The following is a 129,750-nucleotide window of genomic DNA, read 5'->3' as shown; positions in this document are numbered from 1 at the left end:
TTGCTCTGGTTGGAATGTTCTCTTTGCTCCTCCCCACTTATTCAAGTCCCCATCTCTTAACCAAAATTTGTGTTAAAATGCCATGATCTTCCCCCCTGCTACTCCCATAAATACAAACAGCACACTTCAATCATTTTCCCCCTCTGAAGAATGACATTAACTGCTCAATTCTTTTTAATACTACTTTATTTTATAATTACATGCAAAGATAGTTTTCAACATTTATCTTTTTTTAAGCTTTTGAGTTTTCACACTTTTCTACCTCCCTTTCCTCCCCCCTCCCCATGACACCAAGTAATGATAAAAGTTATACATGCACAGTCATGTTTTAACATTTCCGTATTAGTCATGTTGTGAAAGAAGAATCAGAACTAAAGGGGGAAAATGAGAAAAATAAAACAAGTTTTAAAATTTGAATATAGAATGCTTTGGTCTGCAATCAGACTCCAGTTTTTTCCTCTGGATGTGTATGGCATTTTCCAACACAAGTTTTTTAGAATTGTTCTTGATCACTGAACTCTGAGAGGATCTAAATCCATCAGGGTTGATCATCACACCATATTGTTGCTACTATGTAAAATGTTCTAATTCTGTTCACTTCACTTAGGATCAGTTCATTTAAATGTTCATTTCTTAAACAGAGCTGAAGTAGTTTTATCTTCCAAACATAGAAAGTGGTTTTTAGTTTGAGTTTTTGAAGCCTATTTTCCACTTAGTACAACCATTAACTCTTTTCCTACCACTTAGAAAGATGTTCATTTAAATCAGAAAGAGAATGTTTTCTCTTGCCACTATGTTTCTGTAGCTAATGATTCAGAAGTAAATTGTGGAGGTGAATGAGAAGCTAAGTCGCCTACAATGCTTAGAATAGACTGGATTTGCAGTCTCTTAAAAAGTCAAATTGGTGATGGTAAAGTTTTACCTGACAAGGTGAAAAAAAATGACTGTACACTTTCCCTTTGACTTATTTTTTTAAATATGTACACTTTTAAAGTTTCAGTTATGATAAAGTAAAGAATAAAATTATTGCAATGAATTGCAATTATATAAGAAAACTTTTTTGAAAATGGTAAAGGTATGATGGATTGAAAAAGGAGTAAAGAAAATTGTAGTGTAGCAAGAGATACAACTTGAAAGATTTTAGACCTTTTAATCAAAATCCAAATGAAGAAAGGGGGGGGGGGAATGTAAAAGAAGATACCAACACAGTATGAACTAGTGATTTTTACCTAAGTTGGAACAAAAGAAAGTCTTCATTTTTGTCAACTCTCAAAAAATCTAATATAGACCAAAAGAAAAGTCTAGGATTTAATAGAATGTTGCAGAAAAGTTTAAGAAAGCTTTAGATCTCGTTTAAATATTAGGAGAATGGAATATTTCCATGCCTGAAAATGTGGACTTTGCTTGGAGAAATGGCTATTTCCTTCTTAGAAAGTTAAAGCTAGTTTTGATTGTTAATTATTGTACACTAGTTTCTAAATGCAACCAGTATAGAATATAAAATTGGTAGAAGAAATGATTTTTCCATGTAAGAATTTGGAAATCCATTTAACTGTGTTAATTTCATTCAATAGTAATAAGTATTGTTTTGCATCTATGTTTTAAATTTATGACATTATTTTAAAATATTAGTATTATGGTAATGATTTCTCCTAATATAATTTTTCATAAGAAATATTGTTATTTTATAATATCTAACTGTTACTCTCTATCTTTCATATTCAAATGGTTATGCTCTGGTTGTTAAAAGTTAACATTATCTTAGGATGTCTCATGGTCTAGGAGATCTTACCAGATTGATTTTTCAGTACTGGTAAGGTCAACTCTATGTAGTGGAAGGAACTACTAGGAAAGACTATATAATTGTATTGTTTTATTTCACCCGGAGACTAGAGATAATTACCTTACTGAGCTACTAAGCAGCTCCCCCAAAACACACAGCCAAAATGGAGGATGATTTGTTAGCTTATAATATATAAATCATTTATATGGTAAATTATCTGACTACTGATTATAAAAATTATGAAATAGTACCTATAATATATATTTAAGTTACATGTTTGTTACATGTATTTAAATTACATTTTTGAGTCAACTTAGAATTGACAGACTCCAGTTTTAAAAAGGTTTTGGTTCTTTTTTTACTTTACTTTACTTAACATACAGTAGTATGTTAATATTTTTTGTTTTGCTTGTTTTATTTTTACTTTAGAGATTAATATATAATAGTGAGAGGGGCAGCTAGGTGGTACAGTGGAAAGAGCACTGGCTCTGGAGTCAGGAGTACCTGAGTTCAAATCCGACCTCAGACACTTAATGATTACCTAGCTGTGTGGCTTTGGGCAAGCCACTTAAACCCATTGCCTAGCAAAAACTAAAAATATATAAATATATATACATACACACACACACACATATATATACATACATATATATATGTATATATATATATATACATACATATATATATATATATATATATATATATATATATATATATATATATATAATAGTGAGAAGGAAGCTGGATAATTTAGTGGATAAAGAACTAGCCAACTGGCCTGTAGTCAGGAAGACCTGAGTTCCAATTTGGCCTCCATCACTCATTAATAAAGGAAATGGCAAAGCACTCCATTATCTTTTACCAAGAAAACCTCTCAATGAATCAGACGTGACTAACAACAAATGATGATAAATCCAAGAATAGTCAGTTTTTTCTATGTATTTACTTTATGTATAAAACTCCAAAATGTGAATATCTTCATAATTTCTTTTAAATTGATTTGTATATCAAGATATATTTTAACTAAAAAGAAAAATAAAATAAGTTGCTTTTGGAAAAACCTTGTATGCACTTAATAAGGACTGAAAGTAAATGGTTTTTAAATTGCTAGTTACTATTATTGAAATATGAAAAACAACTATATCCTCTTCTACATGACAAGCACTGGAACTTACTATGTGAAATGGCACAGAATATTTTGGGAGTAATTTCATTTGCTCTGTTTTAAATTGTTTTATAATTGTTTGATTGTTAAATTGGTACTTCTCTATTCTTTTTTTAATTTTTGCAAGGCAATGGGGTTAAGTGACTTGCCCAAGGTCACATAGCTAAATAAGCATTAAATGTCTAAGGTCAAATTTGAACTCATGTCCTCCTGACTCCAGGGCCAGTGCTCTATTCACTGTGCCACCTAGCTGCCCTTTTTCTATTCTCTGAAAAGTATTTTTCCCAATTTCATGAAAAAACAATTTTTAAGATTCTTTTAAACATTTTAAAATATTGCTATATTGCTCAGCTAAGTCATTCACAGTTAAAGTAACTGTTACTGTGTAGAATGTTCACTTTATTTTTTGTGGGGTTTTTGTCTGTTTTCTTTTATAACATGACTAATATGTAGATATGTTTTGTATGATTCCACATATATAACCTATATAAAATTATAAACTATCTCAGGGAGGGGGGAAGGGGAGAAGAATGGGAGAGAAGTTGGAATTCAAAAAAAATTTTAAAGAATGTTAAAAATTGTTTTTACACATAATTGAAGGAGTGTGAAGACTGAAGGAAAGTGAGCTAGTTGAGAAAGGAAGGAAATGGCCAGGGGTTTTGTATACTACACCCACCATAATTTTGACTGGGGAGAAATTTTGATTATGTGGACTTCAGAAGAAGAAGGCAAAAAGGAGAATCTGAAAGTGAAAAGAGGGAATAGAAAGTTTTCCAACTCTGAAACAAGGTGTGTGCCAGAGAGGCCAGGGACAGTGCTATCAGAAGTTGAGCCAGGTTTTGGTGAAAAGCAATGGCCAAACTAAAAAATGAAAAGAGAATGAGAGCTCCAGGATGAGCAGGAATGGGAATTCCAGAGGGCACAATGGAAGGAAGGACTGGGACATCAGTAGTGTTTCTGAATTGAGGGGGATGGAGATATGAGATAATATGAGAGCTGAAGGAAGGAATGGGTTTTCCCCTAAATGATTTCTGGTTAATTTTTACAGAGATAGAGAAAAACAGACAGAAGTCACAGGGTAGCAGATAGGAAGAGACCCCCATAGTCAAGGAGTATTGTAGAGAATGTTGGGAGAGGGGGGACTTTCTGGGAATTGGGATACTGATAGAAGATATATCCCAGGGATTTGATTGACCTTAGCTTTCTAAACACAGCTTCCTTTCCAACCTGCTAGCCAACAGGGAGTAGGTACAGGATAGAACAGCCCCTGGTACCTGAGTGTTCCTAGCTTCTCTGATAATTTAGAGGTATTAAAAAGTTCCAATCACATGGAGTCTTGGTCTTTTGGATTTGGTGGGTGCCTAAGACTGCAAGTCACCATTCCTTGATGACCTACTGACCAACTGCTTTTCCAGATGAAGAAGGGGACCAGAGAAGCCAAGTGCCACTGTATCCTTGTTACATATTCTTTCTGTGTTAGGGCAAAGTAAACCTCTTGTTAAGTATTCAATGACTTTTGAGGGGCCCATTTTGCACCAATATCAAACCTGAATTAAGAAAGTCCTGGCATTAGAAAAGCTGATCAGTGTGCCTGGGGCTCTGCTCTTGTGCACTTTGCTTTGTTTATGTGAACCTCACTTAAAAAGATTCACCATCTTTGTAGAGGAGACAGAGACTTCCATGTTTACACAGGAGAGGTGATTTTGGACAGACAAGAGTCATGTATCAAACTTTGGCCTGCTTGCTATATGCTGAGTAGATCTGCCTTCTCGGATGCCACGTCTCTCTATTTTGATCTCTTATAGGCTTTGTTCTACTGAGTGTGAAATTAGTAGGCCTTTTCTTTTTCTTTTTTTTTTATGTAGAACAGTATTAACAATACAGTTACAACATGCTTTTTTTCCCAATGTTTTAAATTCCCAATTTTTGCAAACAACCCTGCCATGTGACTCTAATTATAAATCTAAGCACTAAAACAGAAGATGTCCTTTTGAGAGTCTGTCAGTCTCAACTCCCTTTTTGACTTAGATTCATTCTACTGCTATAGTTCCATAATAGCCTTCCTAATTTCAGCCTCCTAATGCTATTCTCCAGGGTAATATGTTCCTGTCTTGAGAACATGTCAGATTTGGGCCTGCAGTGGCTATCTACTATGGGGTTTTAGTCTCAGTTCTACCTTCAGGTGTGTTGGCACTTCTATATTTGAAACACTAAAACCCTTGACCAGAAAGTCTTTTTTGTATAACATGGCAACCAGTCTTTTAAGAAGCTTTTCTTCAAGGAGTGGGCTGCTAGATATTTATCAGGGATTACTTTCTACTAGCATTTCTTCAGGTAAAATTCATGTTCAATATCTCACATTATACCAGAAAAACTTCCTGAGTTGTTATACTTGCTTTTTTGTTAGTAGTTTTAACTATGCAATTTTCTAAACTTTTCACATTCTACATCAAATATTAAAAGACCTCTATGATTTCTAGTCACAAAATGTGACCATACAACTCAACCGCTCATACTTTAAGAAGATTGTGCCTCATGTGACATCATCAATACCTCCAAAATATTAATTCAAACTATAAAAGAATGCACTATAAAAAAGCTCTGTGTGATAAGTATATTATTCATAATCATATAATAATAAAGTAATCAGCATGTATTCCAAATCATGAAAACAATCACCAATAAGTTTTTCATGTACCAATGTATGAAAAATTATAGTGCATTTAAAGCTTATTTATAAAGACATAGCACGTCAGCAAATTTCAGCAGTAGTCACATGGCAAAACAATATTTTCATGCTAGCAACAGAGTATAAGAAACCTTATTTGGACAAGCTTTAGTCATACCCAGTGTAAAAAAAAATTAAAACCTAATAATAAGAATAAATAGGACTTTCCTGGAATATTACCTGGAAAAATAATTCTGGTATATAATTTAGAAATAAAACAAAATTATCTGCACAGAAAAAAAATCTGCTCAATATGGGAAAAGATTAAAAACAACTGTGAGTTGCAGAGTTGAGAAGTAAAATAACCAAAATAAAATGTACAAAAATCTCCAACAGGATTCACCAACTGTCCTCTTGGGGGATGGGAAGGACACAATTAAAACCATACCAATATGTAATCATCACAATAATATAGTCACGGGGTAGGGGGTGGGGGTGTGCTGGACACCAGGAAGACAGATGCAGGGATTAGTCCATTAAAATTCTCCACTAAAATTCCAAGGCTTAAGAAAGTTTTTTTAAAAATTGAGCAGGAGAACTCACCAGAGAAAGAAGTAGAGGAAGGGTTGGAAATAAAGTACTAAAGACCAGTTCTCCATATGTAAAAAACTTTTTGTGCTCCATTTAGCATAGTACCTGGGAAATTGTTGTTGTTCAATAGTGTCTTGTCTCTTCATGACCCTATGGACCAGGTCCTTTTATCATCCATTATCTCTTGAAGTCTATCTAAGCTCATTTTTGTTGTTTCCATGACACTAACAATCCATCTCATCCATATACCTCCCCCCTCTTCCTTTTGCCTTCCATCTTTCCCAACATTATCGGGTCTTTTCCAATGAGTCCTATCTTCTCATTATATGACCAAAGTATTTTAAAATTCAGCTTCAATATTTGATGTTCCAACTGAATAGCCTGAATTGATTTAAATAGACTAATTTGACCTCCTTGCTGTCTAATGGACTCTTTAAAAGTTTTCTCCATATTGAACATATTTATGCTACAGTGCTCAACTCTGCCTATAGTCCGATCCTTATATATTGATACTGAAAAAAAAAATCCCATAGCTTTGACTATATGGACTTTTGTCAGTACAGTGATATCTCTGTTTTTTTAGTAGACTTGTCCAGATTTTCCATAGCTTTCCTTCCAAGAAATAAGTGTCTTTTAATTTCATGGTCGCAGTCATTATTTACAGTGATCTTTGAGTCTAAGAAAAAAAAAATTATGCTGTTTCCATTTCTTCTCCCTCTATTTGCCAGGAAGTGGTCTAAGTAGCTTAGTTTTTTTGATGTTAAGCTTCAAATCAGCTTTAACACCCTCCTCTTTCAGCCTCATCAAGAGGCTTAATTCCCCATCACTTTCCTCCATCAGAGGGGTATCCTCTGCATATCTGAAATTGTTGATATTTCTCCTGGCAATCTTAATTCTAGTTTTTGATTCATCCATCCTGATGAAGTTCTTGGTAAAGAAATTAAGTAAATAGGGTGACAATATACAGCCTTGTCATACTTCTTGAAATATAGTTTCCTTAGCAGACAATAAGATGGTCTGGTATTCCCAGCTTTTTTGAGGACATGCCACATTTTGTTGTGTTCTACAGAGTTAAGGCTTTAGTGACGTCAGTGAAGCAGAAATAGAAGGTTTTGTTTGTTTGTATGTTTTCTGAACTGCCTTGCTTTTTCCACAACACAGCAAATATTATCAATTTGATCTCTAGTTCCTCTGCCTCTTTGAAAACCAGCCTGCTCTTCTGGTAATTGTCAATTCTCTGAAACCTAGCTTGTAGAATCTTAAGGATATTCTTGCTGGAGTGTGAAATAAGTGAAATTGTTCAGTGATTTGATCATTCCTTGGCATTGTCCTTCTTTAAGACTGGGACATAGACTGATCTTTTTTAAGCCAGTGGCCACAGCTATGTTTTCAAATTTGTTGGTATATTGAGTGCAGCACTTTTAACAATTCAGTTGGAATTCCACCACCTCCCTTAGATTTCTTGTTAGCAATATTTCCTAAGGCTCATTTGACTTCAGGATGGTTCTAGAATAATAACCACACCATCTTGGTTATCATTTATCAGTTCTTTAATAGTGCTTTTGTGTATTTTTGCCACCATTTCTTAATCTCTCCTGCTTTTATTAAATCCCTACTCCTTTTGTCTTTCATCATGCCTATTTTTGCATAAAACTTTCCCTTGATATCTCTAATTTTCTTGAAGAACTCTCTTGTCTTTCCCACTCTATTGTTTTCTTCTATTTCTTTGCATTGCTCATTTAAGACCTTATCTTTCATTGCTATTCTCTGGAATTTTGCATTCAATTGGATATATTTTTCCTTTTCTCCTTTCCCTTTCCTTCTTCCTCAGCTATTTGTAATGCCTAGTCAGTCAATTATTTTGTTTTTTCTTTGGAATGTTTTTTGTGGCTACATTATTGTGAATCTCTATCCATATCAGGCACTATTAAATCTATTCATCACTTCCATATTTATAAGGGATGTATTTACATGGTCACATTTACATGGTCTGATGGTTTTTAGGTTATATTTACATGGTCTGATGGTTTTCCCTACTTCAATTTAAATCTGAATTATGTTCATGATCTAAGTCACAGTCAACTTCAGATCTTGTTTTAATTGACTGTATAGAGCCTTTCCACCTTTGACTGCAAAGTAAATAATCAATCTGATTTTTATATTGGCCATCTGATGATATCTATGTGCAGAGGTGCCTTTTAGGTTATTGAAAAAAGTCTTTGTTTTGACTAGCAAGTTATCTTGACAAAATTCTAGTAGTCTCTGTCCTGCTTCATTTTTATATTCTAAGGTCAAACTTGCCTATTATTTCAATTATTTTTTTGAGTTCTTTCTTTAGCTTTCCAAACCCCTACGAAGAATGTGACATTTTACTTTTTCTTTTTGGATGTCATTTCTACAAGATTTTATAGGGCTTTATAGAACTGATCAACTTTGTCCTTTTTGGCATCAATGGTTGGAACATAGATTTGTTTTTACTGTGATGTTGAACAGTTTGCCTTGCATTCAAATAGATAGCACTGGGTCATTTTTGAGATGATACTGTTTTTCTTCCTTTTTTATTGCCTATGAGGGTCACTCCATTTCTTCTAAGGAATTCTTGGTCACAGTAGTATATGTAGTGATCATCTGGCACCCATTCCTGCCCATTTAAAGCTGTCCATATTTCATTTTTCCATCTCCTGTTTGACCACATCCATACCTTAGTTTGTAGATCTTACATTGCAGGTTCTTAATACTAGGCTCTTCATAAATGCATTTTAACTGACCCTTATAATGAAGCAGGAGGATTGAGTTTGGTCCTGTTTGCTTCCATTAGGTCCTGTATCTGCTGTAAAGCTATTTCCAAAAGCAAGCAGAGACTGGGGCAGGGACAGGACAGCAGCCACTGAAGAGACTCATTTGTTCCTCCTCCCCTACTCCATTTTCTTCTTCCAGAAGTTTCCATGAACCCATGGAACCTATCCTGGTTAGATTCAGTCCCTTCTCTGAGTTCCCTACAAAACTTGCAGTGTCATGCATTCTGGGACTGTTTCCTTCCTAATGGGAAAACTTCAAATATGTGGAGTGTGTGTACCCATATAAATGAGTATGGTTTTATTTGTGAACATGCGCATATATATGCATATCTACACACATTTATGTTTCTTTTTACATGTTTACTTATCTATTTTTACATTCTTATATACACCTATTACACCTTATACACACATTTATTTATATGTATTTATTATGTTTTATTTATTTATTATATTATGTGAGTGCACATAGAAAATGCAGCATTACTATATCTGTGCGTATACAGTATGTGGGGGAGAGGGCTCTCCCGTCATCCAGCCGCGATCTCCGTTCTAAGTGAACGCCGAGGAAGTGGGGGGGCAGCCGGGTACCATTAAATATATTTAATCTTTCTGTAGAAAAATACATAAAGTGACACGAGCGAGAGCGCCCTCACTCGTCTGCGCAGGCGCACGCCTCCGCGTTCTCCTGCGTTTGGCCCCGGCCGCGAGCCGTCGCGGACTTCCGTTAGTGGTCGCCATAGTGACCCTCTGAGCCAGGCTTCCTCCTTCCCGGCTCAATGGCTAGTCGCTAAAGATTCTGGATCTCGTTATTTCGAGGCCCGACTGAGGGCACCTCCACTATCACCAGTCAGTCATGTCTTTCCGTGACCTAAGGAGTAAGGCTGCCGCCCCCAGTCCCCGCTCTGGGCCCTTGCTCCTTTTCCCGGGCGGAGGGGGGGATGGGGAGGGAGCCGCGGCCTTGGCTGGAGGCCCCCCCCGCTGAGCCCGGGCTTCGGCTCCGGGCGGCAGAGAGGCCGCGATAGCTGCGGGGGGGGGGGGGGGGGGGGGCGGGAGCGGAAGGGGGGCGGGAGCGAGCGGGGGGGGGGGGGGGCGGGAGCGGAAGGGGGCGGCAGCGAGCGGGGGCGGCGGGGCCCAGCGCACCGCAAAGGCTTGTGGGCGTTACACGGTGGGGGCGGGGAGCGGAAGCGGAAGAGAGTTGGAGGTGCTATTGGGCGCGCCGGGGCCCCGCCGAGGTGCCGGGGGTGTGGGAGGGGGCCGGGGAGGGGCAACACCCATGAGCGCGGACGGTGGGCAGAATGCCCAGGAAGGCCTGGCTCGCACCTGGTCCTGCAAGCCAATTAGAAATTACTCCTGGGGCGGCTAGGTGGTGCAGTGGATAGAGCACCGGACCTGGAGTCAGGAGTACCTGGGTTCAAATCCAGCCTCAGACACTGTGGCCTTGGGCAAGCCGCTTAACCCCATTTGCCTTGCAAAAACCTAAAAAATAAAAAAAATAATACCCCTAAAGGCTGTATTGATTAGGCCTGAAGAGTTGGCAATCCTTGCGAGTGAGAAGAGGGTCCGGCTCTGAAATTGTGAAGCTTTGGAAACATTTTAAGACTAATTCAAAACTTCAAGAGAACCGAGACCTCATTAAGTGGACGTTTTCTCTCTCAGTCCCTAAAATCCCGCTGGTGGCCTACGACCCTCTGGTGATGAATGAAGAAGAAATAAAATATAATAAGCTATGTAAAGTAGTTGGACTCATCCGGTTGTTTTTAAGTTGTCTGCTTATTAATGTACCTTTTACAAAACTTCCTCTTTCACTTCTTCCCCATCCTATCGCCTCCCTAATTCCCATCACCACCAACTCTCCTTTTGTAGAAAGTGCCCTGAAGCTTTCTCTTTATTATTACTTGAACATTGCTATCTTCAAATGAATTCCTTTTTTTTTTTTTTTATAATTTTATTTATTTTTATTTTTAGGTTTTTGCAAGGCAAGTGGGGTTAAGTGGCTTGCCCAAGGCCACACAGCTAGGTAATTATTAAGTGTCTGAGGTCAAATTTGAACCCAGGTCCTCCTGATTCCAGGGCCAGTGCTATATCCACTGCGCTACCTAGCCATCCCTCAAATGAATTTCTTAACAATTGTAAAATACTGGATCACTTCTTGCCAGTTCCAACTCAGAAAGTGTTTTATCATCCTACTAGTCGAATTCCATATATTTCTCCAGAAACCCCTCCCCACCTTTTCTCCCTATTTCCCCTTTGTTTTCCCTTTCCTTCTTCTGTGAAAGGTACGATTTGTCTATGCTCAGTTGCTTTTTTAGCTGTGTGATTTACACAGCCTAGATATGAGGCACTCCTCCTCAGTCCAAGAATCACTTTTAGAGAATGTGATTTCCTAAGTTTAGAATAAGTTCTATTATTTTCTTTTCAATCTATGGCTCAGGTATTTGCCCTTCATCTTGTGGTTCACCAATGGAAATCAGGCTGAGCTATTCCCCCAACATGAGTCTCTTTTTTGGTAGACTGGTGGCTCCCAACTTTTTTTTAATCCTGCTCTCCCTGTCCCCACCTTCAAACACCCACAAGCAGTTTGCTTGGATCAGCCAGAACTTACTTTCCACAAATTTAGCCTTTGAGGACTCAGGAACATCCCCATATCATAAGAGGATTTTAGTGGAGGAGGATGATGGTAATCATAATAAAAGCTGGATGAAGCCTTTTAGATTTTATATGCCATCCAATTACTTTACAGAGGAAGAAACTGCGATTTAAAGAGGAAGTTGCCTTGACTAAAATTACAGAAAGTAGCACAGCTAGGTCTGCAAGTTTAGGATAGGGTTTGCTTCACTGTGGGCACAATAACTCCTGACTGATATGACTTCAGGAACACTAGTAAAGCGTCTTCACTAAATATCCCACACATGGGGACCATAAGGAATCTTTTCCTCAGAATTAAATTTTATTGGGTTAAGCAATAGGCTTTCCCTTCATTAAATTAAAAAAGAATGTTTAATACTCCTTTTTCATTTTTCAAGCATTTTTTGTATTTCCCATCTCGCCTTCCCCACAGAAAATAAAATACAAAACCCTTATAATAAAGTTTGGCAAAACAAATTACCCATATTGTCCATATCAAAAATAAGTGTGTCTCATTCTGCATATATTGGAGAGTGCTTCAAGAGTTGGATAGTCATTTTTAAGCATCCACCCTATGGAGTCTTGGTTGATTGCTGCATTGAATACAGTTCTTAAGTCTCTCAAAATTGTTCATTTAAAAAAAATATTTTTTCTTCCTTTTCTGAGATAGTAAATGTTTTGATATAGGTTATATACATGTACAATCATGCAAAAAACATTTCTATGTTAGTCATGTTGTGATAGAAGACCTAGACAAAAAAAGGTAAAAATTAGTATCCTTTGATCTGCATTGAGATTCTAGTTCTTCCCCTGAATGTGAATAGCATTTTTCATCCCCATTCGTCAATCACTGTATTGCTGGGAATAACTAAGTCATTCACAGCTGATTATCTTAAAATATTACTTTACTGTGTAAAATGGTCTGCTCTGCTTCTGCCCACTTCACTCTGCATCAGTTCATGTAAATCTAGGTTATTCTAAAATAATCCTGTTTGTCATTTATTATAGTACAATAGTATTCCACCATAATTATGTATTACAACTTGTTCAGCCATTCCCCAATTAATGGATTTCCCCTCAATTTCCACAGAATCGTTTATTTTTATGATATTGACCTTACAATATAAATTGTTCTCTTGATTCTCCTCATTTCATGCTGTTTCAGGTCATACAAGTTTTCCCAGGTTGTTCTGAAACTATTTCTTCATTTCTTGTGGCACAGTCTATTACCATATACCATAATTTGTTCAGCCAGTTGATAGACACCCCCTCATTTTCCAGTTCTTTGCCTCCATAAAATAAAATCTGATAAAAACAGTCTTTATGTATAGGGCCTTCTCCTCATTCTTTGATCTTTGGAGTATAGGTTTAGTAATGGTATCACTGGGTCAAAGGATATGAATAGTTTAATAACTTTTTCAAGATAATTACAGATTACTTATTAGAATGACTGCATTCACAACTCCAACAAGAGGACTATTTTTTCTGCTTTCTCACAATCCTTTGTTAACTTTGCCAATCTTATGTGTGGAAAAGAATTGTTTTAGAGTACATTTTTTTAGTTTATTAGTAATTTGGAATACTTTTTTCCCCCTGTATAGTTAGCTTGGATGGCTTCCCTTGAGAATTTAATTTTTATGTCCTTAGACCATTTTCCTATACTCATTTTAAAAATGTAAATGTACCTGGAAAAGATCATCAGTCCACATTGTCTATTCTGCATTCCTTCCTCCAAACTTTCTTAGGGTTAGTGGGCCCAGAAGCTAAAGACTACAAGGTGGGACAGAAGATCAACCTTTCAACAATTTTACTTGAGACCAACTTTGTTTTATAGTTTTAGAAGGGGAAAAGGTAAAGATATGTGGGGAGAGAGTTGTAGAAAGATTACCAGATATTGCCATGCATTTGTGGGACATTGTGATGTGACTAGAGGATTGGTTTTGAATATGTGAAAACATTGATTTGATTCCTGACTTAAGCTTAACTGTGTTAACCAATTTTGGAAATTTATTTGACCCTTCTGAATACCTTATTTTATACATGAGAAAGAAACCCCAAAAGTTTCCTTATCTATAAAAAATGAGTATAACAGTTCCTGCCCTGACTACAAGTGTTTGTAGAAGAAAAAACATTTGGAGTAGAAGATTGTAGGTTGAAATTCCACCTCTGAGACCTCTGTTAGCAATAAGACTATAGATAAATCATATAGCACTTTACCTGAAAGGGTTTTATGCAAAGCACTGTGAATGTAAAGTACTATCTATATCAACTTATTATTGAAATGGTAGGATGTTTTGGAAATTATTCAGTGTTATACAGTATCATTTAAAATGCATTTAATATAAGAATTCTGACATGAAAATGGTAAGCAAAATCATAGTTAAATTAGTAGGCATTTGTAATAGTATGGGAACAAAAGTTATAATTTTTGGTAGTTATCTGTTCCTTCCTCAGGTAATTTTATGTCACACCTAATTCCAAAATGTTTGGATTAATAATAATTTCTGATTGATAACAAAAATTCTAATTAACAATAATAATAATAATAATAATAATAATAATAATAATAAATCTCAATATTGTCCTGAGAGTTCAACTAATCCCCTCTGTTTACTAAAATTGAATTAAAGAGAAAGGACAATCAATTGACCATTGATAATAATAAAAGGGGACAGTGAATATGGCAGTAAATGAAATTCATAATTAATTCTCCAAGCCTTATTTTAATAATATTTTAAACAGTTGTCAGAGTAGTTGTTCTGAGTTTTATCTCCTCTTTCTTTCCAACTTGGAGTCTTAATAAGCACAGCACTGAAATAACCAAAAGATTCAAAGCATTTTAGAATCCTAGATTACATAAACACCTGAATATATAGAACTGATTACATCATATTTTTTGCTGAATAGATTTTACAGAAATGATGAGGGCCCTGGGATATCCGAGACACATCTCTATGGAGAACTTTCGCACACCAAACTTTGGACTTGTATCTGAAGTGCTTCTCTGGCTTGTAAAGAGGTTAGTACTTTGTTAATGGTTGAACTTGATTGCTAGAATTTATTAATGAGTTCTGTGGAAATGGTTGCTTTCACAGATACTGTTGTGGGACATATAGTTTAATGAAAGAGTTTAGTGGGATTATTAGTTAAAAATTAACAGTTTATTATGCAGGATATAAGAGGAGAGTACATTGACCCACAAGAAGATATTTCTTAGTCAGCTGTAGGTGTGTGTATCTATATCCAAAGAATATACTTTACAGAAGTCTTATCTTGAAGCTCTAAGTATTCTATGTACTGTATAGTAATAACTGGATATATCTTTGTGTGAAACATCTGTTAAGATACATAAAGAAGACTGAGAAAGTTAATGCCAACAGATTCTGTCATTGATTTTCTAAATATAATATCAATTCCTAGTTTGGTTTATCTCTAGATTAAGAATTGACTACTAATTGACATTTGAGGAATTTAAAATATAAATTTGAAGTAAAGTGCTTTGCACACTTGAGCTAAACCTTTTATTTCTGAATTTATTTTATTTCTTGGTCTATTCAAATGGGTCATGATGAAGCCTTGGTATTAAATACATTCTGTAACTTTGCTCATTCTACTAGGAATGGGGAGCTATGGGCATTGTCCATTTGTTTGCTTTACAGTTGTGTCAACTTTGCATGTTCCACTCAGTATGCTTTCTACTTGTTTGATCTAGTTTTTCCTGTCACTAGGTATGAGCCTCAGACTGACATTCCTTCTGATGTTGAAACAGAGCAAGATCGAGTTTTCTTCATTAAGGCAATTGCACAATTCATGGTTAGTTCAAAGTTTTCATAGAAAGAATCAAGGAAATTAGGAGTGGAAGACTCCTAACTAAAGCTGATTTCAGTTTCCTTTGTACAATGTTTTAAAATATTTTTTAAAAATTAATATTTTTTGTTTGTATATCACCTGCATCTATCTCCCCTTGTATTTATTCTTTCTAACCTTGAAGAGAATCATGTCATTTATAACAAAGAATTAAAAAGAGGAAGAAGAAAAAATAAATTCAGCAAAACCAATCAAGACCTTAAAAAAGTCTGACATTTGCAGTGTTTTATACCTGTGGACTCCAAGGAGAGCAACTTGTTTTATCTCTTCCTTAGCAACAAGATTGTTTGCTGCATAATTTTGCAGTATTCAGTTTTGTTTTGTCTCTTCTTCGTATTTACATTGTTATATTAAATTTGTTTATTGTTTTCCTGGCCTTGTAAGCCTTGTAAGTCTTTGTATATTTCTCTGTATTCATCATGCTCATTGTTTCTTATGACCCAATATTTCACTATATTTATGTACTACAATTTGTTTGATCATTATTAATAATGTATTGGTAAATGTTCAACAACTGACTCTCTGAAAAAAATACTTTTACATTTAATCTGCACTATTAACATTTTCTCCATCACTTTAAGTCTGATGTACAAAAAATAAATCAAGCTCTGATTCATAGCATTTGTCACATTGTAAATGTTCACTATGAAAACTTAATGATTGACACTCTGAGCCAGCTCAAGCTTCCCCCTTGCTATGCCCCAACATATAGGTTTCTGTTTTGTTTACAATTCTTTGCTACCACAAAAAAGAGCTGCTGTTAATATGTTTGTGTATATAGATCCTTTTTTTTTGTTGTTATTGACCTCCTTGGGGGTATCTAACCTAACACTGAAATATCTAGATCAAAGAGTATAGACCTTTTTAGTCAATTTATTTGCATAATTTCAAATTGCTTTCCAGAATGGTTATACCATTTCACAACTTCACAACTTAGGGTGCCTGTTTTTCCACAATCCTTCCAGCACTGACTTATCTTTTGACATTGTTTAATTTTTATGATGTGAAACCTCAGAGTTGTTTAGATTTACTGTAGTATTTTTTTATTCCTAGTCTATTTTGTTTTACTTCATATGTTTGTTAATATAGTATTATAGTTAGTATAATGTTAATCTGCTCTTGAAAGTTTTCCTTTTAACCTAAACATTTTCCAAGTTGTTCACATAGGATTTTTAGGGACATTGTCTGGAAAGTTCCTGATTTTTTTTTTTTTAAATAGGCCACCAAAGCTCATATAAAACTTAACACTAAGAAACTGTATCAAGCAGATGGTTATGCAGTAAAGGAACTATTAAAAATTACATCAGTTCTTTATAATGCAATGAAGACAAAAAGAATGGAAGGCTCTTCAATAGGAGAGGAAGATATTAGCAAATTCAAGTTTGATCTTGGCTCAAAGGTAAGACATAATATATTCTTGTAGGTATATAATAAGATTATTTCATTCACTCATTCATTCAAGCATCTGCAGTGCTCAGTGGAAAAAGTGTTTGATTTGGAGTCAGAAAACTTAGGTTTGAATTTAATATTAAGGATAATGTCTAGAAAACATTTTATAAGTTTAAAGTATTATATGAATTTCGGCTATCATTCCTTTTGAAATTACCTGCTCTGTTAATACTTACCTAGCTGTGTGGCCTTGGGCAAGCCACTTAACCCCATTTGCCTTGCAAAAACCTAAACAAGAAATTACCTGCTCTGAGCCTCTATTGTCTCATTTATAAAATAAGAATAATGATTGCTTTAGCCATCTTATAAACACTGAAGTTTAAAGGCAGAAGGATGATGGAGCAGATAGTTTGGGAAGATAATGGAGATAAAACTTAGAGATCAATCAAGATGGAGATCAATCTTAGAAATTAATTTCTCTGGAACAAATTTCTAGCAGTGAACACTTTGACATTAGTAGAAAGGATACTTATTTTGAGAAAGGAGACCTGAATATGAGTTTCACATCTGTCACTTAACTGTTACTGTAGAGAGAGATCTTTTCACTACTCAGAGCCTCAGTTACCTTAGGTAGAAAATGTAGATAATAAATGCCCTCTCTGTTTTAATGTTTTTTGCAGGCAAGTGCCTTGTCAGCTAAAATTTTATCTAAATATGAGCTTGGATTCTTAATTGCATTCCTGAGAATTATGTTTACCTGGGATGAACTAACTCCAAGGATATTCTTTTATTTCTCCTCTTCTAGTCACTAGTCTTCTCTTGTCCTACTAATTGCCTTTTCTATCAAGCATAGAAATAGGCCAAGTAACTCCTTGAAAGAAGCTGCTTCTCTAAATCCTACGTCTGAATCCTCCAAACCTAGCCTAGATTCCCTCACCTTTCCAGCAACTTCCAGCTATTGTCTGTGTGAAGTAGAGTGGAAATTTGGGAATAGACATTCAAAGAGCAGAAAAGGACAGACCTTTGTAATTAGCCTTTCTTTGGTTCCACAAAACATTTTCTCTAGAAGAGCCTGGGGGAAGGAGAAGTGATTCAGGTTCAGAACAAGAAAGAGGATCTCTTTTCATATCCCTGATGTTTACTCATTTATTGAAAGGGCTAGACAGATAGGGATACAGCATTCCTATTACTTTTGATCCAGATACCAGGGTATGGACAACTGGGGGACACTAAAGATTTTGCTGACAGAAAGCCCAGGTTACTGTTAACATCCAAATTATATGTATTTTTAATTTTCGGATCGCCCATCTAATGTAGGCTATCACTGAATTTTCTGCTTTTTAAAAAAATTCCAGATTGCAGATTTGAAAGCAGCTAGGCAACTTGCTTCTGAAATTACATCAAAAGGAGCATCTCTCTATGATTTACTTGGCAAAGAAGTAGAGTTACGGGTAAGTAGTGTTCAAAGAAGATAATTTTGTTGCTTAGGTTATTTCTGTAATAGATAAGACATTAAGTTCATGAAGGAAAACCTAAATTGAAAATCATGTCAAAATACTGTAGATCTTTTACTATCAGTTACTATCAGTTGTAAAAGGATTAAAAAAAATGATTCCTGTGCTGTTTTTATGTTCAGTTAAATTCAACAAACTGAAAAAAATCTATTCACTCTTACAAATTTCTCCCCCCAGGCAAGGATAGCTACAAATCTGTTTGGCATAACTTTTTTCTTTTTTCTTATTATGAAGTTGAGAAATATCAACATAATGAAAATTAAATTGGTAGTTCTAATATTGACCTGCTTTTGAAATTCCTTCTGTTCTCTTCTGTGTATTTTCAGAGTTTCAATTATATTTTTCTTTGTTTCCTTCTTTTTTAATTTCTATTACTATTTCCTCCATTCCTCTTGGTAGTGCTCCCCTTTTCTCTAATCCTCCCCCAAATAAATGCCCTCCTTTGTGACAGAATTTAAACTAAATAAAACTATATTGGCCATGTCTGAAAATGTATGAGTGGGAAGTAGGCTTTATTATTAGACTTAAGTTGTGTCTCATTTAAGTTTCTCTGAATTTCTTTTTTGTCCTACTTATAGCACCATACTATTCCATTCCATTCATGCAACTGATTTGTTCAGCCATTCCCCAGGTGATAGACATCATCTTTGTATCCAGTTCTTTGCTACAACAAAAAGTGCTGTTATAAAATATTTTTGTTTCCTCTTTCTTTGATCTCTTTGAGAATATAAGTCCAGTAGTGATATTTCTGGGTCAGGAGAGTATTTAGAGTTTGGTGACTTTGAAGGCATAATTCCAATTGGCTTTCCAGAATAGTTGGACTAATTCACAGTTCCACCCCAGTTGTTATTTTTCTTTTTTTGTTCTATTTGCCAATCTGATGAGTATGAAGTGGAAACTCAAGAGTTTCTTTAATTTGCAATTCTCTTTATTTTTAGTGACTTAGAGGATTTTTTCATATAGTTGTGAATAACTTTTTTCTTTTGAGAATAGCCTGATCATATCCTTTTGTTTTTGTTTGCTTCAATTCCCTTTATAATTTGAATATCATCTCTTTATCAGAAAAATTGGATGCAAAGGTTATTGTTTACCTTTTTAATTCCAACAGCATCAATTTTGTTTATGCAAAACCTTTTCAATATTATGATATCAAAATTGTTTATTTTTTGCTTTGGGGATTTTTCACTATCCCTTGTTTGGTCAAGAGTCTTTTGCCTATTCATAGTTAGGAAAGGAATCTCTTTTCCTGTGTGATCCGTTGGGTGATGACATTGACATCAGGAAAGGAACTAAGGCAGGATTTGGGGTCTAAACTCTGTATCTCTGGTCCTGATGTCATCTTCCTTGTTCTAGTCCTTAATTTTCAATACCTTGCTAACATCTCTTGATGTCCCAGTTGACACTGCTTAGTTAAAACTTAGTTAAAAACAGAACTGATAATCTTTTTGAAGCCCATCTTTCCTCCTCATTTCTCTTTTTCTGTTGCCATCCTCATTGTCCCTTGCCTCTTCCTCACATCCAAGTAGCTGGCTAATTCTTATGATTCAAACTTCAGTTTTCATCCTCTCCTTTTGATATCAGTTGTTCTAATTTAAGTCTATACCCCTCCTCACCTGGATTATCATTAATGATCAGACAAACTCTGGCAAATTTTATTAAGACTTTCTGGTTTTCTACTAATCTTTCCTACAATATTCCCCTTCATAAACTCCACATTTGAGCCAAAAATGGATTACTAGTTGTTCCTCAAATTTTGCACTCCATCTCTTCCTCTGTTCATTCACAGGTATTCCCTTTGCTTAGAATGTATTCTTTCTTCATATCTGGTCTTCAAGGCTCTGCTCAGATGTCCTTTGTTTAGTTCTTGCTATGTAAGCTGTGTACTCACCCCCCTCAAAAGGCCTTGTGTTATACTTACAGAGATACTGTATTTTGTCCAGTAAATTTAAGCTGCTTTCGGGTGGAAGTGTTTCTTTTTTTGTCTTTGTTTTCCCAGTGCCTTGCAATTGTCAAATAATGAAAAGGATTTGTATATTATGTATGTGCCCCTTCAGTGATGCAGATTACAACCTGTCCATGCCTGCCAATGCCTTTTGAATTCTTGTCCATGCCTTCCTTTACATTTGCCAGAAGGAGTCCACCTAATGTGTGGGAGAACTTCTTCACTTTCTTTGGTATTATACAGATACCAGTAGAACACTTATAGGATCTTTTCAGTTATCCCTTGTTTTTATCATGTCATTAGCCCATTTTTTTCTATTTTTAGTTTTAAATTTTCATATTTTATTTTTTCAATGACATATAAAAAACAATTTTTAACATTTTTTGAAAATTTTTTTTATCTTTGTGCTATATAGACCTAGTAGTGACATTACTAGGTTCAAGGATATGCAATTTTGTAGCCCTTTTAGTCCATCTTTTTCATTCATATATTTCTTTGAAAACATCTTTTACTTTAATATTCTTAGAAGTTTTTTAAATCTATATATATTTCATGTTCCTCTCCATTGCCTTCTAAATGATACTCAGTTTTTCATTCTTCAGAGACTGTAGGGTCCCATGGTTTGCATAAATGTAATAACTATTCAAATTTTTATATAAAAAAAGATAGTTCTTCATTTTAGGGAAAAGTTTGAAGTAATTAAAGTATTTCTGCAATTTCCCATTGGAAATCCAACCCACTCTGTCCTCTTGTTTAATTTTGGGCTCAACTAATTGTCCATTTGTAATGTCTGTCAGAGATATATAACTAACAACTCTGTGGGTGTATATCGAACTTCATGTCATAGACTGGGTAGTAAGGGTTCTTTATTCACTTAATTTTTTCCTATGCAAGTGGTTAGGTCAAAGTCTTTTGAGTACCTCTCATCTAGGAGGTTCAGTGTTCTGGGGCTTGATTAAACTAGTATAATGCCATCCACATAAGGAAGCATCTGAAGAACCTCACCATCTTAGAGAATCCTTCTTCAACTTTGAATCCATTTGTATCTCCTCCATTGCCATAGCAAATACTTCTGATGAGCATACTTCTCTTCTCTGGTTTATGCCTTATGTGATATTAGTGATCAGAGGGTCATCAAATAAGATTCTCTCTTACTATCTTTCAAGGAACCTTTAACACTTTTGTTACTTATTTACATGAGAAACATTTTTTTTGGAAGAGAGCCTTTGAGGTAGTGTTTTGCTCTAGTGAATTAAGAATTTTTTTTTTAGGTTTTTTTTTTTTTTTTGCAAAGCAAATGGGATTAAGTGGCTTGCCCAAGGCCACACAGCTAGGTAATTATTAAGTGTCTGAGGCCAGATTTGAACTCAGATACTCCTGACTCCAGGGCCTGTGCTCTATCCACTGCACCACCTAGCTACCCCCAAGAATATTTTTATTATAATTAATAAATAATAAGCACAGCAGAATTTTCAAATTTCCTCCATCTTTCAATCAAATTACCATTGTGTGATCATGAAGATATGGCCTATTTTGAAATGGCCATTTGCAAAAGCTTGCTTATTCTCTTATAAAACCCTTTTCAATGGCATAGTCCAGTGGCATTGTCCATAAAATGTGCTACTCCACACTACCAGGCCATACATTTTACTTAAGTGTGCCATAAATCATATGGAGCCATTACTAGAAGTACATGCTCATGAGTAAATCTCCTGAATTGTCTTTGTGTTCCTTGACTCCTCAAAAAAAATTAGAGAGCTGGTGGTATGTATAGTACATACTTAGTATGCATTTAATAAGTGCTTGTGGAATTGAATAAATGAATGAATGAATAAAACAAGAGGCAGGTATCCAGAAAGGAAATAGTTTTTTTACATACTTTGTATGTAAATATAGATAAACTGGTAACCAATAGGAGATTATTTGGTAAAATTTATTAACTACCCATAGAATAATGTATCACAGTATTACTTAAAGGCAAATATGTGTTTAGCTGGGTGCTACATAGGTAGATAGCATTTGTTCAATGAATTCTAGTCAAGAAAATCAAATATATTGATTCCTGAAGGCTTACTCAAGTTTGAATAAATTTCTCCTTGGCCAGGAGTATATGTCAAGTTTTTATAAATAAGACAATTCATTCATCTAATTATATATATATGTAAATAATATATGAGATATTAATAATAGATAACTAATTCACACATTTTGTAAGTTATTTTATTGTCTCTTCTGAATTCACATATAAATTTTTTGATCATAGGAATTGAGAACAGAAGCAATCGCCAGGCCACTAGAGATAAATGAGACTGAAAAAGTGATGAGGATTGCAGTCAAAGATATTTTGGTAAGGTTGTTTGCTATCAATTAACCTTTATCATACCCAAATACCATGGCAGTTGTCACCTTACTTACACAAAACTTTATACCTCTATCTATACAATAGCCTTGACAGTACATGTTAATGGTAAGAAGCTGAGAACACTACAGACTTCCAAGATTGCTCTTTTGAATTATTAATATTATGTCATAAAATCTTAGATGATTCATAAGTAATAATATAGATATTAGAGCCCAGACTTCCCTTAAGAGAGATGAAGGGAAATAAGCAATTTATATAAATTTACATTTAGTAAGTAATTGTGCAAAACATTGTAGAATGCATTGGGAAAGATAAAAAATAAATAAGATATAGACTCTACCCTCATAAATAGAGCAAAACAAGAATGTGTTCTGTGTTACACAAAATTCTAGGTGTGATAGTTATACTATTGATAATTATTGTTGTTAAGAAATAATGAACTATTAGAAACAAGTTAGAAGGGGCGGCTAGGTGGAGTAGTGGATAAAGCACCGGCCCTGGAGTCAGGAGTACCTGGGTTCAAATCTGGTCTCAGACACTTAATAATTACCTACCTGTGTGGCCTTGGGCAAGCCACTTAACCCCGTTTGCCTTGCAAAACCTAAAAAAAAAAAAGTTAGGAACAGTACCAGTGTCAATACAAATGTGAGGCTGCATTGGCAACAGAGATTTTCTAACTTCTTTCCCCATTCTTTTTTCTCTAGGGAAGCTTTCTTTGTCTTTTCAGATGCTCAGTAAGTTAGATATTTGTGATTTGGGGAGTGAGGGAGTCCCTCTACTGATGAAATCACAGATTTTTTGAAGTATCAATACATGTACTTTGATTTAGGATATGAATACATTCACTCCTAATTTAGCTCTCTTTGTATAGAATTTTAGTTACACATTATTTTAAGCACATCTTTAGGACTGAAGTTAACTTTTTAATGTAGACTTTCATCACTTAACCCCAAAAAGTTCACTATGACCTTCTGATAACACCTCCAACAACTTTGCACAAAGAAGCTTAGTTATTGCTTATTTGTGGTAAGTAATAATTCAGATAAAGAGGAAGGAGTAGAAACATTTACATTGAGCAGCAGCATCAGTAAGTAGCCTTGCCCAGATGAACCAGAAAGTTTGACATAGAGGCAGCTGGGCAGAAGAGAAACAAAGAAAAAACAGAAAGGAGCAAGTCAAAGGATGGAAGTGTGGGAGAGGAGGCATTAAGGCCTGCCATTGACCTCAGGCAGATATCATGGAGCAGCAGACTTATGCTGAAAACCATCTGTTGTATGCACCTAATAAAGGACTGAGGGAGTCTGCCATTCACATCATAAATTCACCACTCATAAGAGAACAAACCTTTCTTCTACATAAACTTCTCTTAGTAACTTAATCTAAACTCCTGTCTATTCTCATACTTTGTCACCTGTGCTTCAGCCATTATCTTTGTCCCTCTTATCTTTCTCTGCCCCTTAGACAGTAGGCACTGAAAGGTAAGTTCTTATCTGAAAACAGGATTTTGTGTCATTTCCTGGCCATTTCCCTTAATTCCATCCTTCCCCTTTATGTGTTGATATTATGATTATATTATTATTACCACATATAATATATTAATATATTTAACTATTAGAATGTAAGCAGATTTTAATTTCCCTTTGTTTATGAAACTGGTGATTATGCATTATCTATGTATCAAAGATATTAATACATGGCAGTATGTGTTAAGTACCAAATGGATGGCAATAGGCTTCTTTATCATTAGGAAGCTGCTGCTTCTGGTATCTTCAGGTTTTTTAGAAAAACTAATTGATTGACTTTATGATTATCAATGTTGGTTTACTTTAACCTCAGTTTTCTTCTTTTAATATTTTATTTTTCCAACTATATGCAGTGATAGTTTTCAATAATCACTTTTGCAAGGTTTTGAGTTTCACATTTTTGTCTCTCCTCCCTGGCAGAAAGTAATCTAATAAATTACATAAATATATAACCCTACTAAACATAAATCCGTATTAGTCATGTTGTGAAAGAAGAATCAAATCAAAATGGGAAACAAAACATTAGAGAGAAAAATACCATAATACATCAGACAACTTGTAAAAATTGAATATAGTAAGCTTTGTTTTGTATTTATTTCTCTTTTTTTAATTTTTATTAAAGATATTATTTGAGTTTTACAGTTTTCCCCCATCTTGCTTCCCTCCCCCCACCCCCACCCCACAGATAGCACTCCGTCAGTCTTTACTTTGTTTCCATGTTGTACCTCGATTCAAATTGGGTGTGATGAGAGAGAAATCATATCCTTAAAGAGAACAGAATTCTCAGAGGTAACCAGATCAAACCATAAGACATCTGGGTTTTTTTTTTCCGAATTAAAGGGAATAGTCCTTGTACTTTGTTCAAACTCCACAGTTCCTTATCTGGATACAGATGGTACTCTCCTTTGCAGACAGCCAAAAATTGTTCCCAATTGTTGCGCTGATGGAATGAGCAAGTCCTTCAAGGTTGAACATCACTCCCATGTTGCTGTTAGGGTGTACAGTGTTTTTCTGGTTCTGCTCATCTCACTCAGCATCAGTTCATGCAAATCCCTCCAGGTTTCCCTGAAATCCCATCCCTCCTGGTTTCTAATAGAACAATAGTGTTCCATGACATACATATACCATAGTTTGCTAAACCATTTCCCAATTGAAGGACATTTACTGGATTTCCAATTCTTTGGTTTGCATTTAAACTACATAGTTCTCTGGATACAGATGGTATTTTCCATCACAAGTCTTTTAGAATTGTCTTTAATTACCATAATTGATCATCACTCAGTGTTGCTGTTAGTGTGTACACTGTTCTGCTGGTTCTGTTCACTTCACTCAGCATCAGTTCATGTAAGTCTTTTCAGGCTATTCTGAAGTTCCATCCCTCATGATTTCTTATAGAACAATAGTGTTCCATCACATGCATATACTACAATTTGTGCAGCCATTCTTCAATTGATGGGCAGCCCCTTAATTTCCAATTCTTTGCCATTACAAAAAAGAGCTGGCTATAAATTTTTTTTTTACGAGGAGGTTTTTTAAATCCACTTTTTTTGTGATCTCTTTGGAATACACACCTAGTAGGTAATCTCAGTTTTCTTAAAATAGTGATCTTATTCTACTTATCTGGAGAGACATTGCAATTAAATGAAAGGATCAACAAATGAGAGTCAGAAGAGTTGACTTTTAGCTATATGAATTTTATGACTAGTCAAATCTCTTCACCTCACTGGGACTCAGTTTCACTATCTCTAAAATGAGATGATCCTTAAGGTTTCTTCTAGCTCAAAAAGATTTTAAGAAGGAAGGCCCTCCAGAAACTAGGATTAGACCAACATCTCACATCCTATACCACGATATGATCAAAATGGGTGTAGGATTTAGATATGAAGGACAATATCATAAGCAAGCTAGGAGAACAAGGACCAGTTTACCTGCCATATCTATGGAAAGGGGAGCAATTTATGACCAAGGAAGAGATAGAGAACACTATTAAAAAAACTGGATAATTTTGATTACATTAAGTTTCTCTCTCTCTCTCTCTCTCTCTCTCTCTCTCTCTCTCTCTCTCTCTCTCTCTCTCTTTTGCAAGGCAATGGGGTTAAGTGGCTTGCCCAAGACCACATAGCTAGGTAATTATTAAGTATCTGAGGCCAGATTTGAACTCAGGTCCTCCTGACTCCAGGGCTGGTGCTTTATCCACTGCGCCACCTAGCCGCTCCCATTAAGCTTTTATGTAAACAAAACCACTGTAACCAAGATCAAAAGAAATATAGTAAATTGGGAAATAATTTTTCAACTATTATTTCTGACAAAGGACTCAATTCTAAAATATATAGAGAACTGAGTCAAATTCATAAAAAAACAAACTATTGGGGCAGCTGGGTGGCACAGTGGATAGAGCACCAACCCTGGAGTCAGGAGGACCTGAATTCAAATCCGGCCTCAGACACTTAATAATTATCTAGGTGTGTATCCTTGGACAAGTCACTTAAGCCCATTGCCTTAAAAAAATAAAAATAAAAAAACCAAGCCATTCTCCAATTGACAAATGGTCAAAGGACATGCAAAGGCAATTTTCAGACAAGGAAATCAAAACTATCTATAGTCATATGAAAAATTACTCTAAATCATTATTGATTAGAGAAATACCCTCTAAAGTATCTCTGAGGTACTACCTCACATCTCTTAGATTGGCCAGTATGACCAAAAAGGATAATGATCAATGTTGGAGGGGATGTGGGAAATCTGGGACACTAATACATTGTTGGTAGAGCTGTGAATTGATCCAGTCTTTCTGCAAAGCAATTTGAAATTATGCCCATGAGGCAATAAAAATGTGCATACCCTTTGATTCAGAAATAACACTACTATGTCTACATCCTGAAGAGATCATGAAAAAGGCTAAAACCCCACATATACAAAAATATTCATAGCAGCTCTGTTTGTAGTGGCAAAGAACTAGAAAACTAGGGGATGCCCAACAATTGGGGATTGGCTGAACAAGTTTTGGTTTATGTATCTGATGAAACATTTATTGTTCTATAAGAAATCAGGAAGGATGGGATTTCAGAAAAGCCTGGAAAGACTTGCATGAATTGATGCTGAGTGAGAACCAGAAGAACATTATACACCTTAACAATAACATGGAATATTGATCAGCCTTGATGGACATGCTCATTCCATCGGTGTAGGTGATCAGGGACAATTTTAGGGGATCCGTGATAGAGAATACCATCTGTATGCAGGGAAGGAACTGTGAAGCTTAAAGGAAGACCAACGATTATTATCGTCAATTTTTAAAAAATTGTCTTATGTATTATATAGTTTTGCTATCTCTAATATTTTCTTTCTTCCTTTTCTTTCTTCCTTTCTTCCTTTTTTCTTTCAACACATTCAATTTTGATCTATGTACATCATGGAAACAAATGTAAAGACTATCAGATTGCCTTCTGTTGGATGGGAGTAAAAATTCAAAACCTTGCAAAAAATGATTGGTAGAAACTACTATTGTCTTTAATTGGAAACAAATAAAATATATAATTAAAATAAAAAAACCTAACAAAATTAAGTGTAACATGATTATTTGAAAAAAAATTTTCAAAAGGCCCTCTTCTGGAAAGAATAGATAACCATATTAGTGGACTTAGTTCAGAATTTGAAGTCGTAGAATCTGGGGGGGTCAGATTTTGGTTTTGCTACTTACTGTCTTTGTGAACTTAGACAAATTTATTAACTTCTCTTAGCCTCAGTACCCTTGGATTACATGGCCTTTGAAGATCTCCATTTCTAGATCCATAAGCCTCTTAAATTGTCTGAAAGTAGGTGATTAAACGAAATAACCTTTTCAAAGTTCTTTTAACCTTATGTATCTGTGATTTTGATAGCTTAGAAATGTCTTTTTTACAAAGCATTTGAAAGATGGTTGATGTTGATACACTGACTTGGCATTCTCAGGCACAAGTTCAAAAAACTAAAGACTTACTCAACAACGTGGCCTCAGATGAAGCAAATTTAGAAGCCAAAATTGAAAAAAGAAAATTAGAGCTTGAAAGAAACCGAAAGCGCCTTCAAACTCTGCAGAGTGTCAGGTAACTACAGAAAAATGCATGTCTTTGAAATGATAAAGCAGCAAAAGACTAAAGGAATAGAATGTAATGGGGAGATACCTACTGTCCAAGAAGTAGTATAAGTTCAAAGTCTACAAACTAGAAGAACTTGAAGCTATCCACTGAAAGCAGACAGTTAAGCTCAGTTGTTTTTTGTTTTTGTTTGTTTATGATGCTTTTCATACTTAATTTTCAAACTCTGGAGTTTGAACTTTTGAAAATTTTTGGAATGCACAGTAAGTAAATCCAGATGGTAATGGTTACACAAGACTTGATTACATCAGACCAGACTTTAGAGCAAATCACATGAAGTAAGTTTTAAATTGATTTCTCCCATTTCAGACTAGTAGTTAATTTCCTCCCTATTTTTCCTATTTGAAAAATTAACCTCTAAAAGGTCATTGTTGATCAGTGCCACATTACATATGAATTGCTAAGTGTGATCTTGTGTTTGTGACCTTTTAAACATTATGGATTCTTAAAAATAGATTCTTTATATATCTGTAATTTTTTTCTTTCATCTGTTTTTTAAAAATTATTTCTGTTTTCTGTCTACTTAAATCCTTCCCTTTTCTATTTACTTTTTTCCATAGTTTCTCCATTCTCTACACAGCTACATTTTTTTCTCCCCCTTCCCTTTTTTGTGCAACTTCTCTCCTTCCTTGCATGTGTAACTTCACTGATAAAGTCTGTTCATTTGAAATTTTATCTAATGTCAAAATGTATCTTTGCAGTAGCAGGGAAAATTAAGTTATAATTGCAGGTAACAATGAAAATTTTTATCCTGGATGAAGGATCATTGTTATATTCCTTCCCCTTTTAGAACAATATTCTCTGAATGTTTATTCTCTTTACTTTAAAAATTATTCTGGAAAAATCATTCTGTATATTTTGTTTTTTAAGGAAACTTTTTTTGGGGGGAAATATGTCTCCTAGTTAGCTTTTTTAGGCTAGGAAGTTATACTACTTCTTTTTATTATTTGACTTTTTTAATTAGTAAAACTCTTCCTTTAGGATCTGTGGTAAGAGTAATAAATAAATAGGAAATTAGATCAAAAGAACAGTTGGAAATATTTTTGTAATGGGGCAGTTTTTCACCAGAATCACTGATTCTGAGAGTAAGAAAGGCCTCTGAGGCCATCCAGCCTAAGAATCTTCTTTCCACATTCCTGACAGGGGTCAGTCAACATTTTCTTTTGTTTTTTAAAAAATATTTTTCAAGTTACAGGTAAAAACTTTTTAATTTTCATTTTTATAATGTATCAATTTCAAATTCTCCCATTTTTCCCTCATTGAAAAGGCAAATAATTTGATTAGGGTTATACGTGTGTAAGTCATGTAAAATATTAGTCATTTTGTGAAAGAAAAGACTAACCAAAACCAAAAGAAAAATAAAGTTAAAAGAACCCAATATACTTAGATCTGCATTCAGATTTCATCACTTCTTTCTCTGGAAGTAGACATCATTTTTTTATCATAGATATTTCAGAATTGTCTTGTATTTTTGTATTGCTGAGAATAAATTCACAGTTGATCATTATATAGTATTGCCATTGCTGTGTACAGTGTTTACCTGGTTCTGCTCACTTCACTTTGCATTAGATCATCTAAATTTTTTCAGGCTTTTTAAAAAATATTTTTTATTAAATGTATTTATTTATTTTTCTTTTTTCTTTGTTTCTGTTTTTGCAAGGCAGTTGGGGTTAAGTGTTGCCCAAAACTAAGTAGGTTTTAAGTGTCTGAAGCCAAATTTGAAGTCATGTACTCCTGACTCTAGGACTGGTGTTCTAACCACTGCACCACTTAGTTGCTCCCTAAATGTAGTTTTTTTTTTTCCAGCTACATGCAATTGTTTCCAACAATCACTTTTTTGGTAAGACTTTTAGTTCTACATCTTCTCTCTCCCTTTGTCCCCCTCTCTACTTTGCAGCAAGTGATCTGTTTTATTAGTTAAATATACTTCCATATTAGTTATGCTGTGGAAAAAAGAATCAGAACAAAAGGGAAAAAAACCCCATAAAACCATAAGGGGGAAAAAACAAAACAAATTTTAAAAATTGAAAATATTTTGCTTTGGTCTGCATTCAGACTACATAGAATTGTCTTTGCTCATTATATGGCTGAGAAAAATTAAGTCTATCACAGTTGTTTATTACCCAGTGTTGCTGGTAATGTATATGGTGTTGTCCTGGTTCTACTCACTCCACTCAATATCAGTTCATATAAGTCTTTCCAGGCTTTTCTGAAGTCTACTCATGATTTCTTACAGCACAATAGTATTCCATCACATTCATATACCACAATTTGTTCTACCATTCCCCAATTGTTGAGCAACCCCTCAATTCCAATTCTTTGCCACTACAAAAAATTCTGCTTTACATATTTTTGGTACATGTGTGTCTTTTTCCCTTTTATATCATCTCTTTGGAATACAGACCTAGTAGTAGTAGTAGTAGTAGCAGTAGCAGTAGTAACAGTAGCAGTCATAGCACTAGCAGTAGTAAGCAGTAGCAGTAGTAGTAGTAGCAGTAGCAGCAGTATCAGTAGTAGTAGTAGCAGTAGTAGTAGTAAGCAGTAGCAGTAGTAGCAGTAGTAGTAGTAGTAGTAGTGGTAAGCAGTAGTAGTAGTAAGCAGTAGTAGTTGTAAGTAGTAGTAAGCAGAGGTTAGTAGTAGGAAGCAGTAGTAGTAGTAAGTAGTAGTAGTAGTAGTAAGCAGTAGCAGTAGTAGTAGTAGCAGTAGCAGCAATAGCAGTAGTAGCAGTAACAGTAGTAGCAGTAGTAGTAGTAAGCAGTAGTAGTAGCAGTAGTAGTAGTAGTAGTAAGCAGTAGTAGTAGTAGTAAGTAGTAGTAAGCAGAGGTTAGTAGTAGTAAGTAGTAGTAGTAGTAGTAGTAGTAGTAGTAGTAGTAGTAGTAGTAAGCTTGTTGTTAGTGCTGGATCAAAGGGTATGCACAATTTTATTGCCCTTATGGGGTAGTTTCAGATTGCTCTCCAGAATGGTTGAATCAGTTCACAACCCCACCAACAGTGCGTTAGTGCATTAGTGTTCCAGTTTTCCCACATCTCCTCCATCATTGATCGTTTTCCTTTTTTGTCATATTGGCCAATCTGATAGATGTGAAGTGGTACCTCAGAGTTGTTTTAATTTGCATTTCTCTAGTCAATAATTATTTAGAATGGGGCAGCTAGGTGGCCCAGTGAATAATAGAACATTGGCCCTAGAGTCAGGAAGACCTGAGTTCAAATATGACCTCAGACACTTAAAAATAACCTAGCTGTGTGGCCTTGGGCAAGTCACTTAACCCCATTGCCTTGCGAAAAAACCTAAAAAAGAAAAATTATTTAGAGCCCTTTTTCATATGAATAGATAACTTTAATTTCTTCATCTGAAGAGTGTCTGTACATATTCTTTGACCATTTATCAGTTGGGAAATGACTTATATTCTTATAAATTTAACTCAGTTCTCTGTGTGTGTGTGTGTGTGTGTGTGTGTGTGTGTGTGTGTGTGTGTGTGTGTGTATTAGAAATGAGTCCTTTATCAGAAATGCTAGCTGTGAAAATTATTTTCCAGCTTTCTGTATTCATTTTAATCTTTGTTATATTTGATCTTATTTGTGAAAAAACCTTTTAATTTAATGTAATCAAAATTACCCATTTTGTATTTTATAATATTTTCTATCTCTTGTTTGGTTATAAACTCCTCCCCTTTCCATGTTTTCCTACTTATCATTTCTTATAGCGCAGTAAAATTCCATTCCATTTCAACCACAGCTTGTTCAGACATCCCCTCAATTTTCAATTCTTTGCTACAACATTTTCTTAAAGGCCTCTGGTGAGCAGGAATCTACTATAGTCCTCCATGGGCAGCCTATTCCCCTTTCTGGATAACTTTTCCTAAGCATTAGGAAGTTTTTTCCTTTTATCAAACAAAAATCTGCCACTTAAACTTCTACCCATGACTCTTACTTCTCTCCTCTGGGGCTAAATTGACTAACTCTAATCATGTTTCTATGTGATAACCTTTCATATAATTATAGTTATTTTGTCCCCAGTAAACTCTTTCTTCTAAAAACTTGAACATCTCCATTTCTTTCATACATTGTTCCACGTAACCTTGAAACTCTTAGCTGTCCTGGTCATTATTCATGGAACACTCTTCATCTTACCATTCTTCTTAAACTCTGGTGCCCAGAACTGAAGAGGAAACTTCCATCTTATTAAACTGGCCCAACAGGGGCAACCAAGTGGTACAACGGATAGAGCACTGACCCCTGGAGTCAAGAGGACCTGAGTTCAAATTCATTCTCCAACATTTGATAATTGCCTAGCTGTGTGACCTTGGACAAGTCACTTAATCCCATTGTTTTAAATAAAATTTAAAAAATTTACTAAATTGACCCAACATCTTAACTGATTAATCTTTTTAAACCCTTATTCTTATCATCTCACTTGTTAACTATCCCTATATCAGCTTTCTATGGTCTACAACTCTTGACAGCCTGCCATTTATCCAAATCATTAATAAAAGTGCTAACTAGCACAAAACTAAGGATAAATTTCAGAAGCTTTTCTTTAGAAAATACCTTTCTAGTTATCATCAAAATGATTACTTTTTGGGTCCACCAATTCAAATAGTTCTGAATTCACCTACTTAGTTGCCCCATTATGTAGTTTATATCTCTTCCATTGTCCAGAAAAATAGCATCTGTTTTGCTAAAGTCAAGGTAAACTACTTTTAGCATTCCCTAGGTCTACAAGTCTAGTTTATGTATTTTGAAAACTAGTAGTATTTTTCTCATTCAGGTTTTTCCACAAGGGGGACAGGAAAGTAATAAACATTTATTACTGTGCCTCCTGAGTTCTAGGAATTGTACTGAGTGATTTTTATAATTATCTCATTTGATCCTCCCAACAACTTTGTGTGATCTAGGTACTATTATTATTTATCCCTGTTTTACAGTTGAAGAAACTAAAGCAAATAGAGTTTAAATGGTCTGTCCAAGATCATACAACTAAGTGTCTGAAGTAGGATTTGAACTTGGCTTCCTGACTCCAGAACCAGATGTCTTTTTACTCACTGCCAGCTGCCTCAAAGAAGGAAAACAAGCAAGAGAATTCTAATCCTTAGTGTACTTATTTTATAGAAATCATAGAATTTCAGGGTTGGAAAGGACCTCCAATAGAACAGCTACTCTATTTAAATAATGAATCTTACCTATAATGTGTGATCATATAGCTGCAATTTGAAGATCTCTAACTCCCCTTACTACCCCCAGTAAGATTTTAGAAACATTCTGTGCTAGCTATACTTTATCAAATTTTCCCTATACTGAGTCAAAATTGTTTCACTGTAAATACTCTCCTTTAAGAAAAATTATCTTAAAAACTGATTCTTTTATATATATATATATATATATATATATATATATATATATATATATATATATATATATATATATATTTATATGAAGGAACTTTCAAATCTTCTGTTCTTTAGGTTAATGATCCAAATTCCTTTAGTTCTGATTTGACATAATTTCAAATTCCTTCAACATCCCAGTTGCCCTCCCAAATATGCTTGTGTTCTTCTTAAACATGGTACCAAGAATTGCACAGAGTTCTACTATGTTCTGAGCAGGACGTTGCACAATGGGTGGGATCAACTGTGAAACAAAATTGTGAATTTTGTGAAACAAAATTGCAACTGGTTTTTGGGTAATTTGAATTACACTGTTGAATATATTGAATTTGCAGACTTTTAAATCCCTAGGTTCTTTGCATAGGTTCTAGGCTCATTCCCTATCATGACATATGAAGTTGATTTCTTTAAGCCCAAGTTCAGGATATTAAATTTATTAGGGCAGCACTGTACAGCAAAAGATCAAAGAACCTGGTCCAAATTTCAGATTGGCTACCTGGACAAAGTGCCAAACCTCTAGGGACCTTAGCTTCTTCCTTTATTAAATGAGTTTTGGAATAGATGACCAGTGAAGTCCCATCCAGTTCTAAATCTATGTTCACTATTAAATTTCATTTTATTAGATTGAGTCTATGAAAGTCCAGTCCATTGAGCTCTTTTGGGTTCTTAGTTTTATCATTGTATGATGGCATTCCCTTTTAGCGATCCCTCTCTGTTATTGGCAATTGAGTTTTTCTTGCCATCTCTTCCATATGTCAAAATGAGCTGCTGTTATTTAGTATGTTGTGTGTGTGTGTATATATATATATATATGTATGTATGTATATATATTTAACATATTTCTTATACTTATTATATTGACTAAAAACTTAAACAGAAGAAAACCAAAGATCTTTCACTTGCATTCTTTTAAACTTCTATAGACCAGCCTTTATGGATGAATATGAGAAGATTGAAGAGGAATTGCAGAAGCAATATGATATTTACCTTGAAAAATTTCGGAATCTGGCCTATCTAGAACAGCAACTTGAGGATCATCATCGAATGGAGCAAGAAAGGTTTGAGGTATATGTTTATAATTTTTGCATTATATTTTATTTTTAGTACATGATTTTACACTTACCCACATACAACATTGTAATTTTCCTCAGTTATTTCATGTGTATATATTTTTTTTCCTAGTTAGGGCAAGGACATATTTTTCTAATTTTTTAGTTTTTCCTCTCTAGCAATAAGATGATGATGGTATTGTAAACTGGGCTTCCAAGTTAGTTTTACCCTGTCCAGTTCTTGCCACTTAGACCAAGCTCTACACTTTGTGTTACTATCGAGAAATGTTGACAGATTTGCTGGATTATTGTATATCTTGCTACTTTACTGAAGCTGTTAATTTAGTTTAGCTTCTTTGCTGATTCTCTGGGGATTTTCTAAGTAAACTATTATATCATCTGCAAATAGGGATAATTATGCCTCTTTTTTTGATGTTTATACCTTTAATTTTTTTCTTATTACTATCATGAGCATTTCTAGAATTATGCCAAATAAAATTTTAGAAAAGAAACATTTCCTAATTTCTTATGCTCATTCTGTCATCCAACTTAATTGAGGTCTGTGATGGTCATCTTTATAGAGTTTTACAAAAATTCATCTTCTCATTTGTCTTTCACAACCATTCAAAGTAAGAACTTGTATTTAATTTTGTAAATAGAAAAAGACTCCTATGGGGATATACTTTATCCTTAACTGAGTTAAGTAATTGAAATCCAGTGAGAAAATTATACAGTCACTGTTTTTTGGGAGATTTGTTTCCTTCATTTAGAATCAACAGAGAAGAAAAAGTATTTCATTTTACTGCTTTTAATCCAATGAAGTATTGGATCCCTCAAATATTAGGAAAAAAGCATTTTCTTTTTCCTTCAACTTGCCTTTTGTTCTACAAAATAAACCTAATTAATCTCTTGCTGAATGATAAGTATTACTTTGTGTCTCTTTATGATCATGTGGTTTAATTTAATCAGTCTGGGGAAATGGATTAGATTAAATCCAAATCCTAGGCCTGAATCTTTCCTCCCTGCCTTGATCAAAGCCTAATGATCACTGCTTGTGGGGAGCTCACTGAAAGACCTAAGACATATGTACTGGGCAGAGAAAACAGAGAGAAAGTTAATGATGAAGTTAGGAGAAATTAAAAATGGAGAGAAAAACTGATTCTGTAAAAATACATTTTTCTTGATTATGACTTGTTCAGTCAACTTTTATCTTTATATTATAGTAATTTATTTTGCTTTAATTATTTAGCAACAAAAAAACCCCACCAAAAACCAAGGGAGACAAAAGAGAAGAAAAGGGGAAAAGCAGTGAATAATAGGGCATCACAAGTTGCCTCCAGTAGTACTAGTGCCTCCAGGCTATATTAATTGTCTCCTCTGCCTTGAATATTATATTTCATATAGATAAATTGTTCCTTAACATTGGTCTCTATTAAACCTTATTTGTGTACCTGTAGTATCTAACATAGAGAACAAGTATAATAAGGATTCAATAAATGGTTGTTGAAGGAATGAATGTCCTAGATTGATGTTTAGTGTTTTGGGGAATAGGTATTCCAAAGTACCCATGAAAAATTCTGTCACCCCTTAGATCTTTGGTTTCTTCCTCCCTCAGGGCATTCTTACTCTCTCCTCTTGACTCTGCTTTAATTCCTAATTCTTCAAAATTTCCCACTTGGTTTGTATAAAACACAGAACATGAAAATCTCTCATTCTCTCTTGATAGTACCTCCTCCCATTTTTCTTCATTGAAGCTATAATTTTATTGATGTGGACATTCTCTTCATGCTTAATACAACAAACTTAGACTGTATCCTATTTTATCCATCTTCTTCCAAAATTCCTTCACAAAAATCTACCCAATCTGCTGGAGCTTTTCATCTAGCTCAGTACTTAACATATGACCAAGCTACCTCCTTTTCTGATAGGTTCCTTAGTGGGTGGTATTCCTTATACCACTTCTTTATTGTAGGTCATCATTGGTAATATGTTGCAATCTACTTGTGCCCACTATGTATCTTTCTGTTTACCTTTGGGTTACATACAACTTGTTTGTTTGTTTTTTTAAGGCAATGGGGTTAAGTGACTTGCCCAAGGCCACACAGCTAGGTAATTATTATGTGTCTGAGATTGGGTTTGAACTCAGGTCCTCCTGACTCCAGGGCTGGTGCTCTATCCTGTCCCACATAACTGCCCCCCACTGCGCCACCTAGCTACTCACAACTTGCTTTTTAATGAGTTAGTAGTATTCCAAGATTCATAATCTCAAAGTAATTCCAGGAATAGTTTGTTAAAAAGATGTGAGAACATTAAAAATAATCATTCAATTTCCCAAATGCAGTCCAGCCTCCTTTCTTCCTCTTTTTCAGTTCTGAGCCCAACTCATTGGTTTTTTAACCCATTGGATTGGGCTTCCATTTGTATAGCCCAGAAACCAGATATTTTTCTTAATTTAATTTTTTATTTTGTACAGTAGATTGATTTTTTTTTTGAGCAATCATGGATCTTGTTGGGGAATCTCTTTAATACTCATGAGTTTGTGGCAATCAGCACACTATCATCTACAAGCAGAAGCATATAGAAGATTTCATCATCCTTAAAGAACATTTTATTGGGGTAGAAAGACAACGCCATCTCTCAAATGAATAAATTCAAGATGATTTCAAGAGGGAAAGAGCAATGATAACCAGAGGGAATCAAGAAAAACTTGTAGAAGGTGTCAACTTATCTGAATCTTGATGAAAACTAAAAATTTTGAGCAGAACTGAAGTGGGAGTACAGGGGCCATAGCCTATGTGAGAACCTAGTGACTGGAAATGAGATGTGTAATTTAGGGAATAATTAAGCCAATCTGATGAGAATAAATAGTATGTCTAGAAAGGGAGATGGTAACCAAAATGTAGAAGATCTTAAGATTTCAGGCTGGGTTTATATTTTATCCTAGAGGTCAGAGAGAACCACTGAAGTTTTTTATTTTGTATTATCATGAAAGTGATGTGTATATTAGGGAAATTAATTTGGCAGCTATGTGGAGAATTTGAGCAATAATCAGAGGTCCAGTGAACAGAGTAACCCCTAGTTAGATTTAGCCAAGAATCTGTTGTTATTATGTAAACAAAAGATCCCTTGTTGGAAGGCCTTTTTGAAGGCACATTTTGCTGTATTGAGTCATCAATTTTTTTTTTGTAATCAACAAAAAAAAGCACACTGAGGCCTTATATGGGCCGGACCTTTCAATCAGGTGTGTTCTAAAGATGTGGTCTTCTGCAAAAAAAAAAAATCATTTACAAAAGTATGTGTTTCCTTCACATATTTTCATCAAAGATATACTTAAAAGGTACACATCTCATTAATATATAAAGATAAGAAAGTAGGTAATTAGTTGAATAGTTCTCAGTGTCCTTGTGTGATCACCCTTTTTTTTCCTGTAGTAATAGTTTTGACTTTTTTCAATTCCTTTGGTATTTTCTTTCCTTTAGAAATGATCCTTTCGGGGTGGCTAGGTGGCGTAGTGGATAAAGCATGGCCCTGGAGTCAGGAGTACCTGGGTTCAAATCCGGTCTCAGACACTTAATAATTACCTAGCTGTGTGGCCTTGGGCAAGCCACTTAACCCCGTTTGCTTTGCAAAAACTAAAAAAAAAAAAAAATGATCCTTTCATGCCTTCAAAACAACAAGATCTTTTGCATGTAGTTTCTCAGTTTGTAATAGATCTTGTTCAACCAAGTTAGGTACCAATTGAAGTTCCTCATGGACTATATCAGGGACTGAGGTGTGAGAGAGTGTATATAATGATTCTTGTGTCACAGACAATGAAAATTTAATTTAATTTTATAAACATTTTTAACTACCTACTAAGTTCAGATACTGAGGATACAAAGACAAAAAAGGAACATAGGGATCTTACATTTTACTAGGGGAAACAACAAGTATCTCCAGATAATTAAATATACAAAGTAATTCTAGGCATCTAGAACATGTTATGTTAGGAGTTTTTGCAGATGATCAGTGATTTACTTAGAGAATCCTAGAGAATCAACTAAAATGACTTGAAACAATAATGAGCAAAATTGCAAGAAATAAAAGAATATCCAGTCAAGATAACTATACAGTATATAAAGAGTTTTGATTTTTTGCCAAGAATACTCATCGGATATACATGAATACAAATTAAAAATACTCTTTATAAAACAAAGATCTGAATATTTGGAGAAGTATTAATTTCTCATAGGTTGTCAGAGCCAATATAATAAAAATGACAACACTACCTAAATTAATTTACTTATTTGGTGTCATATCATACCAAAGGATTACTTTTTAGTCATAGAAAAAATAACATGAAATTCCTTTGGAGGGAAAAATGTGAAGAATATCAAAGAAATAATGAAAAGGGCAGGACTAGTATTACAGGATCTCAAATTATACTGTATAATAGTTGTCATTGAAATTATTTAGTCTTGATAAAAAAAAGCAAGTCAAAGATACAGAGGTCAATCAGTGGAATTGATTAAGTACACAAAATACAGATGCAGTAGTGTTTGATAAACACAAAGGCCTCCAGCTTAAAGACACCATTTTATGTTTTTTTTTTTTTGCAAGGCAAAGGGGATTAAGTGGCTTGCCCAAGGCCACACAGCTAGGTAATTATTAAGTGTCTGAGACCGGATTTGAACCCAGGTACTCCTGACTCCAGGGCCGGTGCCTTATCCACTACGCCACCTAGCCTCCCCGGACACACCATTTAAAAAAAAATACTGTGAAAACTAGAAAAAAAACTTCATATATAATATATATTCTAACACTTCATACCAGGTGCCAAGATAAGCATTAAATGCATACATAAATGCATATATACTGTTATAAAAAGGTCCTATCATAAGCACTGGAGCAAGGATTAGAGTATACATTTCCCAAGGAAGACTCATGACCATATAGGAAATAGAGAAGATTATAGATGATAAAATGGACAATTTTGATTACATAAAAAAAATTTTGCACAAGTGAAACTAATTTGATTAGAAATTAGAAGGAAAACAGTTACGGTGGGGGGGAGGGGAAATCTTTGATGTAAGGTTGGTTTTTTTTAAATTAGAACTAATTTAAGTTCCAAGATAAAGAACTGATTCAAATTTCTTAGAACAAGAGCTATTCACCAATAGTTAAATGGTTAAAAGAAATAAACTAGAAATTGTCAAAGGAAAAAATTCAAGCTGTCAACAACCATTTGAAATAGTTTTCCAGATCACCAATTAAATTTGCAAATTAAAGCAATGTTAGGTTCCACCTTAAACTGATCAGATTGGCAAAACATTTTTTTAAAAGAAGAAAAATAATCATTAAAGCAGTTTAAAAATAAACAGATAAGAATAGAAAGAAAGTCAAAGGGAATTACTGATAAGCAGAAGAGATTTGAAAGTTAAACCTGTTGAATCTATTATAAAATCATAAAATAGAGATCTACATTTTTCTTGTATATTCCTCTTTCTCTGTTCTGCTGTATATTTGCAAATGCTCATTTTACGTGGGGTAAATAATAGGAGTTCCATTTTGGAATGATCAGTTTGAGATGCCCACAGTGCATCCTTGTAGCGGCACATACTGGATATAAAGAATAATATTGGGGCGGTTAGGTGGCATAGTGGATAAGGCACCGGCCCTGGAGTCAGGAGTACCTGGGTTCAAATCCGGTCTCAGACACTTAATGATTACCTAGCTGTGTGGCCTTGGGCAAGCCACTTAACCCCCTTTGCCTTGCAAAAATCTTAAAAAAAAAAAAAAAAAAGAAAAGAATAATATAAATCACTTTTTTCAATCCTTAACTGTTTGGTTCTTGTTTTTTTTTATCTTCAGGAGGCTGAAAATACTTTGCGTCTAATGCAGAATAAACTTAAAGAAGAAGAAAAGCGATTGCTCAAGAGTGGAAGTAAGGTTACCATTCTTTAGGTAGAACTACTTATATTATCAACAAGTCAAATCAGTACCCAATTTTTAGTGCTTACTATGTGACATTGTGCTAAGACCTGAGAATACAAATACAAGTAGAAAGAAAGACAGTCCCTAGCCTCAAGAAGCTTACATTCTAATGGGGAGAGACAACAAAGAAGTTGGCTAATAGAGGGTGGGAAGGATATGAAGGTATCCATTCGTGGGTTATAGTAGAGAAAGTTCAGAGACTCAAAACTACATCTTAGAGAGGAATGATGACCTGATTCTGGGAGGAACCAGTCAATAAAAGGGAGAGAACACAAGAATAGAGGGTGCTTTCACTGTGAGAAGTCCAAGAGTCAACTACCTGATAAGGGACAAAGTAAGAATGCTTCCTCCTCCTCCTTCTCCCACCACTATTAGTTAATGCTAATGCTTATTATAGCAATATGACAAGAAAAAGAAACTTGAGGAAAGTAAGCATAGGCAATGAAAAACAAAATGATCACTTTATGCAGGTAATCATTTAAATCAATTAAAATTAATTGAAATGACTAATAACAGGGGCAACTGGGTGACGCAATGGATAAAGCACCGGCCTTGGAGTCAGGAGTACCTGGGTTCAAATCCGGTCTCAGACACTTAATAATTGCCTAGCTGTGCGGCCTTGGGCAAGCCACTTAACCCCATTTGCCTTGCAAAAACCTAAAAAAAAAATGACTAATAACTTCAATAAAGTTATATGATATAAAATAAATCCATATGAATCATTATCAGCATTACCAGATATTACCAATAAAACCCAGCATTAAGAGATAGAAAGAGGGGCAGCTAGGTGGTACAGTGAATAGAGCACTGACCCTGGAGTCAGGAGGACCTCAGTTCAAATCTGGCCTTAAGACACTTAGTAATTGGCTAGTTGCTTGACCATGGGCAAATCACTTAACCCCATTGCCTTAAATAAATAATTTTTTTTTAGGTTTTTTTTTTTTTTTTTTGCAAGGCAATGGGGTTAAATGGCTTGCCCAAGGCCGCACAGCTAGGCAATTATTAAGTGTCTGAGGCCCTATTTGAACTCAGGTCCTCCTGACTCCAGGGCCGGTGCTCTCCACTGCGCCACCTAGCTGCCCCAAATAAAAAATTTTTTAAAAGAACTAGAAAGAGAAATTCTGTTTAGAATAACTAAAGAATATATAATATAATTGGGCGTTTTACCAAGATATATCCAGGAACTATATGAATCTAATTACAAAGTATTTTTGCCAAAATCAGAGTAGAGCAAACATCATGTGTTTACTTTGTGCAAGGCCCCATGTTAGAATTGCAAATGCACAAATAAAATCTTGGCTATGTCCTCAGGGAACTTATCATTTAGTAAGAGACATATGATACAGTGAATTGATCATCCATTTATGAAACTGTGAAATGGCATGTCCAATTCTTTGGGTTCTCATTGGAAAAGATCATGATGATAGTAGAAAACAGAACTCTAATAACCACAGAAGGTTTAGGGATGAAACAAGAATCAATAGAGAATGGGATGGTGAAGGAAGGCAGGCAGAATTAGGAGGAGGATAGGGAGGGGAGAAGTAGATTTGAACTGGGATTTCTCAGCAGCATGGGTCCAGTAGAGATGAAAGAGGGCTTGGGGCAAAAGTTTGAGATAAGTAATCAACCCTGGCTACTTCATTTCCTCTCCACCCACTGTTGGGCTTATCTTACTCTTGTGAACACAGAATTTAAATTGTGATCACCAGGCCTGCCATTTCTTTGAAAATTCTAGCTCATGAATGTTTTCATTCCTTTAGGAAAATTATTTCAGTTTGAGAATTTTGCTGTCTTCATCACTTTTAATTCTAGACCACCTCAGGGATGGGCAACTGTTAGGAAAAATTCTCTTCATGATTCTTCCCAGCCTAAATTTCTTAGCCCCCCATCTGCTTCCTTGTATGTAGAAAGAGTTACCCAGCTGTGAATATGAATTATTAGGATGCCTTGGATACCCTTTTTGCCTTGACCTAGGAGGAAACAAGATCTTTCTTGTCGCTCTATCCTTCAACACAGAACTTAGATATGTACCTCAAGATGATAGTGGTAATATTAGCCATTATAACTCACTTCATTTGTAGTAGGCTGCAGGAATTCCTCTCTAGGGGGAAAACCTGGCAAATTCTAGATAGTTACTTATATCTTTCATGGTTAAAGGGAGAGAAGTCAGAGACCTTTAAATCAGAAGGAGTCAAGAGATCATCCAGCCCAGATCCTTGCATTTCAACTTTATTTAATACATTCATTTGCATTCTGATACATGAAGTCAGGGAATCCTGAGATGTATTCAGAGCTTCATCTCATGTTCTCATGAGAAATATATTGAATCATTTATGCTAATACTGTCTCACAGTATCACTTATGCAGCTTATAAAATTAAAATTTTTTCTTCTGCCAATCAACTTTGTAATTTGAATAGTGCCAGCAGCTTTGTTAAGGAATTATTTCAGTGCTATGCTGGAGAGTAGCTACTTCTTACTTATAAATTTATTTTGTTTTCAGATTACTCCGGCTCCCCGACCATAATTTTGGGGGCAACTCAGTGCATTCTATTTGAGATTGCCTGTGACTGGTTGATAATACTCCATCAATTAATCATTCAACAAGCATTTTCAAATATCTGTTATGTGCCAGATAAAAGTAAAACAGATCTTGTCCTCAAGAAACTAAGATTTTATTAGGGAAATTAACATGTACACAGAGTGAATAAGAAGTAATTTGAGGAGGGAAAGGCATTATAATACTGGGTGATGAGAAAAAACCTGTTATGAGAAATAGAATTTGAGTTGAACTTTGAAGGAAGTTAGGTATTCTATGAGGTAGAGTTGAGAAGAAGTACATTCCAGGTATGAGGGGAAGAAAAAAAGAGCCTGTGAAAAGATCCAGAAATGGGAAATGCTAGCTTTCTTTTGATGCTTTTGAAGTGATATAAGTAACTTTTATTGCCAGGGGCAACAAATTCTACTTGAGAGTAGACTTTCAGAGAGGCTCAGAATGCTGATGACATCTTGTGGTACTATGTGCCCTATCGTATACATGGGAGTGTTTTTTTGGGGTATCTTTTGCAATGAATTCATGATAAACTTCCAGTGAACTTGTCAAGTGAGACTGAAAATTTGGATTTCCAAAGGTAACCTTTCCACAAGATTTAGCTCTTTTTTTGTTTTGTGTTTTTTCATTAAAGATATTATTTGAGTTTTACAATTTCCCCCCCATCTTACTCTCCCCCCCCCCCCCCCCCCCCATGGAAAGCAACAAGATTTAGCTCTTGCAAAGTGTATGAACTTTAGGGGATGGAGAAGTCCTCAGAGATCTTGAAAGAGCCCAGAAATTTCAAAAAAAAAATCTTGTTTCTTTAGTCCATCCTCAAACAAAGAGCTTTTTGCCTCTATGCCTGAGCATATATATCTGCCTCTATAACAATCCCCCACCTCTGTCCATTCTCCAGTTCTGGCAATTTGACCAAGGCTCAAGTCACCTTTCTCAGGTACCTAAAAATTCTATAATTTATGGTCACAGATAACATTTACATAGCACTCTTAATGGACTTTATTATCTCATATCCTCATTACCCTGTGATGGTGGGTATTAAGTGTATTGAAACTATAGCTAAGGAGTTAGTGAATATGACTCACAACTTTTATTATACTGTGACTTATACATGGTGACAAGGTCAGGCTTTTGAAACCCAGTACCTTCTACAGGCCCCCTATAAGATTGTATCATTTTTAAAATTCATCACAAAAAAATTTCATCAAAATAACCAAGTATCATAAGAGTTTTAGACCTGGAAGAGATATGAGAAGTAATACAATTCATTTACCTCAATGATGATGGCTTTGTAGAAGTGGACAGAGCCCATTAGTACTCAATCTGAACCAGATTGTCTAACTAATTTTTGCAACCGTTCAGTTTTTTATATGACACTGATAACTTATTTCAGCAAAAATACATTTTGGTTTGAACTTCCTTTGACACATGGTTTGATTTGAAATAAATTTTTTTCAACAGATAATAATTATTAGGACCAAAAACTACATAATGATTTTGATCAAAAGTTTTGGGTATCATTTGATTTATGTTGTATAATATAATTGTTATTGGATTTTGTTAACTGAAGTAAAAAAAATTAGAGTTTTAAAAGTTATCTTTACTTAATAGTATTTAATGACCTGGGTTCAAATCTCATATTACTTGTAAAAATTTAGGCAAATCCCTTTGTTTCCCCAATTCTTGTTTTCCTGAGAGGTTGGCCTTGGAGCTCCCTTCCAACTCTAGATCTATGACCCTCTAAACTTTGGTCTCTTGAAAATGGGTGATGAAAGAATATATAGATAGTTCTAGGCATCAATATTTATTAATCACCTACTGTGTGCTGGGCACTGTGCCGAGGACTGGGCATGCATGGACCATGGGTACCTTGCCCAGTCTGGGAAATGTTCCTACTGGCCCTCCCTCTTTCTCTGCTCTCCACATGTTTATGTATATGGATTGAATTTGTTGCTTTGAGGTCTTTGGAGGAAACTGTAGAATTATTTTATTTTTTTGGACCTAGGTCTTCTGATGCTTCTCAGGGCAAAATAGTTCAATCTCAATATCCCTTAGTGTGTCAGGTCCCACAAGAGACATTACTTGATTATTTTCCTGTAATTTGATACGGATGATTATCTTTCTATCACATTGTACAGTAAGTTATTGACTTAACAAAGGCGGCTATCAGTTGCTTCCAACCAAAGTTAACTTTTTGTGCCTCATTGTGGTCTAAAGATAGCCTGAGTTTCCAAAAACTATAATACTGACCACAAATTCTACCAAGTGTATGCTCTAAGTTTGTGCCAAATTAGTAAATCAGTTCATGGACATTTATTTAAAACACTTGCTACCTTCCAGGCCTTTGCTAAGGACAGGCAAAGAATTAAAGAATTTTGTGCTTGTTCTTCAAGCATTAGCCTAGCTAACTTTGGAGAGACTCATCACCACAATTTTGACCACTAGATGAAACTTTTCAGTAAGATCAGTTTGGAAAGATCCATCTAAAAAATCATGAAGGGGGGTTTTGATCACATGGAAGGGATACCTTTGTGGATAAAATTTTTAATCTTCTAAAGTGTTTGGGTTTTTTTCTAATTGATGTTTTATTTTCCAGTTCCATGTTATGAAAGTTTTTCAGTATTCATCCTTTTGCATATTTTTTAACTTAAATAATTTCCTTCCACCCTCCCTTCCCAACCCCGCTCCCCTCAGTGGTGAACAGTCTGGTGTATTATTGTACATACACATTAGTGTTTAACAAGTTTATAGATTAGTCATTTTCTGCATGAGGAATTAGGATTAAGGGACAAGAAAGAAAATCTTGAGACAGGAAAGAAAAACGTAAGAGAAATTTATAGTATTCACTTGGATTCTATAGATTTTTTAAATTTTTGTTTCATTTTTCTTCCTCTGGTTGTGAACAGCATTGTCCATAGCAGGTCTCCTAGGGTTGTCCTCAGCTTCAGTTCCTGGAATTTGTTCCATGCTTGAGCATTCATGGTTTCTTACAGAACAATAGTACTCAATAATATTCATATACCATAACTTGTTCAACCATTCCCCAGTTGATTTTCAATTCTTTGCCACTACAAAAAGAACTGCTATTCCAGAACTTGTGGGGTTTTCCCATTTTTTATGATTTCTTCTGGTTATAAGGCCTAGTATTGGTAAATTGCTGGGTCAAAGGGTATGATCAGTTTTATTGCTCTTTGGACATAGTTTCATTACTCTCCAGAATGGTTGGATCAATTCACAACCCCACCATCAATGCATTAATGTCCCAGTCCTCCCACACCCTCTCCAATTGATTGTTTTTCCTTTTTTTGTCATCTTAGCCAATCTGGTAGGAGTTGTTTTAATTTGCACTTCTCTAATTATCACTGGTTTGCAGCATTTTTCATATAATTACATATAACTTTAATTTTTTCACTTGAAAACTCCCTGTTTATGTCCTTTGACATTTATCATTTGGAGAATGATTTGTAACCTTATAAATTTGATTCAATTCTCTAGATATTTTAGAAATGAGACCTTTTATCAGAACCCCTAACTGTGAAAATTGTTTCCCAGCTTTCTGTTTTCCTTCAAATCTTGGCCACATTGGTTTTATTAATGCAAAACCTTTTTAATTTAATATGGTCAAAATTCATCCATTTTGTGATTTATGTTTGGTCATAAATCTCTCTTTTCCATAGATCTGACAGATGAATATTTCTTGATCTTTTAGTCTGTAGTATCACCCTTTATGTCTAAATCCTGTGCCCATTTTTTTTTTTGGCAAGGCAATGGGGTTAAGTGATTTGCCCAACACAACTAGATAATTAATGAGCGTCTGATTTTAACTCAGGTCCTTCTGACTCCAGGGCCAGTGTTCTATCCACTACACTACCTAAGCACCCCAATCCTTTTTTTAAATTAATTTTTATTAAAGATATTATTTGAGTTTTACAATTTTCCCCCCAATCTTACTTCCTTCCCCCCACCCCTCCATGGAAAGCAGTCTATCAGTCTTTACTTTGTTTCCATGTTGTACCTTGATCCAAATTGGGTATGGTGAGAGAGAAATCATATCCTTAAAGAAGAGACAAGAAGTCTAAGAGGTAACAAGATCAGACAATAAGATATCTATGTTCTTCTAAATTGAAGGGAATAGTCCTTGAACTTTATTCAAACTCCACAGCTCCTTATCTGGATACAGATGGCACTCTCCTTTGCAGACAGCCCAAAATTGCTCCTGATTGTTGTACTGATGGGATGAGCAAGTCCTTCAAGGTTGATCATCACCTCCATGTTGCTGTTAGGGTGTACAGTGTTTTTTCTGGTTCTGCTCATCTCACTCAGCATCAGTTCATGCAAATCCCTCCAGGCTTCCCTGAAATCCCATCCCTCCTGGTTTCTAATAGAACAATAGTGTTCCATGACATACATATACCACAGTTTGCTAAGCCATTCCCCAATTGAAGGACATTTACTGGATTTCCAATTCTTTGCCACCACAAACAGGGCTGCTATAAATATTTTTGTACAAGTAATGTTTTTACCCTTTTTCATCATCTCTTCAGGATATAGACCCAGTAAGTGGTATTGCTGGGTCAAAGGGTATGCACATTTTTGTTGCCCTTTCGGCGTAGTTCCAAATAGCTCTCCAGAAGGGTTGGATGAGTTCACAGCTCCATCAACAGTGTAATAGTGTCCCAGATTTCCCACAACCCTTCCAACAACGATCATTATCCTTTCTGGTCATATTGGCCAATCTGAGAGATAGGAGGTGGTACCTCAGAGAAGCTTTAATTTGCATTTCTCTAATAATTAATGATTAGAGAAATTTTTTCATTTGGCTATGGATTGCTTTTTCATATGGCTATGGATTGCTTTGATCTCCTCATCTGTAAATTGCCTTTGCTATCCTTTGACCATTTGTTAATTGGGGAATTAACCACCCCAATCCTGTACCCATTTTGATCTTATTTTGGTATAAGGTATGAGATATGGGTCTATGCCTAGTTTTTGCCATATTGTTTTTCTAATTTTCCCAACAATTTTTGTCAAATAGTGAGTTCTTATCCCAGAAACTAATGTCTTTGGGTTTTTCAGGCAGTAGATTACTGTGGTCATTTACCTATCTTAATCCACTGGTCTGATACTGGGCAGTCTTGTTGACTCCTGCTTAATAGTATGTTTTAGATCTGGTAGTACTAAACCACCTTCCTTTACAATTTTTTTCATCAGCTCCCTTGTTATTCTTGACCTTTTGTTGCTCTGTATGAATTTTATTATTTTTTCTAGCTTAGTAAAATAGTTGGTATGGCATTGAATAAGTAATTTAATTTGGGTAAAATTATGATTTTTATTATATTAGCTTGACTTTTTTCCAGTTGTTTAGCTCTAACTAGTGCTTCGTAATTGTATTCATACATTTTCTGGGTTTGACTTGGGAGGTAGATTCCCAAGTATTTAATGTTGTCTGGAGTTACTTTAAATGGAGTTTCTCTTTCTAACTCTTCTGCTTAGGCTTTGTTGTTCATATATAGAAATGCTAATGATTTAATGTGGGTTTATTTTATATCCTGCTACCTTCCTGAATTTGTTAATTCTTAAGTAGTTTTTTTAGGTATTTTCTCAAATGCTCTAAGTAAACCATCATATCATCTGCAAAGAGTGAAAATTTTGCTTCCTCATTGCCAAGTCTGATTCCTTCTTTTTCATTTGTTGCTAAAGCTAACATTTCTAATATTATATTGAATAGTAATGGTGATAATGGGCATCCTTGCTTCACCCTGATCTTATTGGAAATGTTCCTAGATTATCCCTATTACATATAATATTTGTTGATGGTTTTAGATAAAAATTGCTTATTATTTTAAGGAAAACTCCATTTATTCCTATGCTTTCTAGTGTTTTTTTTATAGGAATGGATGTTGTTATCTTGTCAAAGGCTTTTTCAGCATTTATTGAGATATTCATATGATATCTGCTGGTTTTGTTACTGATATGTTCCTAATGAACCATCCCTGCCTACCTGATCAGGGTTATATTATCCTAGTAATAACTTGCTGTAATCTCTTTGCTAAAATTTTATTTAACATTTTTACATCAGTGTTCATTAGGGAGATTGGTCTATAATTTTCTTTGTTTTGGTTCTTTTGGTTTAAGTATCAGCATCATTTTGTTGTCAAAAAAAATGCTCCCATTTTTAAAAATAGTTTATGTAGAATTGGAATTAATTGTTTCTTAAATGTTTGGTAGAATTCATTTGTTAATTCATCTGGACCTGGAGTCTTTTTCTCAGTTTCTTTTTCTGAAATGGGGTTATTTAAGTATATTATTTCCTCTTCTTTTAATATGGACAGTTTTATTTTGGTAAATATTCATCCATTTCACTCAGGTTATCAAATTAATTGGCAGATGGTTTGGCAAAATAGCTATGAATTTATCTCTTTAATTTCCTCCTCATTGGTGGTGAGTTTATTTAACCTTTTCATTTTTCATACTAGTAATTTGGTTTTTTCTTTTTTTAAAAAATTTTTATTAAGCACAGGTTTATCTATTTTATTGCTTTTTTCATAAAACCAACTTAGTCTTATTTATTAGATCATTGGTTTTCTTGCTTTCAATTTTATTATCTCTCCCTTGATTTTTAGAATTTCTAATTTGGTATTTAATTGGGAATCTTGATTCTTTTTCTAGCTTTTTTAGTTGCATACCCAATTCATTGATCTCCTCTTTCTCTATTTTATTCATATAAACATTTAAAGATATAAAATTTTCCTTAAAAACTGCTTTGGCTACATCCAAAAATTTTGGTATGATATTTCATTGTTGTAATTTTCCTGGATGAAATGATTGATTATTTCTGTGATTTGTTGTTTGATCCACTCTTTATTCTTTTTTTTCCTTTTTGCTGGCAGTGGGGTTAAGTGATTTGCCCAAGGTCACACAGCTAGGTAGTTATTAATTATTAGGTGTCTGAGGCTGGATTTGAACTCAGGTCCTTCTGACTCCAGGTGCTCTTTCTACTGTACCACCTAGCTGCCCCTAATCCACTCATTCTTTAAAATTAAGTTATATAGTTTCCAATTAATTTTTTATTTCTCTTTACATGGCCCTTTATTACATGTAATTTGTATTGCATTATGATTTGAAAAATATGAACTTTTTATTTTTGTCTTCATTTGGTTGTAAGGTTTTCATGTTCTAATACATGTTCAGTTTTGGTATTGGTGCCATGTACTGCAGAGAAAAAGGTATATTCTTTTATATCTCCCATGTACTGTAGAGAAAAAGGTATATTCTTTTCTATCTCCATTAAGCTTTCTCCAAGTTTTCTAAGATTTTATTCACCTTATTAAATGACTTCCTTGTTTACTTTGTGGTTAGATTTATCTAGTTTTGAAAGAGGGAGGTTTAGGTCCCCCATTATTATAGTTTTGCCAACCATCTCCTTTGTAATTCATTGTTTCTCCTCTAAGAATTTGAATACTGTATCCCTAGATGCATATATGTTTAATAATGATACAACTTCATTGCCTATGGGGCTTTTTAAGAAGATGTAGTTTCTTTCTTTATCCCTTTTAATGAGATCTAATTTTGCTTTTGCTTTGTCTGAGATCAGGATTGCTACTCCCAATTTTTTGCTTTGGCTGAAGCATAATTCATTTTTGCTCCTACCTTTTACCTTTACTCTTGTGTATCCCTGCTTTAAATGTGTTTCTTGTAAACAATGTATTGTAGGATTCTGGTTTTTAATCTATTCTGCTATCTGTTTTTGTTTTATAAGAGCATTCATCCCATTCACATTTATAATTAAGATTGCTAATTCTGTATTACTCTCCATGCTATTTTTCCCCATTTATACTTTTCTCTTATTCCTCTTCACCAATGTTTTACTCCTTTTCCCCTTTAACTTTTTTTTTTAGGTTTTTGCAAGGCAAATGAGGTTAAGTGGCTTGCCCAAGACCACACAGCTAGGTAATCATTAAGTTTCTGAGACGGGATTTGAACCCAGGTACTCCTGACTCCAGGACCAGTGCTTTATCCACTGCGCCACCTAGCCGCCCCTTCCCCTTTAACTTTTAAAAAAAAATTTTAACTTTCAGTTTATTTTCAGTTATATCTCCACCTTTCATTTTATCATCCCTTCTTTTTCTTTCCCTCCCTCTACCCCTACTTCCCTGTAGAGTGTTAGATTTTTAAACCCAATTGGAAATGTATCTCATTTTCTCTTTGGGCCAAATCTATTGAAAGCATTTACTCAGTGTTCACATTCTCCCTTCTTTCCCACTTCTATAATAGGTCTTGGTGTCTTTTCACCTGGTCTTATATATCAATTAATGCCTAACCTCTTTATTTTTGTGTTTTTATTGTTTTAACCCTGTCTTGTATTTACACCCCCTTTATCAAATTATGCTCCTTTTATCTGACCTGATAGAAGTATTATCAATCAAAGTATGGTCAGTCAGGTACATCTTTATGAGCATAGTAGCTTTCTATGGTTAGCATGTTTTAGCTTTTGCTAAAATGTAAATGGGGTTGATTGATTGCTTGATTGATTGATAAGCAGCATTGCCTCATAGTCACTAGGTACCCTCCCCTCTTCTGTCTCATTCACATCAAACTACAATCACTTTATACATTACTCCCTTTTCAAGTATCATCCATGGACATACAATCCTCATGACCCAAAGCATCATGCAAAGCCAAATAATTTCATGAACCATCCCAACCTACTCTCTTCCATACTCCCCTTCCCCCCTTTAGCTCCCCAATCATGATATTTAACTCAGTGGATTAAGATAAGATCACTTCCTTATCTCTTTAGGTCCAAGCCTAATAAGTAGATTTCTACCCTCTGCCCCTATTTTACTACAAACCTCTAAGTATCTAGTAAAGTCAAGTCACTTCTGATTTAATTACTGGGACTCTCTGAAGGTCTCTATTAAGAACTTTACAATCAGTTGTAAAGTATGGAAGACACTAGCTCAATACCACCAGCATAGGATGCCCTCATCAGAGAAAGTGCTGAGCACTGTGAGCTTGACAGAATTAAAGTAAGTTAAAAGAAACATGAGACCTGTAAATTTATTTTTTTTTATTTTTTATTTTTTTAGGTTTTTTTTGCAAGGCAGTGGAGTTAAGTGGCTTGCCCAAGGTCACACAGCTAGGTAATAAGTGTCTGAGGCCAGATTTGAACTCAGGTACTCCTGACTCCAGGGCTGGTGCTCTATCCACTACGCCACCTAGCCACCCTGAGACCTGTAAGTTTAGAGTAAACACCCCAGCTTTTCACCTAGACCATTTGTCTCAAACATAGTATGTCATTTTGATCTTCAGTAAAAGGATAAGAATCAACCATACCCATATCTTCTAAATTTAATCTCTTCAACTATATTCAACTCTTTAACTATCCTAAGAGAAATAGAATTCTCAAAAGTTACAGTGTTGGGGCAGCTAGGTGGCATAGTGGATAAGAGCACCAGCCCTGGAGTCAGGAGGACTTGAGTCCAAATCCGGCCTCAGACACTTAATGATTACCTAGCTGTGTGACCTTAGGCAAGTCACTTAACCCCATTATCTTGCAAAAACCTCCAGAAAAGTATTATCTTCCCTTGTAGGATTGTATACAATTGAATGCTCTTGTCTTAACATTTGTTTTGTTTTTTCCCCCTTTTCCTTTTTTTTTTGCATCTCTTGAGTCTTGTATTTGGATTTGGAATTCTCTGTTCAGTTCTAGTCTTTTTATCAAGAAATTTTGGAAGTCCTCTGTTTCATTGAACATTCATCTTTTCCCCTGACAGAAAATACTGAATTTTGCAGGGTAGTAAATTCTTTGTTGCATTTGAAGATTCTTTGCCCTCCAAAATATGGTATTCCAGATCCTCTGGTCCTTTAGTGTTGAAACTGATAAGTCCTTGTAAATCTGATTATGTTTCCTTTGTATTTAAATTGCTTCTTTTTTTTTTGTTTCTTGCATTATTTTCTCCTTTATTTGAGAATTCTGGAATTTGGCTATGATAGTCCTTGGAGTTTTATCCTGGGGTCACTTTCTGGAGGAATTCTGTATATTCTTTCAATGGTGATTTTTGTCTTCTTAATCTTGCAGATTTGGACAGTTTTCCCTGATAATTTCCTGAAAATTATTTTCCAGTTCTTTTGTTTGTTTGCTTTTTACAAGGCAGTGGTGTTAAGTGACTTGCCCAAGGTCACACAGGTAACTAAGTGTCTGTAGGCAGATTTGAACTCATGTCCTCCTGACTCCAAGGCTGGCTGGCACTCTATTCACTGTGCCACCTAGCTGCTCAACTTTTTTTTGAACTTGATTTTCTGATAGAGCAATAATTTGTAAATTATCTCTCCTGGATCTATATTCCAGTTCGTTTGTTTTTTTACTTTAAATTACTTTATGTTTTCTTCAGTTTTTTACTGAAAATTTTTTTTTTTACTTTTTCAGACTTTTTACTTTGTTTGATGGAGTCTTGATGTCTCATAGATTCATTGGTTTGTATTTGTCCAGTTCTAATTTTTAGGATTTCATTTTCTTCAATTAGCTTTTGTGGTTCCTTTTCAGTTGGTTAATTTTACTTTTTTGCTGAGTTGTATTTCTTTTCTAGATGTTCAATTTGAGTTTTAGATGAGTTGCATTCTTTTTCCAGTTGGTCAATTTTAGTTTTTGAAGAATTACATTCTTTTTTCCAGTTGATTATTTTTTCTTTTAAAGAAATTGATTTCTTTGGTCATTTTTTCATAATTTTCCTGCATGGTTCTCATTTCTTTTTTCATTTTTCTTCTTCCTCTCTTCTTTAGTTTTTAAATTCTTTTTTAACTTCTTCCGTGAGATTTTGGATTTGAGTCCAATTCGTGGACTCCTTTGAGATTTCCCATGTAGGTAATTTTTCACTGCTTTCTTCTTCACTTCTTCATCTTTATCTGCATGGTAACTTTCTATGGTTAGTGATCTTTTAGCCTTTTTGTTCATTTTGGTTGTTTGAGCTCTACTCCTGGGGTATGGGGATGTAGACCCAAGCTTTTTAATGCTGGGGCTGGAGTTTAATCCCTGGCTTATCCTTGGTCAAGATGTTGCCTATGCAGTCCAGGTGTTGACGTTGCAGAGGTTTCTTTTCACCTTTATGTTCAGGCTTTGCCTATATAGTGGTTTGTTCCCAACCTAGTCCTGTTTTGGGGTTGGGACCAAGCTGTTGGGACCAGGACTGCACTATGACTAAAAGCCTCCCACTGGTTTTCCTGCTCTCCAGCCTCCTGGACTTTACTTCCCCTCCCCAGACTTAGACCTTCACTGAAGATCCTACAGTTGAAAACTTGTTTCAGTTTTGTCTTTTTGTAGTGGGATCTGTAGCTTTAATGTCTGTATGGAGACTTCATTTAGCATTGTGTAGGGAAAAGCTCCTGGATCATGCTAGCTTCAAACTGCCATCTTGACTCTGCCCTGGCATTTCCATCTTCTAGAGTACTAACGTCAATCAGCAACCCTAGGAGGTAGAAGTTTGTGGTACTAGGATTGACGTCATCTAAATTGTGGGATGAGTTCTCTAGGCCATTCTCCTAGGTAACCATTTTTGACCATGGAAGGTAGTTATTCTCTCTCTTCATGCAGTAGATATAGAATATTCTTTTCCAGTGCAATCAAAATGATTTGTGTTGACATTGTTGTAATATCAAAGGTTCAGTAATATCAAAGATAAAATTATCCATAAAATGACTTTAAGACATATCTCTGCAATATTCTGCATTAGAAATGACCATTAGTATCAGATGTTGGCTTCAGGAATGACTATCTCCTCCCTGATCAAAACTATGAATGATGGTGCAGCTTTTCTTGCTTAGCCCATTATTTAAGGCTTAATTCATTCTAACACTACCATCCTTATTTTATCTTTCTAATTCTCATCTTGATTGAAGAGTTAAAGTCCTGGTCGCATCATTTGGGAATGAATTTGAGCCAATACCACACTGTTTTTCTTTATGTGTGTGTGTATATATCTATATCTATATCTGTATCTATATCTATATCTATATCTATATATCTATCTATCTATCTATCTATCTATATATCTATATCTATATCTATATCTATATCTATATATATATATATTCAGGACAGCCTGACTCCTCAGTTTTGGGTTCTGTATAACAAATTGATGTTTGTAAAAAAAAATGCTCCTAGCCTGTCTGTGGGCTTACTAGTGTCCTTATTGCTTTGAGAGTCAGAAACAGTATAATGTTGTTGTTGGGCACTGATAGGCAAAAACAGATCAGGACAAAAGCTGAAAAGTACAGATTACTTTTGAATATTGATCTGTCTTATTGGAAGGAATTGATTTATGTCTAGAGGTAAAATAACATTTTGTAACATTGATTTTTTTTTAATTATCTAGGTAATGATGATTCAGATATAGACATCCAAGAAGATGATGAATCTGACAGTGAAATGGAAGAGAGGCGATTATCAAAGCCACGAACAGCCATGGAGGTTTTGATGCAAGGTGCCTTGATTGCTCTGGCCGCTTCCTTTTGCCCCTTAATTAAAAGAAGTGTTCTGAGGTGGTTTGACATTAAATATTAAATATTAAATGGATTTGAATCCATGTTTCATGGCTCTAAATTCAGAACTGTTTTTTACTATTGACCACACCTCTGGGAATATGTTTTAAATTATGTTCTATATATATTTGTGTAATAATGATTCATGTTATGTTGGTCCCCACAGATGATGAGAGGAAATGTGACTTGGTGAATTAGATGCTGGCCTCTGCTTCCAGCTCTTGTATTATACTACAATGCAACTATGTATGATGTTGATTGCCCCTAACTAGTGTTATTTTACAATATATTTTAAGTAAACACATCATAATATTTAAAAAACCTCCCTGAAACATTGTCCTATCAATCCTTTATGACAGAATTTAGTTTTGGGATAGCATTTTAAAGTTGCAAAAATGCTTTATATAAATATATATGTATGTATCTGTGTATACATATGATCACACACTTATTAAGTGCCTGGGGTGGGATTCACCTTCAACTTTTCCTGACTTTGGCATTCTTTCTACTATCCTACCTAGTTAACTCCCAGCCGTCAGTCATTCATTCACTCTTTTCAGAAATGGGGAGAAGGTTAGACATGCTAGAAAGCTCCCTAAAGAGGCAAGCATAAAGCCCATACTTGCAAAAAATATGGGTGGCAATTGATTAAGAAAGGTAACTGATATTGAGGGGGGAAACTTTAGAAGAAAAGGAGAAAGAAATCTAGACTATTAGATTTAGGTGAAATTATTTTTTTTGCACCATCTTCATAAATCCTTGATGCCACTGGCATTCTTTCAGACTACAGGGGACACCCTAAAGATAGTTGTCCATCCACTATGGGACACCAGACATTCTCTTCATCAAGTAGCACATAGGACATGGGAAATTGTGGATCCTAATAGCATTGTTATATGTTAACAACAAATTTTAACATTTTAAAAATATTTGAGTCTATATTCTTCCATCTTTACCTCTACTTCTCCCTCCTTGAAAAGATAAGCAATATGATACAGATTATATATATATATATATATATATATATATATATGCTATCTTGTGAAACAGTTCTATATTAGTCATGTTGCAAAATAAAGGTGTAGATTATGGTGGGTTCTGGCTAGGTCTTAGAATTTATCTCTTGCCTTAACTTGATTAGAGTTCATTTCTAAGCTAGTGGATTTTCATTATTTCCTTATCTTCTTCTCTTTAGGAAGACCTAACAAACGCATCGTGGGCACAATGCAAGGGGGAGAAACTGATGATGATGTAAGTTTAAATTAATCCTATAATATACTGATTTCCTAGATTAATCAAATGATAGGCTTGGCCTCATAGAATAGAGAAAAAAAGAGTAAGAATAGAAAATAGAATAGAAAGACCTAAGAAGCTAAACTAGTATCTAGACTAAAAGAATGAGTTTGATCAGTTTGACTGGAGATTATTCTGAGCCAAGCTGGTTCCCTTACCTCTGGAGGAATTTTCCTCACTGACACATGTTGTATTGTTTACTTATTAATATCTCATCTTTCATTTTTCAAACAAGCTCAATTGCTCTATTTATTTCTCTATTTACTGGTCATTCCATTCTTACAGTCCAAGTTAGCAGTCTCAACTCAATAGGATAATTCTTAACTTAAAATAGCAAGAAATCAATTTAATGCAATTTTATGAGTATTTATTAAGTTTCTACAAAGTGCTTAGTAGATACAAAGACAAAGCAAAAAATAGTCATTGCCCTCAAGGGGCTGGTTTCCTTCCTTTCCTGCATTCATTCATTCATTCATTCCTTCCTTCATTTCAGGGCTGGGGAGGGATCTAGGCTTACTAAACAATGCTACAGAAACTGACATAAAACTCTGAGATCAGAAAATGTGAGTCCCTAATCATGCCAACCAGACTTCTTCCTTGTCCAGTTACATTTCCACATTTGTTCTTCACACATCCTGACATGCAGCCATATTTAACCTACTTGTGCTCCTTCTTGTCCTAGTCCTCCTCGTGCTTGTCCTCCTCCTGCTCCCCATCTCTGTCCACCAGCCTGGGCTCCTGAGCCTCCCCTCCAGGTGTGATCTCCATCCTCCTTGTAGGGCCTTCTTAGGACATGGGACTGTGTTTGCCTGTTCTTTGAATCCCCAACAAGGGTTCCCTTGCTGACACATAGGAAACACTTAATAAATGCTGACTGAATGATATTTTAGTGCACTTTGAGCCTGTAACCATCATTATACCAGAAATACCTTTGGGGCTGGGACTCTTTTTTTTTTTTTTCCTGGTCTTTGTGGTCTTTGTAGTGCCCAGCATTAACTCTGACAGCTTCTACATGGAGGCGCTGTCAGACAATGAGGGTGATGCAGAGAAACAAGATACACAATCTGTGCCTTCATTAGGGGTATGTCCACATTCAGGAGGTGCCCACAAATAACTACACTACAGTGACAGTTCTATTGGAGTCCACAAGTAACCACACTACAGTGACAGGCTATAGTTCAGCAATGGTGCTGAACTCATGTAGAAGTAGGGGTCATTTAACCATGGACCACATCTTAACTTAGAAAATTTCATATTAATATTATTGATGTTCTGTTGTATTTTTATTTTATTCAGTATTTTCCATTTCCATTTTAATCTAATTCAAGTCATAAGTAGTCCACAAACTTCTCTGACATAGGGCACAGAAAACTGACCTTTAGCGGCAGCTAGGTGGCACAGTGATAGAGCACTGGCCCTGAAGTCAGGAGGATCTGAGTTCAAATGTGACCTCAGACACTTAATAATTGCCTAGCTGTGTGACCTTTGTCAAAGTCACTTAACACCATTGCCTTAAATTTAATTTAAAAATTTTTAAAAAGCTGGCCTTCAAGTCAGGAAGGTCTGGGTTCAAGCTCCTCCTCTGACACTGTGAGCCTGGGAAAGTCACTTAACCTTTCAGTTCTCTAAGCAACATTAAGTTGCACTGGCAGAGCTCCCTCCATCAATGAAGTTTGAGGGATCCCTAGATCCATAGGAAGGACATAAACAAAGGAGAAACCTCCACTCTCAAAGAGAAGAACTAGCTCAGCTCTCAAGTCATTCATTGAAAACCTCTCCTCATCCCCATATCAATTGTTTTCTGTTAGAACTGAAAGCACTTCTCAACATTCACCTAGTCCTGGGTGTCCAGTGTGACACAATTTAATCCTCTGCATCTAACATTTATTAAGAAACTGTTGAATACTGTATATACTTTTACTCAAATAAGGTACAGGACATGGTTCTTGTCTTCAAGTAACTTAAAATCTTTTAATGAAAAAGATTAATATTGACACAAAGTCATAGTATCATAGATTTATAGGTAGAAGGACCTTAGAAGTCATGTATTACAATCCCCTTATTTTACAAATGAAGAAATAGAGACCCATGAAATTAAGTGACTTGTCCATGATCACATGGTAATAAATAATGCAGCCTCTTTGTTAAGCACTTGATGAATGGTCCAGACATCATATTAAGTGCTGGGGGCCATCAAGATAGGTAGAAACATGGTTGCTGCCCTCTTCAAAGAGGCATGATTTATGACAAAATATATGAAAGATGATGTTAGAGGGAAGGGTTGGAGGAAAAGGGAGAGAAAAAAAAACAATAGAACTTGAGCTAGGCCCTTAAAGAAGAAAAATCACACTAGCAGAGATGTAGACATAGAAATGTGCATTCTCTGGGAGTAATGGTTTGGCTGATTTGACTGGAGTAGAAGGTGATAAAGGGAAGCTCCTGAGGAGCCTTGAACATTAGGCTAAATTTGGACTTAGAAGTAGCAGTACTGTATTGAAAGATTTGAGCAAAGGGTGGTCAACAAGTGGCCAGAGCCAAAACAGCAGGCTGAAGACAGGAGAGTCAAGACAAAAAGAGTAGTCTTTCTTTTTTTTCTCACATTCTCTCTTTTTTTATTTAAAGATTTTATTTATTTTGAGTTTTACAATTTTTCCCCTAATCTTACTTCCCCCTCCAACAGAAGGCAATTTGCCAGTCTTTATATTGTTTCCATGGTTTACATTGATCCAAATTGAATGTGATGAAAGAGAAATCATATCCTTAAGGAAGAAACATAAAGTATAAGAGATAGCAAGATCAGACAATAAGATATCAGTCAAAAAGAGAAGTCTTGATAATTTCTGAGTGAGAAAGGGGGACCAAAAGCAGATCTTTCATACATAAAAACCACAAGTAGGTTGTACTATGATGAAATCATTTTTAGGTCTTGAGTTTCCATTCCCACGGATCCTGTGGAATTGTCTCAAGTCTTGGGGGTCATGATTACTCTGTGAGTTACAGAACCAGAGTTCTATGATGGGAACAGGAGTTCAACACAGGACCAGGGATTGCAAACATGTGATTGATGGCCCTGGAAAATAGAGAGAGCTAAATCCCTCATTGAATACTAGTGCTGATCCAAGCACTCCCCTTTATTCAAGGGGGAGATCATTTCAGAGCACAAAGGATCATTGTGCCACGCTCAGGGCACAGGGCCTTTTGCTGGGTCTTAGAAACAGAACTTCTTCAAAGTATTTTGACAGAAGGGTAGCTAGGTGGCGCAGTGGATAGAGCACCAGCCCTCAAATCGGGAGGACCTGAGTTCAAATCCAGACTCAGCACTTATTCTCAGCGCTTATTCCTTACTTAGCTTGGGCAAGTCACTTAATCCATTATCTTGTAAAAATTAAACAAAAAAAATTTGACAGTTGACATGTGCAAAGCAGTGCTGAGACCCCAAAATTTATTTGACTGTGGGATTAAATCAGGAAGATCAGTTAGAAATTTGGTGATTATAATAAGTCAAAATGTGAGGAAATAAGTTAAGAATTTGAGCATGAAAAAGAAAGAATGGATGAAGGATATCCTTTAATTTGCCTGATTAATTTGAGGTGGAGTTAGATGAGGAATAGAGGATGGGTCCAGTTTTAGGCCTGGAATATTAGACAATAGCTAACATTTATAATAGCACTTTTGAAGATTGTAAAGCATGTTACATATGTTTTCTCATTTGAAGACTTAAGAAAATGAAGATTTCACTAATAGAAATAGCAAAGTCTGGAAAAAAGCATTGGAGGTGGCTTAGGAGTACTAAAAACCTTTTTTTTTGCTTTTGTGTGCATAGCTCATATTATAAATTCACATAGGCCTGGGCTGCCCAGAATGAGTGTAGTGTATGCTGTTATTCCATTTGTCCTGTTGTCTTCTCCTGTTCATTCAGTATTCTCAAAATAGACCAAATCTATACATTCTTTCTGCTGTCCTCCCATAGACCAAAAAGAGATGGGCTCCTTTCTCCATTTTGGTCCTCATACCTACTTTGCACATTCTTTTTCTCTTCCCTAAATCTAACAGGAATGAAAATGAACATATCCTCAGCTCCATTCAGAATCTTCTTTTTCATTAGTAAAAAAGCATACTCTCATTTTTACTGTACTTCACAGTTTATAACTTTGTCCTTATAATAGCACTGTGAAAAAGAGTGTGGATTTTATGCTGATTTTATTGATGAAGAAACTCAGATCTCAGAGGCAAAATACCTTTCAAGGGATGTTTTTCTGGCTTCCCACAAAGCAAGTTCCAGGGGATAATTGGCCAAAAGCCATGGCATTATATATAACAATAGTAAATCCAATTTGTACTGGGTTGTATAGGTCTGGAAACTGATGCCTGAAGGCAGTATTATTAATTCAGAGAATTTCATCTATGACTTGGTCTGGCTACTTTTTCTCCTGTGCCATGCAGTGTTTTTTTCTTCTGAACTGCTAGAAAAATGTTTATTGGGTTTTAACTTCTAACTAGCTAAAAAAACTAACTACAACTTGTTATAATAGTAATGCCCTCTGTTTTATTGTAGGAAGATTCAGAGGATAGTGAAATTGATATGGAAGATGATGAAGAAGATGATGATGATTTGGAAGATGAAAGCATGGCTCTCTCCCCCACTAAGCCAAATCGTAGAGCCCGTAAACCTGAGCCGCTGGATGAGAGTGACAATGACTTCTAGTTTACTCCTTCTGGCCCCAATGTGAATTAAAAACAACATGGGTAAATCCATGATGAGAAATTTGGGAAAGTAATGTGCATTATTTTAACTATATTAGCTGTTCGTTATTGAAGATATTCAGCTGTAATCTCCTTTGCTTAGGTTTCGTGAAATTTAAATAGGAACCAAAATCACCACCAAGTATTTTTTTTAATATATTTACCCACTATTTTTGGAAAATAAAATTTCTTGATTATCATCATCAAAGGAGATACAAAAAGTCCACAGAACCACAAAGAGATGAGAAATGTGATTAATATCATTGTGTCACAAGTCAGATCTTGGGAACCACCCCAGGAATAACTTCTCCCAATGTATGCTGCTTACCATGGTTTTAAAATATTGGCAACATACTGATTTTAAGAAGATAATTTTCCTTTTAATTTTAAAACTCCCTGTGCTCTCTCTGTACCAAGTTCTTCTGAATGTCCTTAAATAAACATAATTTTCTAGCGTTTCGGTCACAGAGTCATAGAATATTGGAGCTGGAAGGGACTTTTGAATTCATCTAATACAACACTTCATAAAAAAATGAGATTAAGATGAAGAAAAGCTGTGATTTGTGCATGACTTTATAACTCTTGAGTAAAATACCCTAGTTTCTTGAATTCCATCCAATTCAGGGTTCTTCTGTTTTTGCTATGCCATCCTGTCTGCTTAGATTCCATTCTTACAAAACATCCTTATAGGTGCGAAAGACAATTGAAAGCCTTTATATTAGGCTGCAATATGTTTAAGTTTTTCTTCACTTCCTTTTCAGAAAGCTCACTTTTTTCAGAAAAAAAAAGATCATGTTTCCAAGACAACCAGGACCACCTTTTCATCAGCTTTTTCTTTTTTCTGTTAACTGTACTAAATTTGTAAAACTTGTTGACCTAGATTTTTTGTTTGCCTGAGACTCTAAGATTACCCATCAGTAAATCTAAAAACATCAGCAATAGAAATTGCAAACCTGCATGACTTAAAGAATTTTTTTAGAGAACAAACTAGCAGCATGTAGCAGTCATATTCTTTGACCCATTACATTGTTGATAATCCCTGAAAGTTTTATCAGAAGCAAAAAAAAAAAATGTAATGTCAAAAAACTGGAAGTGGTCCAAATGTCTGACCAGAGGTGGGGTATTTAAATAAATTTTGATACATAAATGGAATGGAATATTACAAAACAATTAAAACTAGTCTGAAGAAAAAATCCAAACCTTTAAAATAATGCAAAGTTAAAAAAAAACTACCACAAGCAGAAAAATTTAACTATACATTATAACTACAATCATATAAGAAGAAAATAAGAAAGAATGGACCAACAAAGAATCCTGGAAACTTAATAGGAATGATAAAAATTATGACACTTCCTGTGTCCAAATTAATTGATTTTAGATGTAAATTGTTACTAAACAAGTTTAGTTGGTTGTATTGATGTTCAAATGTTAAGTGTTTATTGTTGTTTTTTTAAGGAATTTGAGGTAGGAGAGATCTTAGAGATTCTCTTGCCCAAACTCATTCCACAGGGCCTAGACTAATGAAACAGAAGGTAGTACTCCTCTTAGCACTCTCTCTCTCTCTCTTCCACCCTGACAAACTGTCTCTTTCTGGCAGGAAAAAGTCTTGATGTAAAATAAATGTAGTAAAAAGCACTTAAATAGTCAATTCAATGATTTTTCTTTTTGGTCACCAAAACTGTATGACTTCTGTTCTGTATCCACTTCCTCCTGTTGCGCACTCTCCTTTATCACTTATTAGTTATGTAACAACAGGTAAATGGCTTGACTTCTTGAGCTTGTTCTTCAACTGTAGATGATAACAGTTTACCATTAGCAAATATATGTCATTTTTCAAGATTTCTGTTTTTATAACTGAGTAATATGGGAAATCTAAAAGTTTTAGAAGCCTCTTTTGACAATTTAGACTCATTGGATCAAAAAATATGGAACTAAAAGATTGATTTATTCCCTTCACATTGGAAATTGGAAAACAGCGTATGAGAGGGAAAGAAAATTGCCCAAGGAAATGGTAGGACTGTGATTGAGAACCTAGAGAGTCTGACTACCTATCTTTCTTTCCACACCTTTTTCCTAAAGACTACCATCATTCAACAGCTTGGAAAAGTTTATAGTTGACATTATTATATGCTATTAATCAGTTTGCTAGACAATTTGGAAGTTATATTTTTTTTTTCTTTCGAGGTAGGATACTTTCAGGGGTGTCCAATCTTTTAGCTCTTCTGGGCTACTTTGTCCAACAAAAAGCTTTCAAGAACTGCATACTGAATTCACCCATTCATGAATATCATGTCACCACTCCCACCAAAACACCTACCACTAAGGTACACAACTACAGGGACTAGGATTAGCTTGAATGGACCTGAAGGACCACTAGATCCTCAGGCTGCTAGTTGGACATACCTGCTCCAAAGAGTTTTTCAAATTTTTTCTATAGCATTAAAGATAGAATATAGCTTATAAACCTTCAGGAGTCTGGTGTGACTTTAAAATGTGGTTATATACACCAAAAACAATTACCCTCCCCCCAAAAAAACCTTCAAAAAACCCCCAACACCCAAATTCTATAGAACTTTTTTTTAAAGGTTTTTGCAAGGCAAATGGGGTTAAGTGGCTTGCCCAAGGCCACACAGCTAGGTAATTATTAAGTGTCTGAGATCAGATTTGAACCCAGGTACTCCTGACCCCAGGGCCGGTACTTTATCCACTGCACCACCTAGCTGCCCCTATAGAACCTTTTTGACTTGTTTTTCAAGGAGCATAAAAAACAAAGTCTACAGTCTGACATACTAAAAACATTTTAAAAAATATATCAAAAATCCTTTGTTAGAACCATAAAACAATAATAATACTAATTACCCAAATAGAATCCTTCCATGGGAGAAACTCTAAGCACTTTTAAATAATAGTCTTCATAACAAACCTGTTAGTCATATAAATATAGTTAGGATGTGGAGCTGATGAGATCAATATTATAAATGTGATTCTTGTAAGATCAATTAGTTTTGCTTGGTTCAAAGCTACAGTACATGCCAGTAGTATAAGTTTCTTGAGGGCTAATTTTTGCCTGGTATATAATTGTATCTTGTATATAATTGATGATAAATAGATGTTTGTTGAATATAATTTACTTCAGTCAGTTAGCAACTATGAGATTTGCCACAAGAGACCAAGGGCAGATCAGTCTAACTCTGTTATGGGGGAAAAAAAACAACTCAAAAACCTAAGTCTTAAGTGATAAGTTGACATTAACATCATTGTAGATGTAGTGTATCATATTAGTTACATTAACTGGAAGCACTGAGATGTAAATGATTTCCTTAGCTTGTGAGGGATAGCAGGGAACTTGCTTTTAAGGACTCAATGGACTGGGACCTAGTATAAACCTGGACTAACTTTTTTTCTTCTCAACCTATTGGTCTGCATTGCTATACTATATATAATTTCTTGTAAAAATTATTCTACCTGGATGATTCACATTTACAAGTGGCATATGGGATAATTTGTTGTGTTTATACTTAGGAAAAGAAAGGATCTTATTTTTAAATGTCTTTTATGCAAACTTAAGAACTTTTAATAACGTTAAGGCACTCTGGTTTATTTTTTTTAGGGCTAGCTAATTATCAAATATTAGTTTCTGTATTTAGGAGTAGTTCCTTGAAACATTTCTCTAGAGGGTAACCCAAGGGTTTCATAGAAGTTTTAAAAGGAAAGGAATCGATAAAAGTGAACAATAAAATATACTCTTGAGTATACCATCATCTCCTTCCAACCATCAAATTGCCAAAGAGGGTAGAAAATGAAAATAATCAATTTATTATTAGACTGTAGGAATAAAGACAGAATGATAACAGTGCCTCTGTGAATTCAACCCTCCTGGGAGAATATAATTATGCAAAAAAAAGTTACTACCCTTTGACCCAGCAGTCCCATTACTGGAATTATTTTCAGTTTTTATTACTGAAAGTCATCAAAAGATCCTGTTGATACCCAGATATCTATAGCATTCTTTATTATATGCCCATCAGTTGGGAAATGATTAAACAAACTGTGGTATATGATCATAATGAAATATTTTTGCATGGTAAGGAATAAAGACTATTCCAGTTGCCTGATGTTACAGTACATTTTCTTCTTTTAAGAAATGGTAAATTATAGAAACAAAATGCTACTTCTGCTGAAAGCTTTATCAGACAGTTTTGCTTAGCCATTTTTTAAGGTTTGGATAGCATTGTTTTTTGGAATTGTAATGGTAAAACAAAATGTCAGTGAGTTAATTTTTTTAAAGAATGCTGTGTAGAGAAGAGATGGCTAGATATTATGGTTCCCAAGACTGGTTTGTCATTTATTTAGTATGATGACTAAACTAAATTAGGATATCTACTTTGAAGACCTAAGTAACATTTTTTACCAACCTCATTGTAAAAGGAATGTGTTCTTTGTTCTTTCAAAGTCATTTCAGAGAAAGAGGTAGGTAGAAAGTGTGAGCAGGCTGGCATATTTTTTTGTACTTAACTATAAAGAATTTTACAGCCATAATGATTTCCTGTTCAAACTAAAAATGAGTATCATGCACAGTCATTCTCATTGATTTGACTGATAAAATCTTTGGTGTCTTAGATGATTTTTTTTTCCCAGCTGCATTTGTGGGAAATTATGTTTTTTGATAGGCTGTTGATATAGAGGTTTCCTAGTGGCCTTTGTGGTCTGCTGAGGCTCAATACATTTTCATTATATCATTATATTTTAACACATCATAAATTCACCATCCTGGTTTCTCTGTTCTGGACATGTTTTAAATGATCCATATACCTTATAAAAATGTGACACCAAGAACTTGATTGAATCCTCCAGATAGTATCTGACCCAGAATACTTCAGGATTACTACCATCTTTTTTTCTTTTCTGTTGCCACATCATACTTGTTTATCCCTGAAGAATAATTTGCTTAGTGGTGGTATGTGGAAAACTTAGAAAAATGACAGAACCATTTTAATTTTTCTATCCTCAGAATTCCACAGCTTAAAATCATTTCAAAATACATCCATTCCCAGTTTTTCCATCCTTTTTGAAGAATTGTGACTTCTTAGAGTCGCATGTTGCTTGGAAGAATCAAGGAATATTTCCTCCACCACTCAGGTCAGGTTGATACTTTAATGATCTTATAAAAAAGTTTTGGGTAAGCCATGGCCAGTCACTTTGTTGTCTCAGTGGTTGAATCCTTAATCAGGAGGTCTATATTCTTAAGCAGGTTATCACTGTTGCTACCCCCCAGTATATGCATGGTCTGAATCACAAGGTATATTACCCATGGAAGAATGTACCCTCTTATGCAGGTTATTGTTATTCATGTTTTGATGTCAGTTCTGGAAGGTGAGACTCTCTTTGAAACTCCTTACAGAAGATCAATAAACTTCTTCCTATTAGAATGACCATGCCATTGACCTTCAGGTTATCATTTGTTATCACTAGTCTCTTAGCATTCAGAGTTCCTGCTTGGTTTCTTCCTTGTTCTTCCCAGAAGCAGTAAGTTCCACCAGAAATTATGGCTCACATTTCAACAGTACAATTTGGGGCATTTGTCTTGATGGTTTCTGAGATCATCCTGGCACCTGATTTTCCAATATGGTTTCCCTGGAGACTGGGAAAAAAAGGGTTCAAAAATTGTATCAGAAAGCCAAGTAATGGAACTTAGCATCAGTCAATAAATAGGCAGCATATTCTACTAGGTTGAAGGAATTAACTAAATAATAGCATACCAACCCTTAAAAAGTATGCAACAGGCCTGATCAAAGGTGGGAGAGAGAAGAGATGATTCCAAGGTTATGACCCTGAATAATTACAAGGATGATGGTGATGAAAACAAAAGTGAGAAGAAAAGGGGTAGAATTTAGGGAATAGTATTTTTGGATAGTGTTGAGTGGCTTTTAGCATCCGTTAGGTTGTCATAAATGCAAGTTTGGAGTGGGAGAATAAGATTTGGGAGTTTGGTTTGAAAAAGAGCAGCAAAGCTATGATAATGTGATACTCAAAGAAAGCATAGACAAGGGTCAAAGCAACGACAATGGAGACCATACATATTGAAGTGATGAGAAGGAGATAAGGAGCCAACAAAAGGAACCGTATAAGAGAACTATACAAGTGCAGTGTCTGGGAAGCCAGAACAGGAAAAGTCTTATCTAGAAAGAAGGGATATAGAATTCATGAATGTTTGTCCTTTATGTCATCACCTATTTATTGAGCCTCAGCAGACCACAAATGTCACTAGGAGACCTCTATATCAAAAGCAGAGGGCCTATCAAAAAACATAATTTTCCACAAATGCAGTTTGTCATGACATGACATTTGAGTAAGGGGGTGCTGTGTTAAGTCACCAGCCTCACTTTCTTCTCCAGAGCCATCTGGAACCAGTGGCCCGATATTAATCAGGACAACTGGAGATGACCCTGGATGCAGGGCAATCAGGATTAAGTGACTTGCCCAAGGTCACACAGCAAGTGCCAAGTGGCTAAGAATTCATGGAGGATGAGGACAAAGAGGCCAATGAATTTGGCACTAAGTAGGTCTGTAATGTCCTTGGTTTTTAGCTAAGGAGAATGGCAGAAGTGGAAAGCCAATCTTAGTTCAAACTTTGAAGTCTAAATCCTTTAATAAAGGTTTTTGCAAATAGCCAGTTGCCCTAGGCTTAACATTGTCCAGAAGAAGCAGTAGTATACAAACCTAGACTTAGAAGTAACTTCATAAGTCACCAAATTCAACCTCCCACAAAGTTCAAGAATTCTTTTACACCAGAGTTTGTTAACCTTTTTTATGTCAGGATTCCTTTGGCAGTCTGGTGAAGCCCACTTCAGCATAATAATTAAATGAAATGCTAAAGTTAAGAGGTTCCAGAAATATAAAATTTTCCCCATCTAAGTTAACAGACCTCCAAAATTTTTCCATTATAGGTTTGTAGGTTAATAACCTCCATTTTTATAGCATCCTTGGACAGGTGATCCAGACGCTGCTGGAAAGACTGAACCAGTGAAATCTTCAGTCTCTACCCCCTGCTTTCTTCCCTGAGCTAAACATCCCTATCATCAAATGATACTTATAGGACATGATTGCCAAACCCTTCATCAGCTTTTTCACCATCTTCTGGTTGCCCTTTGTGTTGTCAATAACCCTCTTAAAATATAGGACCCAGAAATGAATTGAATGCTCTTCAGATATAGTCTTATTAGTATAGTTTATGGTGGAATTATTCTAAATCACTAATTAATGAAAATTAGGACTAAGTAATTTTTCTTTTTTTTTTGCTTTGATTGAGTTTTTTAGGGTTTTTTTTTTTTTTTGCAAGGCAAATGGGGTTAAGTGGCTTGCCCAAGGCCACACAGCTAGGTAATTATTAAGTGTCTGAGACCAGATTTGAACCCAGGTACTCCTGACTCCAAGGCCAGTGCTTTATCCACTACACCACCTAGCCGCCCCTTTCATTGAGTTTTTGTTGATATTTTATCAACTACATCACAGAACTTTCAGTCCACTAAAATCCTGGTTCTTTTTTTTTCACATCCCTTTCTTATTAAGTTGATTTATGCATCCCTAATTATAATATTTTGCATTTATTTAATTTCAGTTTTGTTGGTGGAAATCCTATGTTGTAAAGATCTATTTGATTCTACACCCTGTCATGCAGGGATGCACAGTGGCTGGCACGTAGTAAACTCTCAGTAAAAGTTTGTTGCCTCACCTAATGAGATCTCAGAGACAGCTTGTTTTATTCTTTCAACAGACATGGACAAGCATTCTATTTGGCAGACTTCTCTAAAAGTATGAAGGGCAACAGTGTCCTGTACTAAACTTCTGTTCTTTTTTCAACCACCACTCACTTGATATGCTGGACCCCGTGGTTGCTGGACAGTGCAGTGGCAATGCAGATGGCTCCATCCATTCCTAAGGAGTTCTCTTGAAGACTAGAGAGAAAAAAAATGGGAAAAAAATCCCATGGTGACCTTTGCAAGACAAGAAAACACCGAGGGAACCATATGACTAGAAAAGTAACATGTCATTCAGGGTTTGATTTGTCCACTGAGGTTTTAGATAAAGTTTCTAGGCTATTTCATGGAACAGCAACAGCAGTTACTATGATTTGACACTTTATATTATAACATACTATATGCAAATGGACAGTTGAATCCTGCCTTATAAGCATAAACTGTTAGAGGGAAAAGGGATCTTAAAGATAGTTTAGTGCGATCCTTTCATTCTATGTATAAGAAAACTGAGGACCAAAAAGGTTGAATGATGTTGTATTTTCAGAGCTGACTTCATGATGATCTTGTTTAATGATTTCAGTCATGTCTGACTCCTCATGACCCCTTTTTAGGGTTTTGTTTGTAAACCACTGGAGTGGTTTACCATCTACTTCTCTAGCTCATTTTACAGATGAGAAAAACAGAGGCAATTGAGCTTTTAAGTGACTTGCCAGGGTCTCACAGCCAGTAAATGTCTGAGGCCAGATTTGAACTTGTAAAGACAAGTATTCCTGATTCCAGACCCAGCACTCTATCCACTGTACCACCCAGCTACCCCCCAATATATACATGGTCTGAATTATTCAGAAAGAAACCACTATAGAGAAAATCCACAGTAGTCACTTAAGGTTCCTGCTGACCCACCAGATGCTGAGTCTTGCCTTTTTTCCTCCCAATTATCAACAACTACTTACTTGAGCATCCGGAGACTGGGGTTTATCTTCAAGGCATTAGCCATGGCCTTAGCTCCAGCCGCACCAATGAAGTTCCCTCTTAAGCTGTCAGAGAAAACAGGAGACCAAATGCAGGCCAAGGTGTTATGATTTGGAGGTCAATTTAGACAAGAAAAGACTGTCCTGGGTACCCATTTTCTTTACCAATAATGAAACTAAAACATTAGAATCGGCATCACCTATCCAAAGCTGAGATATTATCTGTAACTTGAAGAATTCAAGTTTGAATTCTTTGAAATCTGACATTGAATGTCCCTACACTTTAAAGTGATTTTTCTTAGTACTTTAATTTTCAGTAGTTGATGATAGATGTATTTTGTGCTTATCGAAATTTCTTCCCTGCACAAACATTTAAAAGGAAATTGTCAACAGAAAAATATATCTTGGTTTGATATGATTACTTTCAAATTATCAGTTCCCAGGAAATCTCTTAAAAGTAACAATGTTCCTTGGTCACTTTTGTGTATCCAAAAGTTGAATTAGTTATTTTCTCTCCAAAATATTTAAGCTATTTGGAAATAGCTGATATTAGTTTTGTCTGGATCTGCGATGTTATTAGTGTAAGGAACACTTGATGTTGGCATAGTTCAGCAACCAGTCTGTAATTTATAGTCTTGACTGTGTTTCTTGAGGTATTTGCTTGAAGTAAGTGATTTGTCCAGGGTCACACAACTAGTAAATGTCAAGAACTGAATATTGTGAAAAGATGATGAAATGTAGGATAACTTGAGGGACTGGTAGTTTAATGAATAGTTGGGATCAAGGAAGGTTTTTTTTTTCAAGGATGGATTATAGGCAACAATACAGTAGATAAGAAAAGGTTCAAGATGAGAGAGGAGAAAGTGACATTCCTAATCTTGATCAGGTCTGATCATGTCACACATATTCCCAACCTCACCCCTAGTAAATATAGCACCTGGGCTTCCCTATCACCTCCATGATCAAATATAAATCCTCTGTTTGAATGACATTGACTTCCTTTGCTCTTGACTCCAAGCTCAGCAAGAGGGCTGGCTTCGTCTATCTTATCTTTCCTTGTCTACCTGCTATCATCAATCCAAAAGCTTTTATGAAGCACCAACTATATGAAATGAAACAGTCCCTGCCCTTGAAGATATTACATTTGATTAGAGGAAAGCCACATGTGTCCCATACTGCCTCCCTTTTGAAAATCACAGAAATAAAATAATGTATTTAGCAAACAATTCTAGGCTAATCCCTGTAGATCTGTGAAGCTATGAATTATTAAGGTTTCAGACATGTTTCTAATACATTAGAATTTAGAAAGAGACAGAAAACTGAGTTACTACTTATAACTCTTCAGGTCTATATGAGATGATTATTTTCCATTTTTGAATACCTAAACTATTGGCTCTATTACCACCAATGCCTTGCCAAACTACAAGAATAAATATCTCTTTATCCTCTGCTTTCTCTGCTCCTCACTATTGCTGAATGATCCTGGAGGCTGGGGCACAATCCAGACTATGCTAACTAGGTCTACTACAAATGTATGTTATCTAACTCAACTGGACTCTGCCACTGCAAAAAATAATTTTACCCCTCCCTAGTAGATGTTCTATCTATTCACAACAGTTACTGAGAAAATGATGGACATTAGTCCCTCTGCTCCCTTGTGTTTTAATATCCTGTTGACATCATTCTCCCTTCTCTTCTGCATTTTCTAATAAAGAGCCTACCTTATCCAGGTAGTGCTCCTCATCCGGTCAACCCTCTACTTGTCCACCTGATCCTCATACAATCAATTAGTCAATAAGAATTAATGAAACACTTATGTAGTAAATGCTTTTGTTTCTGAGTCCTTTGTCAATCAAGTCTGATTCTTCATGACCCCATTTAGGGTGTTTTTGGCAAAAATACTGGAGTAGTTTACTATTCCCTTTTCCAACACATTTTATAGAAGAGAAAACTGAAATAAACAGGGTTAGTGACTTGCCTAGGGTCACACAGGATGTGTCTGAGGTCAGATTTGAAATCAGCTCAAGGTGAGTCCTTCAGGGCTAGCTATTCACTATCATTATGTTACCTAACTGCCCTAAGTGCTAAGTGCTAGGGGTACCAAAACAGGTAAAAGTCCCTGGCTCTCAAAGGAGTTCACAGTCTGATGAGGGCCACAACATACAAATAGTTATGTACAATTAAGCTATAAGCAAGATAAACAAAATAATTAATAGACGATTAACATTAGAACTAAGGGTTAGTGAAAGAGAGTTTCTATAGAAGGTGAGAGTTTATCTGGGACTTGAAGGAAGCCAAGGTAGCCAGGAGGCAGAGATGAAGAGGACCAGTGGCATGTTAGGACAATAAGAGAAAATGTCTAGCATTAGGAAGTATCTTAAGAGAGGAACAGACAGAGAGGCTAATGTCACTGCATTAAAGAATGTAAGCAAGGAAGATGTGAAGTGCAAGAAGATTATAGAACTTGGAGGAGAGGGAGGTGGGCAAAAGTGACGGAGGGTTTGAAACACCAAACAAAAGATTGTATATTTGATCATGATAGTAATGGGGAGCCACTAGAGTTTACTGAGTGAGAGAAGAGATGTGTGACATGGTCAGACCTGAGATTTAGAAAGATCACTTCCTTCTCATCTTGAACTTTAGTTTTTCTAATGACTCATTCCCTGTTGCTTACAATCTATCCTCGAAAAACCATTCATTTGATCCTAACCATGCACCCAACAACCAGCCCTTCAAGTTGGCCTACAACTTATCTCCTTTCTACATTCAAACTCTTAAGGGAAAAAAATCTGTCAACTGTACATTCATTGCATGGATGCAATATCTTCGTCTTCTTACAGCTGAGCTGAATCTGACTAGATACGGTGAGTTAGAAATAAATTCTTTTACCACAACAATCCATGAAGCAAATTAGGTCATACAAAAACAAAAGATATCAATAAACATTTTTTACAAATTGATCAATGAAATGATCAAACACAATTCCAAAGGACTGATGATGAAGCATGCTACCCATTCCCTGACAATAAAGTGATAGTCTCAAGTTGCAACATGAGACATACATTTTTGGATATGGTTAATGACGTGGATTTGATTTTGCTTGACTGAATATAACAAAAATTTCGTTTTTCCTTTTTTTTCAATCATGGACCAGGAGGATTTAGGAGATAGTTGAGAGCTAGCAGTAATATTATAAAAAAAAAAGAAGAAAAAGGAAAAAAAAAGAAAAGAGAGTCATTGACATATTTTAGAAATTCACAGAAGTAAACAGACTAAAGTTCAGAAATAAACACAGGTGAGCAGAATAGCTTTGAAAATAACATTAAATTTATTATGTATTTACAAGGAAAAGCAAACTATAAGAAAAATATTTGTGGTTTTATGAACAATTCTAATTACCTGCTATACTCTGTATATTGGAAATGTTTTATTTATGTTAAGTTCAAAATTTTTTAAAATTGACAAAAAAAATATTCAAGCAAGAACCAGAAGAAAAGAGGAGAAACACTAGAAAAATAAGAGAAGAGGAAAATAGCAGGTGTGTATTGAGCTCTGGCACTCCATCTGGATCTCTTTGATGAGAGTAGGAATAAACATTTATAAATTCTGCCCAGGATTTCAGCGATCGGCTGGTTGCTATTGTACCAAGAAGCCTGGCTCCCTATGCTGCTGTTGCTCCAAGAAACCAATGATCCCCAGGTTTTCTAAGTTGTTCCTATGTTGAGGTATATATGGAAGTGATCAGGTAGAAATATTATCTCCATTACTGTCAATCATTCTGTTTCCCCTGGTGGGAGGGTCTTTTTTGTATCGCTAGATACAAAGGTAAAATGGGGTTGTTGAGCAGCAGAATATGGATACAAACAGGGTGCTAGAGACCTGCAGATAATATAAAGGGCTGAATTTTGGTGCTTATCCTGGGAATTTTACAAAATTATTACTTTTTGAATTTTTGGATTCTTTGAAAAGCAAGATTTCTTTGATGTGTAAAGACAGGATTAAATCATCTAATTTAATAAATAATTTCTAGTAATTCAAAGACTCGTGGCATTTTTTTTGTCTTTTATTTTCTAAATTGTGAAACTCTTACTAATAAAATCCATTATTTCACTACGACCATTAGAGTTTTGTAGGTCAAACAATATTGAAATTCTGTGTTCCTGCATCATTGTATTAAAGCTTAAGGAAGGGGCATTATTAGTAAAGTGACAGAATTCCTTTTGAACACTGAATATTTGAATTGAAACTTTTTTTGTATTATCAATGAAGTGACTATTGAAATTGATATTTTATCAGCATATTTGACTCACCATGGGTATTTGGCTATTAAGGAAGTGATTCTCAGGGATGGAACATGCTTCTCACTCAGGATTGTTAGTTTGGGGATTATCTGTTTTATTGTAATGTGTTCTTGTGATGATTTTGTAAAAAACCTTATGCTATACCATGGATACTTTGTGGAGAGATATTATAAAGATGAAGGGATATAGGGAGGAAGGAATAGTCAGTCAACACACATTAACTAAGAGTTTACTGTGTGCTAAGTACTGTGTTATGTTATAAAAATGAAAGGCAAAACTCAAACCCTTCCTTTAAGGAACCATGCACAATCCTAATTACCTGCTATCCTCTGGATATGGAAATGCTTCTTTTATTTATATCTGTTTTAAAAAAAATTAGGTGAAGTGTCTGATGTGGATACAATCTAGCATCCTTGCTCATAGGGCTGCTTGGAAATGAGCCGTACTCTGGACCAGGAGAGATGAGAACATTTAAAGAGGTTCTGCCAAGGACAGAATAGACTGAGGGTGAACATGCCAGCACCACCCACAGTAGCTCATAGTCCTCACTATCGTCTGCATTTCATGGTGCACTGATGTCATCACTTTCAGCAGTTCAGGATATAACAACAATATTTTAGGACAGAATGCACACTGTAAGCCTGCCAATCCAAATATAAGGGACTCACTGTGGAAAGCCATGGTCCTTTTCACAGGGCATCCTCTCCATCAAACAAGGCACCCTTTGAGTCTTGGCTAGGAAATGCCACTGAAATAATGTAATGCAACAGTGACAAGGAACTGATGTGGAAAAACAGAGTAGCTAATGGAGAGCCTCCAGGGACCTGCTCTTGACCTCACATGCTCTCTGGAAATGCAGCATCCTGAGATGGATGGTTTTGGTGTTGGGGTGCCTGCCAAGTCTGTGAGTCCCATTGGGTAGTACACAGAGTGCCCAGGAAACTTATGTTCAGTATTTCATACCCTTGAGTGTGAGGGCAGAAAATGTCTGGCTGTATTGTGTTTGGAGAGATTCCTTCAAAGGCCAGCAATCAAAGGAACAGTGATTCCCTAGTAGATATAAAGCAGATTTACTAGAGAGATCAGGAGGGTTGGTGTGTGACACACATGGGATCACCTATAACTGACTGAACAGCAAAGAGTCCCTAAAATACTTGAGTTTATCTACCTGGTGAAGTTATTTGAGGCAAGGACAGAGAACCAGAAGACAGGTTGGCCACAAGGAAACTGACCCCAGAGGTCAATGAGGATAAATAAGAAGCTGTTCAGTTCACTCAGATTCCACTGCAGAAGCTCAGAGCAAGTCTGCTAGGACATGGAATCATGCATAAAGCCTTTCTTTCCAACCAGACAAAGGCTTGAGGGGCCAGAGGTCGAGATAACCCACTTTGAAAATATCAGCAGAACACAGCTAAAGAAGATAAATTTAGGGGGCAGTTAGAATACTGGCCCTGGAGTCAGGAGGAACTGAGTTCAAATATGACCTCAGATACTTAATTGCCTAGCTGGGCAAGACACTTAACTGCATTACCTTAAATAAACAAATTTTTTTAAAAAAGAAAATAAATTGTATTCTACAACTGCAGACAAAATGGGTATGTTGTGCAAGAAAAGCATTTGAAATTGTTTTACCAAAGACTGAGGCCAATAGACCAATGTAAGAAGATAGAAAGTCAGTGATGGGGGCAGATCCAGCCCTCCAAAGATGATTAACCTTAACCCAGTATTCATTCTTGAGTACTTTCCACCTTGATCCACAGGACTCCAGAGAACAGTGACAGTGAGGATTGAACCTGCTTGTTGAGCAGCAGATTCCAAGCAATAAATATATTCAATTCATTTTATGAAAGAACATTTGCAAACATATACCTTAACCAGGGACATCAAACTTAGATAGAAACGGGACACTAATCTATAAGGATCCCTGAAGGCCACAAATCAAATTTTAAATGTCACATTATCTTAATTGTGCTTTTATTTATTTTGTTAGTCTTTCCCAATTATGTTTTAATCTGGCTTGGACAACCTTTGGGAAGGTTGTATGTAGCCCAATGGGCTACTTGTTTGACAGTTCTGCCTTAAAAAGCCTTTCCAGGGTCTAGACCTCTGAAGTGAATGAAAGGGCTACCTCTGATCAGACATAACAGGGTAAGCTTGGAATTCCCTAAGAAAATTGTGTACCAAGAAGGTGCACCTTGGAGGCTTGGTATGTTTAAATTGTCAAACATTTCTGGAGTATTAGTGCTATAATTATCTCCATTTTACAGTAAAGGAAACTGAGGCAGAAAGAGGTTAGAGGACTTGCCAAGAATCACATAACTTGGAGTTGGGAGATAAGGAATGGTCAAGAGGCCAGTGTTCTTGGATCCTGAAAGTCATTCCTCTTTTGTTTCCTCTCTGACCATATCACCACTATCCTCTCTTCAAAAACCTTGAGCAGCTCCTGGTGCCTCCAAAATCAGTCTATAAAATTCTCTGGTTCCTTCCCACCTTTACAATCCTTTTAAACTTAACTCTCTCTCTACACTTGTTCCTCCCACACAGTAATCGTCCCATACCCACCATTTTCACTGACTGTTTCCCCATGACTGGAGTGGTCTCTGTTATCTCTGCCTCCTGGCTTCTCCTGGCTCTCTCCAAACTCAAGTCCCATCTCCTCCAAAAAGTCTGTCCCAACCCCCCTTATTTTTCATGCCTTCTCTCCAAGTCTAGCCCTATTTTGGTCTGTATGTCTTGTTAGTATAGATATAATTCTTTGCAGGTTGTTTCCCCCATTAGATTTGAGCACAGGGACTGGTTTTTGGTTGTTTTTCTTTGTATCTGCTGGCACAGCAGTGTCCTAGCATGTAGACATCTTCCCATAATCCTCCAATAGGGATTTTTTATTCGTAGTTTTTTTTAGGATAATATATAATAATTTTTCACAGTAATTGTAGGAAATTATGTTTTGGGTGGACCTCATTTAGAAGGTTCTGTAGCCTTTGGGAGCTTGATTCAATCAGTACAATGTCATCCACAAATAATATCTGGAAGACCTCACCTTATAGAAGGAATCTGTCTTCCATCCCAGAACTATGCCTTTTTCATACACTTTTTACTCCCCTCTGTGGAGTAAATACACTTTGTAATCCACTGACATTTTCTCAATCTACTGACCTGGGTGTTTTCATTGGTTTTCCCTAACTGGTAATTCTCTCCCTCCTCTTCTATGCTTTCTGGCTTCCCATGAGGTTCCAGCTAGCATCCTACCTTCTGCAAGATCCACCTGAATGCCAATAGCCACCCTCTAAGGTTAACTGCAACTTACACCATCTATCTTAGATAGCTGTTTCAATATTTTCTTCCCATTGGGTCCTAGGTTCCTTGAGGGTCAGGACTGTTAGTTAGCAGGTAGCACAGTGCCTGGTTCAGAAGAGGTCCTTAACAACTTGATTTTATCTATAAATTCACATCTAAGCTTCTTGAGTCAATAACTCAGGTACTTTGTATGGCAGTTGCATCCCTAAAGACTAATATACTTACTCCAAAACTTCCAAGGTCCTGTTCACAGCCAAAGCATCACCTAGGGCTTGGGCCCCAAGCACACCAATAGATGCTACCTGTAGACTACAAGAAATTATATAGTTAATATAAGACAAGTAAAACCGTTCTGTCATTTCTGTCCCTAAATCAATATTTATTTTTTCAATTCAATAGTCTAATTACCAATAATATACAATAATGGAGGATGAGAGTGTGCTAAAGTCAACTCATCCTATGTGGAGAGAGCACTTTTTTTATATTTTGCAAATTGACAAATTCTACAAGCCAATACTTGATTTATTTATTTTGTTCATCTATCTAGACCAGGGGTGGGAAACCTTTTTTCTGCCAAGGACCATTTGAATATTTATAACATCATCCACAGGCCACACAAAATTATCAACTTAAAAATTAGCCTGCTATATTTAGTCAAACATATATTTAATTCACCCCTAAAAAGCTCTTAGATTTATTTAATTTTGAGTCCTGCCTCCAGTTGCTGTTACAGGGACAGACCAAATGATGAGACCCTCAGACCAGACATTCCCCACTCTTGATCTAGACTTAAGAACATGATGGAGAAAATATTAATAATGCAGACTAAACTTAAAAAGTGTGTCATCTGTTTTTGGAGAACTGGTTGTTAAATATTTGCCAGCAGACACCTGGTTGCCTCTCCCCCTTAAATTTCTCAGATCACTTTGGATCTCTTCAATCCACTTATTACCTTCTCCCTTGTTCTGAAGTTTTATGTGTACATTGTGTTTCACCCAAAATAGATTCTAAGATCCTTGAGAACTGGGTCTATATAATAGCTATTTTTTGGTAACTTCCTAGTGCCAAGAACAATATAGGGACTGGGTGTATGTTGAATGAAACTGGATAGTAGATCACTTTGCTCAGAGACTTCCCTTACTGCTTCCACATACCTGAATTCCTAAGATTAGAACCAACTAGTCAATTTGCATTTATTAAGTTCCTACTATATGCTAATTCTGGAGATGCAAAAAAAAAAAGGCTAAAGACATCCCTTATTCCCAAAGGAGATCACAGTCTAATGGAGGAAACAACATATAAACAATTAAGTACCAAAAAATAATCTCAGAGGGAAGGCACTAAAATTAAAGTAGAGAACCAGAGATAGTTTCCAAGAAAAGTGTGGGGTGGGGAATAAGATTTCCTTCTCCCTTTTTGATGCCTATTTTCTAAATGACCTGTTTTCACTTCCTTAATTTATGCCAGTTGCAACAACCTAAAAAAAATTTCTTTGGCAAACAAAAAAAATTTGTATAAAAAGAGGGAGAGATGTGGTTGGGTTGACTTCCATGAGCCTTAGACTTACTAGAGAGCTGTGAGGCTTGTGTTTATCTTCAGTGCTTTGGCGAGGGCCATCATTCCTTCATCTCCAATTGCATTTTCCTGCAAACTGTAAGACAGTAAATCCCCCACCATTAGTTCCTGCTTTCCGTGTCTCCACCATTCCCATGCTGTTCTAGCTAATCCAGATTGGGTGTTTCTACTAGAGCAGAGCAATAAATAGTAAGATTAGAAAAACCTCAGTTAACCAGAATCCAATAACTTTAACCCTTAAATGGAACTCAAAGGTTCTCTACTTTTGGTAGAAGTGGCAAATGACAACAAAACAAGGTAATATAAAATTTGACTTTAGTTACTTCAAATGATTTTTTTTGACAGACAAGGGGGTTCAGTGATTTGCCTAAGGTCATACAGCTAAAGTAATTATTAAGTGTCTGAATCTGGATTTGAACTCAGGTCTTCTGACTACAGGGCCAGTGTTCTATCCATTGTATCACTTAGCTGCACCCAAGATATTTTTGGGGGTCCATCTCTTATACTTTTAATTCTATGTTCATAGCAAGAAATAGCTATAACTGATCTTCAAAATAATGACCCTGAGTCCCTTCAGGCTTTTGAGTATTAAATCTATGGTTCGCTATAAAAATGCACTTTTTGTCCATGCTTGGATTTTTGCTTAATAATATTCCTCAGAAAATTAAATTTATACAATTTTGGCTCCAAATCATTCTTTTTTTCTTCTTTTTAAGGTTTTTGCAAGGCAAATGGGGTTCAGTGGCTTTCCCAAGGTCACACAGCTAGGAAATTATTAAGTGTCTGAGGCCAGATTTGAACCCAGGTACTCCTGACTCCAGGGCCAGTGCTCTATCCACTGCACCACCTAGCTACCCCTACTCCAAATCATTCTAATGAATCAGAAACACGTTGTCTATTTTTCCTCGGGTTGGAAAAAAGCAGTTATTTGTGGTTAGTTTCTGGGCATTTAAGTGACCAGTATACAATCTGGTGCTTTTAAAAAGCACACATTTTGCAGTTTCGGGGACTAGAATTTCCTGCCACACTGCTCACAACCATCGGTGTGACCTTCAACCAAGTGTTTTTCCTCTCATGCATTCCTGTCTGCATGCACCTTTCCCAGTTACCTGGTGAGTAGTGTCTCTTACTTACTCTAGGCTGATCAGACTTCGGTTGAATTGTAGTGCTTGACCCAGGGCCTTGGCAGCATTGGCCTGGATGAAGTTCCATTGTAAGCTGCAGAGGGTAAGATAGTAGGAAACATAAGTGATAATGTGGTCTCAAAGCACTGATCCAAAACCAGCAGGTTTGGGGGGAAATCCTCATCAGCGAAGAGGAGCTATTTCTCACAGAAGGCCGATGGACTAGAAATGCAGAATGAGTCTTACCTTTTCAGTCATGGCCAATGTGTTGATGTGTTTTGTATCCCACCACAGAGCTTATATTGGGGAGAGGGAGGAGAAGAAGTCAGTGGGAAATAGAACAAAAAAGAAAGGAAGGAAGAATAAAAAAGACAGAAAAGGAGGAGAAAAGAAAAAAAAAGGAAAGAAAAAAGACAGAAAAAGGAAAAGAATCAATAAAACATTAAAGTGCATGAAGGAAACAAGTTTAGAAGGGACACAAATGGGGCAGTTTTGTCATTACCTTGTTGAATTTAATATAGACTTTAAAAAAATTGTTACTATATAAATAAATAAATAAATGATTTTGTCTATTAGAAATCCAGTTTCAGATAAATTCCTCTTTGTATATTGAAATGTTTTTGTTTGTTAGTGATGATTGTTAATAATAAAAAATATCTTTTAAACAGAAAAAATTAATGTGGCTGGAGTTTATATGACAAATATGGTCTGTCAGCAGTTTTGTGTCTTTGTGTGTGTGTGTGTGTGTGTGTGACTGCCTAACTGAAGGTCTACAGAGACATTGTGCTAATCTGTGTGAAACCTGGACAGTCTACCAGTACCATTTCAGGAAACTGAATTACTTTCATTTGAATTGACTAAGAAAGATTTTAAAGATCATTTGGCAGGAAAGGATACCAGAAACTGAGGTCCTTTCTTGAGCTAAACTGCCAAGCATTCAACATTATTACAGAGAGTGTAAATCTGATGGACTGGCCATTTTGTTCAAATGCCAAATATATACTTGCTAAAAAGATTATTTCCTGGAGAACTCACACAGGGCAAGCACTCACATGGTAGGCAAAAAAGTGATACAAGGACACTTTCAAAGTGTTTCAAGAACTTTGGATTGATTGCTGACATAGGAGACATTCTTTTTTTTTTTTTTAGGCTTTTTGCAAGGCAATGGGGGGGGAGTTAAGTGACTTGTCCAAGGCCACACAGCTAGGTAATTATTAAGTGTCTGAGGCGAATTTGAACTCAGGTCCTCCTGACTCTGAGGCTGGTGCTCTATCCACTGCACCACCTAGCCGCCCCACTGACATAGAAGACATTGACATAAGACTGGCCAGCATGGCATGTCTTCATCAGAGAGGGTACTACCTTCTACATGGGATGCCCAAATTTAGAATATTTGTGCCCAACCTGCGATAGAGCATTCCAAGTTCATATCGGTCTGATCAGTAACAGTCAGGCATACATATCTGTATATTTATGTAAAGTGTGTGTGTATCTTGTTAGGAACCAGCAATTTGTGTTCTTCTGGGATTACCTAGGAGTACCTTCAACCTACAATGGGCTATCAAAGTAAATTTTTCCAAAATCAATATGAATGACAAACTTTTGATGGTTCTGTTTCCATTTTTCCAGGTTTAACCCAATCCCTCTTTGCTTCCATGGCTCATGGAGCTAAAGAGCCTAGTTGAACTCCCATAATTTACAGGAGGGGAAACTGAGGCCCAAGGAAGTTAATTGACTTGCTTAAGGTTACATAAATGGTGTCAGAGGTGGGATGTTTTTGCTTTTGTTTTTTTAGTTTTTGCAAGGCAATGGGGTTAAGTGGCTTGCCCAAGGCCACACAGCTAGGTAATTAAGTGTCTGAGGTCACATTTGAACTCAGGTCCTCCTGACTCCAGGGCCGGTGCTCTATCCACTGCACTACCCAGCCACCCCCAGAAGTAGGATTTGAATTGTATCTTTAGTACCAACTTCAGAATCAGGAGCCAAATATACTCTCTCTTGCTTTGTAAGCCCAGAGCATCATGGAAAGTAAATCAAAGGGAAACATCAGTGGCCATCATTATAGTTCTCATTATGGCTTATCTATGTTCTCTGGAATCAGTGCTCCACCTTGGTGTCTGAATTATCATGGCCCACCCCAGTTCAAAGGCTCAACTGAGGGCTGTCCCCAGAGTCAACCTGCTCTATGATCCCAGTGTCCAGGTTCCCTACTATGGGCTGGAAGTGAGGAGTAAATGAAAGCACTGTCAAAAGAAAGTCCACAAGATTTAGAGTTTTAAGAGTTTAGAGTTAGAAGTCCTCCTAGTCTGAACTTTTACTTTATTTATTTTGGAGACATTCAGGGTTAAGTGACTTGTACAGGGTCACACAACTAGTTAAGCCCCCGAGGCCATTTGAATTCAACTTCTTCCAACCCCAAGGCTGGCGCTCCATCTACTTTGCCAATCTAGTTGCTCACAACTCTCACTGTAAAGATAAGGAAACTGAAGTTCAGCATGGACAAATGACTTGCTACTTCATTTCAGAAGTTTAAGTCATTAGCAACCTTGGGCAACCTTGGGCAACCTTGGACAAGGATTATCAGACTGAAGAGCAGAGAAGAGAAAGGGAACAAATATTTGTTAAATGCCTACCATGTATTAGATTCAGTAATGAATATTTTATAATTATTATCTCATTTGATCCTCACAACTGAGGGAACTAGGGTAGACAGAAGTGAAGTGACTTGCCCAGGGTCCTACATCTAGGAAGTATCTGAAGTAGGATTTGAATTCAGATCTTCCTGATTCCAGTTCCGATGCTCTATCCATTGGGTTACCTCTGTGGTAAGGGGATGCATGAGAGATAAGTTAATGAAAGATACTGAAGGGAGTGGAAGAAAGGAAGGAGGAGGAAGGCAAGCATTTTCTTTAGGAATGCAAGAGTGTGGTAGGAATGTTCACAGGACCTTTGTTTATTTCCCAGTAGAGTATGGTGTGAACCTGACAATTAGTGAATACTTTTTGTGATGAATTTGGGGTTTGTAGGCATAGAGAAGAATTAAATGATGTGGATAGGGGAATACTCACTGCAGGTTTCTGAGTACTCGATTCTCTTTCACTGCAGCCGCAATGGCCTGAGCACCCTCATCATGGAGAAGGTTGGCTGTCAAGCTAAGTAAGAGCAAAAGAACACAAAATGTGAGCCAGACCAGGGCTCACTATCAACTAGAACTTCTTCTAGAAACAAGGACTTTTTCTCCCCTTGGAGCTAACTCCCTGCCTGGCTGGATATTCCATTCTTAGGGAATGAATTCTATATCATCAATTTAAGGAGACCAAAAAGACCTGTGTTAAATCCTGGCTTTAAAATTCACTAGCTGTGTGGCTATAGGTAAGTCACTTGACCTTTCTGAGTTTCTTTCCTCATCTATAAAATGAAGAAATAGTTATACTAACCTACCGATTTCAAAACTGTTGTTAGTATTTTGTTAAATAGCTATTTATTATTCTGACTGAATGGAACTTGCCTATTTGAAAGACTAAAGCTCTTCCAGAGAACTAGATTGATGTCTGATCCCTACTTAAAGTCTCTTGGAAAAATGATGTCAAAACTTCCCATATTGACTCATTTCAGAGTTAGTCTGTTCTTTAAAAAAAAAAGTTCTTTCTTATGGCTAAGCTAAATAAAAATACATTATATAGATAATGTTAATATGCAGCCTGAAGGAATCTGGTTCTGTTTGAGTTTGACATCACCAGTCTGTAGCAATTTCTTTGACTTGAAAAGACGGCTTGAAGAGTTCTCATTTACTTTCACAACAATCTGAGGAGGACAAGGCAAATATTATACCCATCTCATATATGGGGAAAACTAGGACTCAGAAAGAAAGGAGAAGTGATTTTAATCAGTCAATCAACAATATTTATTAGATACCAAACACCAGTGCTTAATGCTAAGGGTAAAATGGGGAAGAACAAATACAAAAATACAATATATATAGTTAATAGCAGAGCTGGATTGGAACCTATGTCTCCTGACTTGAAGCCTCAGGTCTTTTCTCAGATATTGGGAAGTTAAGTCAGAGAATATTGTGAGGTTAAGTCAGATAATATTTTTAATATTCTCTCATAGTCTCTCTTACTGGATAGGCAAGGGAGGTTGAAATTCCCAAGAGGGAGTTTCTTTGGCCTTGTGGTGAACACAAACATAATATAAACCATCTGAGGAAAAAAAACATACCAAGGGAGTTAATGCCCCTGCCTTCAATTCATTATCCTTTCCCTCCTCCCCAGCAACCTGACTTACTCCAAATCCTGGAGGGTATGATTGCTGCGCAGAGCACTGGCGATCTCCTGAGCTCCTTCAGGACTGATGGAGTTTTCTCGGAGACTGAGGAGACAAAGTGGTTCACAGTATTCCAAAGTGAGGAGTGGAGGCCATCTGAGGACACTGAGGCCCAGGAGACTGTTGGTGCCCATAGGACCGACAAACCACAGACTGGGCTCCAAAAAGGGAGGGGAAACTGGCTAAGCCAGGCAGAAGGGGTAAGGGGAGACCACTACTAGACACCCCTTTGTAGAGAGCCTTCCCCAAATCTATATATATAATCATCAACTCTATCTATCAGCATCACCTCCCTCAACTCCCTCACCTTGAGGGAGAAAGAGAGACAGAGAAAGAAAAAAGGAGGTAGAAGAAGAAGAAAGAAGAAGAAGAAGAGGAGGAGGAGGAGGAAGAGGAGGAGGAGGAAGAGAGAAGCATGGAGAGAGAAAGGAACGAGAGGGAGGAAGAAAGAGAGGGAAGGAGCGAGGAAAGAGAAAAATGGAATGATAAAGAGAATAAAGAGGAGGAAGAAGAAGGAGGAGGAGGAGGAAGAGGAAAAAAGAATAAAAGAATGGAGGGTGTGTGTGTGTGTGTGTGTGAGAGAGAGAGAGAGAGAGAGAGAGAGAGAGAGAGAGAGAGAGAGAGAACAAGAATTGGCACCAAAGATTTGCAATTTTGGTAAAGGTAGTAGGGTGAGGATTTGAATCCTGGTCCTCTGATTTAAAATACAATGTCTTTCCATTGAACTACAAACAACCCAGGCCATACTGCCCTACTCTAATCTGGATCAAAGGAAGAGATTTGTAATTTCAACTGATTTACTGTGGTCCATTTCTGTGGATACCAAAAAGAGTTTTTCACTATGGCTTTAGCCAACACTTCACTCTTTGGTGGCCCAGGCTTCTTTCCCATGGGAGTAGGAGAATCCTGAATGATATCTTTGCAATGATAAATCAGTTCCTTTTGACCCTTATAAAGATTTCTCGATAGGAGATGGGAATCGACAGTCAGATTGCAGGAACCAAGACTTACTTAAGGCTGAGGAGAGTCTGGTTTGAGCAGAGAGCATGGGTCAAGGCAGCCACCCCAGCATCACTGATGGAATTGCTCTGAAGGCTAAAGACCAAGAGAGGAGGGAGACAGTTATCCTCTGCATACCTGGCCTAGCTTCCATCAACTCCCACCATGGCTATTAAGTGAAATCTGCTTAACCCACAACCTAAGGAAGCCAGAGTGACAAGTCGAATCAATTCAGTTTATCAAGATGCTTGTCCCATTTGCATCAGTCTGTGCCTCCTTATCCCTGAAACTTTGCCCTAATTCTGGCTTCTAACTCCCCTTGAATGTATCCTCAGAGCTTAGCACAGACTTTAGCATATAGTAGATGATTAATAAATACTTTTTCACATACCTACTATGGGCCCTGTTGTTGGGAGCCAGGGTCTCTAAGCTGTTTGACTCAGTCACAGCAAGAAGACACAAGGCAATCACACTGTGTGATGGAACATTTCCTTTTTCAATATATATAGGGATTTCATGCATACCAATATTTATAGGTTTATTATTGATTGCAATAATTTACTCACCCTAATAGTGTAATGACTATAAAAGAAGGATTTCAGAAAAATTCCTTGAATAAAACAGATTGTAAACTGTCCAAATTTAACAGGATTGCCTCTCCCTGAGGCATACAAAAGGCTTCAACATTATGAAATCTCTGGAAAACCCAACACTGGGAATTCCAAGGAGACATCAGAATATATACAGGGAAAACAGATACAAGATGAGTCAGATAGAATTCCAGGGAAATTAATAGTTTTTCCCCCCTTACCATACAGAGGAATATATGAAAAAGATGGTGAGAAAATAGTTAGTACAGGCGACCAATATGTGAACTCCAGCAGTCTTAGTTTCATGGGAAAGAATAAAAAAGTCACAGAAACTGTGGTTTCTACCAACAAAGCCTGAAAGAAAAATTGGTTATTGTAAGAGTTAACAGATGGGTGGACAAGCACAAAGACTCTCACTATAGATTGTTAAGGAAGTGTATCAAAAAACATTACTTACACAAAAAATATAAAAAACTTTCCATTGAAAGAATTGCTTAATTAATAACTTCAAATGAATGAACAATTATACAATATAGTAATAAATAAGGTAACAGACAGGTTGAGGTCATCATGGTCTGAGTAGGGATAAGAAATCAATTAACTATATGATTATTAATTAATCTTGTAATCACACGATTAAAACTTGTAACCATACGAACTATATGATTGATGCTGAAAATTGTACACTTTTGTAACCAAGGAAATGATCTTAGCTTGCTTGCTTGAAGCATACATCATTCTGAGACTATAAAAGTAAATCTAAGCAGCTGACAGTCAGTCAACCTGCTCCTGCCTTTACCCCCTTGTTGACTCAACTCATTTTGCCGACTCTATCCCTCCTGTCAGGTTCCAAGGACCTCGTGGAGGCTGGACCCCCACACCCTGTGGGTGACACTGAGGGAAATCTGAAGTTTTGATAAGACTAAGTGCCTGCCATCATGAAGTTTCCTCTATACCAGAGCCCCCATACACAGAAAAGGGGGGCAATTAGGGCTTCATGGACGGGAGCCAGGAAGAAACTAATGAAACCAAGGTCATGGACTGAAAATCCTGGGAATTCATAGTCCAGGGCAAATAATACTCTGGGTCCCTCCCAACATATTTATAATAGTGACAGATTAAAATGAACTCCAAGGGCAGTTTTGGATAGAACAAGAGACTGTAAAGGTAACATATAGCTTGAAGCAAGAGTGTGGGAATAGGGAGGGGCAGGGCCACTAGATGTTCCTTAGGCACAGTGGGGAATTTCTCTGTTGGGATTGTGGATGTATATGAGCTTCCATTTCTGCCCGAGAATCATTGGGCCAGTTACGGTCATGGATTTGAGTTTAGTGGAGGTCAGGTAGCTTGGTTTCCTCACACTGTCCCATGTAGTATCATTGTGATATTTTATAAACTCAGGTCTATAGTAATATAGGAAATGTGTTGAAGGTCTAGGCCATGGAGTTCTAGATCCTTCACCACCTGAAGTTGGACTGCCCAGCACCATTGTAGAACTAGGAGGACCCCTTGGTGGTGTCAGGCAAGGCTTGCCCCTAGAAAAGGAACACAATGGAACCATAACATACTGTTCTGGGGGAGAGAAGGACAATGATATTCTGTCCTTGTTCACCACTTTGCTCCATATATGTGAACCTCAAACTTCTCAACCCAAACTTCAGAAGCAAAAGTCTCCATCTACCTTCCTTCAAGACCACATCCCTCACCTGAATCACTCCAGAAGCATCACCCTGTGATCTTCTCTTGACTAGCTGACCCATGCCATTTACATAGCAAAGGGGAGAGATTCTTGACAGGTTAATATCCTATTCATGAATGCAAGGGGAGAAGTGGTACAGAGATTGACAAGAAGGGGCAAAAACTTTGAACATAGGGGCAGATTGAGGGAGTACCCAGTGCTTTGCAGCTATGCTTGGTTAGTTTCCGGTAATAAAATATGTGACTAAAAATCCACCACCCTGACCTTCCTCTCCCTTTCTCCATCTCTGTCTCAATCTTTATTTTTCTATCTCTATCTCTGTCTGTGTGTGTCTCTCTCCATAACCCACTATAACCCATAACCCACACTGAACCTGCCTGAAGAAGGCCTAAAGAGACCATTTGGAGACACACTTGGAGAATATGCTTTGTGTCCCCCAACAGCAGTGCGCATGGTCCCGACTTTGCAATAACCAGACTTACTCCAGGGTGATAAGGACTTGGTTCACCTTCAGTGCCTCAGCCAGAGCTTGGGAACCCTCATTACCGACACTGTTACTAGAGAACCTGAGAACAAGCAGAAAGTTGTAGTGAGTTCAGAATCCCCTCCCCTCCCTCCCCTTCAGACAGGTATGTGCTTCTGATCATATTTCCTTATATATACCTCCCATGGTTTGGAGAGCCCTGTCAGTATAGTTCACAAAGCAAGATGGTCACTATTCCTCTCAAGAGCTCCCAATGGACCACTGTTCAAGTCATTTACAATGAATAAAGGGAAAAATGACAGTTTCTTGTCTTTGATTCCATGGAGATTGAACCTTTGAGTACTTTGTTTATAAAATCTTCCACTAAAGGCCTTCTCCTATACCTCATCAGTTTATGGAGATGACCTTAGGCACTTAAAATCCTTGACAAGTCTTGATAAGTCCTCTCAAGTTGGGAAGACTTCAAGATGGACTAAGTAACACCTAACTAAATTCAGAGGAGTTTCATCATCACTAGAAGGATGCCCAATGGGTAATAGATCTCTTCAGTGAGAACATCTAGGAGAGACCATCTTCTGGTACACGGAAGGGTTTCCATTGCTACTGTTAGAGGGAACTGCCCATTGAAATCATGAATCCCAGGAGTACATGTGATATGGTCAAAATATTGTTTGATAACTTAGGATGGAGGCTCATAGAGAATTACTAAGGGAGTCAGGAGTCTTGTTGGATTTGAGCAGATCCCAAGTCTTTTGACTTTCATTCTGGTTCCCTGGTCATTTAGTCTGTACTTTTCACCAGTGTTCAACCTAAAGACCAAGGAACATTATAGAAAGAGAAGCATTCACCAGAATTCCTTACATGAGTTCCTTCAGACTCCCATTTTTCTTTAGTGCATCTGCAATTGACTTGGCTCCAAGAGGTCCAATGGCATTCTTCTGTAAGCTGTGAAAGAGTCAGAGGTACTCATAAATGCCATCTATCAACTACTCTCTGGACAAAGGCCTGGGCTGGCAGGGAGTGGGGTTAAAGGATAATGGTCAGAGGATGACTGTCTTCTTCCTGCAATCATGCTCCTATGGTTCTCTATAAAATACTTATATGTGAGCCTCAATGTGATATCCCAGTGAGGAGCTGGGAGTAGGAGTAAAGCAGGATTGGGAAGCAAAACCAAGGTGAGAGAGGCAGCTAGGTGACCCTGGAGTAAGGAGGACCTGAGTTCAAATCTGACCTCATACTTGGGCAAGTCATTTAATCCCATTGCCTTGCAAAAAACAAAAATAAAAACTAAAGTGAGAAAAGACAGTCCTTTTGGTAACCAAAGTATGTAGGATGCGGATACAAGTAAATCACTGAAGCTGTTATCCTATCTCGAATCTATGTGCTTATAAAACTTTTTTCAGTAGCCCTAATAACATTTGCTTAGATTCAAAGTATCAATCTGGTCAATGTATTAAACGGTTTTGCTGATTTGTAAAAACTTCTACCTCTTTCTCTTTAAAAAATGTTATTAAATAAATTTATATATATACAATAAAAATAAATTAATATATTGATTATGATTAAAACTATCCCAAATAATATTTATTATATAATAACATTAAGTATATAAAATAATCTATAGATTTGCTTTCTAGAAGGACATGACAGGAGGGGCACAAGGGAAAATTTAGCCAATGTAAAATCAAAATATTTCAATAAAGAATTTTAGGTTTCTTTTTTAAAGAGTCAATATGGATCACATAGAAATCCTTATCAGTCTGAAGTTGCTTTGGAACCCCCCAAAAATCCAAATACACACCATTGTTGGGTTTATCATAGACTTGTCTAGACATCTCCTTTACTTTTAATTCATTCTGCCTCATGGGGGCAGCATAGTGTAAGAGTGTGAATTTGAAGTCCAAATGGCCTATATTCTAATCCTCACAGACATTTTCTTGCTGTGTGACCTTGGCAGGTCATTTAACCTAAAATTTAGTTTCCTCATCTATAAAACAGGGATAACACTTACATCACAGAATTATGACCAGGATCAAATGGAATAATGAATGTAAAGTACCTTGCACACTGTAAAAGGTTTTATAAATATCCATTATTATTGCATACTATTTACTGTTGTCTATATTTTTGTCCTTTTATTGACTCCTTCAGGGGAAGGCCTGTCTTTGTCTCCCTACCCCTTAGCACAGAAGCCTGCCAATAGTAAGCATTTGCAGGGTGTTAGAAGCCAGGGAGATTTCTAGCCCAGAGCCTGTCCTCTTTGAGACCTTCAGTTTCTTTTAAAGTCTGCATTCTTCCACAAAGTTACATTTAGCTCTTTGGAGTATAGAAGAAGCTGTAATAGTTGGGTCAAAAATGATCATTGAACCATTCTCACTCCTTGTATCCTTTTGCTTTTCTGTTCTCACAGTTTGTTTTTTTCTTTGTTCCAGAGAAATGACTCTTGGGAAAAATCAGTTATTCTTATCAAAAGGTCCTGGGGACCACCCAACATGCCCCCCCCCCCTTATTCCTGCTCACAGGACATGTGCAGAGAAGACAAGGAGGGGCAAAAACACATTAGGGGCTCCAGGACACTCACTGCAGAATGGAGAGCAAGTGGTTCACCATCAGGGCATCTGCAATGGACTTGGCACCATCATCCTTGATGGTATTATTCTGGAGACTGCAGAAGGAAAGAGAAGTGTAGAAACAAAGACTTTCAGAGTTGGCAATATGGTGTAAGGGGCAGAGGTTCAGACATTGAGTTGAGTTCAAATCCTTTCTTGTTTTATCACTGGAAAATCCTCCCTCATGAGGTTATTGTGAGGTTGGGGAACAGTATACATATGTATGGGACAGGGATAGGATAAGGGTTGGACTCCAGATTTGAATTCTCAGGTAGGGAGATCTTCAGGTGAGGAAGTTCCCTCTGCTGATACAGATTGTTGCCTTTTCAGTAGCTTACAATCTTAGAGAGTTGCTAGAGCATTAAGACTTCTCTAGGGTGACAAAGCACAGAGTGGCTCTGAGGCAGAATTTGAACCCAAGTCTTTCTGGCTCCAGAGTGATACTCTATCCATGATTCCATTCTGCTCCTCTATACATTAAAGATCTTCTATAAACATTCCTTATGATTCACATTCCTTTGATTTTTCTTTGAGATGGGGTCACCTAGCCAAACTTGGTTTCCCATCCCATGGAACCCAAATGACCTTCTGAACAAGTCAAACAGTAGTTTGACCATTGGAATGACTTTTATCCTGGCCAACCACTATGATAAGTGAAGTTCCTCCTGCCCCCTTTGTGGCTCCTGAAAGGACAAGTTTTCCTAGGTCCTCTCATGATTCAGATCTTTTGACAAAAAGAGACATTAACACCCACCTCAGAGACACCAAAACCCGGTTAATCTTCAAAGAATCTGCCAGGGCCTTAGCTCCTTGTGGTCCAATAGAATTACTTCGCAGACTGGTAAAAGAACAATACAGCAAGAAAGATAACATTAACCCCACCCTTCTATTTGCTGAAGAAAACTCAAGCATTGAAGGATCAGGTGCATTTTGGTTCTTTTAAGGCTAGCTTTATGGTTTTAATTATTGACTCTCAGGGGAGTGATTGGGGTTTCATATCCTGGGGTTACTTTGGGGGATGGAGAAGGTGAAAGTCAGAGAAAGAGAGGGTTCCTAAGAGTGAGATTATTAGGAAAAAACCCAGTGGACACTCTGGACCAGACATGATGATGATGATGATGATGATGATATTGATGTTGATGTTAGTCCCTCATACACATTAGGAGACCATGCATACAGACTAGGAGAAAGGGGCCCAGGGACCTGTCTGGCTTGCAGGGTAGGGGAATAGCCCTAAGTAAAGAGTGTGGACCTGGGCATAGGAGCCCAGAGGTATCTCCTAACTAGAAACCCTGATACTTTAACAACAACAAAAAAGCATCTTATTTCCAGAGGAAGACAACTAACCTTGTACCTGGTGAGGAATCAGAGTGGGGAAGCCTAAAGTCCCCCAACTATTTACTTCTCACTGAGAAAGATGATTCCAGAAACACACTAGGCAGTGTTGAAGAAAGATCTCCTCTGTCGCTGTCCTATATCTGGGGATCCAGTGTGGGACAGATGGGGAGAAGACCTAATAATTTCTACCAGAGGCCCCAGGAAAAAGGGGAGAATGAATGGGCCTTCCCTAACACTCCCTTTGCTTGGTTGGTTTCACCAGGACAGGAGAAAAGAGCCCTAGCTATTCTGAAACCAGTGATCTGCTTTTAATAGAAAAACACAGCCAACTTACTCCAACACGGTCAGACTTCTGTTGACCAGGAGGGATCTGGCCAGAGCTTTGGCCCCTTTGTTATGAATTTGATTCTCAGCCAAGCTGCTCCAGGAAGAAAAGAGGAACTATCATTTCCGGATTTTCAAACTTCTCCACCTCTTTTTGTATCCACCCTCTGCCTACCACCCCAGCCAACCACACCCATAGGCTCAATTTGAGCAAGCCTCTCATCTGTCTCACTCCCTTTATGCTTGCTTTGTTACCATTTAGCGTTTATGTGCTTAAATAATTAACTTAATAATTACCCAATCAAATAATTAGCTTCTTTTAAAAAAATCTAAATATTTAAAATTTTTATCCAATTACATGTAAAAACAATTTTAGCATTCTTTTTTCAAATTTTGAGCTCCTCATCTCCTTCTCTCTGCTCCCTGTTATTAAGGCTAGCAATTTGATGTAGGTTTTATATGTGTTGTTATGCAAAACATAAATAATTAACTTCTTAAGGACAGGTTCTTTGTCTCAACTATATGCCCCAGAGTCCCCTGTACTCCATGCACTCGGTGATGAATTATGATAAATTGTGATAACATGCCTGCTTTTCCCTCCTCCAACTTGTTCAATCCTAGTCATATTATTTATATAATATTTACATATTATATATAATATTATGTGACATATACTATTTTATATCATGTTATATTATATATTACATATATATTATTTATATAACATTATTAACATTTATATATTTATATATTATACCACATGTTACATATATAACATTTATGTAATAGATCTTTATGCATTATACCATATATTATTTATATAACACTACATACCAGACACTTGACAGTTATCATTTCATTTAGCATCACAACAACCTTAAGAGATAGAAGTGCTGTTAATATTCCCATTTACAGGCTCAAACAGCTGATAAGTGAATGAGTCAAATTCGACCTCAGGTTTTCTTGACTCTGGGCAGGTGCCCTATCCATGGCACCTTCCAGCTATCTCCTTAACTGGGCCCAATAAAAAAAGCTATCTCCTTTAGGGAGGCTTCCTTATTGTCCCCAACTGAAAACATTCCCTTCCTCTGATTTTGCAAAGTATTCTGCACTTTCCTTATGGGGGGTGGGAGGGAAGAGGCAGTGGAGGGAGTCCAGATTGGTAATTTTATCAGTATGGGGGAATGCACCTTACAGAAATTCTCTTCCCCTGGGCAGAGGAGAATCTCCACTGTAAAGGACTTAGAGAAGAGTCTGGAGACTCGGAGTGACAAGAGCCTTTGGTCACGCAGCAGGTATAGGCAGGAGATCAAGCCTGCCCTCCATCTGCCAGGCCATGCTGAGTCTCTTGTGGCTATCTATTCTGAAACTGAGGGAGTTCTGAATCCTAATTTTAGATTTGGGTCCCAAGTCAGGAAGACCTGAGTTCATATCTGGCCCAGACACTTAGAAAACTCTGGGCAAGTCACTTCACCTTTGTCCACTTCAGTTTCCTTAACTGTAAAATTGAGGTGATGATAATGATGATGATGATGATGATGATAATAATAATAACAACAACAACAACAACAACAATAATAATAATACCTACCTACCAGTGTTATTGTGAGGGTTAAATGAGATAATATTTGTAAATCACTTAACAGTCAGTGTCTGGCAGAGAGGATGCACTTAATAGATGCTTATTTCCTCCCTTCCTCACATTCTCCTTCCTCCCTCCCTTCCTCCCTCCTTTCTTTCCTTCTGCCCTTTCTTCTTTCCTCCTCCTTTTCCCCTTCTCTCCTTCCTTCCCTTCCTTCTTTTATTCCTTTCTTCTTTCTTCCTTCCTTTCTTTCAGTTTTTTCCTTCTTTCTTTTCTTTCTTCTTCATTCCCTTCCTTCTTTCCTTCTTCTTGCCCTTCTTTCCTTCCTTTCTCCTTCCCTTCTTTTCTTCCTTCTTTCTTTCCTTTCTTCCCTAGTTAGTGTACAATTCATTATGTATACTATTTTTCCCCTGGCTAGATTCAAACCTCCCTGAGATGAGGACCAGCACTGGACTTTGCAGAGGGTGTGCTTAACAATGAACAAAGGAAAGAATGACTGCTCAGCACCTTAGATGGTTGGGGAGCCTATTAAGAAGTATCATATCATTGGGCATGGGATGAGGGAAGCTGGTCCTTGCTGAATCAGGAGAGGTGATGGACAGGGCTAGGGCAGGTCTCCTGTCCTTTGGAGGAATGCCCAAGGTCTGGTTGCTGGGGTTTTTACCTGATCTTCTGAATATGACAATCCTTGCTGCTCAGAACACTGCCCAGCAACTCCATCACATTGTCTTGAAACTGGTTGTTATCCAGCCTGGTCAAGCAGAGCAGAGAGCATGTTTTTTAACAGAAAGAGAGATGGGAAGGGTTCTCTTCTCTCCTCTCCTGTCCTTCAATGACCACGGTCATCTTAAGGACCTGGGGGCACATCCTGACTGGATGGAGCTTCTGGAGGGACTTAGAAATAGTGTAAAGCAGAGTTAGGGGATGGGTCAAAGATAGGAAATCATGGTACTGATTTATAGTGGACCAAGGTCAAAGTCCAAGACTTAGTACTGGATTTCTGACTCCCTAGTTAGGACCCTTTCCCATCTGCCCCACCCCAAGAACCTCAGGGACTTCTCTCTGCACAGTCAACAAGGATGTCCATGACTCTCCTGAGAGCTCATAGCAAGGGCATCTGACTGGTCATCCCTAGGGAGTTTTTCTTGGGACCTCTGGCAACTAGCTATCCTTGCCCCTCTCAGATCCCAGCCCCTGAATCACTTAGCATCTGCGACCACTTGCTCCCTGTCTAGCCTCTTGTCAGAAGCTGTGAATGACATGATGAACATTCTTATGGACATGACCACAGAATAGGTCTTACCATGTACCCCCAAATCTTAGGGGAACTTTTGCAGTTCCTGATGCAGTTATTGAAAAGAGGACAGTCCAAAATGTAAAGACTATGTCAGATTGCCTTCTGTTGGGGGGGGAGGGGATAAGGAAGGGAGGGAGGAAGAAAAAAATTATAAAATAAAAACCTTGCAAAAAAAATGATTGGTAGAAAATTACCATTGCATGTAATTGGAAAGCAAATAAAATATTTTTATAAGAAAAGAAAAAGGAAAGAGAGCAGTCCAGAATCTGGGGGATTGGCTTAGAAATTGCCATATGAGGGGTGTGGACACTTCTGGAGCTCTTGTAACAAGTTCAGATTCTAGGACTGAACAAGACTAAAAGGACTGAAACTATTCCTATCTTCTCCCACATCCCAGACAAAGGACTCTGAATCTGAAATCGATGATCTGATGAACTGTTATTTCTAAAGCTCAGGCCTAATGGCTTACTACTCTGCCCAAGAAGCTTCAGGGGCTCCCTGTCACTTCTAGGAGCAAATGCTCATTCGGTAAAGCCACTGGCACTCTTAACACCAGCCTACTTCAAGGCTAATGACACATTATTTCGTTTCAAGAATGCTAAAATTCTATCCAAGATATTCCATCTCCAGCTTCTGCCCCCCTCCCAAGTCCCCCATACCTAGAATTCTCTCCTTTCTCACCTCTGCCCCTTGGAGCCCAGAGCTCTCTGAGTCTCAATTCAAATACCATATCTTTCAAGAAAGCTTTCCTGACTCTCCCCGTGTTCCACCCTGCCCATTTCACTTTCTATTTCTTTTGAAAGTATTCCGTATTAATATCTATAAACATGCTGTAATGCCTCTATTAGAATGTGACTTTTTTAGGGCAGAAATTTATATCCTCAGGGACATTCTCATGGTCTGGTGTTGTGAGGTGCATGCTACACTGTTAGTTATGCCTAGTGTCTGCTAATTGCCTCTATGAACCTCTATGAGCCCTATGAGCAAGAATCAAACAGGACCCAGAAGGCAAAGAATGGACAGGGCTGTTCTCCTTTTGGTGTGGGAAAGGGTAAAACCATTTGACTTCTTCATTTTTCCTCCACATTGCAGATCTTGAGGTCCCCCATACACCTACTCCCTCCACCACCCCACACCCAGCACCTCTAGGACTATGTCTACTACTTTCCCCTGTGGGCACCTGAGGTTCCTGCAATAGAGAAGCTGGGACAGCAGGCTCTTGAGGATGGCATAGTTGAGGCACCTGCTAAGGTTGGTCTCTTGGGCACAGACCTCAGAGACCTGCAAGAGGTAGGCCAGAGCTGAGCAGTGCATGGGGTCCAGCTGCCCAGCCAGGGTCTCACTCTCCAGGGCCTCCTCCACAGCCCTGGCCAACTCTGTGTGCTGCAGCTCATGCAGACACCGCAGGACATTCACAGTGCGGGAGGAGATAGGGGCATCTGCCCTGAGGTAGCCCTGCAAGTGGGCCACAGCCTGGGCCTGGTAGCTTGTGTGTTCATCCCGCCCCAGGAACCAGCCAGCTAGCAGCGAGTTGACCTGTGGGGAGAGGAGGCCTGAGAGGAAGCGTAAAAACACATCCAACTGCCCGTGGTCTTCCTGGAGTGCCCGCTGCACAGCGTTCCTGAAGTGGGTAAGGAAGCCTAACTTGGGCCAGGACATGCCGCTCTCTGTGAAGAGGTCAAAGATTGCCCTCTTGGCTGCGCTGTAGTAATAAGCAGCACCTGCAAATTCTTGCAAGGTGAGGTGGATGAAGCAATAGGCAGAGGATGCTGGGGTCTCTTCCCGCAGAAGGAAGCGACTGCACAGGCTGCTCTGCAAAAGGGGGAGGTCAACACCAAAAGCTTTCATGTCCTGTTCATAAAACACATACTTCTTCCTGAGGAGGCCATGGAAGGCCAGTCGGCCCAAAGTTCCCATCATCTTCTTGCCACTGTAGACCGCCTGCTCAATCCTTGGGCTTTCTCTCAGTCTGTCCTGTCCTTCCCCACATAGGGCTATCTTGAAGTACCATGCATAGATTTCAGAGAGGGTCCTTGGAGGTGTCAACTCTGAGGTTTGGCATCCCAGTCCATTCCTGATCAGGTAACCCAGCACAGTCCCACATAGCCAGCAGAAGGAAGGGACTGTGCACATCAGATACAGGGCTTTGTTGGCCTGGATCTGACTCAGGATTTTGCCAGGGAGGTCATGACTATCAGGAAACATATGCTTCAAATAACTCTTAATCTCCCCTTCATTGAATCCCCGGATTTCAGTCATCCGGTCCACCAACCCCCCTGGAATCTGGCCGGCAGCTGTTGGGCGGGATGTCACCCAGACCGAAACTTCTGGAAAGAGGTTTCCACGGATAATGTTGGTGATAAGATTGTCCACTGGGATCTCCTTCTTGGGGTCTGTGCAAGCCACTGTGTTGGAAAAATCCAGAGGTACTTTAAATTCATCCAACCCATCTAGAATCAGCAGGACCTGTCCAGAACCTAAGCATGCTGGCCCTGTCTCACCAAAGTGGGGAAAGACTGAACGGATAAATCTCTCTGCAGATAATTTCTCATAAAGGTTGAGTTCCCAGAAATTCAAAGGCAGCACCAAAGAGAAGTCCTTACTAATCTCTCCTCGGACCCACATGGAAACATATTGAGACACCAGCATAGTCTTGCCAATGCCAGCCCCCCCAACAGTCACAGAGATCCGGGGAGGAATAGAGACTTTGGAGAGAGGTAAGAAGAGTCGCTCCAGGGGTACTGTTTTGGACACACGCCTCTGGCCCCGAGTGACCTCAATCTGGGTGAAGTCATGCTCTTTCAGTTGGAGATCTGTCAAGCCCTCCACTAACAGTAAATTGGTCAGTCTTTCTGGGACAGCTTTCTCTGACAGGAGGCCCAAGTCAACCCTGACTTTATATTTGCTTCGGAGAACATCCAAGTGCTTCTGCATCCCAGAATCTACAGAGATAAGACAGGAGATGAGTTTGGGAATTGGTCAGAAAGAGAAGTTCTCAATGAATCCCTTATGTTTCAGATAGATATGACACTAGAAAAACCTAGGATAACCCCAATTCTCTCCCTGTGACTAAGGAGAGAAAGAAATAAAGAGATGAAGGCTAGGAAGGGGTCTCCTCACTAGATCATGGAGAGGAAGAGAAAGATAAGGAACTGGGAGGGATAAGGAAGGGAGATGGAGTGAAAGAAGAAGCAAGAAGAAACAGAGAAAATAACAGGTGCTACATCATTCTTTTTCAGGCATTGCTTACCATAGGCAGTGCTGTGGATGCTGAACTGGGAGGTAGAATTCTCAATGAAGTCCTGTCCAGCCTGGTTGCCCTTCCCAACCAACAGATCAATGAGCACCTTCACCTTCTGGGTGGGGGAAGTAGCCCCCTGAATAAGGCTGAACTCCTCCTCTCTCAGTACTTCCCGCTTCCTCATGGAGCCTAGGATCTCCTCCAGAAAATGTGAGGAGATGAATTGAACCAGCTGCCTATGGTGCCACTGCATCCAGATACCTGTCCATGGTAAGTGGGGGTGTGGGGAATAGAGAGGGGGAGAGAGAGAGGGAAAGGCAGGGGAAAAAAGAGAAGTTACGGGAAGGACCCTATAGGGAAAGATCTGTCTGCCTCTCTTAGGGCAATAGAGGTGAGAGAATCTGCATTATTGGGGTTCAAAGAAACCCCCCCCAAATGCCTGGACACATACCTAGCTGTGTGACCTTGGGCAAGTCGCTTAGCCCCACTGCCTTGTAACAAAACCAAATAAATAAATAAATAATAAATGAATAAGCAAACAAACAAAAGAATGAATAAATAAATAATGCTTGGACACTGTCCAGTGTCCAAATCTCCTAGATGTAAGCTTGGCTTACATGTGGGAAGACTGACTCACATACTGTTTCATGAGAATCACTCCCAAGTACAAACACGCAACTTTGGGATAGCTAACTCTTCCACAAATACTAGGAGTCTTACAAAATCCAAGGGACTTTAATTCCCATGAGATAAATAATTAAAACAGCATCAGAGTTCTGCTGAGACACCAGATTTGAATGACTGAGTAGGCAATGCTAGGGAGCTGCCTCCTTCATGCCTTCCATTGTAGACAAAGTAGAATTAATTGGGGAACCTAATTCCATCCTTTTCCCCAAACAGGCATTGTAGTGTGGTGGAAAAACACTAGATTGGGAATCAAAAAGCCTGAGTTCAAATCTTGACTCAGCTATTTACTCCCTGTGTGACTTTAGACAAATTATTCTACCTCTCTTTGCCTTAGTTTCCTCATCTGTAAAATAAGTGAGTTGAGTTGGATGTTCTTCAAGGCCCTTTCTAGCTCTAATTATTATGATCCTTAACCATGGCAAAGGTAAAAACACTGTTAGGGACTCCACTCACCTTCCATCAAAGAAAATCCAGGTATTTTGCAGAAAAGATAGCTCTAGGCCTGCACCCAAAATAATGATGCCTTCTCCAGTGGGGACCCTCTTCAACAGCATCAGGGTCCCAGGGGTTGGGCTTTAGTAAGTCTTTGTCCATGGTTCTAGGAAAGAACATAAAGTAGTAACCAGAATGTATTGTTGATTGATAAGTCTTCAAATCTGCTTGTCAGAGGAAGGAATCAGGACCAGAACTATAATTTTCAAACTGGAAGGGACCTTAGAAACTACCCAATTGGGGCAGCTAGGTGGCGTAATGGATAGAGCACTGACCCTGGATTCAGGAATACCTGAGTTCAAATGCCGCATCAGACACTTAATAATTACCTAGCTGTGTGGCCTTTGGCAAGTCACTTAACTCCATTTGCCTTGCAAAAAAAAAAAACCTAAAAAAGAAAAAAGAAACTATGGAATCTTACTCCATTTTACTGATAAGGAAACTGAGGCATAAAGAAATTAAGTGACTTTCCCAGAGTCTCATAATCTCACATCTGTGAAAGGATCTGAACTCAAGTCTTTTTTATTCTAAGTTCATTTCTCTCTCCACTGTTCACAATGGGAAGAGAAAAACTGCATAGCAGGAAGTTAATTAGGTGTGGAGAAACTTTTAGCAGAGTATCTAACCCACAGTGCATGCTTCACCAGTTTTTGTTGATTGATTAATTGTGACTCAGAAAAATTGATAGACCCAAGAACTTGAGCCCTAACCTTCTGTTTCTAAATGTACATCTCTTTCCACTATACCTGCTTTCAGAGAGCTTATAATCAATTAGAGAAGATAGGTTACCCATCAGAACCTAAAAATATTGGTGATGGCCCCATGAATACATATACCCAGTGGTGAACATAAGCACATTCTCTGTTTAAAATGCAGAAATAGCTTGGGGGAGCAAGGAGAGAACATGGACAAGTCTATGAGTTCTAAAGGCAGGATGGGACTGAAGGCGGAGAGGTGCGAGGGAGACCAGAGGATTAATTAAGTATGAAATGTTTCAGAATCCATGGGGTTACAAAGAAAGGGGATGAGGTAGTTCCTAAAGGAAGGCAGAAGAGTGGATTCATAAACTTAGACCTGGTCATCTAGTCCAGTTCCTTCATTATGAAGATGAGAAAACTGAGGATTAAAATGGTTAAGACCTTCCCCAAAAGCTAGTAAGCTGTATCACTGAAGTAAGCTATATTACTGAAAGAAGGTTTTGCAACTGCAAATTCAATACTCTTTCCATTGTACCAAGTGGATGATAGTTACCAAAAGAGATGCATTGCTGAACTCCAAACCAGATAAGGACAGTCACTCATATATACTGGGTTAACACCCCAACCACAAGATGCTAACAAAGAGATATAAGTGAATACTGAGTAAAAGAGGAAGTAAATGTGGGTTGGGTGGGACTGTCAGTGTAGTGGGGAATCATCAGAATCAGATAGGATTAGTGAGGAAAGATTTCTGAAAGAGGGTCATAAAATCTGGATTATTTTAGAAATCCTGCTCTTATAGTTCACTCACCAGGGTTGGTAAACTTGACTCATCAAATGCTGTGCCATCCAACACATCACACCAAACTTCATGGTGCATTCTAAATGAATATGTGACCTTAATATTAAAAGACCAAACAATAAAAAATTTAGAAGAAAAACAGGCTATGTACCTCTCACAGCTATGAATAAGAGATGTATTTTTTTAAGCATTTAAAAAATTTTTGAATTCCAAATTCTCTTTTCCCTCTGCCCCTCCCCCAATCATTGAGAAGGCAAGTAATATGATACTCATTATATAGGTAATTTTCTTTAGCATTAATTTTTTATTTGGAGTAAAACATGTATTTTTAGCCAAACAAGAGTTCAATGTAATTACAAAAGATTAAAATAAATAACTGATTATTTGAAACTGAAAAACTTCTGCACAATGCATCTAGAATAAGAAGTTGGTTGAAAGGAAAATCTTTGTATAAAATTTCTCAGATAAGGGCTTGGTATCCAAGATATGTGAACAATTAATGAATATATAGAAGACTGATAGCCATTCCCCAAAAGATAATCAAAGATATGAATAAACAGTTCTCAAAAGAACTACAAAGTATTTTCAACCTCATGGAAAAATGCTCTAAATCGCTAATAAGAGAAATGCAAGCCAAAACAATTTTGAGATTTTGTATACATCCTGAAAATTACAAAAATGACAAAAAATAGAAACAGTTTATGTTGGAGGTAGAGTATGAAGATAGACACACTAATACATTGTTGGTGGAGCTGTAAAATGGTACAACCATTTTGGAAAGCAATTTGAAATTATACAAATAAAATGACTAAAATGTCTATACTCCTTGAACCAGAGACTTCATTATTGGACTTATACCCTAAGGAAGCCTTCAATAAGAAAAAAAGTCCCTGTTTATTTAAATGCTTGCTAAACCAGGGGTGCACCAATTCTGGTAGTGTATACCAATCTGAAGAAATTTTGTGTGGGACTAGTGATGAATCATGTCAATCAACTAGCATTCATTAAGAACCTACTATGTTCGAAGTACTGTGCAAAACCCTGGGAATATAAAATGGCAAAAAAAACGGTCCTGAATTTCAAAGAGCTCTCAATTTAATAGGGCAAAATGGCATGCAAACAACTTGGTACAAGCAAGACAAATATAGGATAAATTGGGGGTAGTCTCAAAAAGCTAAGATTAAGGAGAGCTGTAAAAAACTTCTTACAAAAGGTGAGATTTTTGCAAGTATCTGACAGAAGTCAGGGAAGACAGGAAAGGAAATGAGGAGAATAATCCAGGCATGGAAGACAACCAGTAAAAATGCTCAGAGACAGGTAATGGAGCATTGTTCTCAAGGAAAAGCAAGCAAGACAGTGTCACTGAGTATGTAAAAAGGAGTGAGGTTTAAGAATGTTGAAAAGATAAGAAGATTATGAATGACTTTAAAAGACAAACAGAATTTTATATTTTTCTCTTGGAGGTAAAAAGGAGCCACTAGTGTTTTTTTAAATGTTGTGTGGACTATTATTCTATAAGAAATCATGAGGGAGGGGCTTTCAGAAAAGCCTGGAAAAACTTGCATGAACTGATGCTAAGTGAGATGAGCAGAACCAGAACATTACACACATTAATAACAACATAGGGTGATGATCAACCATTATGGACTTGCTCTTTCTATTAGTGCAACAAATCAGGATTTGTGATGGAGAATACCTCCTGTATCCAGAGAAGAAACTGTGGAGTTTAAATGAAGATCAAAACTTATATCTTCAATTTTTAAAAGTTGTCTTATATAATATATAATTTTGCTATTTAAAATGTTTTCTTTTTTTCTTTTTGGATAAGTAAAAAAAAAGATTGTGGAAGGGGAGGGGTTGTTATGGTTAGAGGGGTTGTTATATTTAGCTCATTACTTTGGGAATAACAATTTGATAACTGGTAGATATCAAAACGTTCGTTGTCAGAAAATTACCAGGTGGTAATTAATTTGGTCACCAAAACTCATGAAGAAATATTTACTAGCTCCCTAATGATAAATCCTCAAAGGATATGAATAGGTAGTTTTCAAAGAAAGAAATCCAATAACTATATGAAAAGATGTGCCAAATCACTAATAATTAGAGAAATGCACCCCAACACACCGACCAATCACAATTCCAAAGAACTCATTACAAAACATATTACTCACTTCTATATAGAGAAGTGATGGACTCAGCACAGATTGAGGAATATATTTTCTGAACATGGATAATGAGGAAATTTGTTTTCCTTGACTGTACATATTGGTAACAGATGCTGTTTTTCTTGCTTTCTCAATGGATTGGGATAGGGTGGGAGAGGGCAGCAGGAGAGAGAATTTGGAACTAAAAATAAAAGAAAATTGAATTTTTTAAAAATAGAATATTCAGATTTGTCAACAAATAAATTGTTTCAGTAGAAGCAGAATGGAATAAGTGGAAAGAATTATAGGACTGGAAGTAGGAGAGACCTGCATTCAAATCAAGCCTCTAAAATTTTCAAGTTGTGTGACTGTGGTCAAGCCACTCAGCCTGAACCTGTTTCCTTATTTATAAAATGAGAGGATAACCATGGCACCAACCTCATAGGCTTGCTATGAGACTTTGAATGGTCTAATGTACTCAGAGTGCATTACAAACTTAAAAGCATTATTGCCACCTATTATTACAATGACTACATTATTACGATGTATGCATTTGGTTGAGGCAGGAATCATGATTGTGTAAGCTAGGAGAAGCTACTGAGCTTGGTGGTGGGAGGAGATACTTGACATTCTGAAGGGGAACTGAGGTAGGGGATGTACTGTTAGGGAAATATACCAAGCAAAAAGTGGTTATTAAAGACCAAAGGGTGGGTGGAAATGGATAAAAGCCATCTACCATTATAACCCTGACACCTAGATGCTGGACAGATCTCTTTGTTTTCCCACCAAGATTTCTTGGCTAAAAAGAGGACTTCAAACAACAAACCCCACCCTGCTTAGAAAGGAGCTAGTTCCCTCATTTTAAGTCCTCGGTCTAGGTTAAAGCAATTATATCTTCGATCCACTGAACTTGTTAGTGGGGGGATACACTGAGTTTGGGGTGGTATGGCAGCATGAGAGAGGGATTTATTGAGCCCTTAAGGAAGAATAAGATGAAAAGACAAAGGACCATGGACATCTCAGCAAGGAGGAGGAAATAGTGAGGGTGTTTGTTTTTGTAGCTTCAGTCATTCAAACCCTGTTCTAATCTCAGCTTCCAAATTCAAAGAAAACTCGTATTTTATTATAACTAGTCTTCCTTTCCTCTAGGTCTGTCCACTGGTACTATTCCCCCAGTCCCTTCACCCCCACTTTTTTTTTTAAACTGAGTGCCAATAGCAAGTGAATGTCTTCTTTTACTTGATTAGATGGGTAGAGGAGGAAATCCTGAAGGTGCAAACGACTGTGGTTTCTCAGAAAGATCAAATGGGTCAGGTTGGCCCCAAGGCTTCCCTAGACAACAAGTTAAAGGAAGAGAATGTATTTTGTCACTCATTGCCTGATAACAAAAAGCACTTAATGAATGCTTATAAAATTGAATTTGAACTGAATGAAATGGAGTGGGAGGTGGGTGGGGGAAGGATCTGAAAACTTTTTTTTTTAGGCTTTAAAAAGATGTCTCACTTATTCCCCAATGTCATAAACCACATATCTAGTCCAATCCTCTCATTTTACAGAGAAGGAAACTGAAACCCAAAGTAGTTAAACAACTTACCCAAAGTCACATAGTCTATTAGTAATGAAATTGGCACTTTAGAGTACTATGAATGGTGGTCCCTTTGGTCCTAGTTTAGCTATGAAGGGAAGGAAGAATAGAGCCCCCAGTCTCCCCAAATTGAATGACTTGTGAAAAGTAAGACTGGTCAAAGAATCCACAAAATGTGATGTAGGGGGGAAAAAAGACCTAATACTCTTGGGTAGGTCCTTATGGGGGTGGTGGGGAATGGTCCAAAGCTATTGAAAGAAATATATTAAGGGTGGCTAGGTGGTGCAGTGGATAAAGCACCAGCCCTGGAGTCAGGAGTACCTGAGTTCAAATCCGGCCTCAGATACTTAATAATTACCTAGCTGTGTGGCCTTGGGCAAGTCACTTTACCTCATTTGCCTTGCAAAAACCTAAAAAAAAATTTTTTAAAAAGGAATATATCAATCAACTCTGAGCAATTCAGTGATCCAAGACAAATCCAAAGCACTCAGGATGAAAAATTCTCTCTACTGAGAGAAATGATGAATTTGTAGTACAAACTGAAACATAACTTTAAAAAAATTCTTTATCTTTATTGTTTTATTATGTTTGTTTTCTTTTGTAACATAGCCAATATGGAAATATGTTTTGCATCGCCATCACATATATAATCTAAATCAAAATTTTTACCTTCTCAAGGAGGGAGAAGAAGAGGAGAGGGAGAAAATTTGGAACTCAAAATTTAAAAAAATTATTGTTAAAAATTTTTCATATGTAATTGGAAAATATTTAATGAAATAAATACAAAATTAGTTAAAAAGAAATGGATCCATGTACACATCAGTCAGTGGTAATTTGTTCTTTAGTTCTAACAAAAATATTTAATATTGATCAGTACAAAAAATAAGCAAGTATAATAACTGCTTTAAAATAATTTGTCTCACTTCCCTAGAAATTATTTTTAAAGGTATGCAGATGCCATTAATTAAGAAACTCCATTAAGAAATGTTGCTGGTTTCATAATAACTTTTGTTTTATTAATTGGTTTTTGTTTTTTTTCTCAAAGGATACCCAAGAATAGAACAACTGTCTTGTACAAAAATTAATTTATTATAAAGATAAGACCTTAAGAGTAAGGATTATATTTCTTCTTTTTTGCCTTTGCATCCCTGGCACAAAGCACAATGGTTTATGAGAAGGAAGCCTGATAAATTTTTGCTTAATGGAATTGAATTGGAGGGGAGAAGGGAAAAATTTTTATCTCATGTTCTGAAAAAACTAAGGATTATTGATCTAGTCCAACCAACTGAAACATAATGTAAGGGTGATAGATTTGGATTCAGAGAACATGGGTTTGAATACTAACTTGGCTACTTCCTGCATGATCTTGACAAGTCTTTCTAGGTTTCACTTTTTTCAGATGCAAAATGAAAGTATTCTTCCTCATTACACTGTAAATTCCTTGAGGGCAGGAATTCTTTTTTGTCCCTTTTTGTATTCCCTGGATTCACCTGGTATATCTTGTGGAATCATTTCAGTTGAATCTGACTTTGTGATCCCATTTGTGGTTTTCTTGGCAATGATACTAGAGTGGTTTGCCATTTTCTTCTCCAGCTCATTTACAGATGAGGAAACTGAGACAAACAGGGTTAAGTGACTGGCCTAGGGTAAATGTTTAAGGTTGAATTTGAACTCAGGTCTTCCTGACTTCAGGGTCAGTACACCTAGCTACCCATGTCTGACATATAGTAGGTCCTTAGTCAATGTTTATTAATTGATTGACTAGATGACATCTAAAGTTCCTACCAGCTTTAGATCTTTAGGTTTAGAGGGATTTTATAATCCCTCACTTTATAGAGAACATAAAGGACTCTTCAATCAAATAGGGTTGAATAATTTGTCTAAGGTCATTGAATCAATTAGAATTAGAGTTTGGACTATAATCCAGACAAGGTTTCCTGGATCCCATTACACTGTCCTTCAAAGTTCTGGATTTGGAATTAAAAGATCTAATTTCAAATCATTTTTGTGCCTCAGTTTCTTTATCTGTAAAATGAGAGGCTTGGGTCTCATCTCTGAGATCTCTTCCTATTCTCTGGCTATGATTTTTCGATCTCCATATTCCCCTGTTATTTCTGTTTATTCTCATACACTCAGTCCCCTTGTTTGTGTTCCTTCCTTTCCTGTGCTCCCCTATAGCAACGGCTGCTTTACCTTTATCTCAGTCCAGCCCAGCCCAGAGACTGACCACACTGCAGACCTGGGGGGGGAGACTGACTCAACAGGAACTGAAAACCCCAGCCAAGCAACACTCAAGGTGTCTATGTTTGCAGGGTTGTCTCCATACCTCCACACCCCCCAGTCTTCAGGCAAGCTCCCCTTAACGACTTATACCAGGAAATTTGGGGTTAACTCCTCCTCTAAGCTTAAAACAAGGTCAGCTACGTGTTGATGGGTACAGATTAGGGGCAGGAGCAGGAAACAAGCCTCATTGTTGGAAAGGATTTCAGGTCCATCCAGTCCATTCTCGACTTGATCAAGAATACCCAACAACATACTTGACAAAGAACCATTTCACCTCTGCTTGAAGTCCTCCAGGAAGGGAGAATATACTATATCCCCATTCAACTTTCTCCACTTCTTTTTGCTCTTTGTTAGTAAGCAGGAAGAAAGGAAACAAGCATTTATTAATGTCTAGTTTGTGCTAGACACAGTGATAAATACAAATATTATCTTACTTTGTCCTCTCAAAAACTGAGTATTTTCTCCATTTTACAGATGAGGAAAACTGAGGCAGACATAAGTTAAATGTCTTGCCCAGGGGTCACACAGAAAGTTAAGTGTCTGAGGCTGAATTTGAACTCAAATTTCTGTAACTCTAGGCCTAGCACTCTATTGTGCCACAAAACTGCTATGAAATGCAATAGAATAAAAATAAATATTTCATGTTATCATTATGAAAAAGATGAAGAGACATAGGGTTAAATAATAAAATGCCATTACAAGAATTCAGAGAGAGTTGAAAGACTGGACTCAAAGATTAGTCATTCAAAATTTTATGTCAATAAAATCTAATTGTCACTCCTCAGGAATCTATGCTTGATTCTGGGTTATAGGATGGCACCATAGGTAAAGTGCTGAATCTGGAAGGAGGGTCACACTAATGGTAAAGCTAGTAAGTAAGGTTGGATTCAAACTCAGGTCTTCCTGACTCCAGGACTGGTATTCTAACCACTGAACCACTTTGCTTGTACCAACAATGACTTTGATAAAGACCTGGGGAGCCTGCTTATCAAAATTGCTAATGACATCAGGTTGAAAAGGTTTATTATTTAAGTGAAGCAGAATCCCAAAAGATCCTTGATAATCTCAAATCCTGGGCCAAATTCAGCACAATTAAATTCAGTAATGGAAAATGCAAAGCCTTATACTTGGGTTCAAAAAACTGTGGCCATAAGTACATGAAGTCAGGAGTCAGAGTAGTTAGATAGTAGTTTGTCTGAGAAGAATCTGGGGTTTAGTCAAAATGCAAGTTTATGAGTCAACAGTATGATAGAGCAGCCAGAAAAATATGATCTTGAATTGAAAATAAAGAGCTCAGCTTCCAGAATTAAGGATGTGGTTATGCTTCTATTTCCTGCCCTCATCTGCCATTGAACAGGGAATTTTGTGTTCAATTCTATGCTCCATAATTTAAGGACATCAATAAACTAGAGAATATTCAAAGGAAGATAGGATGGTGAAAGACCTTGAGAAATACCATATGAGGATAAGGTGAAGGAGCTGGAGAATTTTATTTTTAGTCATAGATATGGTGCCAGCTCTTCATCCTAAAGATTTTTAAGCACCTGTTTGATGTAATAATAATAATAATAATAAATAGCTAACATTTACATAGCACTTATCATGAGTCAGGCACTATGCTAAGCACTTTAAAATTATTATCTCATTTGATCCTTACAACAACTGTGGGAAGTAGGTGCTATTATTTCCATTTTAAAGATGAGAAAACTGAGGTAGACAGAAGTTAAGTGTCTTTCCCTACTAAGTATCTGAGTCTGAATATGAACACAGGTCTTCCAGATGTTAGCACCATGCACTACACTAAATACTTACCTGTATATGATTGTTTGCATATTACTTTCTTCTTAGAAAGTAAACTCTTTGAGAGCAAGGACTATGTTTTTACTTTTCTTTGTATCTCTTCTGCTTAGCAAGGTGACTGACACAGAGTTATGGATTTAATAAATATTTGTTGACTGAAATCATATCTCACCCTCTACCATTTCTACATTTTCACGTGATTAATTAAGGACTGACAAGTAGGTCCAAAAGGTGATTTCTTTGTCATTGATGATAAATATAGATTGTTATAGAAATAGTAACAGATCTGTCCCAGTTTACAATTATTTTTTGACTTCTTGCCAGTTTACTCACCTTAAGGATGATGGAACTCAGTTAAGTCTCATGCCAAGCTTTCTGTTTTTGCTTCCATAACTTTTTATGGTTTTAAAATTCATTTGTAATCTTCTGTCATACTACTTCAAACTGTCTTTATAAATAAAATTGTATTGTAAACTGCTGTTGTCTGCTATGCCTCTGCTTGGAAAGAACAAGTGTTTTCTGGTTAAGGGGCTTTCTGGGCTGTTTTTGAGAATTTAAATGACTTGACCAAGATCACACAGACAGAGTTGGAAGGTAAACCTATGAATCAAAATGAAAATAGAATGCTTTCCCCTGGACCACATGACCTCCTAACTATTATAATCAAGATCCTTTGCCTAGAAGCAGTGTGATTCAATGGAAAAGAACCTTGGATTTGAAATCAGAGGATCAAAGTTTGAATTCCAGTTTTTTCACATACAACCTATGTGACCTTGAACAAGTCACACCCCCTCTAGAATTTATTTTCTTCATCTGTACCTCATCTGAACAGTAGTGGACTAGATGATTTTTCAGACTCCTTCTAGGCTCCTTGATCTATAACCCAGTGAACCTTGTTTTCATTTTCCAGTTTGGATAGCTCAGATTGGAACTTTTGAAATTGTTCATTATCTTTTTAGTCAATTTTATTGGTCTCTGATTTTTTGAAATTTATGAGAAAGTGTTATTTTACTTTATTCTATTTAATTTTATTTGAGGGGTGGCTAGATGGCACTGGCCCTGGAGTCAGGAGTACCTGAGTTCGCATCCAGCTTCAGACAATAATTATCTTACCTAGCTGTGTGGCCTTGGGCAAGCCACTTAACCCCATTTCCTTGCAAAAAAAAAATTTATTTGAGATTGAGTCTACAACGTCCAGGTTCCTTCTCTGAGTGCTTTCTTTATCCTCCTCACTCACCATATTAGCAGTGGACTTAGTGTAGATATCAGATTAGTTAAGTTCAGTCAAAGTCAGAACTCTGTTATTTTAGGAAAAGAGATGCCTTTTTTTTACTTTTAAATCCTGGAATGAAATATGCATGTCATGTTGCTAGAAATTGTCACTTTAGAAATTCTTATTCATAGACTCAGTCATTAAGCCAGTTCTTGAGACTTAAACCATAGGCTGATTTTTTTCTCTACACTTTTTATTAAATCACTGCCATGTTTTGCTAACTGAAATGCAAAAGTTCTCTGCGTGGTCTGATTTTAAATCAGTGGGCATGATTTCCCCTAACATTCTGTCTATTTTCATCATATTTAACCCCAATTAGACTTCACAAGTCCAAGAGTGTTAGTTAATTTAAAATTGCTTCAAATTTTCCTCTGAGGCCCTGTAAGGAACTTAATGGCCATGAAGAGTTATCCTTTGTATGAATAGGTAATTTTCAGAGTTAGAAATTCAATCTATTAACAAATATAGGGGGGAAATGCTCTAAAACACTAACAATTAGAGAAATGTAAATTGATAAAATTCCAAGGTACTATCTCACATTCATCACATTGGTTAAATAGACTAAAAAGGAAAATGACAAATGTTGGAGGGATATGGGGAAATAGCTACGATGTATTGCTGGTGGAGCTGTGTACTAGTCCAACCATTCTGGAAAGCATTTTAGATTGAACAATAATCATCTGTGAATGACTTATCAACTCTGCTCAATCCAAGATCCAAGACAATTCCAAAAAACTCATGATGAAAAATGTTATTCATCTTGAGAGACAGAACAAATGAACTCTGAGAGCAGATAGAAGTATTTTTTTGCTTCATTTTGTGATATGGCTAATACGGAAACAAGTTTTGCAAGATTTCACGTGTATAATTTATAATTTTAGCTTTGGGCAAATCACTTAACCCTGTTTACTTCAGTTTCCTCATCTGTAAAATTAAGTGGAGAAGTAAATGACAAACCACTTTCAACATCTTTGCCAAGAAAATTCCAAAAGGAGTCACAAAGAGTTGGACATGACTAAAAATAACTAAACACTCATCTTGCATCATGAGGTCAGGGGTTAATGCTTGAGAAGGGAATGAACTTGCCCAATACCTTTGAAAGCCATTATTTCAGGAAACTAGATGAAAGAGACTTGAAAGCATTTTACAAATGAATTTGTATTATAAACTGGCTTTGGCTGCTATGCCTCTGAAGTCAGGAGGGAGACCTGGGTTCTGTTCTCTGCTCTGAAATTTACTCCCCCTACAAAATGAGAGGGTTGGACAAGGTAATTTCTAAATATTTTTTCAGCTCTAAGAGATGTTAAGTTTGTAGTCTGCTTCTGTAAAAAAAAATTCCTTTTGAATAATTTTTCTATTGGAAGCCATACAAAAATGAAAATTCCTCTGTTAAACTAAATAAAACAATTTAATTGCCAAAGAACAAATCAGACACCACTGAACCTGCTTAAAATGCCAGCTGGTCAGAGGCTTGTGCTCTTTTGTCAGACATTTTCCTGGTAATTTGAAGTTAGCTATGATACTGGGAATTAGGACAGGAAAGAAGAGAGTCAAAAGAGGAAGCAAGGATGGGCAGGAGGAGATAATATTAACTGGGAATGATGAAGAGAAGGCCCAGTGGGGAGATTCAAATAAATCAACAATTCTGTCCTAACAACTGTTTTAAGTATACAAAAAGATATACCAGAAGTTTAATATTTCATGCATGTAATACTCAAATAAGAACTCAAGTATACTCAAATAAAAGAGGTACAGCTTCCTATTGGTTTCACTGTTCAGGGAACACCAGTGCATTCATGCATCTCAGGGGAATTTTGGGCATAACACAAAGCAGAAACAAATGAGTTTGTCAACCCCTGTTATTTGGCATTTTTTCTCTTTACATCATGTTTGTTTGTTGAAGTAACAAAAAATGAGGGGAATTAAGATGTAGTATTTCATCAAAGGTATGAGTTTTAAGAAATGAATAAATAAATAGTACAAGTATTTCTGTCAATTTTTTTTCCATCTACAGACAGAATGGGCATTACTACCAGGGCTTAGAAAACATAGATGAACATTAAAAAAGAGTAAGGAATGTAAATTTGTGATTTCTACATTGGGTGGCTGCCCAGGTGCTCAGAGAGAACCCTGATTATAAGTGCCATTTTAACAACTGGTTCACTGAACTCAGCATAAAATTGGATATCTGATGTGCCAAACTGGTGTGAACTGGTTGAATCCTACCCCTGGAAGGTACTCATGAAGGATTCATAGTCATAGGGAGCAGTGGATGGAGTGTAAAGCAAAGGAAGGAGAAGAGAAGAGAATGAGTGTCAAAACCAACCATATGGTTGGGACTTTCTGAGCTCTGCCTTGGAAGATCACTGGGCTGTGAAAAACCTCAACTCTTTAGGGGTTTCTTCAGCTCAAGTCCTCATCTTTGAGAGTTTATATACTTTTTCCCCAGGCTAATAGCCCTCACTGGGGGGATGGGGAGAAGGGGGGAGAGAGAGAGAGAGAGAGAGAGAGAGAGAGAGAGAGAGAGAGAGAGAGAGAGAGAGAAAGAGAGAGAGAGAGAGAGATCAATCCCAGGCAAGGGGGAACATTCCCCAAACTGAAATTCATTATTCTGGGTATTCCTCCCAGGTCCTCAGCACCAGACCCAAGTCCCTACAAGGGAAGCTGGCCTTACCTCAGAATGACTCTCCACCTGGAGCCCAGAACTTCCTTCTCTGGTGGAAGGGAGCACTCACATCATTATAATAATAATTCTCAAGTCTATGGTTCTTTATAAAGTACTTTTCTCACAATATCACTGTGAAGTGCATAGGGCAGATATTATATTTGTCACTTTACTACTACTACTACCACCACTACCACTACTGCAGCAGCAGCTGCTGCTGCTACTACTACTACTGCTACTACTACTATTACTACTATTAGCACTACTACTACTACTACTACTACTACTACTACTACTACCAGCCTCAATAGTAACATTTACAGAGTGACATCATGCTTGCAAAAACACTTTTTATACATGATCTCATTTGAGCATTACAATAACCCTGTGACATAGGTACTAGAGAATATTATTCTTCCCAAATAGCAGTCAGGAAAACTGATTTGCTGCAGAATATATGGTTAGTAGATAGCAGAGTCAGAATTTGAACCTCAATATCCTTGTTTCCAGTTCAGTATCCTTTCCATTATTCCATCTATTACTCATGAAATAAGGCCTTAAGCCTAGTAACCTTCAAAGGCATATTTGCCGTAAATCAGAAGATTGTGGACCCCTTTATAGCTTTACCACATCTTCATCATTCTGGTTGGATGCTATGCATTTCAGTGGACCTCACCCTATAAAACCACATTCCAGACCAAGTACAGACAAGCTGACTCATCTAGCAGCACTTATGCTTTTTTTTTTTTTTTTTTTTTAGGATTTTGCAAGGCAAATGGGGTTAAGTGGCTTGCCCAAGGCCACACAGCTAGGTAATTATTAAGTGTCTGAGGCCGGATTTGAACTCAGGTACTTCTGACTCCAGGGCCGGTGCTCTATCCACTGTGCCACCTAGCCACCCCAGGACTTATGCTTTTGAAAGAGTAATTGTGCCAGTCTTGACTTCCTTAGTTCAGTCTCTAAAAATTACATCTGCACTTTTTAAGCTCCATGCCCAAATACTGATCTAGAACTGGGACGTTCCCTGACTAACCCCTCTTCTCCCAGGTCATCTAAACAAAACTCTCACTCAATGCAGAAATCTCCCCTAAATCATTCTCAAAAAGTTATCAAAAAGTAGTCTCTGTTCAAGTTCCACTACCTATCTCACTGCTTATCAAAGTTGGCTATTTCATTTTCAGATGGCTCCAAGTCCATTGCTCTTGATCCTTATTGTCATGCTAAGTACTAGAAAATATTTTTCATGGCAAAACAGCAAAGTATAGGAGAATTGAACATGAAATCAAAAGACCTGAGATTTGGTCCTACCTCCAATATTTATGAACCATATGACCTTGAGCAAGTCATTTGATGCCTCTGAGTCCCAGTTTCCTCATCATATTGGACTAGATTGTTTTGAAGGTCCCTTTCACTAGAATAGCTTGTCTTTATGTGGGATCGAAGCCCAGAAGACAACTTGCTGAAAGATTTCACTCCCATTCCAGTACTTTGAGTATCCTTTTGCAGAAAAGGTGAAGTTACTAATTAGATATAATTCATATATATTAGATATAATTCATAAACTCAAAAAATCAAAAATCCTTGGACCTAACCATGTATCAATCAGTCAACAAATACTTTTTGAGTTAGGCATTGTGCTAAGCACTGAAGATATAAAGAAAGATAAATGCCAGTCATCTCTCAAGGAGCTTACAATCAAATGGGGGAGGAAACAGAGAGTAACTATGTGAGATCAGATGGTCAGTAATAGTCAATTCTTCAACTAAAGGCTAAATCTTCTGACTGGTACTTCAACTCCTGAGTATCATTTAGTTCTCCAGGGATGATGCATTTCACTCTGGATACTGAATCCCTTCCTAGACTAATCCCATGTCTATTAGATGAGAATTTTGCCCAAAGACCTTAGAAATGAAAATATTAGTCCAAGATGTGGCAGAAACTACCCAGAGGGCAGAGACCATTTGCCCAATGACCTATAAGAAGAGACTACATTTGTGTCTTTTTAGAAGAAGGGAATAAGGAACAATGCATAGTGGAAAGGACCTTAGTCTGGATATTGGGAGATCTGAGGGCTAGTATTGATTCTGCCAACAAGTAGCTGGGTGACCTTGGACAAATCACTTCTTAGGACCTATGTTACCTCTCCCTTAAATTAAAATTAGATTAGATTAAATAATTTTCATGGCCTTTTCCAGGACTAACAGAGACTTGAGGGTACTGGAAATTGCCTGCCTGTCTGGTGATAAGTGTTTTGCCTACCCTGCTCTGAAAAAGTTGATCCATCCTGGCCTAAAGAAATTGGAAACCAGCCTCCTGATCCAATAGGGAGCACTGGTTACCTGGCTCCTGGTTGCTGGACAGTATAACCCTCCCAAAGGACTGACAGTGGGGAACCAGAGGACCCATGAATCAGGGAGGAAATGAGAATCTTCTTGATCTATACTTAGCATAAGTCTTCAGGCTCTTTTGGAGTTTTCTGGTCTCAAGGACAGACTTAAGAGAGTGGATATACTTGAGAGTCTCTAGATAAGGTAAAAGTCAGAATGAAGCCAGATATATACTCTGAAGTATGGGTTGTATGAAATAGTGGAGTCAAAAGATTTGGTTTCAGATCCTGGTTTTGTCATTCACTGTTTGACCTTGGGAAGATATCCCCTCTAGGTTTCATTTAACTAATCTCTAAAGTGAGAGTGCTGGTCTGGAAGACCTTTTGGGTCAATATGAACTTGAAATCCATGGTCCTATGCTTCTAGGAGGCTACCAGCACAAATAAGCCACATCCCCTCTGTAGTTATGTCTTTTTGTTCTGTTCACACACACACTAGTGAAACTGAGGGGAGTGGCATGGTGCAGTCTCTACCCACATGCACCTGACCTGATCAGAGCCCCAGGGGTCACAAACCAGATCGTGCGTGTCATCTCATAGTCACAAAGTTCCTATAGTGAAGGGTAGGGTTCCCATGACAAGCTCCATCCTCTTGTTTCTTGAAATCACAGTTCATTCCACCTCCTCCAGGAAGTTTTTTCTAATTAATCCCTCTCCTTTCTCTAAATTGAAGCATAACTCTTATCCCACTCCTCTCCCTTAAAGCAGTTTTAAATAACAGTATTGATCTGTATACATTATTATCTGCCTGGATTATATGTTCCTTTTGGTCAGGAACCACTTTTCTATATGACTAATAGCCTAGTAGAGGTCTAAACAATCTGTATGCAAACAATATTTATTAGTTTTCAGGCCTAACTCCTTACTGACCAGACCCTTAGCCATAAGTAGTCATGGGAGAGAGAAACAAAGAAGCAAATCAGCACCTTCTTTTTTTCTTAAAGATTCTGTAAAGGCTGTTTCCTCATTATAAATAAAAGAGTATTTTTTATGTACGTTCCTCATATAAAACAAAAATATCTGTCCTTTCTGCCTCACATAGTTGCTGTAAGGATGAAATAAGATAATGTATATGAAAGAATTTTTTTTTCATTGTAAGGGGCTTTATGGCTGGAATGTGATGGTATCATTCTCAGTCTCCTTCCATTGCCAAGAACAGCTGGAGGGCATTTGGTTCTCCTGGAAGGGTGGCTACTTATCCAGCTAGCATCTCAGCAGTAGGCTAAAAGTCTGGGGACCTGGTGTCTAGTTCTACTGACTTGTTGCATGACCTTGAAATCACACCACTTCTCTCAGTATCAAGTTTTTCATTTGCAAAATGAAGGGCTTGAATTAGATAATACCTGTATTATCTACTCATAGACTCGTTATGAGGCTCAAAGGAAATGCAATCATAGGTAAAGCCCTTTTCAAAACCAAGTGATACATACACACTGTCTCACTTTCTTTCTCTATTTATCTTTCTCACTCTCCCTGTCTCTGTCTAGACATATAAATAGATAGATCAATCCAGGCAAACACATATTGTAACACACACACACACACACACACACACACAGATACACAGACACACACACACACACACACACACACATATATCCACTCAAATATTTATATATTTATATATATGCATATCTCAAGATAGATAGGTAGGTAGGTAGGTAGATTTGATTGCATTGTATTGACTTTCATTGGTATAGGGAATTTCTAGTGAGGAAATTCTCTATTAATACCAAAACCAGGGGCAGCTAGGTGGCGCAGTGGATAAAGCACTGGCCCTGGAGTCAGAAGTACCTGGGTTCAAATCCGGCCTCAGACACACCTAGCTGTGTGGCCTTGGGCAAGCCACTTAACCCCGTTTGCCTTGCAAAAAAACAAAAAAAAAAAATAATGGAAATACCAAAACCAGCACCTACTCTGGGAGGTAGCTATAGTCAAATAATTATCTAGAACATGAGGAGGCTTGTCCTAGGTGACACAGCCAGTATGTATCAGAGGAAGGACTTGAACCCCAGTTTTTCCGCCTCTGAGGGTGTTTCTCCATCTACTTAGATAAAACTGCCACTTGTGCTCATATATTACTATAGATAATCATTAAGAAATTTAAGTCATCAATTTTTATTAGCTCTCTTTACTCTTTTGCTACACTGCATCTTAAAGCATAGTAGAAATGCTGGTTACAGTTATCATTGGGCGCTCTCTACAGTTCCTTTGCATCCATCCTAAAGCTCCTTCTAGCTCTTATACCTCTTTCTGTATGCTCAGGTCCTGAGAGCTGTAATACTCTGACTTTGTCATCTTCCAGAAATGCTATAATGTCATCCCTAGCCTCTGCTGACAACCTCAGTAACTTTGACCATTTGGGGCAAAGGACTAAGACCTTGAGTCACTCCTCCACCCCCTTTTTACCAGGTAATAGATTTCTACCAGATTTCTTCCTTCTCCCATTTCCTATTCCTAGAAATAATAACTCAGTAGGGTAATTTGGCCATCGACTTACCTTTGAGATCTCAGAACTTTCTTATGAAGATTCCTCACTCAAGCTGAAAGAGGTAGGAACATCTCCCTTCTTAAGCCCCTCCTGGGGCCCAGTATTAAGAGCAGAGAAAGAAGAGATATCACCGTTCAGTCTGATGCTGTAAGTTTCTTCACAAGGAGGACCAGAAAGCAGCTGGATGGGGATGCCTTTGGTTCTGGAGAGATCCTATCGCACTTCAGTGGTGACTGCCAAGCATATTCAGTATTCTCCCAAAAGCCCATGAGTTCCTTGTCCTAAAAGACTCAACAGATCTTCCTCCATCACAATCATGCAAGGATTTGAACTGAGGGAGAAAGACACTAGTAAATTTTCTGCTCTAGTCCCTGTGGAGTCCCCAGTACACCATTCTCATCTTGAACTCTTCTTCTCTTCCTGTGTTGGGGCTGTGACTATCTTCCTGTAAGATTTCAAAAGTTAACAGCCTCAAAGACAAATGATTGAGCTGAGTCTGACCCCAGCCCAGCTTCCTGGATCAGCCACCAGTCTAAGTTGGCAGATGGTGATGCTAATGGGGAGATGGGATGCTTTTTTCTTTTAAAAAATCTTAATAATATTTTATTTTTTCCATTTTCATGAAAAGATAGTTTTCAATATTCTTTTTTAAATTTTTATTTCCAAATTTTTCTCCCTTTTTCCTTCCCCTCCTCTGCCTAAGAGAGCAAGCAATCTGATATAAGTTATTCCATATACGATCATGTTAGACAAATTTACATATTTGTCATGTTGTAAAAAAAGAACCAGAACAAAAGTGAAAAACCACAAGAAAGAAAAAAAACAAGAAACAAATTTTTTTTAAAGTGAAAATAGTATGCTTTGATCTACATTAAGACTCCTGAGATCTTTCTCTGGATTTGGATGATAGTTGCCATCCCAAATCCTTTAGAATTGTCTTTGATCACTGCATTGCTAGGAAGAGCTAAGTCTATGATAGTTGATCACACAATGTTATTATTAATGTGTATAATGTTCTGGTTCTGCTCACTTCATTCAGGATCAGTTCGTGTTAAGTCTTCACTAGATTTTTCTGAAATCTGCCTTCTTGTCATTTCTTTTTTGTTATTTGTTTTCTGTTTTATTTTTGCAAGGTTATGGGGCTAAGTGACTTGCACAAGGTCACACAACTAGTAAGTATCAGGCAGTATGAGGCAGATTTGAACTCAGGTCCTCCTGACTCTAGGGACAATGCCACCTAGTTGCCCTGTGCTCATCATCTCTTATAGAACAATAATATTCCATTACATTCATACCACATTGTTTAGTTATTCCTCAATTAATGGGCAACCCCTCAATTTCCAATTCTTTGCCACCACTTAAAAAGCTACTATAAATACTTTTGTAGATGTGATCCCCCCCCCTTTTCAAGATCTCTTTGGGATACAACCTGGTAGTGGTATTGCTGGATCAAAGGGTATGAGCAGTTTTATAGCCCTTTGGGCGTAGTTCCAAATTGCTCTTCAGATGATTGAATCACAAATAATACATTTATGTCCTATTTTTCCCACATCCCTCCAACATTTATCATTTTTCTTTTCTGTTCTATTAGTCAATCTGATAGGTGTGAGGTGGCACCTCCGAGTTTTTAATTTTCATTTCTCTACTTTCAAATGCTATAAATAGTTTTAGTTTCTTCATCTGAAAGCTGCCTGTTCATATCCTTTGACTATTTATCAGTTGGGAAATGACTTGTATTCTTATAAATTCAACTCAGTTTTCTATATATTTAGAAATAAGGTGTTTATCAGAAACACTAGCTGAAATAATTGCTTCCCAACTTTCTGCTTTCCTTCTAATCTTGTTTGCATTGATTTTGTTTGTGCAAAACCTCTTTAATTTAATGTAATCAGAATCATTCATTTTGCATTTCATGATGTTCTCTATTTCTTATTTGGTCATAAATTCTCTTCCATAGATCTGACAGGTAAAATATTCCTTGCTTTCCTAATTGACTTATGGTATCACCCAATCACCCAATATATCTAAATTTCAACCTTATCTTGGTATAAAGGTCTATATCTGGTTTCTGCCATTCTACTTTCCAGTTTTCCCAGCAGGATTTATCAAATAACTAAGTCCTTATCCCAGAAGCGGGAATATTTGGGTTTATCAAATAGTAGGTTGCTATAGGTTGGTACTGTGTCTTGTATACCTAACCTATTCCACAGATCTGCCACTCTATGTCTTAGCCAGTACCAAATAGTTTTGGTGACTAGGATACGTTATTCTTAGATCCAAAACCTTATACATACTCAAACAGGGTTCCAAGGAGGATTTAGGTAAAGCCTGAGTCCTAATAAAAGAAAAAAAAAATCCCAGAGCTGTTGATATTCCTCTTTCCTTGGAAAAAAAGAGAGAGAAAAGAAAAAGAAAGTACAAATGTTAATATGCATATTGGACAAGTGGAAGTACTGAGATAGAGATGAGCTGGGATAGTCTCAAACCCTGAATAGTTCTTAACACCTCATACCATAATATTATTCCTCTATCTTCAGCATTGGTAGAGTTGTTATTTTAGAACTGGCCTCGGCTTGGATTCTTAGCAGGAAAGGCTCCATGGCAGTGGTTTTTTAAACCTTTTTTGTCTCCTGTATACATCTGGAAGTCTAGTGAAACCTGTAGGCTTCTCAGAATAATATTTTTAAATACATAAAATACATGGAACTGTAAAAGAAATCACATATTAAAATAGAGTTAATTTTTCCCCATTCAAGTTCAAGATTCCCCCATATATATATATATATATATATATATATATATATATATATATATGTATATATATATACACACACATTTCTTGGTGGAGGATGTCTGTGGGCCTTTGGGAAATTAACAATATTGTTTGCCAGACCGAGAAGTTCAAAGAAACCTTTCTGAAAATATCAGCTTTGCAGAATTTTGGACAACTACTTCTTTGCTTGTTTGTTTTGGTTTTTATGAGGAAATGGAGTTAAGTGACTAGTAAGTATCAAGGTGTCTGAGGTCAAATTTGAACTCAAGTCCTCCTAACTCCAAAGCTGTGTCACCTAGCTGCCCCCAAGGACAGCTAACTTTAAATGCTCCTTGTGGGCAGAGACCACTTTTCTATGTATCTAATAGCTCAGTTTCAATAGACTTTTCTATTCTTCGTAATACCATATAACTTTCTCCTCTCCTCAATATAAAAGTAAATACAATTACAATCCAATTCAATAAGTGTATTTTAAATATTTACTATTTAGCCAGCACTCTGCTGAACAATGGGAAGACAGAAAGTTTAAATAAAACAGGTCCCTGCTTTCAAGTTCAGAGTCAAGTGGGAGGTAAAATACGAAGAGGGGGAGTTATAATTCACAGAGTAAGCACATCAGATCATAAACTGTAGAGATGGAAAGCGTTTTAGAGAGAAAATTATGGAGAAACCTAGAGACAGGTCTGTTTACTGACTTGTACAAGTGCACATGACGTAGAATCAACCAACTGTGTGAAGTCTGAGAGGGAAGGCTGTTATGAATGTGTGGTGGGAGTGTGGAAGTCTCCAAGGATTCACTATTCTCATGGTCATTTAGAGAATCAAAAAATCTTAGTGTTAAATATATACAATTAAGAGGTAATTATGTGGTACAATGGATAGAATACTAAGCCTGGGGGGCAGCTAGGTGGCACAGTGGATAGAGCACCGGCCCTGGAGTCAGGAGTACCTGAGTTCAAATCCTACTTCAGACACTTAATAATTACCTAGCTGTGTGGCCTTGGGCAAGCCACTTAACCACATTTGCCTTGCAAAAACCTAAAAAACAAAAACAAAAACAAGAATACTAAACCTGGAATCAGGGAGACCAGAGTTCTATCTAATCTCAGACTAGCCATATGACCCTGGAAAAGTCACTTAATCTGTTTTCCTCAGAATCCTCATTTGTAAAATGAAGATACTAATAGCACCTACCTCCCAGGGGTATTATAAAGACCAAATGAGATAATTATAAAGCATTTAGAACAGTTTCTCTCTTTGAGTATTATATAAATGTTAGCTACTATTATTACAGCAGGGTGTTGGCTCTCTTCTAGAAAATGAGGGGATTGGACAGGGCAAGCTCTCAGTTCTCTTTCAGCTCTAATTCTAGGATTCTAAATCCCTTCCATTGAGGAAAAGAATAACAAATACAGGGTACACCTAATAACACACACTTAAAGTGAGTAGTGATTGACTAATTTTCATTCCTACAAAAATAAAGTCCACTGATTTCTGCCTTCTCAATCAATCGCATCTAAGATATCACTCACAATAATACAGGCCAGCACTCTGCTATGCTGGGGATGTACAAACATAAAATAGACAAAACAATACCCAAAAGCAGCTTCTCTAGCATCTTTATCTTTGTCTATACCATACAACTTAGAACTTTATTATAAACTCTAATTGTAGGTTGGTCTTGCCTCCTCAGTCAGATTTAATGTTAGCGCTCTCTCTCTCTCTCTCTTTACTGAACCCTTGGCCCATAAACCCAAGCAGGTACGCAGTCCCCCATTGTCCTTCATCACCTGGACCTTTCCCATCCTTTCTGTGTTCTAATGCTTTAATTCTCTACATTCTCAATGAATGACATTATTCTTCTTGCTCTTCCTCATACAAGACATTCCATCTCTGCATTTTCACTGGCTGTCCCCATGTCTGGAATTCTCTTTCCCCCTCATCTCTGCCTTCTGTTTTTTGGGCTTCCTTCAAGAATTGGCTAAAATTCTATCTTTCCAGATCCTCCTTAATGCACTTAGTATCTTTCCCACTAAGATTACTTCCCCCCTGCTTTTTCTAGCACATCTTAATTGTACATAGCTGGTTTGCACATGGTCCCTCTCATTAGATGTGAGCTCCTGAAGGGCAGGTATGATTTTTGCTTTTCTTTATATTACCAGAGTATAATAGCACAGTGTCCAGCATGTAATAAAATGCTAAATTATTTGACTTGACTTCTATCTCCCCAGTAAGAGGCTCAGTCAATGATCTATCAATTCAATTACAGTAACAACTCCTTGCTGAACTTTAGGAAGAATTTTCATGTTGCTTCATAGAACAGTTAAGCAAGGTAGGTTGTATGATCAGACATAATACTTTATATCACTCTCATGCACCTATGTTCTACTTTATAATACAGTTACTTGAATACTTCTTGTCTTCCTCCCAGACTGACGCTGTCATTTTTAAATCTCCTCCAGATGCCTAATGATGCTCTTCAAATAGTAGACAATAGATGCTTCCTTGAATGAATGGCCTTTGGTGAGAGTCAGCAATATGAAGCAGAGAGTACTGGAAACTTGACTCCAAGGCTTTTGAGTTTCAGCAAGTTCCTCTATCTCTCCAGTTCTCAGTTTCCTAAATAGTAATTCCACTAAATCACTTTACCCCTTTTGATTTTTTGAATATTTATCCTGTAAAGGATGTGTTTGTAAATAGTTATATGCATGCATCTCCGCCATTAGACTATGGGTTCCTTAAGAGCAGGTACTGTTTTTTACCTTTCTTTGTATCTTCAGCATTTAGCACAATGTATGGAAATAGTAAGTGTTTAATATACATTGACATCAAAATATTCTGGAAATACCCTTTCCCAGAGCTAAGGTCCAGTAAGCAGGATGTGTCCTAATCTTGGAAACAACAATCTTTTGCGTTGACCCTCTGGAAGGCCTCACCTTCTGGTAGTATAGTGCTCAGACCGGCATCAGCATCAGGTGTTCACTGAGGTATTTTGCTGCCTCTATTTCCTATCCATCATATGTTCACAATCCTTGGTCCTAGAACTGTACTCTTCTTCCTGTCCTAGGAATCCAGTATTTGAGACAATGACTGGTCTTATGGAATCCAAGAAATGCCAGCCAGGAGCACTGTCTCAAGATCTAAGAATGACTGTTGTGGGCCAACCCCTTTCACGAATATAAGTGGCTCCCAGATAAGAGGTAAATTAGGAGGAGGGGTTTCTGCCTGCAGATTCTTGTGTCTCCAGACTGCTTTGTTTTGGCCCCAACCACCATAGGTTAGAGGTCAATTCTGGGTTGGTTGACTGAACTGATATTTTATGATTCTGTGCCTCACCAATAGGCCTCTGGCACCTGCCTGGCACTAGGGACCAACTTGGGCCACACTGACCTAGGACCCTTGAAGCTTAGGGGAATTTGGAAAAAGGTCAGACTTGGAGGAGAGTAATTTAATATCCAAATTTAGAAAAGAAACAGCTATTACCATCTTTAGTCATTTACAAATTGTATAAATTGAGGTTAACTCAATTTCTCTTATGATGGTTTAAGCTCATTTCCTCTTATCTTATCTTTAGTGGAAATGATAAAAAGGATCACAAATTTAGGTGTTAGAATAAGCCTTACAGCTCACATGGTCCAACTTACTAATTTTCTATTTTTTTCAAGGCAAAGGGGTTAAATGACTTGCCCAAGGTTATACAGCTAAGTAAATATTAAGTATCTGATGTCCAAATTAAATTTAGATCCTCTTGACTCCAGGGAGAGTGCTCTATCCACTACACCACCTAACTACCCCTTAACCTACTCATTTTCAATTGAGTAAACTGAGACCCAGAGAGGGAAGTGACTTGTTCAAGATTCCACAGGTAATAGGTCTCTACTCTTATATTCTGCTGCAATTCTTCTCAGGGAGAGTCATTCATTAACATTTTCAGAGGTTCTGTTGGACACAGAACCTTCAAAAATAGTGAATATAGGTAGGAAGAGAAGAAAAAGGAAAGAATGCCCCTAGCCTTAAGGAGCTTGTGGTTTGTTTGGGAAGATAAATTGTAATATGTGAATGTAATTACATATTTATTGTGCTGTAAGAACCAGAAAATACAAAGAAGACAAGTGAAGCATGAAAAGATTTATATGAACTGAAACAAAGGTGAAGTAAGCAGAACCAGAAAAACATAATAGATGATTACAATAATGTAAATGAAAAAGAGGGAAAAAATAAAATGGATTGTTGCCTAATTATAATGGCTAAATTGGGAACAGAGAAAAGATAAGAAAATGAATCTCCCTTTATTAGAAATGTGGAAGACAATGAGTGTATTGCATTCCATAAATTATCACAAAAGGTGATGTGCTGTTTAGTTTTGTGGAGCATTTTTTTTCCTATTTTCATTCTCTTTTAGAAGAGAAAAAGAAGGATATCTTTGGAAGCAAAGGCTTAATTTTATTTATTAATTAATTTTAAAGATATTTATTTTTTTAAAAATTTAAAAAATATTCTGAAAGTAGAATTTATAGGATTTGATGTGTGTCATGTATGTTTCTCTTCTATCAGTGAGCTCCTTGAGGGCAGAGATTATGTCTACTGATTCTCTCTTGGATACAAAGCATAGGATGCTTCAATACAGTGGTCACTATGTTTGAAACTGTTAATTTGAGGGGCGTCTAGGGCACTGGCCTTGGAGTCAGGAGTACCTGGGTTCAAATCCAACCTCAAACAATAATTACCTAGCCATGTGGCTTTGGGCAAGCCACTTAGTCCCACTGACTGCCTTGAAAAATTAAAAAACAAAAACAAAAACAAAATGGTTAACTTGAAAATTGCTAATATCTCTCCCAGGCTCCTCTTCTCAAGAACAAATAATTCCATTCCACAGACTCAGAGCATCAGAGCTGGAAAAGACCTCATATCTCAAAGACTTTCTAGTCTAACATCCTTAATTTTATAGAAAGGGAAACAGACTCAGAGCCCATATTCCTCTAACATTTTATAATTTATAAAATGCTTTTCCTTACAATCAGCTTGTGGGGTAGGAAGGATAAGTACTATTATCTCTTCTTTTATAGGAAAAAAAAATATGGAAAATACTAGCATAGCAGCCAGTAGTTGCCTTAAAGTTAATTCAAACCCTGTGTGACCAAAAAGCTATGTGCCCTGGGCAAGTCACTTAACTTGCGTTTTGAGCACAGGAAGTTTCTTTACCTGGGAGTCCCTATACTAATGAAACAATTTCTACTTCCTATTCTTTTTTTACAAATGGGGAAATCAAGGCACAAGGCAGTAGATTGACTTGTAGTTGAGCTAGAATTTGAACCCAAATCTTCTGACTCCAAGACCCTTGTGTTATCCACATGCAGAACTGTCACTCTAGTCAACTCCTTTCCTTACTATTTTTTCATTCATTCAATAAATACTTCTTGAGAATATGGTATGTACAAGATACTATGTTAATTAACATGTGGGATACAAAGTTGTACAAAACCTAGATCATATCTTTAAGGAATATCCTGCAATATTTACCATGTTGGTAGCACAACTTGAACCCACATTCAGACTTGAAATAGAATCTTTTAGACTTTACAAATTAAGGCATATGAAACCAGGCAACCTAGAGGATGCAGGAAACCACAAGTCTCTAGGCTAAGCACCTTGCTGCTATTTTGTCACCAAGATGGGAGAGAGGCCTACAGTCATTAGACATTCAGTTTTATCCACCTCATCCTAACTTTATTTTATGATTGGATGAAAACTAGATAAGAACAGTTTCAAGTATATTCATGGCATAACCACATGCTTCACTGAACTTTGATTTCTCCCTCCCCAGTCAGCAACCCAAGAATTCTGGGGATAGGAGAGGAGGGAATATCTGCCTGCATTGGAGTTTCTCAATTCCTCTTAGATCCCTGGAAAAACGGCTTCTCAGCTACTTCTTTACCCTTTAGCTCATCTTACATTGAGGGGCAGAGGAACCCAAGAAGATTTTAAATTAGAGGACTTTATACCTACTTCATAATTGTGGTCAGTAAACCAGGACAGCATCAGTAATCTCACTTACTCAAAGATAAAACCCCAATGCTTCCTGCCTGTGGTGGAAAAGGCTAGCAAGGAAAGCTCTCATTGACAGTACCCTGTATTTAGTATGTGGGTGGATACATTTAGCCCTGCCAGTTTTTTTGCTTTATCTCAGATACAAGCTAATTTTTTTTAATTTCATTTGTTTATTTTTATTATAAGACTTTGTCTTCTTCCTAGAGGGAATATAAGAGTATGTTAATATTGCTGTATATCCCCAGATTTCCCCAAAAAGAACAGTTTTTCTTCTCCCAAAGGGCCTGGTTCAATGATTTAACCCCAAGAGGAAAGGAAGTGATTGGAAACAGTAGCTCAAGTAAGCCCAAGATCAGTGATCAGGAAAACTTGATCATCTTTGTTACAATAAGAATTAGCAAAACTTCAATATCCTTTGGGTCTTCTAATATTCTTTTTTTCCCTTCAGTGACTACTCATCCTTGATCTCATCTCCTGCATCTCTTATAACTTGTATGGGCCTCTCCCTCCCAACCTATTACTTCAATCTTTCTTTCTATTTTGGCTCCTTCCTCTACGTCTACAAAAATGTTCAGTTCTGCCCTATTCCAAAAACCAGACAGATCCTTTATTTTCTTCTGCTGTCTTCCCACTCAAGCTGCCTCCTTCAATTCTCCTCCATTCCTAGATTTCAGGAAGGAGAAGTCTATCTTTATCACTTCCCCTTTATTACTGTCTGCCTGCTCCTTAGTCTGTTGCAACCTGACTTTGTCTCTAGTACTTGAGTGAATCTACTCTCTCAAAGGTCACCAATAAATGACTTCCTAATTACCAAATCCAACGACTTCTTTATAGTCTTCATTTTCCTTGACTCTTCCCCTTTCCTCGACGTTTTCTTCTCTTGATTGGTTTCCATGGCATGACTTGATCTTGGTTCTTCTATACTCTCTGACCACCCTGTTCAGGTTTGGTTTTGTTTTTTAAAACTAATTCTTTTTCATTCTCCTACCTCCTGAGTGTGTGTTTCCCAAAAGATCACTTTTAAAAATTTCTTTACATTCTCTTGCTTGGTGTTCTTATTCTCTATCTTGGCTCCCATCATCTCTGTGCAGATAACTCCCAGATCTCTACTTCCAGTTTGGACTCACTTATCGGACAGCTATACCTAAATGTCTTTTCTATACCCCTAATTTAACATGCCCAAAAGGGAACTCAGGTTGTTCATTTCTCTCCAAAATCTGGTACTTCTTCCAGTTATTTTGATATAATACATCTTCTATTATTTGTCTACTATATGAGTAGTACTACTACTTTTCCCATGTACAGACTGAAAAACTCAATGATGTTCACAACTTTCATTCTATTTTTTTCCTAACCAACCAAATAGCTACCTTGTCCAAACCATTACTATTCCTCTCTCAAATATACCTTCCTTTTAATGAATACCACTTCCATCTTAGTTTAGTCCCCCCATCATCTCCTGCCTAAATTACTATTGAGCTTCCTCACTGATTTTCCTCCAGTCTCCTCCCCGATCGATCCCTCTTGCTACTCTTATAGTAACTTTATCAAGGCAAAGGAGAAGAAAGGAGGAGAAGGGAACAAGTACAGGCAGTGTTCAATGCTTTACAAATTTCATTTTATCTGAGCCGCACAACAATACTGGGAGGGAAGTGATAATATTATGCCTATTTTACATTTGAGGAAAATGAGAAAGTCAGAGATTACATGACTTGCCCAAGGCCACATGACTAGTATCTAAAGCTAGCTATGAACTCAGGTCTTCCTAGACTTCAGGCCTATGTGCTCTATCTCATGTCACTCCTATACTCAAAACCATTATGTGTTCTCTAAGGAGGGAAAGACAGAAAATAAAGTTATTTTATATACCCTAATGAGATCAAAGACAGAAAAGTGAGATAGATAGATGATAGATAGATAGATAGATGTGTATCTATATCTATATCACCTTTCTTTTCTGTCTCTGATCTCCTAAGGGTATATGTATTCTCAGACACACAGACACACATAGACACACACACACAATACTCCTACACATACACACATACATATATGAACATATATATATAAAACCTTTCTTTTATATATATATATTTTCATAAATATATGTATAGTATTCCCATACAATGTCTACAATCATAAAATTAAAAACATTAAAAGGCAGCAAAACTCAAATTAACTAGTGAATAATCTTGGTCTTGGAGAACAGATGCT

General features: G+C 36.9%; 2 protein-coding genes across 4 annotated transcripts; one reads left to right on the top strand and one right to left on the bottom strand.

The window, feature by feature from the left end:
* Positions 1-9,708: 9,708 nt before the first annotated feature.
* Positions 9,709-61,917, top strand: CLUAP1 (clusterin associated protein 1). Its single transcript, XM_074196873.1, has 12 exons — positions 9,709-9,883; positions 14,541-14,652; positions 15,362-15,446; positions 16,720-16,899; positions 18,245-18,340; positions 22,609-22,692; positions 28,182-28,315; positions 34,674-34,815; positions 40,650-40,722; positions 55,694-55,801; positions 57,055-57,110; positions 61,708-61,917. The coding sequence occupies exons 1-12, from the start codon at positions 9,862-9,864 to the stop codon at positions 61,855-61,857; spliced, it is 1,242 nt and encodes a 413-aa protein (XP_074052974.1). The 5' UTR covers positions 9,709-9,861; the 3' UTR covers positions 61,858-61,917.
* A 2,916-nt stretch (positions 61,918-64,833) lies between these two features.
* NLRC3 (NLR family CARD domain containing 3) lies at positions 64,834-119,280 on the bottom strand. Of its 3 annotated transcripts, XM_074196870.1 has the most exons (20): positions 118,725-119,280; positions 102,098-102,184; positions 100,550-100,694; positions 99,419-99,670; positions 97,349-99,110; positions 95,536-95,622; positions 93,300-93,383; positions 92,382-92,465; positions 91,600-91,683; positions 89,880-89,963; positions 89,017-89,100; positions 86,258-86,341; positions 85,208-85,291; positions 83,989-84,072; positions 80,931-81,014; positions 79,789-79,872; positions 78,447-78,530; positions 70,606-70,689; positions 69,767-69,850; positions 64,834-67,536 (listed from the first exon to the last, which is right to left on the bottom strand). In XM_074196870.1, the coding sequence occupies exons 3-20, from the start codon at positions 100,554-100,556 to the stop codon at positions 67,446-67,448; spliced, it is 3,291 nt and encodes a 1,096-aa protein (XP_074052971.1). In that variant the 5' UTR covers positions 100,557-100,694; positions 102,098-102,184; positions 118,725-119,280; the 3' UTR covers positions 64,834-67,445. The 3 variants fall into 3 exon arrangements, with proteins under 3 accessions (XP_074052971.1, XP_074052970.1, XP_074052972.1); XM_074196869.1 differs by lacking the exon at positions 102,098-102,184; XM_074196871.1 differs by lacking the exon at positions 102,098-102,184 and having other exon boundaries at positions 98,039-99,110; positions 118,725-119,276.
* Between the last annotated feature and the right edge of the window lie 10,470 nt (positions 119,281-129,750).

Source organism: Macrotis lagotis, chromosome 8 (assembly GCF_037893015.1).
Source record: "Macrotis lagotis isolate mMagLag1 chromosome 8, bilby.v1.9.chrom.fasta, whole genome shotgun sequence".
In the NCBI taxonomy this organism is placed as follows: domain Eukaryota; kingdom Metazoa; phylum Chordata; class Mammalia; order Peramelemorphia; family Peramelidae; genus Macrotis; species Macrotis lagotis.
This window is presented reverse-complemented; position numbering and strand designations above follow the sequence as displayed.

Excerpts from the sequence above, each read along its gene's own strand:
- NLRC3 (XM_074196870.1), bottom strand. Across the intron at positions 95,623-97,348 it reads CTCTATTGCAGGAACCTCAG|GCTGGATAACAACCAGTTTC; the intron begins GTGCCCACAGGG and ends CTGCTTGACCAG. Across the intron at positions 89,964-91,599 it reads CACTTGCTCTCCATTCTGCA|CTTACAGAAGAATGCCATTG; the intron begins GTGAGTGTCCTG and ends ACTCTTTCACAG.
- CLUAP1 (XM_074196873.1), top strand. The coding sequence starts at position 9,862 with ATGTCTTTCCGTGACCTAAGGA. Across the intron at positions 15,447-16,719 it reads AGGCAATTGCACAATTCATG|GCCACCAAAGCTCATATAAA; the intron begins GTTAGTTCAAAG and ends TTTTTTAAATAG. Across the intron at positions 55,802-57,054 it reads CATGGAGGTTTTGATGCAAG|GAAGACCTAACAAACGCATC; the intron begins GTGCCTTGATTG and ends TCTTCTCTTTAG.